This window comes from Artibeus jamaicensis, unplaced genomic scaffold, assembly GCF_021234435.1.
Source record: "Artibeus jamaicensis isolate MK-2021 breed Jamaican fruit bat unplaced genomic scaffold, CSHL_Jam_final contig_851, whole genome shotgun sequence".
NCBI classification, from domain to species: domain Eukaryota; kingdom Metazoa; phylum Chordata; class Mammalia; order Chiroptera; family Phyllostomidae; genus Artibeus; species Artibeus jamaicensis.
In genome coordinates this window covers 2,880,566-3,024,744 of record NW_026521986.1, presented here as the reverse complement: position 1 = coordinate 3,024,744, position 144,179 = coordinate 2,880,566, and the positions used below count along the sequence as shown (strand labels likewise).

The 144,179-nt window shown below is 39.6% G+C and overlaps 2 protein-coding genes, 1 non-coding gene and 1 pseudogene across 3 annotated transcripts; 1 reads left to right on the top strand and 3 right to left on the bottom strand.

The window, feature by feature from the left end:
- Positions 1-14,095: 14,095 nt before the first annotated feature.
- LOC128628568 (single-stranded DNA-binding protein, mitochondrial-like) lies at positions 14,096-14,591 on the bottom strand (annotated as a pseudogene).
- Positions 14,592-22,474: 7,883 nt separating this feature from the next.
- On the bottom strand, positions 22,475-25,149 carry SIX6 (SIX homeobox 6). Its single transcript, XM_037132426.2, has 2 exons — positions 24,158-25,149; positions 22,475-23,144 (listed from the first exon to the last, which is right to left on the bottom strand). The coding sequence occupies exons 1-2, from the start codon at positions 24,976-24,978 to the stop codon at positions 22,976-22,978; spliced, it is 990 nt and encodes a 329-aa protein (XP_036988321.2). The 5' UTR covers positions 24,979-25,149; the 3' UTR covers positions 22,475-22,975.
- Positions 25,150-43,526: 18,377 nt separating this feature from the next.
- Positions 43,527-95,404, top strand: CUNH14orf39 (chromosome unknown C14orf39 homolog). Its single transcript, XM_053673218.1, has 17 exons — positions 43,527-43,575; positions 43,673-43,729; positions 45,114-45,240; positions 48,350-48,439; positions 59,147-59,334; positions 59,435-59,477; positions 61,130-61,250; positions 62,492-62,583; positions 64,189-64,322; positions 64,978-65,054; positions 69,895-69,980; positions 70,350-70,408; positions 76,346-76,407; positions 77,610-77,785; positions 80,936-81,074; positions 89,613-89,670; positions 95,205-95,404. Exons 1-17 carry the CDS (start codon positions 43,527-43,529, stop codon positions 95,402-95,404), a joined length of 1,758 nt encoding a protein of 585 aa, XP_053529193.1.
- Positions 44,194-44,314, bottom strand: LOC119039639 (small nucleolar RNA SNORA61). The gene has a single exon (XR_005080649.2). It is a non-coding gene; the product is annotated as a small nucleolar RNA SNORA61 (small nucleolar RNA).
- Positions 95,405-144,179: the final 48,775 nt, after the last annotated feature.

Below are 144,179 nucleotides of genomic sequence, written 5' to 3'. Positions count from 1 at the left end.
CACAGCTCAAGCAAAATTTATATATTTTAATTACTAAATAGCTACAGTGGCTGTGGCCACTATATTGGATAACACGTGTACTGAGGTAGCCAAAAATGTCCATTTAGTTTTTTCCATAAAATAAAAAACACATTTTTCATTATCACCAATAACTTTATTACTGATTTGAATATTTCGAATATGTCAGCTCTCTCCCCATGGTATACCATTGATTATTGATTGTTCTCAATTAATGTCTCAATTTGATTGCTATCACCTTCGGTTGGTCCATCTGACCGTAGAGCATCATCCAGTGAGAAATCTCCAGCACAAAATTTTGCGAAACATTTTCTATATGTTCGATCAGTCACTGTACCTTCTCCATACACTGCACAAATATTTTTGCATTTAAGTTATGTTTTTATCTTTCTTGAAATAATAAAGCATAATATGCCAAAAGTGTTATAAATTTCCTTCCATCTTCAATATTAAAATGGCTAAACAAAAATTCACCAGTTTTGAGTTTTTTAATGCATGCTGATATGACAGCTGTCACAATGTAACAAAATTGTTTTGAATGAAGTTAAAGACAACTAAGCCCTACTACAGCCATCTTACAGAAGAAAAATAAACAATCCCAATATATAAGACACTATAGCCTACTGAGGTTGGTTAAGATGCTGCAAAGCACACATAGTTGGAATTCTTCCAGTTTTTCTGAAAGATATTTTACTATCACAGTGCATCACCAGTGTTGTCTTGAATTGGTTGTGGTTTTAAATTGCCCCTATTGGTGTATTTATGAAAATATTTATAGAATTGCTGTTACTTTTTCTTGTGAATTTATGTGTGGTTTATATTTTGTTATTATCAAGTTATTTTTTTCCCCTAGTATGGGGGAACATATAGAGTAGGAGGACTTCCTGATATTCTCTCCACCTAAATAGGTTAAAGAGTTACAAAAAAAGACCTGGCTGGTGTAGTTCAGTGGATTGAATACAGGTCTGCAAACCGAAGGGTCACTGGATCAATCCCCAGTCTATGGCACATGCTTGGGTTGTGGGCCAGGTCCCCAGTGGGGGCCACGTAAGAGGCAACCACACATTGATGCTTCTCTACCTCTCTTTCTCCTTCCCTTCCCCTCTCTCTAAAAATTAATTAATTAATTAAATATTTTTAAAAACTTTAAAAAAAAGAGTTAGAAAAAAAGAAAAGAACCACTGGAGTAGATGGATCATTGGCCTGACCTAGACTAGCATGGTTTGTTTTAAAAAATTTTTTTCTGGTAACAAGACACAACTGTGAAATGTAGTCAGGGGAGATTCTATGACAATGAAATAAAATAATGCTAAATAGTTTACATAAATCCATTATGTTGAATGCAGCAGGACTATCTGAAGTTCTCATGATGGTTTGGAAGTGTTTCTGAAGAGGTCTTTTCTCTAACATTAGCTTAACACCCGTGTTATGGAGAAGTGGTTACTATTAGACCAAGTAAAAAAGAGTTTCACCATGTTATAATGGCCACATCCCTTTAAGACTTAAAAAAAATGATTTTAGGTTATCTTTTTCTGCTTCACTATACACCCAATTACTCTCTCTAAATTCTAAGGCTAAGTGCATAAATGTAATGGTTCCCATTTGCTGTGTGACTAGTTAGAATTGGTTCTCTAAAGCAAATGTTTCTACTCCTTTGCTTCAGCTTTACCAAATGATCTGAGCTGAAGCAGCCTTTTAAAATGGCTGTGATGCTCTCAACATTTTCAAAAGCAAAGCGCTGCAACCATTCAGTTCCGTCATCATTATTACAATGTGTCCAGTGGCTCTTCTTGTAGATTAATGCAGGGAGCTTCCATTAAGTGTTTTCTAAATCCACTCATAAATAGGACAGCCAATTGTTCTTTCCACTACGTATTCACATGTAAGACTTGAAAAATATTCAGAAACATCACCAATTAAAGGGGAAAAACATACATACCAGCTTTGATATGAAAAAGTGGCTCTCTAGAAAGTTCTTAGGCGCTTCAGGGGGGTTCCCAAGGGAGGCAAAATAAACAGACTATCAGGAAAAACAGCCAGGAGTTTGGAGATTTTGGTAGTAGCCTTCCAAAACCCCCAAGTGTTTGTCAGTAAAAATGTTAAGAAAAATAGACTGATTAGGAAAAAAACTGATTAGAAAAAAAGAAGAACTATTATAGCAATCTTCCAATATATCAACTGTATATAAGTCAAGAGCCTAGTAAGGTAAGAAGCCCAGTTCAAACTAGTTCAAGTAAAAAAGAGATGTTTATCTGTTCGTATAACTGGCAAGGCTAAGTAACATCTGACCTTAGGCATTCAGGACCTCAGGCAATGCTTTCATGAGTCCTTTCTTATCTATTATCTCTGCTCCTTTCCTGTTAGTTTCATTCTTTTCTACTATACAGGGCCTGGCACAAACAACACCCCTTTTTTATTACAAAATCATAAGCATGTAACTTCGTAACAAAACAATATCATGCTCAAGCATGCCATCTGATGCTTTAGGTGGAATGTTCAAATTAAAACTATAAATTATTATGCCCACATTATCACCCTGTATGTGGCATGTCTCATTAAGGCAGAAATATGGTCTCTGACAAAGTAGGCATCATCGCCCCGCAGCTTCAGCTCAAAGGAAGAGAGAAAACTACTCCCTGGCTTCCAACCAGGAAAATTTCATGAATATGGATCATTCTGGCTTTAATTATTTGCCAAACTGGACACTCAGACCAGTCGCTGTTTCCAGGGAGCTCTGCCTACCTCTTGGGCCTGCCTCCCACACCCTGGTGGTGATGCAGGGGCAGGGGTCACTGCTTAGGAGCTCCGGCAGATCCACACCGTGGGACAGGGATGGCACTTCAAATAGTGCAAAGATGAGGGTAGTTACATGTTTTCCAAAGCTGTTGAGGAAAACACAAATAGTTAAGAACTCTAAGAGTCCTAGAAAAGTACTTTTCAAATCTGGAGATTTTGATCAAGCAGTTTCCAATTCACTAGGTTTGAAGTGGGGCCTGGGATTCTGTATTTCTAGCAAGCTATAGAGATCACCCTTGAATAGCTGTAGGCTAGAAGACATTTGTAAATTGTGTATCATTTTACAGTGTTTGGTCAGCAGAAAACTGAAGATGGTTACCTATGTGAGGTTGAATTTTGAAGGTGTTAGACTTAATTATTTGAATTATTCTTCACCTGGAGTACTGTCATACACATTTTGATGCTCTTTTGGCCAGTACTGTTTTGTGATTTGTTAAATGCTCTGGTGTAGAAGGAGAACAATGATTAGCACATAATTTTGAGAAATACTAAAAAATGATACATCTGAGATATATTGTTCTTCTTAACACATGATATAATGGGAGAAAGAGAAGGATGTAGGGCTAGGGCTGGGACCGTGGTCTGCGGTGGGACGATACACTCACAGGCAAGACTGAAGAGAACACCTTGATGTGGGCAGTGGGAGGGAGGAAGTTTGGGTGAGCAGAGCATGGCTTCTAGGTTCTCAGTATCAGAACTGGTAACCAGTGACAGGACTCCAGCTTCAGGACTGGAGTTTAGGGACAGTATTCAAGTGATGTGGGTGAAGATGGGGGATGACGATAGAGACTGGCATGAGTGAGGTAAAGATCAAAGTCAAGGACAGAAACTGGGAGTGTGGGTGAATTATCAAGATAAGTCTGTAAGGTACTAGAACCAGGAAAAGGCAACAGTTTTGTTTCAGAAGCACAGTTGAATTCTACGTACCAAATCAGGTATGAGGTGGAAAACAGGCTAGTTTAATGACAATCCCCTCAGTGCTGAACTAGAGCTCTTCAGATCTCATCCTGGAGGGGGTAGAAGTTTTAGAGCTTAAGGAAGTAGAGGGAAGAAGGTCACCAGTCCTGATCAAAAGGTCCTAGGTATAAAAGAAGGATGTATAGATAGAAAATCATGCAAGGTGTTACAGCTGGAGAAAGTACCATGGTTTTTATGGGTAGCTACGTATTGCGATTTTTAGAGCAAGGAGAGCAAAGAATCTAGGCAGAAGACAATTGCAGTCATTCAAGTTTAAGAAGTCATTCAGAGGCAACAATGTGTTACGTTTTGTGGCAGAGACTCAAAAGTAAGAAACAGTACCTTTTAGAGGGTTCTGAAAAACACGGGCTAGGGAATGCCACATTAACAAGTAGGTACAAATTAAAAAGCAATATGCCCATGGTGATTCATGGTGACTCAGCTAAAGCAATCTGGTAACCCTAACACAGGATGTTCTTTGATGTCCCTCTTTTTTTTTTGATGAGAGGAAGAGAAGGGAAAGAGGAAATCAATTTAATGTTTTTCATTTAGGCGAATTAAAATTAAGCAAAATTACTTTTCTTGGTTTGGGCAGTTTGATTTAACAAATGAATAAGCACATGTCTATTAGACATGCCCACCTGGAAGCACAAACATACTGAGCTTCCCTAACACAAAGAATGTACTGACTCCAGAAGAGGTGATGATACATTTTTCACTTTTTATTTTGTAATAATTTTAGACATAGAAAATCTGCAAAAGTAATACAAAGATTTTATATATGTGTTTCACCCAGGTTCCCCTAATGTCAATTATTTACATAACCAGTGTACAGTGGAAAACCCAGAAATTAACATCCATACATCACTATTATCTAAATTATGAACCTATTGAAAGTTCACCAGTGTTTCTCCAATGTCCTTTTTTCTTCTTGTTTCAGTCTAGGATGGCACATGGCATTTAGATGTGTGTTTCTTTAGTCTCTGCAGATCTGCAATATTCTTTAGTCTTTTCTTGTCTTTTATAAACTTGACACTTTTGAAGAATACTAATTAGTTTGTAGAATGGGTCTAATGTATCCTCAGGATGGGATTATGCATTTTTGGCAGGAACACTGTACAAGTCATCTTGTGTCTTTCTCAGGACATCATACCAGAGGTACATGATGTTGTTATGTCTTATTATTGGGAGTATTCATCTTGATCGCTTGGGTAAGTTTGTCATGTCAGGTTTCTTCACTGTAAAGATACTACTTTTTCTTCTGCAATTGATAACTATCTTTGGATAGTTTGAGAGTAGGCTAATATCCTTTTTTCCCCTTAAACTATAGCCCATTGTTTTTTGCATCCATAGGTGAATTTTGTCTGCAACAATTATTACTGCAGCATTTCCCTAATAGTGACTTTGTATTTCTTATTCTCTGCATTTATTAAATTCTTCTGTAAGGAAGAGCTGCCTTTTCTTCCTCATTCATTCACTCAGATGTTTATACCAGTATGGACTCATGGATATTTATTTTATAGATTACAATCCAATACTGTCATTAGTTATTTAATTGCTCAAATTGTCCCAAATTTGGCCATGCAAGCTCCTTCAGATTTGGCTACTGCATTCTTTTGACTTGCCTCATCCTCTTTTGAGAAATTCCTTGTTTTCTGATATCACAAGATTATCCAGGTTTATCCTGCCCCAGTCCTGGAATCAGCCACTTCTCCAATAAGCCCTGATTCATTTCACTGGCTTTGCCTTGGGGTCCTTCCTGCACTGCTCTCTGTCTTGGTGGACAGCGTTTTGCGTATGAAGTCCTCCTATACTGTTTCTTTCTCTGACTTTGGCCTTGGAAGGCCAATCCCCAGACACAAATGGTCCTGAGAAATAGTTAATGAATCTCTGCTTGTGCTTTAATTGTGCCCCAAGTTTCCCTTTGAACTATGCATTTTTTAAAAATACTTCATTTATTTGTAGAGAGAGAGGGAAAGGGAGGGAGAAAGAGAGTAAGAGAAACATCAGTGTGTGGTTGCCTCTCACATGTCCCCCACTGGGGACCTGGCCTGCAACCCAGGCATGTGCCCTGACTGGGAATCGAACCGGCGACCCTTTGCTTCACAGGCCTGTGCTCAATCCACTGAGCTACACCAGCCAGGGCTGAACTATGAAATTTTTTTCCTTTGCTTCTTGGTGTCTCTTAGTGACCTTTTGCCACTGTCTTATCTGGCTGGGACCCATGAATCCCGATGTTGGAGATTACTCTTTTACTCACACTGTACTGCTGACCCTGACACCTCCTGGCTCAGTTTCCGTCCAGCTCACATCTCACTAGGTGGCACAGTCAGTGCTGTGGAGGACCTTTAACTGTGATGATCAGACTGAGAGGTAGGGTGCGGTGAATGTGTTGTTTCTCTCTCCGGACCTTGTGGGGAGTACAGCTTCACTCTCAGGGTTAGAGATATCAGAGCACTTTCAGTGATGGTCCTGGGAAGTGGAGCCAGGCCAGGCTCCTACAAAGGACGGGCAAGTGCTCAGTCTGTGGGCTCTGGTCACTTCTAGTAGCAGTTGATTTCCTGCTTTGTACTTCCATTCTCTTATCCTCTAACCCTTAAGTAAAATTTTTATTCAGAAGTTGTGGCTTCACATTAGCTATACCTCAGAGACTCTAATGGAGTTTCCCCCACATGAATGAAGGTAAAAAAGAAAGAACAGATCATAGGCAGATCATAGGCAGCAGGTGTGCTTGGTGGTGTGGGGATCTCACACAGTGGGAGTTTGCTATCGTGACGAGGTGGTCATGGCAGAAAAAAGATAAGCACACTTGTAGCACAGCCTGGGAAACTTTTAGATAGTTCCCTCGGTCCAGCCAGCAGGGTCTATTGTAATTCCTGTATTTAGTGGAAGTGTGACCCGTAACCTTACTTTGTATTTACAGGTTGTTAAAGCCTGGAAATTTGGAAAAGACCCATTAAAGTTTATCTTGCTAGTTTTGGCCCAGTATTTCAGACTAGTTAGAGTACTTGGAATTTTGTTTTTATCATCCATCATATTAATCATTCTTTTCGGTTATAATTCTGTTCATTTCAAAACACAACCTTTTTTCTTTTTAACTGTTATCCAAACCTAGAATAAAAATGTGGAGTTAGGCCCTGGCTGGTGAGCTATGGAAGGGGAGAAGAATACATGATTCTCCCTTGTGGAGTTAGGATAGTGACTGTGGCACAGCACTGTGGCCCTCCTCGCGGTTCTAGAACTATAGCTTAATCCACACTTTAAAAAATCTGCCCCTTTTTTCCATGTCTGAGCTAAGGAGATTATTTTCCTATTCCAGGATTCTGGCATCCCTCTCATTGTCCATTGATTCCCTAAAATTCTTGGTTGTGACTCAGAGACCATTTCAGCAAGTTCCTGATGGTCTGGGAATGTAATTCATCAGAGTTTATAAAGTTGAACTCATTCAACATGGTTATGTTTCTTTCTAATGTCTATCTACTAGACAGTTGTTTACTAACAATTACTTAAAACTGTTAAAAGGTGAAGAGATTTTTGGGTAGAAAGCTGAAAATGCCTTGCACTTACGTGCTCAATACATATTGAGTGAATGGGTGATTGTAGGATAATTAAATGAGTTAAATTAAATTAAATTAAATCCATTAAATGAATGGATTTCTGACCAGTTAGGGACACCATTGGTGTGTTGACAGTGAAAGTATTTCATAACTAAAAGAACAGGATATCTGATTTACATAAGTTATTATAAATTTACCAGGTAAAATATTATCAATCAAATACCAGGCTGCTTCCTTTAGGTAATAGGAGTGCTATTTTAGCTAATCATAAATTAGTGTCTAAGTAGATTATGTGTTAAAAGACTTGACTTCCAACTTTTAAACTAGCAGAATGAGGTTAAGACTTTTATGGTCTGTAAACCTACTTAATTCTGTTGCTTATTAGTGTTATTCATCACAGTGGTTTATATGATTTTATTTAGGTCACAAAATCTTTCTTTCTAGATATAGGAGTCCATAATTGAAAACAAAATAAAAGGAGTCCTTGGGTGAAACGATTGGGAATGACTAGACAAAATCTCTAAGGCTTCTTTCAATCTAACATTTTACATTTTTTAAAATCAGCTTTACAGAGCTATAATTTACTTCCAACAAAATTTACCAGTATTAAAATATAAATTTCAAGCCCTGGCTGATGTGGTTTAGTTGTTTGGAGAATTGTCCCTTAGACTGAAAGGTCACAGGTTTGATTCCCAGTCAGGGCACATATCCAAGTTGCAGTTTGATCCCCAGTCAGGGCACGTACAAGAAGGCAGCCATTAGATGTTTCTCTCACATTGATTCTCTCTCTCCTCCTCCTTCTTTCTTTCTCTTTTTCCCCTCACCCGTTTCTCTCTAAAAAAGGCAAGAAAAAATGTCCTCAGATGAGGATTTTTTAAAAAAATAAATTTCAATAACTTCTAAGAAAAAAAAAACTATGTTTGTTTGGAAAAAAACCTCTAATTTGTAGATGAATTCTGAGTTCTCTGTTACTCATTATTTTCCTATATGAAACAATTTTATTTGAACCCTTTGTATTTAGCTTTAACATTAGCATCATTATTGTCATCAGGGCTGTTTGCTCCAATTGTTGAGACATCTGACAGAATTTTCCAGAATGCATTATCTTCATTTCTATATAAATTATTTAAGTTATCACACTTTAAACCAGAACATGGTACTATCACTGCATGTAAATTGCATTAGGAGAGTAGGTTTTTCTTTTTTATCTTGTAGGTGAATGATCTCTACAACAAAATCACTGTATTTACTCATTATTTTATTTTAGTTTTAATTCAACTTTTGAACAGGCAATTATTCACCTGGTTATAAAATCAAAATATGCAAAATATACAGTGAAAATTTTTTCTTTCACCATTCTCTTCCATCTGCTTAGTTGCTCCACCAAACCTGAAACCACCATTTATACAAATTTCTTGAGTATCACTCCAGAGTTTATTTATTCACAAATGAATATACAAGGTCCCATTTTTCCTATTTTTAAAAAACATCTGGGACTCCCAGTCAAAATGGAGGCATAGGTAAACATGGCTTACCTCCTTGCAGAACCATAGCAAAAATTACAACTAGACTACAAAACAAATGTCACCCAGAATCAAAAAATTGAGTTGTATGGAAGTCTGAGAAACAAGGAATTAAAGAAGTCACATTCATCCACATGTGTAGGAGGGACAAGAGATGTGGAGATGCATGGAGAGGCATGGAGTCACAGAGATGAAGAAATATGGAAGGGTGGTCCCACATCCATGTGTACTGAGTAAAAATAGGGAGGGACACTTTGGAAGAGAGGGATCCCAGACCCACACCAGATCACCAAGCCCACGGTTCCACTGCCAGGAAGGTAAGTCCCCATAACTTCTGGCTGTAAAAACCAGTGGGGGTTGGGGCAGTGGAAGAAACTGAGGGATTCTCAATAGTCTCCTCTTAAAGGGCCTGCAATGAACTTAGGACTTAAGCAGACTTATTCCCTCTGGGCTTCAGCACCTGGACAGCAGCTGGAAAGGCACCAGTGGCACGTGGAAATTGAAGTGGCTGGCATCAGGGTGAGTGCCAAGGGACAACTTCCTCCCAGACAAAACTTCAGAGACTGGGCAGTGGCACTATCCCCTTTCTGAGCCCTCCCCGACACAGAGCTACAGAGCAGCGATACCATATCTGAGACTCCATCTATCTGGTTCTTACCAGTTGTCCTGCCATGATGACTACCTAGGGCTCTGCCTCATCCAACTTACTGATGTATTTTTCTACAATAGGCCACACTGCTAAGACAGGGAGTCAAAGCAGCTCTTACCTGGTAAATAGAAACAAACACAGGGAGGCTGCCAAAATGAGGAGACAAAGAAACATGGCCCAAATGAAAGAACAAACCAAAACTCCAGAAAAAGAACTAAACAAAATGGAGATAACCAATCTATCAGATGCAGCATTCAAAATGCTGGTTATGAGGATGTTCAAGGGAACTCACTGGATAGTTCAATGGCATAAAAAAAAAACCCAGGCAGAAATGAAGGTTATACTAAGTGAAATAAAGAAAAATTTACAGGGAACCAACAGCAGAGGGGATGAAGCCCAGAATCAAATCAATGATTTGGAACATAAGGAAGAAAAAATTCAATCAAAATAGCAAGAAGAAAAAAGAATCCAAGAAAACAAGGATAGGCTAAGGAGCCTCTGGGACAACATCAAATGTACCAACATTTAAATCATAGGGGTGCTAGAAGGAGAAGAAAAAGAGCAAGAAATTGAGGACTTATTTCAAAAAATAATGAAAGAAAACTTTCCTAATTTGGTGAAGGAAACAGACATCTAAGTCTAGGAAGCACAGAGAGTGCTAAACAAGATGGACCGAAAAGACCACAACAAAACACATCATAATTAAAATACCAAAGGTTAAAGATAGAGAATCATATAAGCAGCAAGAGAAAGGCAGAGTCACCTATAAAGGAGTTTCCATAAAATTGTTAGCTGATTTCTTAAAAGAAACATTGTAGGCTAGAAGGGACTGGCAAGAAGTATTTAAAGTGATGAAAAGCAAGGACCTACAACGTATGTTACTGTATCCAGCCAAGCTATTATTTAGAATGGAAGGTCAGATGAAGTGCTTCCAAGACAAGGTAAAGCTAAAGGAGTTCTTCATCGTCAAGCCATTATTATATGAAATGTTAAAGGGAGTTATTTAAGAAAGATCAAAATTATGACCATTAAAACTATGACCATTAAAATGGTAATATATTCACAACTATCAATAATTTAATCTATAAAACAAAGAAAGCAAACAAGAAGAACAGAAACAGAACTGTAGATATGGAGATCATTTGGAGGGTTATCAGTTGACAGAAGGAAAGGGGAGTTTGGGGAAAAACGTACAGGGGCTAAGAAGTACAAATTGGTAGGTACAGAATAGACAAGGAGATATTAAGAACAGTACAGGAAATGGAGTAGCCAAAGAACTTATATTCATGACCCATAGACATGAACTAAGGGGGAGTTGCTGGAGGGAATGAAATTATTGGGTGAATCAGGGCAAAGGGGTAAAAATTGAGACTGTTATATCGTAATCAATAAAATACATTAAAAAACAAAAAAAGGCTTGCATCTGAAAACAAAATAAAACAAAAGTCTGGCACCCTTTAGAATTCACTATCTGCCCTGGCTGGTGTAGCTCAGTGGATTGAGTGTGGGCCTGCAAACCAAAGAGTTGCTGGTTCGATTCCCAGTCATGGCACATGCCTGGGTTGTGGGCCAGGTCCTCAGTAGGAGGCACATAAGAGGCAACCACATATTGATGTGTCTCTCCCTGTCTTCCTCCTTCCTTTCCCTTCTCTCTAAAAATAAATAAAATCTTTTTTTAAATGTTTTTAAAAAATTAATCATCTTTCTCTAACAATCAGTGGGCCACTCCTTATTTTTCTTTTAGAAAAAAATATTTTGTAGAACTTCAAATTATTCTGACTAAAATTTCCTGGAATGAAACAGAGATTCTAGATTATCTTTGTCATAGTCATTCATACACTTAATTCATTCATTCAGCAAAAATCTATTGATTTTCTGCTGTGTCAAAAAAATCCTATGTTCACTTATAGGATTATAAAGATTATGTATCTTGCCCTTGAAGAGCATGTAGTACTTTAGGAGATAATGCTAAAGACATAAAGCTAAATAACCAATACAGATGTAGAAAATGCCAGAGCAGTTCAGAGAAGGGAGCCCTTAGTTAAATTCTACGGATCAAGGAAGGCTGTGGAAGGAAGATGGTCTTTGAGTTGAGCTATGAAAGTTGGGTCTATGTACCTGTAGAGATGAGGTGAGAAGAAAGGAAGAACATTTTAGGTTATATCTCAGCACTCTTGTCTGCAATTGACAGAAATTCAAAGTAGCTTAAACAAAGAAAGAAAACATGGGGGGATAATAAATAGCTCCTGTAACCAAAACCAGAAAAGACAGGGCTGGAGCTTGCTTCAGTGTCATTCCAACAGTGAAATAAAGAGTTGCCCCTCTGCTTCTAATTTAGACCTCTCTGAAAAGGACTGGCCTTGGTCGGCGGCTATACCCTGCTGTGAGTTGGGACGGGGAGGTACTGTGTTTGATGGCACCACCAGAAATACACTAATTTGCAGAGGAGCAGTTCCCTAGGGATGCTGCTATCAGAAGAGGGTAGGACAAGATGCAGGGCAGGCACAAAGCACGGAGTCCATTAACACCTGCATCATGAGCATGGAGGCAGCAAATTGTAGGCATGCTTTGAATATGGAGGGAAGCTCAGTTACATTTCAGAATAGGGCTGGGGCTAGTGTGAGGGAAGTGAGACATCTACAGCGCAAAATTTAAGGAGACACACTGAAAGTTCAGAAGTCAACCCTGAACTTACAGGACTCTGAGAGAGAGAGAGAATAAGGCTCTTTAAATTTTGTATGTTAGACACCTTGCCTCAAACCTAATTCTGGCCCTGTTTAGAAGAGATGCTCAATAGTGTTGAAAATCAATAGGTTGAGTAGTTTGATGAACTGTTGAGGGAACAGTTTTGATGGAATGATACAAGTAAAAGTCAGATTGCAGGAGGTTCAGGAGTGAGTATATAGGGAAGAAATGAAGGCAAGAAAGTAGGCTACACTCTTTATGAAGTTTGGTGGTAAGGGGATGACAGAGAAGGAACTGCAACTTGAAGGAAAAGCTGGGGTCCCAATAAGTTCATTTTATTTATTTTTAATATTAGCAATATCTGACCCAAAATGCAGTTATCTATGAGCATGAAATGACTTGAAGAGTTCCTGGCTCTCATCCAACCAAATGTAATTTTCTAGTAGCTTACCAGTGATGTCTGAATTGCTACCATTAGTGATTTGGAGTTATTGAATTAAAGGCTTATCTCCTAGCAGTTAGTAAGTACCCTTCCAGGCCCCCATCTGTAGGTAATTCATTAAGCTTTTAGCAGCTATTTGTGTGATGTGAATTGGTTTATCTGATGTGTGTGTGTGTGTGTGTGTGTGTGTGTGTTGTGGGGGGGATGGTGGGTGGGTGTGACAACTGAGAATAAATTTTGACAAAGGAAGAGAAGCACTGAAAGATTTTTTGACAGTTTGGGACGTGGTACCCATAAGGAGGCAAGGTGAAGAACTCCCAAAAGGAAAGGTAACAGATTCTAAAAGGTGACCTCTGAACCTCACAGTTCTCCCCAAAGCCAGCTCTCCATTTTCAATTTTAAACTCTCCCTCCATGCATCAATGAATCACTTTTAAAAACAGCTTTTGAGTATAACCTTGTCAAAAATTTCTGACAATATACTTTATGTCCCAGATAATAGAACAGTATACTGGACTTGGAGTCAGAAAACCTGTTTCAATGAATGCTCAATTATCCTATGCAGAGGCAGAATTATCTTGAAGCAAATGACACCTAGGTTCCAAATAACTCACATGCCTAGGCATCTTTCCAGACCCTGGGAGGGATCCTAGCAATACCTTCACATGATCATGCATTTTTGGCGAATCTGAAAAATAATTTAATTACACCAGACCACTGTCTCTTTCCATTCCTATTTTCCCTGTATCACACTGTCCCCCAGTTCTAGGTAGCCCTGGAGTAGCCACTGTCATTTCTGTAATCCAATAGATAAAGGGAGATTGGGTTGGAGATACAATTAGTTTAGGTTTCCTGGTATATATTTTTAATGTTTGTTCTCACTTTTGTGTATTTTTAGGGTATTGCTAGCTGCTTCGGTGCAGGGATGTCTTGCAGGAATATTCCTACTGCCCACTGTGCTGATCTTGGTGTCACCACGAGAATATATAAAGCCCTCGATCACAAATTGGTTAATGGGTGTTATCAATGCAAAGACTGTTTAGGATGGGTCACTGTTCAAGGAAACTTGAAAAGTCCTGAGATCTTACTGCCTATATATCAAAGCAACTATATAGACACCTTCCCAAATTTAATAACAAACCTAAAAATCACATATGGCATTACCAATACTGAGCTTTAAAGCTGAAAGAAGCTATTCTGAATAATAAGAAACTTGAAATCAACCCATACTGGAGGAAAACTGAATTACCTATTTGAGATTGCACTACAAAATTATTTGTCATATAAAGACATAATCAAAGAACATATAGGGAAAAAAGTAGAGAGAAAAGTATTCTAGAGGTATACGTGACAGGTAGTTAATAAAATGACTGTTAACATTTGTGGTATTTTGTTATTATTTGTATTGATGTTGGTTGTATTTGTCAGGTTTTAATATTTTTAATTCTTGTCCTTAGAAAATACAAAGACTATAAATGATTTGGAAATGAGACTGTACCAAACAACGGACAAGTACACCTTCCACACTTCTCTTTTATCTGGTCACTCAGAAATATAATGCTATCAGCTATGATTATTATTGCTTATTGCCTCACAGTACTTTTATCCACGTACCTGCCATAGTCTATGTGCTCTTCCACATACATTCAAGACCCCTTTTTTACATACCGATATGCCACATCTCTAGGGCCTGGTTGGAATACCCAAATTCTGGGCCATGTTGTCTTTTAACTGACATCAGCTATTTGATACACTTCACCTTCCCCTGATTTTTCTCATTTGTTGCTACAGAAAATAATGTTATTGGGTTTTTTCCTTCCACTTGTCTCATGACAGGCTCCTGACCAACTCACTTAAGTACCTGCACACGATTCAGAGATCTTTCAAAAATGAAGCTACTAGGTGTTTCAGACTCATTTTCTTACAAAACTGACGAAGCACCTGTAATGCGATTCTTCAAAACATGGCTTCTATTTTTATTTTCCTACAATTTGATCTTCAGTCTTTTCCCAGCACTGGACTTGTGCCTTCCTCCCTCTTTCTTATGATTTCTTTTCTTGTACTCAATTTTGTACTCATAATCTTGTGTCCTTTACTTTAAAGAGTATTCCCCTCCAAATTGTGTAAACTTCAAGCTCTACGAAATCTGGATTGTTTTCTGGTCTTGTGTTTTTGAGCTAGTAATGTCAGCTGCTAGTTTTCTCATCTGGAAGGCTACAATTACCATATCCGCTCCTTTAACCTTGTAGGGTGCTTGTGAGGAAGTGAAATGGTGCAGGTGAAAGCGCTTTATTATTAGCTGCAAAGAGCCATAAAAATGTAAATATAAAGTAGGATCACTGCTTCCTCCTCAAAGAAATGGGATCTTTCATTTCCTCCAAGGGTTATCTTTTCAGTGATCATCATACTTTACATTTTGACTTGTAAGATGGGCTGTGATCTATTCGGAGAGCTTCTCAGAGATGAGGAGCAGCCCCAAGCAGAGTAAGAAGCCTTAGGAAAGAATGATGGTCCAGCACAAGCTCATCCATTACCACTGTTGGGACACACACATTGGGTCGTCTCTGCCAGGGGTGGTGAGCAGAGCTGCTTCTGGTACTAAGGACAGCATTTAGCATTTAAATTCAATAATATGCCAAATATGTAGGTGACATCTATTAAAAAACAATCTTAAGCCCTGGCTGGTGAGGCTCAGTGGATTGAGCGCCAGACTTCGAAGCAAAGGGTCACTGGTTCCATTCCCAGTCAGGACACATGCCTGGGTTACAGGCCAGGTTCCCCAGTGCAGGGAGTGCAAAAGGCAACCATGCATTGATGTTTCTTTCCCTCTCTTCCTCCCTCCCTTCCCCTCTGTTTAAAAATAAATAAAATCTTTTAAAAAATCTTAAGGTGAGTTGTACAGCTTATTTCTTTGCTGTAATATTTAAGGGAAATTCTAGTCACTGAACACTTATTATATGTGAGAGTCTGTGCCAGGTGTTTTATATACATTATCCCAAACTCTCACAATATCCCCAGATATTATCAACCCTATTTTCTAGAAGTAAAAACTAAGTCTCTTTTTATGGCAGCCTCACCACTGGGCAAAATATTAGGGCTCTGCCCCTCCCCCAGATACGCAGAATACACTCTCAACAAGCTTGTCTAGGTATAGGAGTGAATCTGAAATTCATGCCCAGAGATTTTTTTTAATTGTTGTTCAAGTACAGGTTTCTGCCTTTTACCCCTATCCCAACCCAGAGATTTTATTAAAACACAGATTGCAGCCCTGCCTGGTGTAGCTCAGTGTATTGAGCATGGGCTGCAAACCGAGCGGGGTAGCAGGTTCGTTTCCCAGGCAGGGCACATGCCTGGGTTGTGGGCCAGGTGCAAGAGGCATCCACACATTGATGTTTCTCTCCCTCTGTTTCTCCTTCTTTTCCCTATCTCTAAAAGTGAATAAATAAATTCTTTTAAAAAACACAGACTGCTGGGCCCTACATCCCAAGAATCCTAATTCAGTACTTCTGGGGTAGGACCTGATATTTTGCAGTTCTAACAAGTCCTCAAGAGATGCTGCTAGCTGAGGAACCCCTTTGAGAACCACCTTATTCCAATTCACCTTCACCTATCACCACTAATTTAACTCTGCTAAAATATGCTAAAGTAATCACATCCTGATCCTGGAGTTGGAACCTTAGTGATTGGACAATTTCCAGGTTGTCCATATTTACATTGTCATAGTATGTAATTTAATCAAAATATTTGATTAATTTATCAAGGCCAAGATGTCATCGATTGTGAGACACACCTGAAATTAAAAAAAAAAAACCCAAACCTAAAAAACCTAAAGTTCAAAAAGTTGAGAGATTGCCTATATTCACAGTGATTAGGTATTTTGATCCCATCCTCTCGGGTACTAGTCCATTGCTACATGCTGCTTACAATAGTTTTCCTCTTCCTATTGGCTTGTCAGTTGTAAACTGACGAATCCGAAAATAATTTTGTAGGTCAGATGTCTAGTATGAACATATGCACAGGCTTTTAGTCGAAATAAAAACTTTACCATGAATTTATGGAAAGTCAGGAGTATACCCAATGCAATAAAATATGCTTTAAATGGACAACTCTTTAATTGGAATTTTACATACCTGAAAACACTTGAAATACATAATAAACCAGTTTACCACCAACCAGGCTGTTCATATATTAAATTAAAGTGCACCACCTGGGAAAATAGGAGACATCTGCAATAGTGTCAACAATAAAATTTTTTTAAATGCACAGCGGGAACTTAGATATTTTATTTTGTGCCAGAAAATTCAAAAGTAATTAATCTCTTCGGTCAGAAAGACAAATAGTAAAATCAACATTCTTCAGTTGCAAAGTGACAGCACGAGGTTAAAATGACTCTCCAAGAGGCATTTTATATATGTATATATTCAGAATATATATATATATATATAAAGTCAGAACTCAAAATTACACACAGCTCATTTGCTTCTGTCCATTAAATTTTTAAATCGAAATGAGTTTAGTAGCAAGTAGATTTTCATGGGGGCTTCTGTAATTTAACACCCTTATTTCCCCACCAGGTAGGTCTGAGCGTGGGGATGGGTTTCCAATCCACTGTCTTAAAATTGGACACCTTATCTGAGTTTGTGATGTTTTTGTCTTTACTTTTTAATTTGTAGGTCAAGACTAAAGTGGGGGAGCAGGGAGGAGAAAGAAAAGAGCTGCCTCGGAACGGAAAACCTCCATCATCCTGTAACAGACCAAAATACTAGGAATTATATTTTATTGGGTTCAGAGGACATAAGTAGAATATTTTCAAAACACAAGTGGTAACCCTTTTCTTACTGTTTAGGAAAATCGTGTGTAAGAGGATAATTTTCCTGTTACGAATCCAAACCCATACGATGTTTAAAAAATCATATGCCCCATGGGAGAATCATCCCAAACAACCTGACAAGTAGGTAAAAGCGGGGTAAACCCGAGCTGGGAGGATTTAAGTAAACGTTGGGTCCAGCCTACACCAGTCATCTTTGTGGTTCAAATAAGCTTAGAGCTAACAGCACTACACCCACTAATTTGGAACAGACAGGCTTCAAGGAAGATCCATTAATTCATTCAGTTTAAAAATATTTGAGCACTGCTCGGGCTGGTGTGGCTCAGTAGACTGAGGGCCTACCACAGTCGCCGGTTACTGGTCACAGTCACCGGTTCGAGTCCCAGTCGGGGCACATCCCTGGGTTGTGGGCCAGGTCCACAATAGGGGGTGCAAGAAAGGCAACCACACATTGATGTTTCCCTTCTCCCTTCCTAAAAATAAATAAATAAAATCTGTAAAAAATATTTGAGCACCTAATAATTAAGTCTATACTCTGGGGCTCTGGGACTATAAAGATCTGGTCCTTTCTCTGGTCCTGGTCCTTAAGGAGCTTACGCTCTAGCGGGGGCAGTCGAAGGTCAAATAAGTGTATCACCACCTTTAAAACAGACGTTTAGGGGGCCAGCAAACTACGCACGACGCCTTGGAGGTGGGGTAGGCTTGATGGATGGACAGGTTAGCGTCCAGGAAGGGAGCCTCGTTCGGGGCAGGGGGACCAGCCAGGCGAGCGGGAACCTGACCGGGGACACGGAGGCGTGGAACTGCTTGCTCTGCTCTGAAACCGCTCTCGCCCGCCTTTGTCTCTGCGCAAGGAAGGGAAAAGGGAGCCAACCCAGTGGGGTCCCTCACAGTAGGGTAGTTCGTAAAGAAGTTTGGGAATGTACATCCTAGCAAATAGGGCTGCAAAACAGGATCTAGCCCGAGGAGCTGCGAAAGAGCTGGAACGGGAACCGCCAAGTTTCCAAACGGAGGGGGTGTCGGTGTCGGCGGGGACCTGCCAGTGTTTAATTGTGCGGTCACCGGCATGCGGTCCATGCGGTCCTCCGGGCGCCTCGTCTCTGCTTCTCGCCCCGACGGCTGACCCCGCGGATCTGCCGGCCGCGCCAAGTCCTCTCGAGTTCGTACAGCCCGCAAATCCGTCTCCCCGAGTCCGGAGCCTACCTGCTCTTCTGTCCCACGCCTCGCCCCGCGCCTCCGAGCGCCAGCGGTGACAACCGTTCTCCCACCCGGCCCAGCCGCGGGGCTCTCTCCCGCACGCCTCCCGCAGGCCCCGCGCAGGCCCCGCGCCGCACCCTCGCGCGGGAGGCTCTCGAACCCCGCGCCGCCCAAGGCTCCAGGGCGAGCGCTCCTCTGCTGCCTCCGGAGCGCTCCTTTGTCTGCTTCTCTCTCGGACCTGGATTTTTATTTAATTTCTCCCCCGCCTCCCAGTTTTGAGAGGTTTCTCTCCTGGAGCTACTTGAGCCTGGCAGTCTGACCGGAGTGGCCCGAGGCCTACACGTCTGGGGTCCCCAGGGCGCTGGACGGAAAAGGTGGCGCGTGTTAAACTGTCATTCACAAAGTGACGATCCCCCACTCCGGAGGAAAGACGGGCCTTCCCGCGTACGGGGGTCCACGCTCCTATCCCGGGGGGAAAAGTTCGGGTCCGACCTCCCAGCTCAGGCCGCCGCCTCCAAGGCGCCCGCGCGCGCCGCCCCGGCGCCTTCTGCCCGCAGGCCTCCAGGGGCCGCTCCAGGCGCGCGGCGGAGGAACCCGCCGGGGCGCCCGGGCCAACCGCGGACAATGACCCCTTCTCCCCTCGCCGCCTCCCCCCCACCCCTCGACACCGCCTCCCGCGCAGCCCCCAGGCAAACCTATTAGCCATTCAGGCCGACAAAAACCCCGCGGCCCCGCGCATTGTCCCGCGGAGCGCCCGGCCTCTGTCATTAGCCCTGATTACGCTGAGCCGCCTGACAGCCCCGCCGGCCGCCGGGCAAACCCCCCACTCGCCGCCGCCCCCCGGCCCCGCCTCACAATGGGAGCGGAAATCGTCCGCGCACCCCGGCTGAATAGAGCGAAAAGCTGTTTCTCTTTTTCTCCTGCTCCATTCACGTTGTCTTTAGATACAATATATTTTTTTTCCTTTTTGTTAAAATTAGAGAGAACGAGGTCAAGGAAGATTTTGCTTGAGCTCTTTGACTGTCATTTGTTTAATGTAAACAAAGAGCAAGTCCTCCCCCATCCCCGGCCTCTCATCCCTCCCCTCCCAGGTTTTTATAAACAAACTGGTGACAGAAAAGGCGGCGGCCACGGAGCGAGCGCGGTGGGTCCTTAAGCGGAGGAGAGAGGAGCTGCGGCCTTCGGTCGAACTGGCGGGTGGTTGAAATATTTACAACCAGTAAAGGAGCCTGAGCTAGGGCTGGGGGTGAAATTCTCACATTGGCCAGGTCTGTTGAGATATAAAAACGCAGCTTCTTTCCACTTTGCTGGAGTAACTGCTTTTGGGAGAAATTGTTACGGGAAAATAATGTCAAGAAACAAAGGAGAGCCATCTTATGGAGATTTCTCCAAATTCAGAAAACTTCCACATGGCTGCTACCTGGAATTAAAAACAAAAACATTTCTAGAGTAGGATAACACTGATACGGAATCAAATCTTAGAAAATGAAACTTTTACAATACTTGCCCATGGGAAGATTTGGACCACCTTCCAACACCTGATCATCAAGGACTGATTTGATTATTCACAAAAGCGGTTAGGTGCCACCGGGTTTCAGATAAACATTTTTTAAGTCTCTTAAATAATAGGCCACTCTTAAGAGTCTAAAGTGAAATTAAATAAATCTTTGGACTGGTGAAACAGAATAGATGCTTTATAATGTGACCCTTAGGCAGCATGTTACTTTAAGTAAATTGGATGTATTTTAAAGGAAGATAGACTTTAAAGGCTTTCACCAAAGTAGGAAGAACAATCTCCATCACTGTTTGACTTTTTGTTCTGGACAATTAAGTGTTATTTAGAAATTATTTGTAAAAAGAAAACTTCATTCATAGCAGTATTTACCCCCCTCCCGCCCACTGCACCCCCTGCCTTTTTTGAGAATGCAGAATGGACATTTCCTTTTGCTTTTAGGCGTTATTTGAGTTGGTGAGTGGGGTGGGATTTTAGAATCTCAAATTCCTTTACATCAGTCCACTGATTAGTCCCTTTCCTTCCCTCTTGCATCTGGAAGCAATAGCTTAAGAGATGAAATTTTCCCACTATCTTTTTCAAATGCTGCTTCTGGACAGCTCCATAATTAGGATGGGGTGAGGCCAGGGAACAAGACAGGAAATCTCTTGATTTTTTTCACAAAGTGCAACACTCTTGGCAGATTCAGGACTGGGGGGGAAGCAAGAGAGGCACCTTGAGTGCAAAGTTTAAGGAGCACTCACTCACTCCCAGGTGACTTGCACTTGCTTGACTTAGGAGTGAATGCCTCCTTGAATTTTAGGTGCCTCCTTTGCCTCTTCAGAGACCTGGCCCTGCCCCTGGGCATTCTAGAAACTACCGGGGAATCTAGGAAACAAAATATTTGAGTCTCTAGGAAGCTATACTTTCCTAGCGTTTCAGGACTCAGAGTAAGGCATTTACCTGCCTTTTGGAAGAACACCAGCTTGACTACAGAGACTTCCCTACTCCTTCCACCTACAGCTCTTGGGCAAGAGAGTTTTGATTGTCAACAGTTATCTGGATAAGGGTTGCCGTATACAATGATAATGATTTATAAAGCCCCAATGAGGCCAAATCTGTTTAAGCAAATTAGAAGCCAAAATTCAACCTTTATTTATGTCCTCGGCTTCTCCATATACCTTGCCATGTGACTGCTTTTTGTCTTCCATGACTTCACTTATTTTTGTTTGGTTTGCACATTGGCACTTCTATCCAAACAGGTTAGCAGACTTCTGAACCAAAGAGCATCTGCTAAGGACAGAAAGGCAAATTGAAAAGTGCCTAATGGGGATGGGAGCTTGAGGAGGGAAGTTTAACACAAGTTATTTAAAGATCAATGTCAAATTTTACAATATGCAGTCCTTTTCACTGGAAAAAAAGCTTAGAAACTCTCTGGATTGCATTTACTTTTTTAGTGCAAGAACTGTTTTGTTTTTGTTTTTGGTGTACTCTGTGCTGGCCATGCCTGCACACTTTGGGAGGACAAATTAAATACTAAGAATATTTGATATTCTTAATTGAAGCCATTATAGGATGATGAAGCTCTGAATGATTTGTTTCATATTTAATACAGAAATCAGATTTTGTAAGTGTTAGTCATTTCTCTACAGCTTTCTAGCTTGTCTCAATATGTGGCATGATTACATTCTTGCCCCCCACCTCAGTGTATTTCTTTTGTTGAAAATAATGCATTTGATTAAAACCTACTTTCTGCAGTAAGAAGATGCTAGTCCAGTTACTACCACCACTCCTATCTTCCTTTGTCTAATTTTAATGAGTTCAGTTCTAAATGTAGTAGATGCTCACGCCAGCATGACCATGGGGACCTCCTGCTTTTGCACGGGAGGAGGCTTCAGAGGAGATGGACAGCCTTGCTCATTGTAGAGACTGTCAGAATAGCCTCACATTTTTATAAAACAGGACTTACTATTAAGCCCTAGGACTTGGCTTTCTAAATTGTTCTCAAAAGCCTTTAACACTTAAACGTGCATGTCAGGTGGATAAGCCGTAGGTACCTCTGCTGAGGATGTGAGGAATTGCCTTATAGGGGATGCTCGTGTTGCCAATTTCTAGGTTTAAATATAGCACACGCATACACACTCATACATACATGTGTACATACAGACAGACAGACACAATTTGACTTGGGAGGTGGTTATAGACTCACCATAAAATATACCAGAAGGAAAAAGGTACCGTTTGTACTAGAGTCCTTGTCTTCCTGGTGAAGAAAAGGATTTTTTTTTGGGGGGGTAGGCATCTAAGAGTAGCTCCCTTAAGTAGGAAAGGTTGCTCACCAGGATTTTATTGTTTGGCTTCTTCACACAGAACCCCTCGGCTCCACCCTGTGCCTTTAGAAAACAGCAAGTTCCCAAGATACAGAGAAACCTACTATACCAGTCTCTTAAATAAGTAAACAGCATATATATGTTTTGTTTTAAAAACTTCAAAGTAAAAGTTACATATATAATAGCGTCCTTTTGACATGAAATACCCACGGAAGATTCAGGGCAGGCGCTCAGCGTGTAGTTCAGGTTCCAGAGGCATCTCTGCAGCAAGATCCTTGGGAAGAAGCAAAGCAAGGAGAACGTGGCGCTGGGTCGAGCCTCACCGTGGGCCGCTGTGACAGTGGCCGGAGGGGCCAGTGGGGCCGGCGGACAAGGCAACCGAACTCTCGGGCGGCCCCTCATCATCGGAGTTCCTGGTGCGTCTCTCCTCCTCCCTCCCTCCTGCATTTTGTTTGTGTCGTTTTATACACGCATTCTGTTTCTCAGCCTGCTGAGGGGCAGCTTAGATGTCGCACTCGCTGTCGCTGGACGTGATGGAGATGGCCGAAGTGGCTGCCTTGCTGGATAGGCTGGCGGCCGGGCTGGCGGTGGCTCCCAGCACCTCGGTGGCGCCTTCTTCCTCGGCTCTCAGCGCCCGCCCGGAGCCCTGAGACAGGACTTGCTGCTGAAGCCTACGGGGAAGGAAAGGAGCACACGCAGCATGGTTTCCGCGGCTCCCTGGTCCGCGTCCCTCAAACCCAGCGGCTCAGCCTCAGACCAGGGCTGTCAAAGCGAGTAGGAGGAGAGACCCGCGCCCGCAGGGTCCGTAGCCGCCCCGGCGCAGCCCCACCCACCCCCAGTATCCTTTGTGGGCTGCCAGTCTCCCCAGTCTTCGGGGTGCTGGACCCACAGGTCATTCCCGGTTGTTGGCCAGCCTTGAGAGATTTACAGTGCTGTCAGGATAGATGAGGTGTGGGTGACAAGGACAAAGTAGGCTCGGGTGTGTGCGCCTTCCCAGACTGAGTGCCTCTGAAGTCTGGTCCGCCCAAAGCTAACGGCAAGGAGCGCTGCCTGGGGGTTGCAGGGAGCATTGGGGCCTGCGCGAAGAGGCTGGGTTCCTCGCCCGAGTGGCTAATTCAGATCCACGCGCTGGGGAAGGAAAAGCCATAGTGGACTAATTTTCTGTTTTGAAACTGGGTCGTCCACGCGTGGGAAGGTAACTCGGCTTCCCACTTCTTAGAAACAGAAGTTCATTGAACACTGCTTTTATAGCATCAGAGAAGGGTGCATATGGGCTTTAAACATGACATTAAACCGCCACATTGCTAATAAGCCAGGCTTCACTTAATTGTAAGAGCCTGGGCCAAGGCTGACAAGAATTAGCTTTGGGCTTTGAAGTCCCTCATTGTTTCTGGGATTTTCATTTTATTTCTTCCCCCCCTTCCAGTGCAGCCTTGATTTGGTGACTGGAACCAGCTGCTGGATCGACCCCCAGGCTCCCAGAACGAGAGGACGGGAACCAGGAGCCGGGAAAAGAACCCCTGCCCAGAATCCCAGAACGCAGGGCTTCTTCATAACTGAAAACAGACCTCGCTCCCTCCTCTGCTGAATCCGAGTCTCCAAGTTCCCTAGAAAAGGGCGCCCGCGGTGCTGTCGCCCGCCCCCTCCCGGGGGAGCACCAGGCGAGGGGGTTCTAGATACTGACCTGTTCTTTGCGGCAGCCGCCCGGTCCCTCTGTCGGCGGTTTTTGAACCAGTTGCCCACCTGCGTGGGGGTCAGTCCGGTTGCCTGGGCAAGCTCACGTTTCTTGCTGGGATTGGGGTACGGGTCCTGCAGGTACCACTCCCGCAGGAGGTGCCGCGTGCGCTCCTTGAAGCAGTGCGTCTTCTGTTCTCCGTCCCAAATGGTGCGCGGCAGTGGGAACTTCTTCCTCACGCGGTACTTGTCCACCGGCCCCAGGGGCCGTCCACGCAGCTTCTCGGCTTCCTGGTAGTGCGCCTCGAGCCACAGCGCCTGCAGCTTGGCATGGGACTCCTTGGTGAACTTGTGGTTTTCCAGGATGTGGTAGAGCTCCCGGTAGTTGCCACCGTGAAAGGCCACGATGGCTCGCGCTCGAAGTACCGACTCGTTTTTGTTGAGGGCCTCGCAGGCCGCAGGGGCCACGGGCAGTGACCAGAGGAAGCGACCCAGGCGCTCCACGTCGCCGCTCTCCTCCAGAGTCTCGCATACCCCCGCCACTTGCTGGGGGCTGAAATTCAGGATGGGCAGCTGGAACATCGAGGTAGCAACGGCGGCGGCGGGAGCGCTGAGCGGGGAACAGGACACGCAGCAGACGCCCACGGGCCCAGCCCGCTGCGCCAGGCTCTCCTCGGTGAACCAGTTCGGCGCAGCCCGAGACACTGCTGGGGGGACGCTGGCAGTGCAACTGTGGGGAGCCAGCGAGCGAGAGGGATTGGAGGAGATGCCGGCTCCGCAGCTCAGGTTCGGCTCGGCCGGCTTAGGGCACGCAGGCGGGCGAGCCGGCATCTCTACTGGGGTGGGAGGATTGGCCGCGCGGGCGCCATGGAGACCCCCTGTCAGTCACTGCCCGGCTCTGCCAATCAAGATTGCAACCAGGGCGTCTGGGCCATTTCAGCACCTCCCCGCTCTCGACAGCGCCCGCCGTTTCCCGGGGACTTTTCCGCAGTATTTTACAGAACCTGGAGGAGGAAAAGACATGCGAGAGTCTGGGCGAAAAAGAGAGGCGACAGCAGCATCGTTTCAACTCGCCCCTCCTCCCCGGCCTTGTCCCTCCGTTCTCCCTCCCTTCCCCTGCCCCCAAAGAGACAGTGATGCTGCAGGAATCCACTTTGGGGAGATGCTCTACCTGGGTCAAGAGGTCTCCAGAGGACACAGAGGACTGGCCAGATCGAAATCCTACAAGAATTCGTCACATGTAGTTGTAACCAAACGGCTAACAGTGTGGGGAACGCACCAGTGGGGAGGGAGGGGAAGTGGATCGCCTCATTTCTTCTCGACACCCATCCCTACACATCTTTCCTCCTTTTCCAGCTGCCAAAGAGCCCCGTGGGAATCGAATCTGAAGCAGGACGAACGGCCCGGGGATCTGTAGAAGAGGTCAGTTTGGACTCTATTCCCACCACCTGCAGACTCTTGAAATCATTGAAAATACGATCTAGGACACTCGCATGCCTTATAACACAGGTGCTGACCATGATGAAGTCAAACACTCTCAAGAAAAGAGGCATCGCCCCCCCCCAAAAGTTTATATTTTTCAGTGCCCCCCCCCCGGTTTAATCGACTTGAACAAATGTGCAGCACAGCCACATCTAGAGTGAGAAGTCATTGGTAGGTCAGGACAGCAACTTAAAAGCTTATTTCAAAGACCTTTTAAAGAATATCGATTTGCTCTTTTTCTTGCAGGCTAATTTTCTCCCCTACCCTAAGCTAGAAGACAGAACATTGAACTCTTAAACTGAAAACAGAAACTCTAACTGTGGCATTTTATCCCAAAAGTAATTCAGGAAAGAAGTAAAATAGAGAGGGGGAAGAAGGGGAGATCATAGCAAAGGTTTTTGTGTGTGGGGAGCAGGCAGAAAGTGCTTATTAAGCCACTGAGCACTCACCCCCTCCAGCAGAGAAAGGCCTTCTTGGCAGCTGTGCCTTTGGGCCACCAGACTGAACTGGCAACTTTTATTGATTCCCAATTGACATTCGCATAATACCATTTTCTGAGGCCTAGATCCAAACAAACCATGATCTCACCTGGGTCTTTGAGAGGGGGTTGTTTTACTTGAAGAAAATAATTGGGAGGGGAAAACAATCTTTGGGAGGCCCTTCCTAGAAAGGAGCCAGATAGGAGTGTTCGCCTCAAACTGGACTGGGCCGGGCTGTCTTTTCTTTAGTATCAAGCACAAGTTGTACGCGGCGTGCGCAGCTCCGGTAAGTCAGAAGGCAGATAGATAGCACAGATGGTTGGAGGTGTCAGGTCAGATCACGCCACGCCTGAGCGCAGGGCAACGCTCGTTCTGACGGGAAACCCTGATATTATATTCGCAGATCTTCACAGTTCACTCGAAAATAAAGTAGCAGAGGGGAAGAAAAGGCCCTGCAGCCATTTACATCATTTCTGTGAGATTGCCAGCCACCTCAATGGAGAGGCGTTCTTTTCTGAAAGCTCATTTTCTTGAAATGCGACAGGGAAGAGGCAAAATAAGAAGGGAGATGAGGATAATGACAAAGCACAAACCTTCCCTGGCTTGGGGTGACTTCCAGAGCCGCAGGCGGGACAACTGTTAGTGAGATCGCCACACACAAGGGGCCACACCCGGCAGTGCAGAACACTTCGCGAGTCCTGGGGGCTGGGCCGGGGCGAAGCAGCGCCTAGCGAGGGCTTCGTTCAGGCCCTTCTGGCCTGGGGGGGAAGGCCGGCCCCTGCTCCAGTTCTCTGAGGTTTCTGAATCCCCTCCTCGGCAGGTCTGCCCCTGCGCACTTGCTTCAGGCTTCCCGTCTACACGCAGAAGCCACCGCAGGAGCCCGGAGCCGGCTGCAGGGGACAGCGCCTTCCCGCTCCCTTTTGCTGCACAGGCTGGAAGCCGTGGATTCGGGGGGGTCACCGGCTTCTTACCCTTGGTATTTGTGAGCAAGTCGTGTTAATTTTCTGAGTCGAGGTGCCCTATCCAGGAAATGGGAATATTTACCCCATTTGTTGGTCACCGGTTACGCCAATAGTACAGGAGAGGGTGCCTTGGCGTCTGCGCGCCTAGGGCTCCGGGGGTGCTGGGGCCCGCGGCGAGGACGAGCTGTGCCGGAGTCCCTAGGAAAGGGCGCAGGCTTCCAGCGGCCAGTCCGAGCCCCGCCTGGCGCGGTGTCTGCGAGCCGGGCGGGCGGGCTCTCAGAAGTGTCTAGAGGCCAGGGTCTGCTGTCGGGAAACCCCATCTTCGCCCTCGCAGGAGAACTTGGTTTAATTGTGTTAACTCGAAGGAAATAAACTGCCCCGGCGCATTAGAATTGTGTATTCGTTCATCAGCTTCACTCGGAGAAAGGACAAACGGAATACGTCTGTGAGCTCCCCATCCCTGGCAATGGGGGAAACGCCCCCGAGTTCCTTAGAAATAACTTAGTGGAGAAGGCGGTGCACACCCAGCGTTTAAAGGGCACGTCTCTTGCGTTTGCCAGGCGAAAGCCGGACCTTCCGCTTGATTTTACCAAAGGATATATTTTTACCAATTTTGCGGTACTACTTGTTACCCACCTCTCCCATTCCATTTTTTTCCTCCTTTTACGCTTGACCGGGAAACCTAGAAAGTTTCCTTTCTAGGAAGGTGTAGTGGCAGCCCTTGGCATCAGGCCTATTTGGGCAATTTTGAAACTTTCTCTTCTTGGTTTGCAGCTAGTAGATTTGGGAGGCCCTGAGCAAATGCTTAATTCTCACTGGAAATCCATAGTCGTCTATTCTGCTTTCTGCGGACTCGGTTTTACTTCGTGGGGAAAATGTGGAGGGGGAGGTAGAAGACATTACGCCCCCACTCCCTCTTCCAGCAGATTCTGTGTCTAACCGTTAAGTACGGAGGCAGCAGGGCAAAATGCCCTGAGGAAGTTGTGAGCTTCTTACTAGAAATCGTCGGTGTTCAGCCTGGGGCTTTCTGCACACCTCCCTGGGCCCTTTCTGGTTTTCCTCTCTGGAGGAGAGGGACACGGGTGTAGTCTGCGGAAGGGTTTGCAGTGGAGAGCACTGCTTAGAGGGCGATACATTACCTCCAGGTCCCAGTCTCTTGTCTTGTGTTGTGTTGTCTTTTATCTGACTCTTTCTAAATCAAACACCTGGGACATAAATTATGCCTTTGTTTTTTTTTTCCTACGCCATTTCACATTGTCAGAGGTTTTAAGAATGGAGTAATTGCATGTATCTGAATTCCTGATAAAGATGTGTGTGCTGCACGCGAGAGTCAGTCACAGACTAGAAGACAAGGAAGTCCCAGCCTTTTGTTTTTTTATATGTTCATTTTGATTTTGAGGGAAGAAATCTTGATTCATTCCTGCCTCAAAGATGTATGTTGCTAGTGGGTGAGAATAATGTAAAAAAAAAAAGTCTAGAGAATTAAAATTACTGTCTTTAGAATTACTGTGTTAGAATTTCACACTCTCAAGCACTTACTAATGAATTTAGGATTCTGATTTTCAAGTGATAGTATATGCATAAATATAGGTGCCTGTATGTGTTTATGTAATTTGATGATCCAGATCTTCAGATTATGGAACTAATTCAATATCCTAGTTTTAAAGTACTAACTATCCTAATGAGCTGCCAAGGTAGATTGCTCTGCTTCATGCATTTCACCCTGTTGGTATGCACCTTGTAACAAGGACTAGAGAAGCCTCTTTATTGTGTATTTCTGAGAAGAAACACTGGGACATGTTTTCTAGATTTACTGGCACTGTAAAATTAACTGACAAAAAGTATTACAGTTAAAATCTTCATGTAATTTTAAAAGATTAGGATATTTTTGTTGTTATTCACAAATCTGTTCACCAGCTAATTTGAAAATGATGTTTATGTTAAGTGGAGAATATTTTTATAAGTTTAAGTTGGGAAAATGTGCCATTTGAAAGTAATAACTGGCACTATTGTTTTTGTAAATGTTAGGTTGACTGTGCAGCTCTGTTTTGACCTCTTGTTTGTGTTTGCTACTAGACATTTGGATGAGAATTTGTATTTAAACCAAAGAGAATATTGCAAATCATACTCCCTGTTTAAACTATGGTCTCGAATTCACTTTTCTCTCTTTTTTCTTCTTCTATGGGATAAGCCTAAATCAGCACAGTGCTAGCAACAGCACAAGATAGTTTGCTTAGGGCTATGTATCAATCAATGAGTTCTTCTGTGAAGGATTAATGCAACTAGTATGTCAAATGTATCTAGTGTGTCATTTGTAAACACTTTATTATCAGTAATGAAACATTAGTTGAATGTCTGAAAGAATGATTAATTCATAGTTCTCTGCTTGACTTTTTTTCCCCCACCAGCAGGTTATTTTTGGCCATTTTCAAATCCAAGGTTAAAGTACCTTTCTAAAATATACATAGAAACCTTAAAATTCAGTGATGTAAAAAAGTGTGAGTTTATGTCCTCTAGGATGAGCCAAACATTATCACATTAAATTGTATGTGAGTCATATTTACATATTAGTTACATGTGTTATATGTATGGTAAATGATAATTCCCCTCTAGGTAGTGTAAAATCAGATAGAGGCATTAGTCTCCAATAAATACCTTAAATTCTCTGAGTTGATCTATTTGGTTAGCAGAATCTACTTTTTAAAAGCTGAATTATAAGAAATGCATTTACATAGCATGTTACCCTTCAAAGCAGCAAATCTCAACAGAGGGCAATTTCATGCCCCCCTTCCAGGGAACATTTGACAATGTCTGAAGACATTTTTGGTCGTCAAAACTGACATCTAATAGGTGGAGGCCAGAGATGCTGCTAAATACCTTACAGTGGATCTTTCAGCCCCACAACACAATGTTAGTAGCACCACTGTTAAGACCCTGCTTCGAAAGATTCCAAATAAGCCGCAATGCACAGACATCACTAACATTTGCTAAAATTCTGTTTATTCCAGAGTTGAAGTGCTTTCAAAGGAATCAATGTTCTTTTAATTTCACCTTAAGTCTAGGCCACTCCAATAAAATTTGTTCCTAAGAACCTACTGTAATTTTGTTTCTTAAAATTTACTATAAACGATACTTATAGTGATTGAATACTTAAAAGTTTAAAAATATCTCTGGGAAAATGTTTCTATTACGTTGCAATCCATGTTTTTTTGAGTATTTGCTGAGACAGACCACAATGCTTGACGGTTATCGTTCAGGCCCTCTCCATTTTACAAGTGAATAAAATATGAAAACTGAAGAGGTTAAATGATTACTCACGTTACACAGCTAATTAGTGGCTGAGAGGTTTAAAAATGCAGATTCAAACCTGTGTCCATTACATATACCTTGCTTTCCCTAACTCAGGATGAAGGTGTAATTCCAGTTGAGATTGAGGGCAGAGGATCTGAATCACTCATGAATGTGTGTAAAGTCCTCTTCTGTTTCCTGTCGCTGTGCCTTTCAGAGTTCGGTGCACTCTGGCTTGTGGGTCTCAGATTTAAACTCCTCTGAGTCTTGTCAAGAGATGTACCCTTGCAAACTCTAAAAAGTTCTTGAATCTCAAATGTGGCTCTGAGCCTTCAGTTTTCTTTGAGGGGGTGGGAACATTGATGTCTGGGTTTACTGAAGACCTTTTTCTAAGTCATCACACTGTATATTATCAGGAAAATGGAACTGAATCCAGTCTCTTGGGGAAGGAGAGATTAGAATTGAGGTGCTATAAGGCTTGGTAAAACAACAAAAACAACAACAACAGCAACAAAACCCCTCCAAACTCTTTTGTCAGATCTTTCAAAGAGTAACAGTGATGCTCGCTAGCATTTCTATAATTAACAAGCTGTCAGGATTTCTATTTACAACTACAGAAGTCTATTAGAGACCACAGAATTGTGATAAATGTTTCTTTAGGTCTGAAATGTTAGCCTTCATCTTCTTTTCAGCCTAAGGGCAATTTTTGAAACCAATTTTGTTTCAATCATTTTGGATCAGTTGTGTGGTAATTTTGGAAGTGCAGATGCTCTAGGCCCACCTATTGAAATAAAGATTTTTAAATGGAAACACAGAGAGGAGTCTGCTTAAGCCCCAGTGGGGACCAGCTGCAAAGCTCTGGCAGGGAATTATATGGGCAGACAGTGGGAGTAAATTTAGAAAAAAAAATAAGGGACAGAGAAATGTATGCATGTTTCCTTTAACAGCATATATTTTTCTCAGCTTCTTCAAACTATGGAATTCTGTTTTGCATTTTAACTGCTACTACTTTCTATGCCATTCCTAGGTTTTGGCGAAATTAATATAAGAGCATTTGTCATTATAGCTGTTCAAATTTGGGCTGAATTTATTTTTTAATTTTAATTTTTACCCTTTATTTAGTTAAATTTTCTACCTCCTGTCTTATCTCCTTTCTCTTAGTCTACTTTTTTATTCTTATCAGTCCATGAAAGTTTCTATTTCCCAATGATTGTTAGTTCTCTGTATTGTAATAATTTATATTTATGTTTCCCCTTTCCTTTTCTGTTTGTTTTTATTCTATGACTCTTTCCTCCACTTCCCTTTCATCATTGCCAAACGTCTCCTCACGGAACTAAGCCTTGTTAAAATTGTGAGGCAGAGAAAGAGAAGGTGCTCACTCCTCAAAGTAGAGAGGGGATGGGAGTGTTTATCAAAGAAAAGATGAATAATGTCACTATAATGATGTTTTAGGGCAGTGATGCTTCTCAAACTGAACTTTACAGAAGCAGATAAAATAGTAAAAAGAGCAAGGACTCTGCATAACTTGAGTTTAAATAGTTACACTAACTCTGTGCTTTTAGTACCCTGTTTCCTTATTGGATATGCTTATCATAGAGAGTAGTTATGGAGATTAAATGAGATTATGAATGACTATTCCTTGCATAATGCCTGGCTCACAGTAAATTTCCAACACGTATTGGTTCCCCTCTTGTGGAAAACCATCCACTTAACCTATTAATTCAACCCTTTACATAAATGCTGCCTTACTTTCCATCCTGTTTTTGGTCTCATAATCCTTTGGTGTTCTGCTTAGGTCTCTGGAAATTTTCCAAACCATAGGTTACTTTGAGGTTGGCCTTCCTGTTCTGTGAACCACTAATTTTTCAATAAATCAGTCTAAAGAATCAATAGATAGTTTACTTGAAATTCCCCAAATATTCACTGTATTAGTTTCCTGTGGCTGCTGTAACGAATTGCCACAAACCGGGTGGTTTAAAACAACAGAAATTTATTCTATCACAGTTCTGAAGGCCATAACTCTGAATCGATTTGCTGTGCTCCTTCCAGAGGCTCTGGGGGTGGGGGGAGGGAACCAGTTTCCTTCTTCCAGCTCCTGGCAGTCGTGGGCACTTCTCCATTTGTGGCACATCTCTGCAGCCTCTGCCTCCTTCACTCTCCTAAGCTGTGCTCTCCGCCCCCCTCTTGTTCTCGCTCTCTCTGTTAAAACTCCCTCTGCTTATATATTTTATAAATGCATATAATCGCATTTAGGGCCTACCTGTATAATCCATGGTAAACTCCTCCCGTTGAGTCCTAAACTTAATCACATATTTTGTTATATAATGTGACATTCACAGATTCTAGGGGTTAGGAAGTGAATATATCTTTGGGGGGCTTTTCCCCAGCCTCCCACACTGGCTTATATGACAAGTGGACTAGTCTCACATGTTCCTTGGAAGTAAATTGAAAGAATAGAATATTATAAGTGGTCCCTCTACATGAAGGAAAATAATCCTTTTGGATTTGTTTTTATAAATTATAGACTTTTCACCTTGACATTATTCAGTGTCAAGGTTGGCAAGATCCCAAAAGAGACTTCCCATTAATTTCTTCATTTTCACATTCAGCTTTACTTTGAAAACTTCTCTTTGGACATTAACTGAAATAAATGACTAAAGTAGTCAATTTATCTCATGGGATAAAATAAAAGATTCCATACCTCTCCGTATGTTTTTAGGATAAAGTGAAAACATTATCATATCAAAATATAATTAACAGATATAAGAAGAAATTTGCAGTTTATTTGTATCTTTCTTTATTTCTCTAGGTTGAAATAATAACTTGGAAGTTCTGCAGTATTAACCTATCAATGGGTTTCTTTCTTGTCCCTTCTCTCTTAATTGTTACATGTGACTCTGCTATTATTTATAAATAAGATACTTAACACGTCCTCTGTCAAGGTGCACAGTTTTTCCTACCATGACACTACTTTCCTCATTCTTCTCCCCATATAAATAGGATCAGGCTTTGGGAGTATTTTCACTTCCCCACTTTCCTTCACCTCTGTTACCCCAGTTCCAAAGTTTTCTGAAATGGTGCAGTACCTGGAGTTTTCCTTGGAGTGTGTCCCTTCTGTTTCAAGAATACTATTTAGAAGTGTGTCACATAGTTGTAAACAGTATGCTTTTATCATATACACACATGTAGACACACATTTCTCTCTATTCTTTTTGCTCTGGTTTAGTTATCGATATTTAGATTCTTTTCTTACATATTTTCCTCATGTGGAGTGCTACTCTTTTTTCTCTACTGGAGATACTTTTTTGTTTTGTTTTGATTTGGTTTGATTTCCTTATAAAAGCAGTATACACTTATTGCAATAAATATCCAAATACTAAGGTTATATGGAGTCATAGTGACAGTATTTTATTTTGTAATGACATTCCTGAGATAATCACTATTGCTCGGTACATGTCATTATAAACCTTTGTTTTCTACACACAGAAACACATTTTTTCTTTTTGACAGAAATACTGTCATATTATCCATACTGTAAAAGGTGAAAGATTTATACACACACACACACACGAGGGGACCCAAACCCCTCTGGAATTTATTGATAAAAATGTGTGTTTGGTCTTACATGTTTAAATTTCAGTCACCTTCAAATTACTCTCTGTTTGAGACAATCACCTAGTCAGATGTCTTTTCCACTGCTCAAAACAGTTTTTGAACTTGTCGATTTTGATGCCATTTAGTGCTTCTGCTGTTTTTTGTTTCACCTATTCCACATGGGCAAAAAGTTTCCCTTCAAGGACTTTTTTCATTTGGGGAAAAAACAGTCATTTAGGGATGAGATTGGGTGAATGAGGTGGGGCGTGGGGGTTAATGTTTCTAGTCAAAAACTGCTGAACACTCAGTGTGGTGTGGGCAGGTATGCTGGTAAATTACCCATCAGGAAATGGGCAAATGTGTTGAAAGAGTCTTAAAAAAAACAATTCACTGACGCCAAGTGCAGCCTCTCCCAACAATGCCAGCTGGTGCACTGATACAGATGGGTTCCTAGAACATTCACCTAGTGGGGAAGCTTGTACTACAAGGGGCCCACCCTCCTATACATAACTCCATTTATAAATAGATTCATATTAATATAGATTCATATATATATATATATATATACATATGCATATGTATATGAATATGAAGCCTGACTGGAAAAAGTCCAGCCATTTTTAATAAAACAAGAATGATTTGTGTGGCATCAATATAACCTGGCAGCCAAGGACAGTGGGCTGGAGTGTTCATGCATGAACAATGACGACTTCACCATATTAGTCAGTGGGAATGGTCGATGCCATTGAGTGAGCATGTGTACTGTGTGGGCATCACATTGAAAATGACTGAGTGAGTAGAGCAATGAATCTGCACCAAGTTTTGCGTTAAGCTTGAACATTCCTGTGTGGAAACTATTTGGATGATTCAGAGGGCTTTTGGGGATGATGCAATGAATCCAGTGCAAATAAAAGTGTGGCATGAATGCTTCAAAGATGGTCGAGAATCTGTCAAAAGTGATTCACATTCTGAAAGGCCTGCAGCACGCACAACGCCTAAAAGTGTTGAACGTATATGGGCTGCAATCAGCAAAGACTGGCAATCCAGGTGACTCAGCCCCTTTACAGCCAGATTTGGCACTCTGTAACAGACTTTTTCCAAAACTAAAACCACCTTTGAAAAAGAAGGGATTTCAGACCACTGATGAGAATCAGGAAAAACGACAAGGCAGCTGATGGCGATTCCAATAAAAAATTTTGCAGTGTTTTGAATAGTGAAAGAGATGCTGGGAGAACTGTTCAAGGTCCCAAGGTGCCTACTTTGAAGAGGACTGAGGTGTCATTGTCCTACGTATCTTCTTCAATAAATGTCTGTATTTTTCATAGCACATGGGTAGATACTTTCTGGAAAAACTATAATACACACACACGTTCCTCACCCTAGGACATTTTTTCCATTGCTTTTAGAGAGAGAGGAAAGGTGAGATATATTGATTGTCTCCCAAGTAGGCATCCTGACTGGGGACTGAACCTGTGACCTAGGTAAGTGCCTGGACCAGGAATGGAATCGGCAGCCTTTTGATTCCTGGACAACACTCCAAGCAATGAGCCCCACTGGCCACAGCAATATATACATTGTTTTACAATGTATATATTGCTGATATACATTGTTTTACAATGTATATATTGCTGTATAGTGTTTTTTGTGGTAACACTTTTGAACATTTTTCCTGCTAATAAATACTTGTTATCGTTTTGAATGACTGTGTTGTATTCCACAGCATACACACCATAATTTATTTGACAAGTCCCTTATTGATGTGTGTTTAAACTAATTGTGGCTTTTCACCATTATAAACAATAAAGCAATGAATAACTTTATGCATTGTCCAATTTTTTTCCTTCAGATTCTTGGAAGTGAAATAAATGGGTACAAGGTTTATACATTAAAAATGAATACATATTTCCAAATTTTTATCCAAGAGAATTTTAAACAAAACATCTTTCTACACTGTACAAGAGTGTCATTATCCCCATATCTTGGTCATTACTCTTCTTTTATTTTCTTTTATTTTTTAAAGAGTTAATTTATTTATTTTCAGAGAGGGGAGAGAAGGGAGAAAGACAGGGAGAGAAACACCAGTGTGTGAGAGAAACATTGATCGGCTGCCTCTTGTATGCCCCTAACTGGGGGTCTGGCCCACAACCCAGGAGTGTGCCCTGACAGGGAATCGAACCAGCGACTTTTTAGTTGCAGGCTGGTACTTGATCCACTGAGCCACACCAGCCATGGCCCATTATTCTTTTAAATCTTTGCCAGCTCGATAGCTGAAAATATGGTTTCTAAATTTTTAAATAGGTATTTGTATTATTAATAAGGTTATGCATTCATATATATTTTATTTGTCATTTATATTTCTTACTATGAGAATTTCCCAATTATATCCCTTGATTGGGATACTTGTTCTTTTTATTCAGTTTTGTCAAGTGTCTTTTTCGCCGCTACCAAAAGTTCCAGTGGGGATTTTCATGGAATTTGCAAACTGGTCCAATATGTGGAGCCAGGAAGAGACCAAATAAAGAGGCAGACTACTCCAGGTTGGTAGGCGGCAGGTTTACTAAGCAAGGGAACTTACACGGCTTGTCTTGGGCAGCGAAGATGAATAGATCACAATACCTACCCACCAAATTCTTTAAAGTTTACATATACAGAGGCCTTAACTGTGTTCAGTCATATATTCAGCCCAGATGGTTGTTTCCACAACATCCTACTCTTTCAAGGCCTTGAAGATGGCTCCCATTGTGAAAATGGTAGGCCGAACATATAGTCCAAGGACAGGGGAGGTGGTGAGGAGACTCTGATTGCCTGGGTCCTGCTTGTGGGCCAACTGGAAATCACATCATTTTCATTTTGAGGAACTCCAACACTTCATTCCTCACTGGGTCTTATAATCTTACACAAGCCCTCTTTTCACCACTGTGCTCCGAGAAACCAGGAAGGGGTTTCACTAGCATGGGGGTGGCTTGTTTGGCAGCTCTCTGGCCATCCTGGGGGGCAATTCCACTGCAAATTTCAGTAGATGACACTTTTTCCAGGTATGATGGGGCCTTGGTGTTCTCAGCAGCATAGTACATTGATCTATGGCGAGAGTCAAGGCAATGGTCATTTTCTACAATTTCCATGTCTTTATGACACTGGTGTCTTAGCAGGAGTCCCTAGTCTGCCATATGGGGAAATAGGCCCTACTGGTTGATTAATGTATTATATTATACATTATATTATAACCTGGACAGTACTTGAGTCCACCTGGCCATGGTAGTTTTACCTGTTAGTAATATAATCTGTTTTAATAGTCTATTTTTCCTTTCTACCAACCCTGCTGCTTGTGGATTATAGGGAAAATGGGACCTCCATTCAATGTCATGTTCTTTTGCTCAGGCTTGCATAGACCTTTGAAATGTGTGTGTGTGTGTATATATATATATATATATATATATATATATATATATATATATATATATAAACAGTGAAACAATGGATGATCAGATTAACATTAAATGGTGCCTACAAGATCTACAAGAACAAAAAAGGCCAGGTATTTCGCTTTTGCCTACTGTGGTTTGCACACACTTAAAGGGAAACCCACTAGCATTAGGATTATTGTCAAGAAAGGACAGCAGAGTTATCAAACAACTACCCATAGTATGGCCTTGGTAATTCAAGGAGGTGTTGAATGTATGCACCCAATTTTGCCAGGGAAGTAAACAGTGCTAATCCCAATGCAGGGAATCAAATGAGAAAACAAAGAAAAGGTTTTTGTTTTACCATAATATTAGAATGTAAATTTAATCATGCATATTTGAATATCCTGGCATACTTTAAGCCTGTTGTTTTTCCCACTGACCTTGCCATTCATGTAAATAAATTTGCATTAGCAGATTCACATTGCTTTACTTCCTCTTCTGTGACTTTTTTCTATAAGAACTGTTCTTAGAATGAAGAGGCATTTATTACCATGGAATTGCTCGTGAATTGATTTGGGATTATAGTCATTATGACAAACTACTGCTGTAACCTATTTGTTGTGACTGCCGAGGTGTTTGTGAGTGTTGTGGAGAGAAAGGAGAGGTGAGGTTGGGCCTGGTCTCAAGGGACATAGTGGGTGGAATAGATATTTATATAATAATTCTACAAGTAATATAGAATTATAACCATATTTAAGGCTATGAAGAATAAGTTCATGAATTTTGAGAATTGTAGAATGACTAGGAGGTTATTAAATGAAGAAATGGAGCATTAGATGCTGAATGATGACAAAATATGTAAGTGTTAATAGTTGGATAATTTTCAGATAATAGGATAGAACTGGAAGTGTAGATTTGGGAGTTTAAAACTGCTTAAAGCACAGAAGTGAGAACTGAAGTTCTTATGGATGAACAATTGAAAGAAAAGGGGATGAAGAGTAGAACTAAAGAAAAAGCTTTGATAAAGAACCAGTATTTGGGCACTGACAGTGAGAGGGAAAGACATAAGCCAAAATCGGAGGGGCAGGTAGGTGGGGTGGCAGAAGAAGAAGAGAATAGTATCTTGGAAGTCAGGGTTGTGGATAATTTCAATGAGAGCAGATACAGAAGAGAGTTAGACAAAAAAAGAGGGGAGAACAAAACTGAGAAAAGACCATTAGATTTGGAGCAAAAATATTTTATTGATTATCTGCGAAAGTGCTTAAATATGGTGGCAATAGCTGTTGAGTTGAAAAAGTCAATAAGGGAAGGAGTGAAAAGAACTGTGGGTAGGGGACTTCCGCCAAGATGGAGGCATAGGTGGAGACACCGTGCTTCCTCACACAACCAAGTTTAGAGACAACTTAATATTAGCAACAGAAAACACAGCCAGAACACGGAAAATTGAACTTTTTGGAAGTCTGATAACAACAAATTCTTCAGCCTGACCGGTAAGAGGGGCGAAGCCAGCAGCTGGTGGAGCGGGGTTGCACAGGAAAACTCAGTCAGATGGACTCAGCGCGTGGAATCCAGGCGCAGGGTTGGACCTGGTGGGCAACTCAGCAAGTGACCGCAGGGAAACAGCGAGGGAGCAGGACTGCGGGTTGACTGTGGTCACACATTCGTGTGTGGATAGACAAGCGAGGGAGTGGGCGATTGGATGAGAGCCAGCAGCCCCAGCAGCGAGCAGCAGCGGAGGGCGCCGCCATTTCACCGCTCTGACCCCGCCTCCACATACAGCGTCATAACCCAGCGACTCTGAGTGGCCCGGCCCTGGTGAACCACCCAAAGCTCTGCTCCTCATCCAGCAGCTAGAAACAGCAGAGGGGGCCGCCATTTCCCCGCTCTGACCTCGCCCCCACATACAGCGTCACAACCCAGCGACCTGGGAGTCCAAGGCTCCACTCCTCATACCTAACGGGCGCTAACAGACCAAAAATGGCTCAAGAAGATCTCAAAGCCCCAGAGCCTATAAATCTAAGCGATGAAGAAATAGCAAAACTCTCAGACGCACAGTTTAAAACACTGGTCATCAGGATCCTCATAGAACTGGTTGATTATAGCCACAAATTAGACAAACATATGAAGGCGAAACTAATTGAAATGAATGGAATTGCACAGGAAACCAATAGCGATGAAAAGGAAACTGGGACTCAAATCAATGGAGTGGACCAGAAGAAAGCAAATAATGGCCAAACAGAAAAGAGTGAAGAAGCAAGAATTCAAAAAAAATGAGGAGAGGCTTAGGAACCTCCAGGATATCTTTAAACGCTCCAACATCCGAATTATAGGGGTACCAGAAGGGGGAAAGGAACAGCCACCAATGGAAAACTTATTTGAACAAATAATAAAGGAGAATTTCCCAAATCTGGCAAAGGAAATAGACTTCCAGGAAATCCAGGAAGCTCAGAGAGTCCCAAAGAAGTTGAACCCAAGAAGAAACACACCAAGGCACATCATCATTACATTAGCCAAGATTAAAATGAAGGAGAGAATCCTAGAAGCAGCAAGAGCTAAGGGAACAGTCACCTACAAAGGAGTTCCCATCAGACTGTCAGCTCATTTCTCAAAAGAGACCTTACAGAAAAGAAGGGGCTGGAAAGAGGTATTCCAATTCATGAAATCCAAAGTCCTACAACCAAGATCGCTCTATCCAGCAAAACTTTCATTTAGAATGGAAGGACAGATAAAGTGCTTCTCAGATAAGACCAAATTCAAGGAGTTCATCATCACCAAGCCCTTATTATATGAAATGTTAAAGGGACTTACCTAAGAAAAAGAAGTTAAAAAAAAAAAACATGAACAGTGAAAGGACAGCAAACTCACAGTTATTAACAACCACACCTAAAACAAAAGCAAACTAAGAGGACAGCTAGATCAGGAGTGGAAACATAGAAATGAAGATCACAAGAAGGGTTAGCAACAGGGGAGTGGGAGGAGGAGAAGGGGGGAGAAGGTACAGAAAATAAGTAGCATAGAAAGTAGATAGAAAATAGATGGGGGGGCAAGAATAGTAGAGGAAATATAGAATCTAAAGAACTTGAGACACATGGTCATAAACTAAAGGGGGGTAATGGTGGGAACGGGGGTAGGGTGGAGGGGAGTGAAGGGGGGAATAGAACAACTAATGGCATAATCAATAAAAAAATAAATGCTTTTTTATATTAAAAAAGAATTGTGGATAGGAGACATACTATTTTTTGGATAAATTTAGCAGTAAAGGAAAAGAGAAACAGTGCAACTAGAATAGGCAGCAGGTTTAAAGAAATAATTTCTTCAGGTTCAGACTTGTATGTATAGAGCAAGAGGGGGAAGGTGCTAATAATAATAGGAAGAGATTTTTATGGGAGTACTTTCTCAGAAAATTATTAGTTAGGAAAAATGTTTACTCAAGTCAGTGTTCTATATTTTTTCAAATGGAGCACTATATTCCATTGGGGAATTTAGAGGGGAGAGTAAAATTTATTGTTTAAACTCTCCAGTAAATGGAACACCTTTTCCAGAAGGGATTTTGGAATGGGATAGGTGGTAGTGGTGTCTGGTAGAACTTAGGTATATTTTTGTGAGAGTAATTAGGATATAAATAGATGTGAATTTAAATGCAAATAAATTGATGTCCAGGTTTCAGTAAGCTGGTGTTTCTAGGTTCCCACAATCTACGTAAGAAAACCTACTGTTAAGTTGAAATGAATCAATTCTTTTGACCATTCAAATTTTCTGGACAGTCAGAGCAATGTAATGCCAACAAGACTAAATGATGACTTTAACCTTTATAGTATTCTCTTGTGCCTTCCTTAAAAGGAGTAGTTAATAAAGATATTATAAACAAATATATGAATAAAGCTGCTAATTTTATTACCTAATCAAACTAAGTGAGCTTTGATAGCTCACTATCATTAATGCTAATGAGTGACATTATAACACATGATAATAAAATTGGTTATGCATATATGATCTGAGGCACTAGACCAAGAAAAAAATTTCTGAAAGTTTCTTTTTCATTTTAATAATCTGTGAAATAACTTAGGTTGTGGTGAACTGAGGCAATTATTTAGATCATTTAATGTTAAAAACATTTTGACTGGAAATACACCAATAATTAAGGCAGTTGGGGGGGACTGATTTGTTTAAATTACTTTTTCTCCATTTTTTATTTTACTTTGAAGATACTAACTATAACGAGCATAAATCATCTGAAGGCACTATTCTTTTTCCTTCACATCTTTTAAAAAATTACTTTATTGTTGTCCAGTTACAGTTGTCTGCATTCTCTCCCCACCCCTCCCCCTCACCTCAGTAGAAACCCACCTCCCTCCCTTGCTTCCACCCTCCCCCTTGGTTTTGTCCATGTGTCCTTTATAGTAGTTCCTGAAAACCCTTCTCCCTACTGTCCCCTCCCCCTCTGACTATTGTTAGATTGTTCTTAATTTCAATGTCTCTGGTTGTATTTTGTTTGCTTTTTTCTTTTGTTGATTATGTTCCAGTTAAAGGTGAGATCATATGGTATTTGTCCCTCAGCACCTGGCTTATTTCACTCAGCGTAATGCTCCCCAGTTCCATCCGTACTTAAATACAGTATTTTGAATAGAATCTATGTGTGCATTTTTATTCAAAACAAATGACTCCCAAATTGTTTGTTGAATGAAAATATATTCAAAATCTCATGCTTGCTTTTCGAGAACTTTTGAAAAATGCGGAATGCAAAATTCAATTTCAATGATTCATTCGAGTGTTTTTTACTGTCATGTTAAAGTTAATATCAATTTTATTGCTATTCTCCAACAGTTTTAAAAACCGTTAAAAGTGGAATCGGCTGACTTTGAAAAACCACTTTCTTCAAGAAAACTGGAGAGTCCCTGACTGGTTCCCACCCCTGCCCGACTTGGGATCCTCCCGATGCCGGCAGGTTCCAACGTTCGCTACACGCTTGGTGCGGGAGGCAGGTGTGACCCCGCAGCGCTGGTCTCGCGAGACTGGGATCGGCTTCTCAGCGCGATCTGCCGCTAGGCCACCGGCCTCGGCGGGACTGTTCTGTTCTGTGCAGTTCTGTTCTGGGGTCCGTCTTCGCGCCCCTAGAGTTTGACTCGGTGGATCGTCGGGGTCGCCGAGGGCCGTTGAGGTTGGCGGGAAGGGGCGCTGTGTGCGGTGGTCATCCCGGGCAGGGGCTGTGAGGGGCCGGGGCGGGGCTGGAGGGCCCCGTCTGCGGCAACACCGGATGGGCGGTCGCGTTCCAGGGGCTTCCGGGCGCGGGGCCACGACGCACACGGCCGCCCGAAGCCGCGGGCGCCGCGTGCTGGGCGTGTGGGGCGGGCCCGGGTGAGGGAGGCGAGGCGAGCAGGCCGAGAGCGCCGAGTCGCCCAGCGGACGGGCCGCCTCAGCGCGCGGGAAGCGGCGCTCCGGGCTCGGGGGAGCTGACGCGCGAGGCCTGCCTCGGGCGCCTTTTGTGAAGCGACCTGGCGGTTCCGTGAAAACCTCCGGTTTTTGGATTCTTGGTGGTAAATTTTAAGTGTGAAATCACACTGGTCCTGCAGGGATCTTGCAGTTCCTAGTAGGACATACGCCGAGAAAGGACGTAATTCATTTTACGAATATATATTTTATAAGTCGTATCCTTTTGAGAACTCTGGGTGTCTGCAGCCTCTAGAATATTCAGTGACTACGATGTCTAAGCAATTTGAAGGCTCCTTCAGAACTTTGTGATGAAGCCGCGTTCAACAAGTATCGATTAAAGTGCCGCCCTGGCTGCTGTGGCCCAGTGGATTGAGGGAGGGGGGCTGTGAACCAAAGGGTTGCAGGTTCGATTCCCAGTCAGGGCAAATGTCTGGGTTGTGGGCCAGGTTCCCAGTAGGGGGCGCGAGGGAGAGGCAACCACACGCAGTTTCTCTCCTCCTCTCCTTCCCTTCCCCTCTTTCTAAAAATAAATAAAATCTTTAAAAAATAAAGTGCCCACTAGGTTTAGGCTCAGTACTGAGCTGAATGGGTCTCTGCTCTCCCCAATTGTTGCTCCATCCACGTTTTTCTGTAATGATGCTGTGTTAACAAACTTGTTACTTAATACATGCTGTTTTGCATATGAGCTCAGAAAATCCATCCTTACAGGTTTTTTTTTTTTTTGAAACACAGTGTCCAAGATGAATGACAGCCTGTTTGTCATCTTGGACAGACTTTTGCTAGAATTTGGTAGGTATAAAATAAAAATAAAGACACATGTAACTATTTGTATTATCATTTGTTGTTTAAACAAGAAGTGAATTAAAAAAAGAATTCTTTATTTTAGTTTTTCAGTATGAGCAAGATATAAGGACTAAAGAAGACATGATTCACCGAATTCATAGTAAGTACTTTGGCATGATAAAGATGTTTCAGTTTTTCATTTTTTATGGCATATAAGGTAATATGCAGCCATCTTGCTTAGAGTAACTTATAGTTGGAATAATAACTTTTGTGCCAGTTCTATTGAGGGCTGATAATGAGCTACGTTTTCTATCCTCACCCAAGGACATGCTTATTAATTTTAGAAGAGAAGGGAGGGAGAGAGGGAGAGAAACATTGATGTGAGAAACATCAAGTGGTTGCTTCCTGGTGTCACCCGGACCAGGGATTAAACCTACAACTTAGGTATGTGTCCTGACTGGGAATCAAACCTGTGAACTTTCAGTTCACAGGATGAAGCTCCAACCATCTGAGCCACACAAGCCAGGGCCTAATAACGAGCTATTTATCCTAAGTACAGATTTTTCAATAATAAAATTTTATATTCTGTGCTTGTGTGTGTGTATGTACATATATATTTTTTTACCTGGTTTGAAACCAGCCCACATGCTACATACCTGTGAGGCTCACTTCAGTATTACTTTTCCTCCTTTTATGACTGCCAAGACCAGTGTTCAGATCCAATGGGAAAGGGAACATTGGGGTTATAATTTAGTATTTAATTTATGTTGAAGAATTTTGCTGTAAGCTGAAATGACCCTTTAAGAGCAGTTGAAAATATGTCATTTTTTTTCAAATAACATAGGTTATTTCAAATACTTGAAATATAGTCAGGGGCCAGGATTGATGCATTAATGCCCTATTTTGGGGGAATAATGATACTGAAAATAGGAGTGAAATGGCAAAACAAATTATATAAATACAGTATTTCAAGCTTCTACAGAAAAACTATCAAAAGAAAATAGAATAGTTAATTTCTTAATAGTTCTGAAAAGGTAGAATTTGGTTATCTTCAACAAAAATGAATACAGAGTATTAATATCTACTTTAATCTTTTTATGAAACTGTATTTTTATCTTGTTTTAGTCACTAATAAAAAGCCAGTTGAAGATGCATTTAACAATGAATTGAAGGACGTTGAATTGATGAATAGAAATTTGTCAAAAACAAAACTCCTTTGTTAGTTTCATAATGGATAAATATTTACATGAACTCATGGCCTCATAAGATACCACTGATCTTAGATATCACTTACTCTAGCCTTTTACAATAAAGAGGATGTTTAATTTCTCTTCAATCCCAAACACAAATCCTTAGTTTCTGGGTATAGGGACAAGCCTGGCTCTGGTTCTGTGCTTTTCAATATAGGGCCCTTCCCATCTCAAGCCCATTTCCTCTCCATTCTCTGGCTGTCTTCCTTTTAGTTAAGTTGCCATAACTTCTTTTTCTATTTGTTTTTTAATTTATGATTTCTACCTTAAAAAATAAATATTTTCTCTTTTCAGAAAGCTTTGATGATATTAAACAAAATAAAGCAACTATTTGTAAGATACAGGAAACTATAAATACAACAGATGAGGAAATTGGTTATTACTTTAAACATAGTAAGGAAATCAAAGACAACTGTAGTAAGTGAGTATTTGAAGAAAAATGCTTTCGGAAATTGTCACTATATCCTTTTATTAAATGCTCCTGAGTTTATAAAAACTGCTGTTTTAAAGTAGTACTTTATATATATTTTAATTTTTTAATTTATTTATTTTTAGAGGGGAAGGGAAGGAGAGAGGGAGAGAAATATCAATGCATGGCTGCCTCTCGTGGGTCCCCCACTGGGAACTGGCCTGCAACCCAGGCATGTGCTCAGACTGGGAATTGAACCGTGATCCTCTGGTTTGCAGGCCCGTTCTCAACCCACTGAGCTATACCAGCCAGGGCTGAAGTAATATTTTATATTAGCACAATGATGAATTAAGTCTTAATTGCCTTGTAAGAAGGGATCACAAGAGGTTTAAAAGAAAAATAGAAATGCTGTAAGATCTCTCTAATTCAGATCTCATTAGATTCAGTATGTAAAATTTATATTACATAAATAAATTTGAAATAATTTACAACTTTCAATTTTCAAGATCTTATTTTTGTCTAGTGAAACCTCACCTAAAATTAGTAGTTTTTCAAAATTAAAAAAATTAAATATGTTGAGAATTCTTTTGACATAGCTTCAGGCTCCAGATTCTAGTGGTTAAATCCATTATAAGACATACATATTTTGAAATAAAAACTTGTTAATGAGACTATATTGTATATTATAAATACTTTAAAAATGTTAGTTTTTTGTATTTAACTTTATGTGAACCATTGTCATTGTATTAGAAACTATACTTTAGAATAATTTGTTCTAACATATTTTGTTATTCAAAAATTTAACAAGCCTTTTTAATTTTTAACCCATTGTTTTTATATTAGTTTTAAAATGTTATAAAAGTAATATGTACCTAATATAAAAACTCAAAAACTATACAAACATACAGAGTAAAAAAGATTTTCCCTGCCTGCAGTCCCCACCCCCCAACCCTGTTCTCTTCCTTGTAGTTGTGAGTGTCCTGTCAGACCTTTTTAGTAAATATTCAACATCATTACTACATATACTTATAGACACATCTATCTACATATCTTTCCTTTTTTACAAAAATGGGATCATACCATACATATTCTTCAACTTGTTTTTAAATTTAATAATATGTAATGTAAATGGTATTGTATATGTAATGATTATGTATAAATTTCATTTTAGCAGCTTCTCAGTACTTTATAGTATTAATGTATCCTGAATTATTTGACCATTCTCCTATTAATAGGCATTTAGGTTGTTTCCAGTTTTTTCCTATTATAAGCAACATGTACAGGTACCTTCCACATTTATAGACCTATTGCTATAGAATGAACTTCTAGAAGTGAGATTGCTAGATCAAAGAATATGTACATTTAACCATTTGGTAGATAATGCCAAACTACTCTCTAAAAAGATCATACTAACTTATATTCCCACCAACAACCTATGAGAGTTTCTATTTTCTCGCACCGTTGCCAACACAGGAATTAGCAATATTTAAATTTTTTGGCTATCAGGTCAATAAAAAACTATATTGTTGAAATTTTTCTTTTCTTTTTTTTTACTTAGGTTTTTATTTTAGTAGGTTCTACCATCAACTAACTGCAGTGGGTGCTGGAAAAGAACTGATAGTTTCTCCTTAGAACCTGCTGTGTCCAAGATGTACTGTATTATACAATTTAATCTCTGCTGGGTTCTGAGGACAGTTAGTAGGATCTGTTTATTTTAATACCGTGAACACTTGTAGTTCATGATGTCAGCATGTTTCTTTAGAAATTTAAATGTGAGCCATGGCTGGTGTGGCTTAGTGAATTGAGCACCACCTGCAAACCAAAGGGTTGCTGGTTGGATTCCCAGTCTAGGGCACATGCCTGGGTTGCAGGCCAGGTCCCCAGTAGGGGGTGTGTGAGAGGCAACCACACATTGATGTTTCTCTCCCTCTCATTCTCCCTCCTTTTCCCTTTCTAAAAATAAATAAATAAAATCCTTAAAAAATAAATTTAAATGTGAAATATGAATTCATGAAAGTACTAGAAGAAAATATAGGTAATTATATAATCTTTAAGAAAAAACATTCTAAATATGTCACCAAAAGGAGAAATAACATGGGAAATGGATAAATATGACTACATAAAGATTAAAAAGAAAGACACCCAAAATGATATAAAAGGCAAAAGAAAACAATTCATTAAAAAATAGCAGTACTTATTTTTCAGTGTTGAGAATATGGGTGATTTTCTGTGTTTGCAAAGTAGACAGCTATACTTTTTGAGTCTTAAAAAAATTAGAAAAAGGAACTAGAGGAAATATTTGAACAATACTTAGAATGGAAGCTGCCATGATGTATGCTAATTCTAGATTTTTCACATTGGTAACATTTTTCAAGTCATGTAATAAAAAATGTGTAAGATGAATATTATTCTTACAGTCTGATTTTGTAATTCATTTTGGCCTGGTTTCTTTCTTATAGGTCAGGGGGGTGTCACAACCTGACTTTTCAAGTTTCAAAGGAGAAAAAAGATTCCCTTTAGCCCTTATCCTAGCACTTTGAATGCTTACTCCAAAAGATTAAAAAAAGATTTTATTTATTTATTTTTAGAGTGAGGGGAAGAGAGGGAGAGAAACATCTGTTGTCTCTTGCATACCCCAACCATGGACCTGGCCTGAAACCCAGGCATGTACCCTGACAGAGTATCAAACCTGTGACCTTTCAGTTTGCAGGACAGTGCTCAACCTACTTAGCCACACCAGTCAGGGCCCAAAAGAATTTCTTAACCAAAATCTTAGGAGTATGATGTTGCAGTGTTGCAGAGTATATGCTAGAAATGCCGTAGCAATACATAGTCCAGCCCTGTTACAGTTGTTGCTTTCCTAGTCATGGTTCCAAAACAGGTTTTATGTAAAAATTAACAGATAATGATATTTATTTGAGCATAGGTATTATTTCATGAAGGGTGATAGTGGTGGTGGCAGTAGGGTGATGGGAGAAGGGAATATTTTTCTTTTTGGAACCTTGATTTCTCCAGGAAGAGAAAGATTTGTTTATTTTTAAGTGGTTACATTTATTTTCATTATCTCTTACCATTTGTTTGTCATTCTGAGATGCTAATTATAATGTCTTTTTTTCCATAGCTGGAAGCCAACATGTGATGTTTTTCATAAACATGAACACTATATGCAGGACCGATTTACTGTTTATCAAGAAACAATTGAAAAAGACAAGTACAGTACATATATTAATTTAAGCTCATCAGTTCTCTAAGTATTAATAGAATATACTTTGTAAAAATGTAAATTAAAAAATGCAGAAGTTTTGTAGATGGGAATCGTTTTGTTTTATTTGCTTTTAAAGTAAAGTCAGGGTTTTGGACTTTTGGGGTGCTGTAGGAATCTGACCTACTTGTTACATAGGTCTATCGAATCCCATATTTGTTTAGATATGTCCTTAGATCAGTAGCAATTACTATAGCAGAGTGCTTTAATTAATGGTGCTTCAATTATAACTGAATTGTTATTGGCAAACATCTGGGGGAATGGTTAGCTATAGATTTAGCTTATGAAAAATTTGGTGTATAGGTTTTCCCCAGTACCCAAAAGTAGAGCATTCTTATAAAATTTTTTGTAAGCTGAGATGGCATTTCTCAGTTACCATCACTTTATATGGAAACATTTTTTAGCATTCCCATACCTAAAAATAACCTATTAAATCATACTAAATACCACATAAAACCTACAGTGACACTGACATGTAGTAAAAATAGGAATGCACAGTACAAAGAGTAAATTGAAATAAAGCACACATGCTCACATACTTAGTTCAAAGTTATGGTGGCTTGATGCTGGGATGCGGGATGTAGTTCCTGGGGAAGGAGCTTGGCAGTGACAGTCTTGCTGCTAGGTGTGGGCTGCCTTTATAATGGCTCTTTGTAAAACAAGTGATAAATGCTATTTTTGCTTTTTGCTTTCTTTTGTAAAATCAAAAATTCTCTTTGGATATATTTTGGTGAGGAAAAACAGGTACTAATGTAGGTCATTTTTAAAAGTGAAGTGGTATAATGTGAACTTACTAAAATTAGGGGATACCCATAGTGACTTTTTAAAAAAATTTTATTATTTATCTTTAGAAGGGAAGGGAAGGAGAGAAGGAGAGAAATATCAATGTGTGGTTGCTTCTGGTGCATCCCCTGCTGGGAACTGGCCCCTGCTGGGAACTGGCCTGCAACCCAGGCATGTGCCCTGACGGGGAATCGAACCGTGATCTTGTGGTTCGTAGGCCCGTGCTCAGTCCACTGAGCCACGCCAGCCAGGGCCTGTATTGACTTTTGAAAGGTATTTTATATCAAACTTATGCTTTTCAGAAAGCTAATTTAGTGGGGTGTTATATTCTGATGGAGAAACACCAACATTTGTGTTGTTTATTATGTGTGTAGTAAAATCACCTCATCTTGGGGACTAAATGTAATTAGTAAATATAATGAAACAGGCAAGGGATTTTGAACACACATGTAAAGCATTATCATTTAACTTAATTTTTGTAATTGAAGTGGTTTTATTTTGAGCATAATTGGAGGAAAGCAGTAACCATTTTATATTTTATATTGTTACTATGTTTTCTTCAGCCTTATTGATATTATTGACAAATAACATTAAGTTTGAGATGTATAACATGATTTTTAATTTTTTAATTTACTTTTTAATCTATTTTAACGAATTTTTTCATTACCATTTATTTCCCTTATACCTGCCCCCACAATTACCATACTGTTTCCATGAGTCCTTTTGCTTGATCTCTCCACCCCTAACCCCAACCAGAGCTGTCATCCTGCACTTAACGAGTCTGTTTCTAATTTGTTTGTTTGTTCAGTTTGTTCTTAAGATTCCACATATGAGTGAAACCTGTGGTATTTGGCTTTCTCTGACTGGCTTATTTCACTTAGAACAATGTATTCTAGGTCCATCCACAGTTACACAGGGTAAAATCTTTTTTTAACTAGTCCAGTAGTAGTCTATTGTGTAAATGTCCCATAATTATTTTATCCACTCATCTTTTGATGGACAGTTGGGCTGCTTACATATTTGGGCAATTATAAATAATGCTGCAGTGAACATAGGGATACTTATGTTCTTTTGAGTTAGTGTTTTGGGTTTCTTTGGGTATATTCCCAGACGTGAGGTTGCTGGGTCAAAAGGCAGATTCTCTTTTAATTTTTTGATGTTATCTCCGTGTTGCTTTGCACAGTAGCTGTACCAGACTGCATTCTCACCAACAGTGCAAAAGGGTTCCCCTTTTCCCACATCCTCTCAGCATTTGTTTGTTGATTTATTGATGATAGTCATTCTGACTGGTGTGAGGTGATACATCATTGTGGTTTTAATTACCATTTCTCTGATGATTAGTGACATTGAGTATCTTTTCATATATCTCTTGGCCATCTGTATGCCCTCTATTTAGGTTTTAGGAGAAATGTCTATTTAGGTTTTTTGTCCATTTTTAAATTGAATTGTTTGGGGTTTGGGGGGTTGGTGTTATATAAATTTTGGATATTAACCCCTTATCAGATGTATTGGCAAATATGTTCTCCCATTGTCGTCCATTTATTTTCTTGTTTTAAAAAACATTCTAAATATGTCACCAAAAGGAGAAATAACATAGGAAATGGATAAATATGACTACATAAAGATTAAAAAGAAAGACACCCAAAATGATATAAAAGGCAAAAGAAAACAATTCTTTGTTTTGCCGTGGATGTAGTTTGCTGTAGTCCCAGTTTATTATTTTCTTTTGTTTCCCTTGCCTGAGGAAATATGTCAGATAAAATATTGCTATGAGCAGTATCTGAGATTTTACTGCCTGTGTTTTCTTGTGGGATTTTTATGGTTTCAGGTCTAATATTTAAGTCTTTAACCCATTTTTAATTTATTCTTGTGTGTGGCATAAGAAGGTGGTCTAGTTTCATTCTTATGCACATAATCATCCAATTTCTCAACACCAGTTATTGAATAAACTATCTTTAGCACATTCTATATGTTTTCTTCCTTTGTTAAATATTAATTGACTATAAAGGTGTGGATTTATTTCTGGGCTCTCTACTATTCTATTTAGATTACTATGGCTTTATAGTATAGTTTGATATTAGGTAGCATGATTCCTCCAACTTCATTATTTCTCAGGATCTTGTTTCTTCATTCTGTTCTAGTTGAATGTTTATTTCTTCCTTTTTGTCCAAATCATTGATCTGAGTTGGTTTCCTTCCCTTCACTGTAGGTTTCCTTACCTTTACTGTAGGTTCTCTGTATATTTTGCTTTATTTCACTTTGCATAGCCTTCACTTCTTTATTTTGCAACCATACCCAACCATTTCTGTGAGCACCCTGATTAACAGTGTTTTGAACTCTGCATCTGATAGGTTGGCTGCCTCTTCGAAGCTTAGTTCTGTTCTTGGAGCCTTGATTTCTTCTTTCATTTGGGCCATATATATTTTGTTGTCTTGGCACACCTGTTATGTAGTAAGGGGTGGAGCCTTAGCTGTTCGCCAGGTTGGGGCAACCTGCGTTGCTTTTTTGTGGTAGTGTATGTGGGTAAGGGGTCTGAGAGGGAACAATGCTGCTTGCTCCTCTTCTGCTCCACTTTCAGTCACTTCCCCCACTACCCACAAGCAAGTTGGGCCCTTCTGGTACTGATTCCTGGGTAGGTGGATTTGTGTATGTTCTAGGACCCAGGTGGGTCTCTCTAACGAATTTCCCTGTGAAGCTGGAAGTTTCTCCTGCTGCTGCAACCCCCATAAAGTTTTTACAGTCAGAGGTTTTGAGGCTTTATCCTGTGCTGGACCCCTGGGTTACGTTGTCTCTCTCATTCCCCAGTTATTCATTCTGGTTTATCTGCATGAAAATGTGGGTTTGCCTGGTCCACTGGCCACCATCTTGCCTGCCCTGGTCCTTTAGCCACTACCTGGCCACAAATCCTTTCTGCCTAAGCTGCTTGTCTCAGCCCCTGTTACCAGTGTGGATAAATGTTTCTTCTTTAACTCCTTGGTTGTTGGACTTCCATACAGTTTGATTTTCTGACAGTTCTAGTTAATTTTTGTTTTTAAATTTGTTATCCTTCTTTTGGTTTCTGAGGAAGCAAAATGTATCTACCCATGCCTCCATCTTGGCTGCAAGTCTTACTTCAGTTTTCTTAAATTTGTTAAGGCTAGTTTTGTGGCCCTTATATGATCCTGGAGAATATTCTGTGTGTATTGGGAAGAAGGTGCATTCTGGTGATGTTAGATGGAGTGTCCTGTGTGTGTTAGGTACATTTGGTCCATAGTGGTATTCAGGTATGCTGCTTCTTTATTAATTTCTGTATGGATGATGTTTTCAATGTTGAAAGTGGGGTATTGAAAACCTCTACCATTATTGTATTGCTTTCTCTTTCTCCCTTCAGTTCTGTTAACATTTCCTTTGAATGTTAGGTGTTCCTTGTGGGGAAAAAAGTATATATGATGATTATATCCATTTGATGCATTGACCTTTAAATCATTATTACATAATGATCATCTTTGTCTCTTGCAACTGATTTTGACTGAGAGTCTGTTATATCTTATATAAGTATAACCACTTCTGCTCTATTTCGGTTCCTATTTGCATGAAATATCTTTGTCCAGTTTTTCAGTTTTAGCCTATGTGTCCTTAAGGCTAAAATAACTTTCTTGTAGGCAGCATATAGTTGGATCTTGTTTTTAAAATCCATTAAGCTCTTCTCTGTCTTTTGAATTGAGTCTGTAGGTGTTATCAATAGGTAAAGATTTGCTATAGCCATTTTATCAATTGTTTTCTGAGTTTTTTTAAATTCATTTGTTTCTTCATCTCTTGCTGTATTCTTTTGTGATTTATATTTTATAGTGGTATACTTTATTTCCTTACTTTCTATTTTGTGTATCTGCTATAGAGTTTTGTAGTATGTGGATACCATGAACATCTTATAGCTATAAGAGACTGTTTTATGCTGATACAAGACTACATTGTTACTTCTCCCCCTCATTTTATGTCATTGATGCCATACTATACATCTTTTTATATCATGCATCCATTAATAAATTATCATAGAATTACTTTAAATTTTTTATATGACAAAATAAAAGTGATTTACATAGTACCATTACAGTATTGTGGTATTCTGAATTTGACTTTATATTTACTTTTACCATTGAATTTTATATTTTTATGTTTTCATATTGTTACTTAGTATCCTTGATTTCAACTTGAAAAACTCATTTTAGTATTTTTTGTAAAGCAGGTCTCATGGTGATGAACTCACTTTCCTTTTGTCTGTTTGAGAAGGTCATTATCTCTTCATTTTGGGACAGTTTTGCTGGATATAGTATTCTTAGTTGGCCATTTTTTTTCTTTCAGCACTTTGAATATATGATCCCTTTCTCCTTCTGGGTCCTTGGGCTAGCAGGTCTACAAGCAGCCTTTGGCTGTAATGGACTTAGAGCCAAGTATAGGAGCTTTCAAGATCCATGGTGGGGGCAGATAGGAGTGTCTCCTGCAGGGACCCTGGACTTGCACTAGTACTGACAAACTGTGGCTGTGAGAGGACTAGAACCAAGTTTAGACTCTTCAGGATCTTCAGAGGCACAGACAGGGGTCATTACTGCTGGGTCTCTGTGCCAGCGGGACTCTTTGGTGATTGTGGTGGAGATGGGCTGGAGCCCAGTTTCAGGACCCATATAGAACCTACAGTCTGACTGAATTTGGCAGGTGTACCTCCAGGGACTTTTGGATTGTAACCACGAGGGACTAGAGCTGGTTCATGGGCCACTTCAGGGCCCACAGTCAGCTCCAGTGTCTCCATACCAGAAATACTGGCTACTATGACTCCTCCTAGGTCCCTTGGTGTGTGGTACTGGTGACAGACTCAAAACCAAATGGGGCTATAGCTGAGTTCTCAAGAGTATGGAGCCATTTCTAGGTTGGTAGCTAGGACAATGATCAGTAAGTTAGTCACCAGGATGTGAGCCTGCCTTTCCTCAGTCTTAGACTGCATCAGATTTCATGGTCTCCTACCTGGATCCCCAAACTCCCTGAAAGGCACTTGTTTCCATAGATGAAGGCCAAATTATTGTGTGCGGAGGGTGATATGCATGAGAGACCTTTTGTTCTGCCAACTTGCTTATATAACTCCTAGTTTATACTTTAATTAAAGACACACACTCAATCTGGAGTGCAGTAGCCTGTTATTCAAAATGGGTCTTAAAAGAAGGTAGAAATTGAGGTATAGATTTGGACTGCATTAGCATTTGAAATCATGGAAATAAATGAGATCGCTCAAGGAAATGTATAGAGCAAAAATTATAAATGAGATTGCCCAGGGAAATGTGTAGAGCAAAAATAAGACAAAGTTGTCATACATGATCATACAGGGAATAGGCAGAGGGTGGAATTAATAAAGAAGACTATTATATAGATCTTACTTAAATCCAAAAAGAATTTGAAGTAATTTGTATAAATAGTACCATAGTGTTAAAAGAAAACTAAATATAAAGATCAAGGCTACAGGGAAGTAAGGATAATTTAGAAAGATGAAGACTTTGATCAGGATAGAAATTTATATTATCACTACATTATTTTGCATATTTGTTAGATAATAGGCATAAATTAGGCTTTGATATTTCTAGTAGTAGTCAAGGCGTTATGGAAATGCAGTCAGTTTGGAAATGCAATTGTTTGAGATAAGCAGATTTTTTTCTGTGGGGGTATACTAAGAGTTGAAAGAAATTTCTCCCCTCAGTTCTCATAAAGGGGAAATTGTACAATGTGATAATGAGTGTCTTCAATATCCTCCCCCAAATAAACAAAATATTTAGTATTACTTCTGGTAACATCTCTCAATGTAAGCTTTGGTTATAAAAAATTATTAAAATTATTCTGTCAGGGTCTAACACAAACCAGTCCAAATATGTAGTTTTCTGATAGTGTTTGTTGTGGATGACTTCTCTTAGTTTGCCAGAGCTGCTTGTTAAAATGAAAACACCTATCTTTTTCTTTCTTAAATGAGCCACATGGGTTGATTAAATTGATGACTCAACACCAGGCATTTATAAAAGGAAAAGAGTCTATTTATTGGTATCATGGGTAATGAAAGAAGTAGAGGCACCAGCTCCTCTTTCTCCTAATCTCCCATCCCCATTCCAGGCATTCACAGAGATGAGTATTGTTGGCAACAGATGAGATGGTAATGACTCTTCTTGAATCACGACTTGGCTATGTTGGTCTCTGTCAAAGTTCCTAATATATTCTAATAGAATATATTAGAAGAGTGGACATGAAGATATAATATGAATAGGATAGATGTGGTATGCTACTCTCATCAGAACCCAGTGACTCAGACTCAGTTATTTTACCAGTATTTCCCTCTTTTCTGAACCATTTCCCTCAATGGGCACTTAATTAGCAAATATGCATTTAGAGGAATGGGATCTTGTTTGGGATATGAACTCCTTTATTTTATTAAAGGAACACTTCAGTAATATTAAGGAATTATAACATTCTTAACATTCAGACTTGCTACCTGGTATAAGGATGTTATCCTTACTTTTCTTCTTGTACAATCAATTTATGAATACTTGTTCTTTTCTCATATGATGAGGTGAAATAATCATTATAGTATCTTTTAAGAAATTCCTCCATATAGTATGGCTTGATTTATAAAATTTCTAAAATTTTGAGGGATGTGAGATTATATGTTTTTAGAATATTTTCTATGACTGTTATTTCTTGAAACTAAGTGTTTGATAAGAATTTGATAAAAAGAGGATCCAAGAATATATTCTCTATAATGAACTGAATTGAACGTTTTCAGTAATGTAGATCAGGATTGGTAAACTTATTGTAAAGGGCCAGATAGTAAATATTTTAGGCATTGTGAGCTGTATAGTCTTCGTTGTAGCTACTGAATTCTGGTGGTGTGGTAAAAGAGCAACTTTAGACAATATGATAATGAATGACTGTGTTCCAGTAAAACTTGATGGACATTAGAGTTTGAATTTCGTATAACTTTAATGTGTCACGAAATACTATATATATTCTTCTTTAGATTTTTTCAAGTCATTTAAAAATGTAAAAACAATTTTTAGCTAATGGGCGATACAAAAACAGGTAGCAGGTTAAATTTAGCCCGTAGAGCAAGTAACTGAACCCCTACTTTAGATCAAAGGTCAAATGAGAAGGAAGAGTTGATATCCTTTTGCAAGAATTAACAGTCTCATTCAAGACTTGTACCTAAATAGATGACCACCCACCTCTACCTGAGTTGGAATGGAGGAGTTTCTCCAAACAGTGCTGAAATTTTCTTTCTAAATTAGTTTTAGAGTATACAAGAATGATCATGACACATAGTTGTAACACATAAAGCAAGACTTTATATAATAATTTTGACTTAGATAATTGAAGACTTAAAAAGCATAGTTAAAATGGTAAAACTGCAATAAATAGCCTAATCACTAAAATATACTTTAAAAAAGCAAAATTATAGAGGTAACTGAACTGGGGAGAATAGAGGCTCAGAATTCAGGGAAGATATAATTCAAGAAGTGATCAAAAGAACTAGGTTCTACAATGTCAATTGGGAAGAGAACCTTTTATTTTTACTTTTTATATATATATTTTATTGATTATGCCATTACAGTTGTTCTATTTCCCCCCTTCATTCCCCTCCACCCTGCACACCCCCTCCTCCACCATTCCCCCCTTTAGTTTATGTCCATGTGTCACAAGTGCTTTAGATTCTATATTTCCCCTACTATTCTTGCCCTCCCCCCTGTCTATTTTCTACCTACTGTCTATGCTACTTATTCTCTGTACCTTTTCCCCCCTTCTCCTCCTCTCACTTCCCTGTTGCTAACCCTCCATGTGATCTCTATTTCTATGGTTCCACTCCTTATCTAGCTGTCCTCTTAGTTTGCTTTTGTTTTAGGTGTGGTTGTTAATAACTGTGAGTTTGCTGTCCTTTCATTGTTCATCTTTTTTATCTTCTTCTTAGATAAGTCCCTTTAACATTTCATATAATAAGGGCTTGGTGATGATGAACTCCTTGAACTTGACCTTATCGGAGAAGCACTTTATCTGCCCTTCCATTCTAAATGATGGCTTTGCTGGATAGAGCAGTCTTGGATTTCTCTATGAATCCAGTCCTTTCATGACTTGGAATACTTCTTTCCAGGCCCTTCTTGCCTGTAAGGTCTCTTTTGAGAAATCAGCTGACAGTCTGATGGGAACTCCTTTGTAGGTGCCTATCTCCTTATCTCTTGCTGCTTGTAGGATTCTCTCCTTCATTTTAATCTTGGCTAATGTAATGATGATGTGCCTTGGTGTGTTCCTTCTTGGGTCCAGCTTCTTTGGGACTCTCTGAGCTTCCTGCATTTCCTGGAAGTCTATTTCCTTTGCCAGATTGGGGAAGTTCTCCTTTATTATTTGTTCAAATAAGTTTTCCATTGGTGGCTGTTCCTTTTCCCCTTCTGGTGCCCCTATAGTTTGGATGTTGGAACATTTAAAGATGTCCTGGAGGTTCCTAAGCCTCTCCTCATTTTTTTGAATTCTTGTTTCTTCATCCTTTTCTGTTTGGTAATTTTTTTCTTCCTTCTGGTATACTCCATTGATTTGAGTCCCAGTTTTCTTTCCATCACTATTGGTTCCCTGTGCATTTTCCTTCTTTTCACTTAGTTTAGCCTTCATTTTTTCATCTAATTTGTGACTAAAATCAACCAGTTCTGTGAGCATCCTGATCACCCATGTTTTGAACTGTGCATCTGATAGGTTGGCTATCTCTTGGTCACTTAGAAGTATTGGCTGTGGGGCTTTGAGCTGTTCTTCTGGAGTCATAATGTTTTGGTTTGTTCGTGCCTGTTACATATGAGGGGCGGAGCCTTAGGTGTTCACCAGGGTGGGGCGACACAGTCGCAGGGTTGTGACACTGTACGTGGGGGCAGGGTCAGAGAGGGGCAGTGGTATTTGTTCTGAGGTGTCTCAAATTTCGGTCCCCTCTGCTGTTCCCCGCAAGCAGATTGGCCCCTTCTGGTGCCGGTTCCTGGGTGTGTGGGCTTGTACACCCTCCAGGACCCTGTGGGTTTCTCCAGTGAACTCTCTGTGAGCCTGAGAGCCTCTCCCAGAACCTCAACCCCTGAAAGTTTTTCCAGTTGGTGCTTTTAGGCTTTATTTCCCAGTGCTGGGGCCCTGAGTTGTGTGGTCTGTCTCACTGCTTGCTCCTTTGCCTGGTTTATCTGCCTGTGAATGTGTGACTGTGGTCAGCCAGCTGCCTTGTGCCCTCACTGGGTCTGCCCATTTCTACCCCACGCCTGGGATCTGCCAACTGCCACCTGCCACCTGCGTGCCTGGGTCAGTCCAGCCACTTTCTCCTGCGCCCCTCTCTGCCAGCCGCTTACTCTACCCCTCTTACCAATCTGGATGAATGGTTCGTTGTTGTGGGACTTCCATACAGTTCAATTTTTTGTCTGTTTTGGTTGCGTTTTTGTTACTAAATCTTTGTTGTGTTTAAACTTGGTTGTGCGAGGAGACACAGTGTTTCCATCTACACCTCCATCTTGTCCAGAAGTCAGGAAGAAACCCTTTTAAAAAGAGATCACTGAATTGGACGAATTAGATGTTTGGTGATCTTGGGAAGGGTAGTTTAATCAGAATGGTAGAAGTGGAATTTAAATGAAAGAAAATAAAAGAATGAATAACTAAGGTAGTAGAGAAAAAGTGTAAGTTGGAAAGTGTGATGGAATTAAGGAAAGTTTGAAGGGCAAACTGTATTGAGGGAAGCAGGGATAAGTAGATATTTCACTTGTGTTTTAGGTTAATTTAGTAGACTTTAACAAGTGATATTTAGAAAGTTTTTTAGATACACTATTGTGATAATGATATCATTTTTTAAAATTTTAACAGAAAAATGTACCATGGTTATGTATGTCAGTATAAGGATGTTTTGAAGCAGTACAAACTAAAATACTCAGAAACACCTCTTTCACGTGAATATTATGAGAAGAAAAGAGAACATGAAGAAATTCAAAAGAGAGTTTTGGCATGTACTGAACAACTAAAAATGAATGAAACTATTTTTATGGAATTTCTAGGTATTAACATTTTGAATATATATTATTTTAACAGTAGTATCTTTGTAATGAAATATAAAGAATAAGATGACCCAGTCTAAAATATGATTTTGTTTTTCAGTGCCTGCTCCCTTTCCATCACTTATTAAATGGACATTACACATGTATCCACAACAGTATTCCTACTTAGAATTTTTATTAAATAAGTATTATTTTTGTATTTTAATTGTTATTGTGTTTTTCCTGTGAGAATCACATAGATTCGTTTTGAGTTTAAAGTTCATTTGGGATTAGTTTTAATATATGTGATTAGAAGCAGGCAAATTTAATGAGAATAAAGTGGCATATGTATTTGGCTTTAAGTGGCATACCTTAGCAACCAAAGCAATGAAAAAGTCATCTTGCCCTGTCTTATCAAAGAAAAAATTCCAATTAAATAAGCTGATTATTATTTGTTAGGATGGAAGGTGATAAAGAGGTGAATCACAATTATGCATTCATCTGTAGAAAGTCACTGGATACCTGCCTTGTGCCAGGTGATACTCATACTCGATATGATACAGAGTTTTGTTGCAAGGAGCTTTTAGTAGAAGAGACAGATATATAAGCAAGTAATTCTGATACAGTGGCATTGTATTAGATGCTTAAGCAATTCTTAATTGGTCTAAGTCTCATTTGTTTGTCAAAATCTTCCCTAGTGATGAACTTGGAACTTTAATCCTCTTCCAATTTCCACAATCCTTCATATGCTTTCCTATCAGATTATAACTCCACTGTTGTACTAAGCTTCTTTATCCTGCATTCTACCTTTCTTCATACTGCTTCATCCTAAATTCCTTTTACTCCTTTGCTGCTTGTTCTTTCCATGTTTTTATTTTAACTTATTATGTTCTTAGTTGTTCATTGCTGCCCATATGTGTTTTAACTTCTCAGTGGGAAGGGGCAAAGGTTGGTAGATTCAAAAGGTACAGCAGTGGTTTAGAGAATTGAATGTAGGGTGTGATGAGATGTATGAATGCATGGCAAACAAGAAGAGGTGATGGAGGTAGGGAGAGGATTTAAATGTTTATATCTAAAATTTTAAATTGATACTTTTGATGACAGCATAGCATTATAATGTTCATCTGAAATTTTATGTTCTAGTACATAAGTCATATTTTAAGGCAGAATACAAAAAGGTCTGACAGATTTTCTGTGAAGTTCTTGTTCACTATCCTATTTATTTTAAATTCTCCTAAATGGATTGTAGAGCAATGTAGGAAATTGTAGTAGCTAATAACCATACAGGATACCTAGTAACAGCTAAGAAATTCTCTACTTGAAATTTGGTATAAATTCAGTTCAGGCGGTTCATGTCCAATAGAAGAATATTTGGCTCTCTTCTGAATTCTGCAGGGCACACCGATGAACCTTACAGAGCAACAAAAGGGTAGATTTTTAATGTTGACTTTGGAAAAAATAAATAATGGAAACACAAGAAGTTAAATTTGGACTTGAATTGGTTGTATATTGTTAGTCATGCCAAATGACATAATGAATAGGTAAAAAACAAAACAAAACAGAAGCACCAAAAGACCCTGTAAAAATATTTAACTAAAAGAAAAAATCTTAAGTATTTTGAATGGAATGTTATTTTTAAGCATAATATATTATATTACATAGGTAAACAATAAATTCTCAGTTGCCAGATGTTTATATTATTCTACCTTCTGTTTTTAAAAACTGTTATTAATACTGGTTATTGCTTATGTGGAAAATATATATAAGTAATATCACACTATATTAATTTGCATAACATAGTTCCTTAACAACTAAGGGTTAATTTGAGATGTAAAACACAAGATATTCTTAAACATGCCAACAATTTTTCCAAAATTTCATGTGAATTGAAGAAAGAAATAGATGAAGTGGAAATAGAAATTAATTATTTAAACCAGGTATATATTTTGTTATGTCTCTAATATATGTATTAACATATAAGTGTAATAGTATGTTTACTTGACAGTCTTACAAGAGCTGTTTCTAAAGAGCCTAAATATGGATAAAGGCCTATGATGATTTGTTTGGCTCTGATTGCCTTTGGAGCCAAAATGTATTGAGTACATTTAATCCTGGATTTTGGGGACTTGTTTAACTTTCTTTGTGGACTGAAGAAGATGATGAAAGAATAAGACATTAATAACAGGAATTTAAAGTCATTAAAAGAGCTACAGATGTTCTAAAAAAAAAGAGAACAAGACAGTAAATAGTTTGAAGAACTTAATCTTGAAAATTTATGACTATAATTATTATTTATTTATTGTTCAGTTATAGTTGTCCTGCTTTTTTCCCCATTGCTGACTCCTACCTTGCCCCCCCCCCAACTTCTACAATCAGTCTCCCCCATTGTCCTTGACCATAAATCCTCTATTCATGTTCTTTGCTAGCACCTTCCCCTTCTTTCTTCCAGTATCTCACTTGTTGCCCTCCTCCCTGGTCAATGTCAGTTTGTTATTTATTTCCAAGTCTGTGGTTGTGTATTGCTCATTGGTTTGTTTTATTGATTAGGTTCCACTTACATGTGAGATCATATGGTATTTGTCTTTCACCACCTGGCTTATTTCACTTAGTGTAATGCTCTCCAGTTAAGCTAGGGCTAGAACTAGTTTAGTTTTTAAGATTAATTGTGTGTGATATTTTCTTGAATACATTTTTAGTGCTATTAATTGAAATGTGTCTTTTATTGACAGGTATGAGGACCCATCAAATTCCAAAATTTCCCAGATCTTGAGAAAAATTTAATAGATAATTTTCTAAATTTTCTGAAAAATTGTGTTAAAAATGGTAATTTATCATTCATAGTAATGCCAGGAAAGTGGATTTGACTTCCTTTAAAGTATTAATATATGGTAACTATGTCTCTATGTCAGGAAGTTTGCTACTTCTGACTGTCCTTTTTAAAAAAGAAGGTGGCAGTTCATTGAAATCTAGGTTTGCTGATGGAGTTGTAGGGAAAAGTTAAAGGAGTAGGCTTTATTGTTAACTTTACTTTGTTTTAGCAACTCTTACTAAATGAAAGCTAATACTACTAAAAATATAAATCTTCTGATTATATAGAACAATCATATTAGTTAAGATAAAGCATATGTTCCTTAATATTTTGCAGATAATTGTTTTACTTTATCATTTTTATTTTTAGCAGATTGGAAGACTTTATGAAACTAAGAATCTTTCAGAAATTCTGGAAGAAAAAAGTAAAAATACAGAAAAAAGAAAGGAATTGAAAGAAAGGTATAGGTAAACTTTAAATTGGGATTTTATGTGAACAAATATTCTGTATCTAACAATTTTATTCTATATTCTACCCCAACCTACTAACATTTACACAGTATCGTATACATATTCTCTTATGCAGGCTATTTTCTATTCATTTCTTATGAAAAATATTAATTTATACTTTTAAATATTACAGACTGATTTTCAAATTTGCTCATTTTTAGTAAGGCCTACTATAATTTATAGAGAGAAATAGGGTAGCAGCAGCATATTCACTTTTTTATAATCTGTCAGTTGTATATTTCATTCAGTTTTTCATGAGGAGTCACCAATACAAATGATGGTGGGAGTAGCAATATACTTATCTTTTTCTTACCTTGTCACCAGTTTGACCTGTCAGAGAGCGGGAAGATGAGCCAAAATGCTACTGAATTGTTTCCTTGTTAGGAGCCAAAATGCTATATATGTTTCTTTGTTACTCATCCGAATGGTGATAAAATCAATATCAATGGTGGAGGCATTATTTAAAAAGAAGATTGATTTTGTCTGGTACTGTGTAATGGAAAAATACATGTATTACTGTTGCTGTTTCTGATAAACTTTCTGTTGTTCTCTTTTGCCTCTATTCTTTATCATTCTTAAATTCTTTTCCTGAGGCTCCATTGCTCTTATCCTGATTTTTTGACCCATTTTTCTCCCAAGTTAATTTTCCTGATCCTGCTTTCTTGGATCTATTACTTTCTTGTCTCACACTCATGGTAATAGGTTTTTAATTTTGTAATCAAATTGATAAGAAAAATAGTTAAATGTACAGAATTCTACTTTATTGACAAATTTTTAATGTTATAAAATTGCCTATCTTGAGGGGGACTTACATAACTAGTAATTTTTATTTAATACAGATTTTGATAGTTATCAAATAATATACTTATTTAAATTATTTAACCATTAATAATTAAATTGTTTATTTAACTTAGGAAAAATTCAATAAAGTTATTTTTCCAGTAAAAAACTTAAGACTTGTTTATGATTGTAATATCGCTTTAATGGTTTCTATATTCATGCTAGTTGGTTTATTTCTAAATAAATCTTTCCAATGTTTGAAGTATTCCAAAATCTAAAGCATGCTATTTGTAGATAAAATTTTCATTTAAAATATTTTTTGCATGTTTAGAAAGTTTTAAAAAGATGTGATTATGTTTTTAAAATTAGAGTGTGGTATATTTGAGGAGAGCACTGGACTTAACCAGGAGGGGGTGTTTTATCTGTGATTTAAGTAATTTAATAATATTGGGTAGAGAGCTGTTAAACTCTCTGAAACTCAGTTTTATCTGTGAAATAAGGACGTTTAACTACATGGTATCTAATTTCTTTAATATATGTTATGTGTTAATATGTTAATTCTAGCTTTAATATATGTTAATTTCTTTTAAAATATTTATTAAATTTATTGGGGGGACATTTGTTAAGGATATTATACAGGTTTCAGGTGTACAATTCTATAGTACATCATCTGTATGTTGTATTGTGTGTATACCACCCAAAGTCAAGTCGTCTTCTGTTAATACATGTTAATTTCTTACTTCACTGATACTTAATGTAAATCACTCTTCTCTTTAGAATTTTTGAAAAAGATGAACAACATGTACTTGTATCGAATAAAACCTCTCAGAAAAGTCAATTACTTCTTTCAACTGAATATCAGAAATTAGTCAGACCAATCAATGTTTTATGTTCAGAACCAAGAGTTATAGGTATAGTATCTAAATATTTATTTTAAAAAATTTTGGGGTTTTTTGCAAACACCTAGAAGAAATAGAAATAATTTTAGTTATCATTTGGTGTAACCAAAACCAAGCAATACTAGAAACATACAGATTCAGAAAAGTACCACTTTGATTTTTTCTGAGAACAATTTATGCCTTTTATACTAACTTTTTTCTCCTTGAAGGAGAAGTATGACTAATTATATATTTTCATTTGAGAAGTTGTCTTATAATATATATGATTAAAAGTGGGTAGCAGACTTGTGTTAATGATATTCGTGACTTAGTCACTAAAATATTTGATTCATGATTCACTCAATAGATGTGCATAGTAGATTTACTACATTAGATTAAGTACATTGGCTACATTGGCCTAGTCATTAATATCACCACTGTATTTGGTTCCCCATTATAAAAAAGTAGTTTTGCCAGCTGGTTTTCATTTTACAGTCATAGTTATTATAATAATCATAATATAGTGAGGAATTAAGATTTGTATAATAATTTCATAATTTTGTATTTTAATTTACATTAATTATTCATATGACTTGATTTTTTAAATTACAAGGTAGGGTTAAATTTTGGTTATGGTATTTGAATCTCTTTCTGGATTTTATTTGAAGTTGTACAATTTAAAACCTAGATAAAAAAGAAGACAGTTTTGTGAAGCAGTCAAAGCTTTCCAATGTTGACTTCAAACAAAAAGAAAATAATGTACAAGTAGGTATTTTTTAAATAAAATAACTTAAGTACTTGCTTGCATTAAGTGAGGTAATGAATGTATTGCATTTTGGGCAAGCTGTGTGTCTGTGTGTCTGTCTGTGTGTTATAAATATAGGGTCTGGCAGAAGTAATGCCTGCTTGAGTGTGGTTGGTAGGGTGGCAATTTGGGTGTAATAATTTTTTAGTTTTAATTTGAACATTTCACCTAAAATGTCATAAGGTATTCTTGAATGTGATATTGTTATGTAACAGAATTACATGTTTATAGTTGTGTAATAAAAAGGGGGTATTATTTGTGCTGGACCCTGTATACTAAATCAGCTGTTGGTACAACCTCAGAGTCTAATAAAACTTGAGTTTCAACATGGCAGCCTGAGCACATACTGTAGCCTTCTCATGTACTCCTAAAAATAATAGAAAAGATATTTTAGAATACCAAGACCTATACCAAGTAGACCAAAAACTGTGAGACATTTCTGAAGGAGGAAAGCAGGATTGGATTGAAGAGGGAAATTGTGGCCCAGGATTTGCATAGGCGAATACTCTTATAGAAGTTATAGGCTCGAGAGCAATAAGTATGTCAATTGATTGGGTTACCTCAGTGGTCATTAGTTTAGTTAACATCTGTTCATCTCATAATCCTTCTGCCTTTGGCCATGCATCAACAATGGCATGACTGTCTCCAAGTGAAAGCAGTGAATATAGGAGCTTGGGTTAGAGAGAGATTGTACTCTGGATGGTTGTTGATTGGTATGAAAAACAAGGAGCATACCAGCCAGAAAGCTAGCTTATGGTTGGCACATCTCTGTTCCTTCATTCTTCCTGAAAATAGTCCAGGGGGGAACTCTCAATGAAACATATAGTTGTTTTCCATTAACTCAGAATTAATACACATAGATATAGAGTAGTGGTGAGCAAACTAATTAATGGAACTTGTTCATTCTAAATATGTATAAATGATAAAAGCTTAAAAATCTGGTACTAAAATAAATTCCAGATATCAATATGGGATGAAGGTGGGAAGATAAATGAGGAGAACAAGTTTACTCAAGTTCTTTTTGGTTAGGGGATGGAATTAAGGAGAAGATACAAATACTGGTTAACTCTACATGGTTGGTAGAATGTAAAATAATGCATGTATGTTAAACATTTAAAGGTAACCAACTTTACAGAAATGGAGTGTGTAGGTTTTAAAACACCTATTTAAAGTATGAAACAAAGAAAAATCAGTCCAATAGAAGGCAGGAATGGGGAAAAATAGAACAACTAGAAAGCACTTTAAATAGAAAACAAATAGGTACCAAAAATAGTTCTAAAGAAATTAGTAGCCCTGGCTGGCGTAGCTCAGTGGATTGAGCACGGGCCTGTGAACCAGAGTATCGCGGTTCGATTCCCAGTCAGGGCACATGCCTGGGTTGCGGGCCAGTTCCCAGCAGGGCACTCATAAGAGGCAACCATACATTAATATTTCTCTCCCAATCTTTCTCCTTCCCTTCCCCTCTCTCAAAAAATAAATAAATAAAATATTTAAAAAAAAAGAAATTAGTAATAATAAAAATGTGACAAAAGTGCTTCAGTGGAATATATAAATGAAATACAGTTATATATTATTAAAACAGAATAGCTTAAACAATTTGACAAATGAAGGCTGAAAATAGAAGGATGGAAAATATACATCAGGCAAAGCAAACAAAACCAAAGCAGATGTAACAGTGCCATATAAAATAGGGTAAAAAAAAACATTAGAAAGGATAAATATATTTCATATCTTTAAAAAATAATTCAAGAAGTCATAATCTTAATGTACCAAATTATAGTTTTGAAATTTATAAAGCAAAAATGGATAGAATTTAAAAGAGACAATTAAATCCATAGTTAAAACAGGTTAACTTTCTCAAAAAAAAGTGCCGAGTTTAGGGGTTGAGTTTGGCTGTATGTGAAACGATAAGACCAAACCATGAAATAATAATGTTAAACAAGACACACATTCATTCTTCTCTTGCCTGCCATTAAATTCTAAAGTGACTCAGGAACACCGATCCGGGGTGATAGCACCATCTCCAGAATTTCATTATTTTTCGGGCTCCATCTATGTTTTCTTTTCCTGCTATCCTTAAATGCTAAGCTTTTGCATCAAGGTCACATAATGGTCAGAAGCTTGACCACTTCAACTTTTTGATGCAGGAAAAAACAGGAGAAAGGCTAGCTGATCCAGTCCCATTTTAAAAGATTTTTCCTGGAAGCTCTTTAAACAATTATGATAATGTTTCATTGTCCAGAACTTACTGATATGGCAACCTCTATCTGGGGAATGGTTGGGAAACATAGGTGGTTTTGTTTTTGTTTTTTAAATCAGAACACAAATGGAGAGTAGATTTTGAATAGTATAGAAAACTGGCAGTTTCTTACATTGGAAAAAAATCAAGTGAGATAAAAAATAAGTAATGATATGCAGAGGTGTCCAACCCTGCATATCTGTGGCATATCTGGGCCACAGTGGAGGAAGAGTTGTCTTGGGCCACACATTAAATACACAAACACTACTGAAAACTGATGAGCAAAGCCCTGGCTGGTGTAGCTCAGTGGATTGAGCGCAGGCCTGCGAATCAAAGCATTGCTGGTTTGATTCCCAGTCAGGGCACATGCCTGGGTTGCAGACCATATCCCCAGTATGGGTTGTGCTAGACGCAACCACACATTGATGTTTCACTTCCTCTCTTTCTCTCTTCCTTCCCCATTTCTCTAAAATAAATAAATAAAATCGTTTTTAAAATAAAGATTTTATTTATTTATCTTTAGAGGGGAAGGGAAGGAGAGAGGGAGAGAAATATCAATGTACGGTTGCCTCTTGAGAACTGGTCTGCAACCCAGGCATGTGCCCTGACTGGGAATCTAACCTGGATCCTCTGGTTCACAGGCCTACGCTCAATCCACTGAGCTACACCAGCCAGGGCAAATGAATAAAATCTTTTTAAAAAAGAAAAAGAAAATACAGACAACTGTAACTGAAAAACAATAAAATTTTTAAAAAACTGATGAACAAAAAAAATGTTTTAAGTAAATTTATGGTTTTGCATTGGGCCACATTCATAGCCATCCTGGGCTGCATGCAGCCTATATATGGATTGGACACACTGAATAATACAGTTAGCAAATTTTGTGTTTAATGTACACAGAATTTAGTTTAATTTTCACTTGCAGTATTCACCAAAATTGACCAATTAACATAACAAAAAGGATAGCTAACTAATTCTAAAAAGTAGGTATCTTCACTTTTCTCAAGGAATGTTATGATGGTTTAGCATTAGAAAATATCTGTCAGTGTGGTTTACTACATTAACAGATTAATAAATGAGCTTAAATAAAGATTTAAAATAAGAAATTTTTAAAAATGTTAGGGAAATCTATACTACTAGGTATCAAAATGTTAATAATGTTAATTTTTTTTACTTTTATTATTGAGATAATTCACATCATAAAGTTCACAGTTTTAAAGAGTAGGATTCTGTGGGTTTTAGTATATTTACGAGACAGTGTAACTATCACCACTGTTTAATTCCAGAACATTTTTATCATCCCAAAACAGTGTGGAACATGAAAAGACAAACTTACTAGCAGACTACATCAAAATAAAAAAACTTCTGTATGACAAAATACACCAACAAAGTTAAAAGACAGTTATGGAATGGGCAGGGGATTGGTATCCAAAATGTATAATATGTAAAGAAATTCATAATAATTCTTACAGATTAATAAAAATGGGCCAAAGATAAGGTAGTTTACAGAAAAGGAAAGACAAAGGGTCATTAACTGCAACAAGATGCCGACTTTAGGCATACAGGGAAATGCAAGTAAGCCAATGAGAGATTGTTTCACCTATCAGTTTTCAGACATCAAAACGTTTGCTAATATCTAGAGGGAATATACTTTGGTACAACTACTTTGGAGGACTGATTCACAGTACTAATTCAAAATAAAAATGCACTTAGTAGCATCACTTCTTCGCATCTATTGTAAACAAATATTTAAAATATTTGTACAAATACTTATACTAGGAGGCATATAGAAACATGTATATTATTTAAAACACATCAAAAGAACACTTACGTTTTAAGGGACAGGTGTTCCTTAAAGGACAAGGTCTTTTTCTATGATCTGAAAGGATGTCAAGATGACAAAATTAACCAGTGGCTGTTAAACAAAAATAAATGAAATAAACTTTTCTATTAAAGGTATTTTCACTTTGGGTCAAATAAGAAAAATCAGGAACTCTTCAAAATCACTGAATCAGAGAGAATTAAAGACTTAAAACAGATGACACAAACATTTCCAAGGCAGTGGTTTAAATATTAATATTAAAATTTAAAGTTAAAATGAAATATTAGCTCTTTACATGTATAAAAATGTTAGTTTCAGGCTTTAATCTTTCAACCTCATGTTTTGCTTTTCTGTGCTCAGTTTGTCAGGTTATAGAGAATAGACACAGATATCAGGTAATCAGTTGAGAAAATGGTAATATTTACTTGATTAGCTATGAAGATGGGATAAAGTATTAAAAGGTTTATCTTAAATGGAGAAATACTACCAAGTGTAGTTATTGTACTTGTAACAAACATCAAATTCCCTGAGAGTTATATCTTTTTTGTTTTCCAGTATTTCATTTAATGCTTTATATGTAGTGGTTTCAGTTAATGTCTGTAAGTTGTTGATAACAATGGTGATGATGACAAGGGTGACAGTGTTCTTGGAGAGCTCTTGAGTAGCCAAGGCAAGCCAAAACATTTCATTGTTTTGTTTTTTTTGTAGCTGTTTCTAATGCCTAATTTCTTTTCTTCAGGTATTTAATGACTCTGCTATGAATATCCATTCAAAATGTTCACATGTTACAGCTATGAAAAGTTCACAGAATTTTATGCAGTTCAGGTAACTTTTAAAACTAAGAAAACAGGATGGGAGTAAAAGTCAGAAAACTGTACTTGAACAGCAATTAAATAAATAAATTTAAAAAAAAACTAAGGAAACAAACTGACAGTGACCAGAGGGGTGAAGGAGGGGGGATAATGATGGAAAGAAGGGGAAAGGGCACGCAAAGGGACATGAATAGAGGACTCATGGGCACGGACAGTGGGGGAGGATTGATTGTGGTAGTGGCGGGGGATGAGGTAGGGGTGAGCAATGGGGAAAAAGTCAGGACAACTATAACCAAACAATAATAAATAAAAATAAGAAAATGCTTTTATTTCTAAAATAGTTTATCAATCAACAAATAATATGAAAATTATTGTGTTTTAGATTGTTAACTCCACAGAAACAATCAAGTTTCAATCAGTGGTTTGATAAAGGAGACACAGGTATTTGTCATTTATATTTTTTTCTAAGACTTGGAAGTAACAAATTATATCAGGTTTTTATACTATTCAAATAAATGATTTTGATTGTTTGCATCTCTGGTTAACTGACCATGCATGCCAACTTTTAAAAATATATAAAGCAAATGTCAAAAATTTGGAAAATATAGAAAAACATAAAAGATACCAAAATAACACCACCCAGACATAAGCAACTGTATACATACCTGTGTATGTTCTTGACTTTTTCTTATGCATATGTATGTTTTGTTCTTTTACATTTCCTCTGCAAATTTGAACCATGCTATGTATATCATTTTGTATCCTTTTCTTCCTGCTTGATATACTGTTGTTGAGGATATTTTTCCATGCCATTCAGTAGAATTTACTTCTAATTACTATATAATATGCCATTGTATGGATATACTATAACTTATTTAGTCATTCTCTCACTTTGAATATTTTGTTGTTCCCAGTTTTATTATCATTAAAATAAGGTTTCTGTATTCTTTTACATAAATCTTTTATCATCTTGGATTATTATCTTGGAATAAAATCATTGGAAGGTCAAAGGGTATATATTAAGTTTATTATCCTAGAAACAACTAGCTGTTGGAATTTTTTAAAAAGATTTTATTTATTTATTTTTAGAGAAGGGAAGGGAGGGAGAAAGAGGGGGAGAAACATCAGTGTGTGGTTGCCTCTTGCACACTCCCTACTGGGGACCTGGGCCACAACCCAGGCAGCATGTGCTCTAGACTGGGAATCGAACCAGCAGCCCTTTGATTTGCAGGCTGGCTCTCAACCACTGAGTCACACCAGCCAGGGTGCTGTTGGAAATTTGACACACTCCTGAAAATGCGAACTCATTCTCTGTCTCTCTTTGTGTGTATATATGTGTATAAATTTTAAATATACATATATATATGCATATTTTGGTAGTCCAGTAACATAATAATTATATATTCCACTCATAGACTATATAAAAGTCTTCACCTCTTCTTCTCTGTAGCATGTGGATTACTGACTTTATTTTGAAGTTTTAAAAATGGCTCATTCTGACAGTATAAAAATGCTATAAATATATACATAATCAGAATGATCATATGCTATTTCTCCCACTCTCAATATAGGATTCAACCAATACAATATGCTTATTTTATGTAGATGGATATCCTTCCTGCTTTCTTCTAGAATGCAGAAATATATCTTGTCTACATAGGTGATCTGTTCCACATATTTGTAATCCTGTATATATGCCAAATAGAGTGTTAGACAAAGAAGGAACAGCTAATCTCTAGAACAGTACATTGCCAATGCACTTATGTGGGGAAATGCATATATCTGGTGTAGTCCTAGCTGCCATTGAGCACTTATGGTGAGGCTTCATACCCAAGAAGGCATATACTTTTCTTAGAAGAAAAAAAGGCTTAATAATTTCCAAGCATTTTTTGAAGAAAGTTTAATAAATTTTGCTATATTAAGACTCAGAATTTATATTGATCAGAAGACACATAAGAAGAATGGAAGCTGTAGATTTTCAGCCAAGATGGTGGCAAGGGTAGATACACTTTGCCTCCTCCCACAAACAGAAGAAGGACAACAAAAAAATTAAAAAACAAGAAACAACCAGAACTGCCACAAAATTGAACTATATGGAAGTCTGACAACCAAGGAGTTAAAGAAGAAATATTCATCCAGACCAGTAGGAGGGGCAGAGACAGGAAGCTGGGGTGGAGAGGACTCATGGCAAGGTGGTGGCTGGAGGCCCAGGATGGGTGAGGCAGTGGTTGGTGGACTGGGCAGTCCCACATTTGCATGCAGATAACCCAGAAGGAACAACTGGGGAGCAAGACAGACCGTGCAACCCAGGGTTCCAGCATGGGGATATAAAGCCTCAAAACCTCTGACTGTAAAAATCTGTGGGGGTTGTGGTGATGGGAGAAACTCCAAGCCTCACAGGAGAGTTCGTTGGAGACACCCACAGGGTCCTAGAACATACACAAACCCACCTACCCAGGAATCAGCACCAGAAGGACCTGATTTGCTTGTGGGTAGTAGGGGAAGTGACAGAGAGACAAGCAAGTGGCATTGTTCCCTCTCGGACCCCTCTCCTACATACAGCACCACAAAAAAGCAATGTGGGTTGCCCCATCCTGGCAAATACCTAAGGCTCCGCCCCTTACTATGTAGCAGGTGTACTGAAACAAAAAAAATGTCTCAAATGAAAGATCAGATCAAAGCTCCCGAAAATAAGTGATGAAGAGATAGCTAACCTATCAGATGAGGAGTTCAAAACACCTGGTAATCAGGATGCTTACAGAAATGGTTGGATATGTTGCAAAATAAAGGAAGAAGTAAAGGCTATGCAAAATGAAATCAAAATGTACAGGGAACCAACAGTGAAGAGAAGGAAACTGGGATTCAAATAAATGATTTGGAGAAGAAGGAAGAAAGAAGCATTTGACTGGAACAAAATGAAGAAACAAGAATTCAAAAAAAATGACAGGCTTAGGAACCTCCAGGACAACTTTAAACTTTCTAATATCTGAATTATAGGGGTGCCAGAAGGAGAAGAGAAAGAAAGTGAAAACTTACTTGAAAAAATAATGAAGGAGAACTTCCCCAGTCTGGCAAAGGAAATACACTTCTAGGAAGTCCAGGAAGCTCAGAGAGTCCCAAAGAAGTTGGACCCAAGGAAGCACACACCAAGGCACATCATAATTATGTTACCCAAGATTAAAGATGAGAGCATCTTAAAAGCAGCAAGAGAAAGGGAGACAGTCACCTACAAAAGAGTTACTATAAGACCGTCAGCTGATTTCTCAAACAAACCCTTGCTGGCAAGAAGGGGCTGCAAAGAAGTAATTGAAGTTGTGAAGTAATTGAAGGGTAAGGACCTATATCCAAGATTACTCTATTCAGCGAAGCAATCATTTGGAATTGAAGGTCAGATAAAGTGCTTCTCATACAAGGTAAAGCTAAAGGAGTTCATCACCACCAAGCTATTACAGGAGATGTTAAAAGGACTTATTTAAAAAAGATCAAAACTATGAACGTTAAAAAGGCAACAAACTCACAATGGTCAACAACTGAACCCCAAAAAAGAAAACCAAAAATGAACTAAGCAACAACTAGAACAGGAACAAAATCACAGAAATGGAGATCACATGGAGGGTTATTAGTGGGGAGGGAGTTAGGGGAAAATGGGGGAAAAGGTACAAGGAATAAGAAGCATAAGTGGTAGGCACAAAATAGGGGAAGTTAAGAATAGTATGGGAAATGGAGAAGCCATAGAACTTACATGTATGACCCATGGACATAAACTAATGTGGGGGAATGCTGGTGCAAGGGGATATGCAGGATGGAGGAGAATAAAGGGCAGAAAAACATAGGACAACTGTAATAGCATAATCAATAAAATATCTTTTTAATATTTTTTCTTTTTTTTAGGAAGATGGAAGGGAGGGAGATAGGGAGAGAAACATCAGTATGTGAGAGAATATTGATCAGGTGCCTGTCATATGCCCCCAACTGGGGACCTGGCCTGCAACCCAGGCATGGTCTCTACTGGGAATCGAACCTGTGACCTTTTGGTTTGCAGGCCAATGCTCAATCCACTGAGCCACACCAACCAGGGCAATAAAATATATATTTTTTAAAAAAGAACGTAAGCTAAGTCACCAAGTCATCAAAAGACACCATAGGGCCCAGGTTGGTGTAGCTCAGTGGATTGAGCTAAGGCCTGCGAACCAGAAAATGGTGGTTGGATTCCCAGTCAGGGCACATGCCTGGTTTGCAGGCCAGTTCTCAGTGGGGGATGCACAAGAGGCAACCATACATTGATATTTCTCTTCCTCTCTCCTTCCCTTCCCCTCTAAAGATAAATAAATAAATAAATACTTATTAAAAAAAGACACTATAAAAAGAATGGAAGGCAAGATGATACAGAACTGTCAGAAGTCTAGTTTCCAAAAATGTGTAAGAATCTTCTACTAACCAAGAAGAAAAAGACAGACAATGCAACTGGAAATATGTCCAAAATACACATACAGGCACTTCAGATAGAGAATCTTTTGTGGAAGGTAAACATCTGAAAAACTGCTAAGCAAATTGGGAAAATAAAACCACAGTGAGATTCATTACATATCCACCATATTAGTACAATTCAGAAAGTCTGATAATACTAAGTGTTGCTGAGAATGTAGGGCAATAGGAATTCTCATCACTATTGGTAGGAACTGCCATTTATAAGTGACCATATATTGAGATCACACCTAAATTATAATTGGAGCTAATAGTTCTGCAAATTGCATGACTGCCTAGGGTAGCTGAGGATGGTCAGTTGCCACAATAAAAATTGGTAAACAGTTTGGAAATTAAACTTTGAAAATAGCTTAACATCTAGTAAAATGGAAGCTACACATACTCTGTACCTTGTAATTCGGCTCCTAGATATATACCTAGAGAAATACAAATACATACATGCAAGTATATAGATAAAAGAATATTTGTAATATCATTGTTTGTAATAGCCTCAAAGCAGAAACACATCAAATGCCCATTTGCAGTAGAATGGATAGATATGTTGTGTTTGGATAATGGGATACTTTACATTGGTAAAAGTAAGCAACTATGTCTGTGCATAGCAATACAGATAAGTCTCACAAGCATATGCTGAACAAAAGATGAAGAGTACATATATTATTTCATTATGTAATATTTTAAAACAGGAAAAGTAAACTAATGCTTAGATGATACAGCAAGAGATAAGGGGACAGTCACTTACAAAGGAGTTCCTATCAGACTGTCAGCAGATTTCTCAAAAGAGACCTTACAGGCAAGAAGGGGCTAGAAAGAAGTATTCCAAGTCATGAAATCCAAGATTGCTCTATCCAGCAAAGCTTTCATTTAGAATGGAAGGGCAGATAAGGTGCTTCTCAGATAAGATCAAATTCAAGGAGTTCATCATCACCAAGCCCCTATTATATGAAATGTTAAAGGGACTTATCTAAGAAAAAGAAGATAAAAAAGATGAACAGTGAAAGGACAACAAACTCACAGTTATTAACAACCACACCTAAAACAAAAACAAAGAGGACAGCTAGACAGGAGCGAACCATAGAAATGAAGATCACATGGAGGGTTAGCAACAGGGGAGTGGGAGAAGGAGAAGGGGGGAGAAGGTACAGAGAATAAGTAGCATAGACAGTAGATAGAAAATAGGGGCCCTGGCTGCTGTAGCTCAGTGGATTGAGCACGGGCCTGCGAACCAGACAGTCGCGGTTCGATTCCCAGTCAGGGCACGTGCCAGGGTTGCAGGCCGGTTCCCTGCAGGCCACTTCCCAGCAGGGGATGCATGAAAGGCAACCATACATTGATGTTTCTCTCCCTCTCTCCTTCCGTTCCCCTCTAAAGATAAATAAATAAAATCTTAAAATTAGGGGGGAGGGTAAGAATAGTAGAGGAAATATAGAATCTAGAGAACTTGAGACACATGGTCATAAACTAAAGGTGGGGAATAGTGGGGAAGGGGTGGAGGGGAATGAAGGGGGGAATAGAACAACTGTAATGGCATAATCAATAAAGTCAAAATTAAAAACAAAAAGCAAATCAAGGAAATGAATATACAGAAGTCAGGATAGTGGTTATATATGAAGAGGAGGAGGATATGAGGAAGTAGGGCCTTTTGGAATATTCATCATTTTCTATTTCTTACCTGGATGATGGTTATATGAGTGTTCTCTTTATAATTTTGTTCCTTAATCTATTCCTGTAGGTTTTATTCTCTTGTCTCTATGTATTAGGTTGAGTTACATGAAATTGCAATTTTGTAGGTAAAAAAACAGTTAAATATTGGCAGGTTCATATGGTCTAACATGTTTTATTTATAATTAAATTACAAAGAGAAAATATAGTTTTTTCTCGTATAACAAACAGATGCTGAGAATGGAGATAAAGGGACAGCAGAACAATTGAAAGAATCAAAATGTACTTCACAAGTAGGTCAAATGTTTAAAATATTGTTTACATTTTTAATTTCAGACTTAGTATAATGAAGATTATTTATGTGAGGTGTAGATGATATTAGCTTAGTAATCAAGTTGTTATGGTGTTACAGAATCAATTCCTTAGAGGAGTTTTAGATTGAAAAAGTTTACATGAAAATTCACAAGAGTTGTTAATAATTAAATATATATAAATATATTATAACAACTAAATCATTACTGAAGAAAATTATTTTGTTTGGTAATATTGAACAATTCAAGACCAGTGGTTACCATAAAAATATCTTCAGAATATTTTTTAAAAATTCAGATCTTTAATGATGATATATGTAAACAGTGTATACCAACTTTTACCATACTGGAGGTTAAAACAGAGAAACAAATTGGCAGTTACCAAATAGTCACAGGGAAGTAAGTAAAGCATAGCAAATATAGTCAATAACATTGTGATAACTATGTATGGTGCCAGTTGGGGTACTGGAAATATTGTGGGAAACACTAGTAAAGTAAATGATTGTCTAACTACTAAGCTATACACTGGAAACCCATACCTAATAAAAAAATAAGTAAAATATTAAATAAATCAAGTGGAACAATGCTGTAATATGTTGCTGTAAAGAAATACAGGTAAAAAGTACATTTAAATTTTTTGGTGGAGTGACCCAAACTGTTTTTATAATGGGATTTGGTGTAACAAACATATTTTAGAAATCAGAATACAAAATAATATAAAGGAAAATTGGTTATCTGAGTTCTCAATTGTTGCAGAAAAAGTAGTATAATGCGTATATAGGGACAAAAAAATGCCAAGAACATGACCAATGAGCAAGATTGTTTAGAACTAAATTACTTCTCCCTTTTAAGAAAGTAGCATGTACAATTCTTAAATAAGAGCATGATGTGGAAATTATTCCTGACTATAGTTCTTCTGGTTATTGTTTATTTTTTCAGGTAGGAGCAGGAGAGGTGGAGCTAGAAAAAAAAGAAAAATTGGAAATTAAATTATTTTCCTTTTTTTTTGACAGATATATTTTAGTATCACTTTTACCAACTATTCTTATTTTACCTACTTCTCCTATGAAATGATAACATCATACCTTAATATGGTACTTTCCACATCACACATTTCTGTGTATGTGAATTTATTAATGCAGTAACATTCATTTTTTATAGTTTCTGTTACTTTGAATTTGCAGGTGATACATGAAGAACATTTTGGGAAGCCAATAGATAATAAAGATGAAGTAGAAGAAGGGGCTGAGAATTTTTCACGAACTCCTGAAATTCCTTTATTTTTAAGAACTCCTGAAGCTGTGAAAACACCTGAATCTTTGGAGAAATTGCTGTTCCCTAAAACCCCTCCATTTGAAATGTAGGATTTTAATTAATTATTATAATGAAAGAATATCTGTATTGAGTTATATAAATAATTGATAGGAATAATAAAATGCCTAGTACATTTAAAAAGGTTTTATTATGAAATATTTCATATATACAAAGTAGTAGATACTAGTATAATGAGCCTATGTACCTACCCTATTTGAACAATTATTGTTAGCATTCTGCCATTCTTGTTTCATGTATCATCTTCCCCTCTTTTCCTACAACATAGTTGAAGATGGTATAAACCCCTAGTACTTACTTAGTGCAATAATCCATGTGTATTTAAGATTTTCCAAAGGATAAAAAAAACTACAGAAAAAATTTAAATGCTAAGCTCAAAAGCTACTATCCCATGTGGTAGATTATGGACATCATTGAATAATATTTTAGCAGTCATTTTTCTTTCCATTGTAGTGTCTAAAGCAAGAATTGCTTTTCTATTAAGTAACTTAAGTAGGCATAAATATCTCTAAAATGAGTATTTAACTTTCGAAACCACAGATTTGTAGTTTGCAGCCAAGAAAATAATTCTGCATTTTGACCCTTTTGTTTAGTTCATTCACTCCATTTCTTGATGCTAGCCCCTGAGATTTCTCTAAATCATGTCAAACAGATTTTACTTCATCAGGAATCTCTCATCTGTGTTCTACTGTGATATGTTAAATTGCTAGTAAGAGTTTTATATATATGAATGTAATGCTGTTGACTTAAACACAGCATGTTCAAAGTGGAACTCATCATTAATCTGAGAAGTGTAAAAGAATGTGGCAGTCACCAGTCATATGCTAAATCCTCTTTATATGACCTTGGACACTGATGGTCATAGAGGTAGTTAGGGAAGTTATCTTCAAACTTCTGTGATATTTAACAAACAATAGCACTGTGTCTATGAATTTGTAAATATTGCTCATTGCTCATTTAAGATTCACAACAGAGGCATGTCAAGGCAAAAAAAATAATGGCCCAAAGGAAAGAACATATCAAAGCTCCAGAAAAAATACAACTAAGTGATGAAGCGATAGCCGATCTATCAGATGCACAGTTCAAAACACTGGTAATCAGGATGCTCACAGAATTGGTTGATTTTAGCCACAAATTAGATGAAAAAATGAAGGTTATGCGAAGTGAAAAGAAGGGAAATGCACAGGGAACCAATAGTGATGGGAAGGAAACTGGGACTCAAATCAGTGATGTGGACCAGAAGGAAGAAAGAAAGATCCAAGCAAAAAAGAATGAAGAAACAATTTTTAAAAACGAGGAGAGGCTTAGGAACCTCCAGGACATCTTTAAACATTCCAACATCTGAATTATAGGGGTAGCAGAAGGAGGAGAGGAAGAGCAACAAGTAGAAACATTATTTGAATAAATAATAAAAGAGAACTTCCAATCTGGCAAAGAAAATAGCCTTCCAGGAAGTCCAGGAAGCTCAGAGAGTCCCAAAGAAGGTGGATCTAAGGAGGAACACACCGAGGCACATCATAATTATATTAGCCAAGATTAAAATGAAGGAGAGAATCCTAGAATCAGCAAGAGATAGGGGGACAGTAACCTACAAAGGAGTTCCCTTAAGACTATCAGCTGATTTCTCAAAACAGACCTTACAGGCAAAAAGGTGCTGGAAAGAAGTATTCCAAGTCATGAAAACCAAAAACCCACAACCAAGATTGCTCTATCCAGCAAAGCTTTCATTTCGAATGGAAGGGCAGATAAAGTGCTTCTCAGATAAAGTCAAGTTCAAGGAGTTCATCATCACCAAGCCCTTATATAAAATATTAAAGGGACTTATGTAAGAAAAAGAAGATAAAAAACATGTACAGTAAAATGACAGCAAACTCAATTATTAACAGCCACATCTAAAACAAGCAAACTAAGCACTAGAACAGGAACAGAACCACAGAAATGGAGGGTTATCAAGAGGGGAGTGGGAGAGGGAGAGAGAGGGAAAAGATACAGAGAATAAGCATAGATTGTAGGTAGAAAATAAGACGAGAGGGTGAGAATAGTATGGGAAATGTAGAAGCTGAAGAACTTACAAGTATGACATGTGGAAGGGAATGTAGGTGGGAGGGGGTGTGCACAGTAGAGGGGAGTGAAGTGGGGAAAATAGGACAACTGTAATAGCTTAATCAATAAAATACATTAAAAAAGATTCACAATAACTTCATGAGATATAAATACCTTACAGTTCTTATAGATGAGGAAACAGAATTATAGATGGTACATCTCAGTGTTAAGAGTTGAGATCAAACCCAGGCAGTTTTACCTCCAGAATCCATGTTTTTAACCAATGTTATATACTATCTTGTCTAATTATTTTCCCAAATAATTTTATTTTTAACTCCCTATGCAACAATCTGTAATGACTTGCTTCTCATCGAGATTAAAATTTTGTGACTGGCTTTCAAGACCCTTAGAATCAGGTCTAAGAGTCTGGACTTTGAATCTGGATTGCAGCATTCAAATTCCAACTCTGGCATTACATTCTTTTGAGCAAATCATTTAACCTTTCTAGGCATCAAAATCATCTTTTATAAAATCAAAGTGATAATGATAGCACCTGTTTCATAGGATTTATTTCAATGAATAAAGTTGGTGATGAGTGGAAATACCTAGAATAGATCCTGATAGTAGTCTTAGTAGGAATTATTATCACTTCATAACTGATTATTCTACTTTAATATTCACCTAAACCATCTTTTTCTTTATAGGTTTGTCACTACAATCCCTTTCCCTACTATGAAAGGGAGGAGCTGTTTTCTCACTTTCCCTACTATGTCAGTTCTCACCTCTGTGCCAGCAATTTTCAACCTGTGTGTTGCAAGAATTCTTAAAACATGCAGTACCTGACTATTAGTCAGGGACACTGACCTTTTTTCCCCTGAGGTTTTCAAATAAAAAAAATGACAATGGCCAGCACAACAATAGCCATCTGGGGTCAATGAATCAAAATGTTACCTATTTTTTGTCACTTTAGCAAAAAACATATTTTTGGTATGCCGAATTTCAGTGATTATGTGTGCCATCAGATGAAGAAGGTTGAAAATCACTGCTTTATTTCATTTCTTGTGGTACTTACCAGTCTGTAATATTTAGTGATATATGCTTAACATTTTGGTGATTTCTTATTTATTTGTAACAGAAACAGAAATATAGTGCCTGAAGATCAGATACAAAAGGAATCCCCTGGGACTTCTTTTCTTATGAGTTATACTTCTAGATCACCTGGATTGAATTTATTTGATTCTTCTATATTTAATTCAGAAATCTCATCAGATAAGGTAATATGAGCAGCTGAAGTTTTATTTCTAAAAGATTGGACACTTAGAACCTCAAGTAATTTTAAATCTTCAGTACCAAACTATCTTGTGGCAGAGGCGATTTTTTTAAAATTCTGAATATTGATGTTATAGCTAAGTTTACCCGTTATCTTATTGTTTTCAACTTCAGGTGTCCCAAGTTGACATGTATAAAAAAAGAATCTCAGGATAGGAATGATTTGAATTGCAGTTAAAGGGAGTTTAAAAATTAATTTGGCTTTATAGTTCATATATTTTAAGTTCTAAACAGTTTTCCATATTCTTAGTATAAAAACTCCAGGTTATTAGTTGTTTTTTTTCATCTACATATGTGGTATATGGCAACGTTATCATTGGTTATCTTTAAAAGACCTGAAGAGTATCTGTCAAATAGTAATTTCTCTCGTTCAGTGGTAGAAATTATGATAAAGTACTTATTTCTGTATTTAGCAGTTGAAACAAAAAATTAAGAATATTTGATTAGGCCCTGGCTGTTGTGGCTCAGTGGATTGAGCTCCAGTCTGTTAACCAGAGGGTCACTATTTGATTCCCAGTGAGGGCACATGCCTGGGTTGTGGACCAGGTCCCCAGTATGGGGTGTGCAGGAGGCAGCCACGCATTGATGTTTCTCTCTCCTTCTCCCTCCCTTCCCCTTGCTCTAAACATAAACACAATCTTTTTTTTAAAAAATAATATTTAATTAGTAAAGATAGCATAGCGCAGTGGCTAAGACTATATTCTGCAGCTAGACTACTTGGGTGTATACTGGATGTGGGATTTTAGGTATGTAATTTGTTTTTTATCTGTAAAATGGAAATAATAATTTTTACCATAGGGTTTATCAATATCAAATGGGTTTATGTATATAAAACACTTAGAAAAGTTCTAACCACTTAATGCTATAAGTAACAATGTAATATAAATATTATTGCTCATTTAAGTTAGTCACAGTTAACTGAATTTATATAGAATAGAATATTCGATTCCTATATCTATCACATAATGTTAAATTGTTGAAATTATAAATTTATTGATGATATGGTATAATTATACATTTTGTAGTTTATATCTTCAACTTTTATCTAAGTTTTTATCTAAATGCTTATTTCAAAAGCAGGTAATTCCTAGAATGTACATACTGACCATGAAAAAATAGACTACACTTAATTTTGACTTACAATAATAATATAAATGCAAAATAAACTAATGTAACCTTAGCAGGAAACATGTACATTTGGATGAAGAAAAAAATTATTGAAAAAAGTAATTGAATATATCAAAATATATATGAAATACCTATATAGGAAGAAAATATTGTAAATATATATTTCATCCTAAAATAATTTGTAAATGTAATTCAATTCTAATTGGAGTCTTGGCAAGCTGGTTTATCTTTAAATTTTTTTGTTTTGATTTTGTAGTGGTGGGGTTAGGGAATGCAATTGGCAAATAATTGCTAAGTTTTCTGGTCAAGAATAATAAAATGTTCAAAAATAAGATTGGTAATAAATTAAAATGGAATTCCAAGAAAACATTTAACCCAAAAGAAAGTAGAGAAGGAATAGCATAACAAGATACATAGGGAACAAACAGAAAACAAATAGTAAAATATTTGATGAAAATATGAATTTTAATATCATTATATTCATTATAAATGGACTAAACATTGTTAAAAGGCAGAGATTATAACAATGGATAAAAAGCTTGACCCAAATATAAGAAATATATAAGATAATACTTTAAATATGAAGACAAAGACAGGGTGAAAGTAAGTGGATGGAAAAAGATATAACATGAAAACTGTAAGCAAAGGAAAGTTACAATTGCTGTACTATTAACATTTTAGATAATCTTCAAGACAAAGAATATTGACAGAGACATAGGCATTTCATAAGGATAAAAGGATCGATTCTTACAGCAGATATAACATTGACAAATGTGTACATGCCTAATAGCAGATTCAAAATACAGAACAAAAATTAACAGAATTAAGGAAGAAATACACAAAACACAAACTTGGTTGGAGATTTTTAACATCCCCTCTCAGCAATTGCGAGAATTAGACAACAGTCAATATATAGCTTTAATAAAAGGCTGAACAACACCATTGACCCAATTAACTTAAATTTATAGACCATCATATCCAGCAATTGCAGCATATATATATTCTTTTCAAGTGTTGATGGTGCATTCGATAAGACATATTATAATCTGGGCCATAAGTCTTTAATAAATTTATTTACTTTTTTGTTTTAAAAATTTTACTCTTGTTTGAATACAGTTATCTGCGTTTTCCCCCACCTCTCCCCACTACTCCAGCCATCCCCACCTCCCTCCCCTAATTCCACCTCCCCTTGGTTAGTCCATGTCTTTTATAGTTGTTCCTGAAAACCCTTCACCCTTTTTCCCCTTTTTGCCCCTCCCATCTTCCTTCTGGTTACTGTCTGTTCATAATTTCAATGTCTCTCATTATATTTTGCTTGCTTGTTTTTTTTTTTATTAGGTTCCACTTAAAGGTGAGATCATATGGTATTTGTCTTTCACCACTTGGCTTTTTCACTTAGCATAATGCTTTCTCCAGTTCCATCCATGCTGTGCAAGGGGTAGGATCTCCTTCTTTCTTTCTGTTGCATAGTATTCCATTGTGTAAATGTACCATATTTCTTTGATCCATTCATTTACTGATGGGCACTTAGGTTGCTTCCAGCACTTGGCTATTGTAAATTGTGCTGCTATGAACATTGGGGTGCATAGGTTCTTTTGGATTGGTGTTTCAGAGTTCTTAGGATATAATCCTAGCTGTGGAATTGCTGGATCAAAAGGCAGTTCCATTTTTGGTTTTCTGAGGAAATTCCATACTGTTTTCCATAGTGGCTGCACCAGTTTGCATTCCCACCAACAGTGTACTAGGATTCCCTTTTCTCCACACCCTCTCCTACACTTGTTGTTTATTTGTTTATGATGGCCATTCTGACTGGTGTGAAGTGGTATGTCATTGTGGTTTTAATTTGCATCTCTCTGATGGCTAGCAATGCCGAGCATCTTTTCATCTGTGTCTGGACCCTCTTTATATCCTCCATGGAGTGGAGTCATGTGAGTTCTTTGTATATATTGAAGATGAAACTGTATTACAAGGCCACTGTAATACAGTGGTACTGTATATAGTACCAAAATAGCCTGGTACTGGCATAAGAACAAGCACATAGACCAGTGGAACAAAATAGAGAGCCCAGAAATAAGCCCAAGTCTCTGTGGTCAATTAATATTTGAGAAAGGGGGCAGCAGCATAAAATGGAGTAAAAACAGCCTCTTCAACAAATGGTGTTGGGAGAGCTGGATAGCTACATGCAAAAAAATGAAACTTGATCACCAACTTATAGCATACACGAAAATAAATTTGAGGTGGATAAAAGACTTAAATACGAGTCACGACACCATAAAAGTCCTTCAGGAGAACATAGGCAGGAAAATCTCAGATATTCCATGCAGCAGTATTTTCACTGATATGTTCTCTAGAGCAAAGGACATAAAAACAAACGGGATCTCATTAGAATAAAAAAGCTTCTGCATGGCTAAACAAAACAGCATTGAAATGAAAAGAGAACCAACCATATGGGAAAACACAGTCTCTAGTGAATTTACAAGGAAACAGAGAGAGTATATTCTCAGACCACAGTAGAGTTAAATTAGAGATAAGTAGCAAGGTATTAGAAAAATCCCAAATATTTAGGTTATGGATCAAAGAAAAAATCATGAGAGAAATTAGAACAAATTTGAAATGAGTGATTGTAAACACTTAGCATATAAAAATTGTAGAATGTTACCGCGACCAGAGCAATAATTATTTAAATTATTAAGTAATTAATAATTTAAGTTATTAAATTAACAGAAAAAGAACAGAGGTCTAAAGTTAGTGACCTAAGGTTCCACCTTGAAAAGCTAGAAAAAGGAACAAAGTAAAACTAAAGTAAATAGAATGAAAAATAAGAAATGAGAAAAATCAATGAACTAGAACACAAATAGAGAAAATTAACAAAGCCAAAGTTTTATTTTATTTCATTTTTTTAATTTAATTTTTTTAAAGATTTTATTTATTTATCTTTAGAGGGAAGGGAAGGAGAGAGGGAGAGAAACATCAATGTATGGTTGCCTTTCGTGCATCCCTTGCTGGGAACTGGCCTGCAGGGAACCGGCCTGCAACCCAGGCATGTGCCCTGACTGGGAATTGAACCATGATCGTGTGGTTCGCAGGCCCGCACTCAATCCACTGAGCTACACCAGCCAGGGCTTAAATTTAATTTTTAAGTATATTTTATTACGTTGTTTTTCTCCTTTGCCCCCTTCCACTAGGTACCCCCTTCCTTTCAACAGTCCCCCCACCCCTTAGTCCATGACCATGGATCATGTAAGTAAGTTCTTTGGCTTCTCCATTTCCTATGCTATTCGTAACTTCCCCCTGTCTATTTTGTTCTTACCAATTATGCTTCTTAACCCCTGCAGCATGTCTCCATTCTTCCCCTAGTCCTCCCAGCTGATCTCCATATCTATGAGTCTGTTCATGTTCTGGTTGTTTGCTTAGTTGTTTTGTTTTTGTTTTTTTAGATTCACTTGTTGATAGTTGTGGATTTGTTGCCTTTTTAATGTTCATAGTTTTGATCTTTTTCTTAAGTCCTTTTAACATTGTCTGTAATAATAGCTCAGTGGTGATTAACTTATTTAGCTTTACCTTGTCTGAGAAGCACTTTATCTGCTCTTTAATTCCAAATGATAGCTTTGCTGGATTGAGTAATCTAGGTTGTAAATCCTTGCTTTTCAACACTTTGAATATTTCTTTCCAGCCCCTTCTTGCCAGCAAGGATTCATTTGAAAAATAGCTGATAGTCTTATGGGAACTCCTTTGTTAGTAACCATCTGCTTTTCTCTTACTGCTTTTAAGATTCTCTCTTTATTTTTAACCTTTGGCATTTTAATTATGATGTGTCTTGGTGTGGTCCTCTTTGAGTGCAACTTGTGTGGGAATGTCTATGCTTCCTGGGCTTGTATGTCTATTTCCTTTGCCAAATTAGGGAAGTTTTATTTCATTGTTTTTTCAAATAAGTTTTAAATTTCTTGTTATTTCTGTTCTCCTTCTGACATCCCTATGATTCGAATTTTGAAATGTTTGGAGATACCTCCCAGAGGTTCCTAAGGCTATCCCTAAGTTGTTGTTTTTTTTTAAATTCTTGTTTCTTCTTTTTGCTCTGACTGAATGTTTATCTCTTCCTTATGTTCCAAATCATTGGTTTGAGTTCTGGCTTCCTTCCCTTCTCTGTTGGTGTCCTGTGAATTATTCTTTATTTCACTTAGTGTAACCTTCATTTCTTCCTTTATTTTTTTGCATACTTAAGGAGTTCTCTAAGCATCCTGATAACCAGTGTTTTGTACTCTACATCTGATAGATTGGCTGTCTCTGTTTTGCTTAGTTCTTTTTCTGCAGTTTCATTCTGTTCTTTCATTTGGGCCATATTTCTTTGTCTCTTCAATTTAGCAGTCTCCCTGTGTTTTTTTCTGTATATTAGGTAGAGTTGCTTTCACTCCCTCTCTTAATAGCATGACCTATGTAGAAAAGGCACCTGTAAATTACGTGTAGTGGAACCTTAGGTAATTGCCAGGATGGGGCAACCCACTTCATTTCTTTGTGGCTGTGTGGGGAGGGCTCAGAAGGGGGACAGTGCCACCAGCTGGCTTCTGGTGGTTTGCCCAGCACTCACCCCATTTCCAGTAACTTCACTCTCTTCCCTTGTGCTACTGGAACCCTTTCAGCTGCTGCCCCATTGGTGAATCCTGGAGTGGATGGGTTTATGTACATTCTGAGATGATGCTCGTCCTTTAAACAGTGAAAATCTGGCAGTTTCTTCTGCTATCCCAACCTCTACGGGTGTTTACAGCCTGGTGCCAGAACCCTAGAATATGCAGTCTGCCCTGTAGCTGGGATTGCTCACTCCCCAGGTATGCCTCCTGTCCATTCTGCCACCACCTTTCCCTGCCACACCACCTCTCCACTGTCTCTGTGACTCAGCCCCTCGTACTTGTCTGGATGCATGTGTCTTCTTTAAATTCTTAGTTGTCAAACTTCCATATAGCTCAATTTTCTGATAGCTCTACTGGTTTTGAGATGTAGTTGTAAGTCTTTCTGTGGTTGTGTGAGGAGGCGTAGTGTCTACCTGCACCACCATCTTGACCAGAAGTCCCCTGATTCTTTCTTTTTTATATGCACCTCAGGACATGCTTACTGATTTTAGAGAGTGGAGAAAACAGGGAGAGAAAGAAAAAGAAACCTCAATGTGAGAGTGAAACATTGAAACATCGATCAGTATATGCTCAGTCTTGGGGACTGAACCTGCAACCCAGACATGTGCCCTGATCAGGTATCAAACCTGCAACCCTTCAGTTTACTGGCCAAATCTCTAACCAAGTGAGCCACACCAGCTAGGGCCCGAAGTTGGTTGTTTGAAAAATATTAACAAAATGTACACACTCCTTATTAGACTGACAGAGAAGACAATTACCTACATTAGAAATGAAAATGAGAATACCCTAATAATAAGAGAATAACATGAAATAGAATACTGGTGGGGAGTAACTTCACTTTTTATATAATAAAATTCCTATAGCCCTGGCTGGTGTAGCTCAGTGGACTGAGCACGGGCCTGTGAACCAAAAGATCACGGTTCGATTCCCCATCAGGGCACATGCCTGGGTTGCAGGCCAGTTCCCAGCAGGGGATGCACCAGAAGCAACCATACATTGATGTTTCTCTCCTTTTGTCCTTCTCTTCCCTACTAAAGATAAATAAATTAAATTAAAAAAATTTCTATAAACCTAGAACAATAAAAATAGTGTGATAATGGTACAGGGATTGATAGATTGATCAATGGTATAGGATAGAAAATTATGAAACAAAGAAATTTACAATGTGATAAATATAGGATCACAAAACAGTAGGGATAAATTGAGTGTTCATTTTACTCTGTACAGCAGTGGAAGTTATAGATGTGTTAAATAAAAGAATGTTTTACCCATAGAATTTTCAGAGGAAATAGAGGTATTTACCAGATCTTAAGAGGAAGGATTCTCTAAGTACAAAAACAATGGAAGAAGAGCCAAAAGGAAGTTTTTAAAGTTTGAGTTTGGTTACATACAAGTTTTCATATGGTAAAAAATTTAAAGGCAAAATGAAAATGTAATATTAAATATTTGCAGTAGTATGACAAAGGATTCATATTTAATATGTAAAGAGCTTATATGTACCAATGAGAAAAATTGCTGCCTCTATAGAGATGTGGACAGAGTTCATATAGTGAATAGATGATTCATGAAAATAAATTCAAATAATTTATAGAATCTCTGGGGAAAAAATAGCTTTTCCCAGCTATTTGTCAAAAAAATGTAAATAAAGAAATTGTCAAAGAAAGGTAAATAAATCTGTGCAAACAGTATTCATGTGTGCTTTGTATTAGAGAAAGAAATAGAAATAACTTAAACATCCAAAATAAAAGAATGGTTGAAACTGTACTGTATGTCAATATGAAGGAATATTAAAATACCATGAAAAGAATCAGATTTTGGAAAAATATGACATAAAAATTCTCATAAGATAAAAAACAGAAAATTGTGTTGTCATGATTCCAATGAGCTTTGGTAGCAAAATTTGATCTGAAGTGACATGAGGTTATCATACTACTTTTTAAAAAAGATTTTATTTATTTATTTTTAGACAGAGGGGAAGGGAAGGAGAAAGAGAGGGAGAGAAACATCAATGCATGGTTTCCTGTCATGTGCCCTCCACTGGGGACCTGGCCCACAGCCTAGGCATGTGCCCTGACTGGGAATCAAACCAGTGACTCTTTGTTTTGCAGGCCACACTCAATCCACTGAGCTACACCAGCCAGGGCATTTCTTATTACTTTTTTTTTTTTTTTTTTTTACTTTACTCACGGGGATTTTATTGCCTAGTCCGTTTATGGCACCTTTCATCTGAAAGTTTTTTTTTTTAATATTAAATTTTATTTAGTTACTTTTCAAGTACATTTTTTTAATCTATTTCTCCAAAGCATTATGCTGAGTGAAATAGGCCAGGCATTGAAGGACAAATACCATATGATCTTATTACTTTTATAGGTAGGAAAACAATACCAAGAACCTGATTTGTAAAAAGCTTTGAGAATAAAGCAAAAGTTGATTAGAATTTTAGGTTATATTATTCCAAAGTAGGAACTTCCTTTGCAAAATATATGTTACCTAGTAATATTTTATCCATTGCTAGAATCAGTTCAATATGCCTTATTTTAATATAAGTGAATGATAGGTTTTGAAGATAGATCTTTTTTTTAAGTATAGTAGTATGCTATATAGAATGTTGCCATTTTGTCTACTGTAATTATGCTTATTAGAAGAACCAGGCTTTAGATTAAAATAAAAATGCTGTGTATAATGATCTACTGATTTTATGAGTAATGTTGACTGGAAATTATTTTTCAGTTTAATGAACACTGTTCTGCAGGAAATTTAAATCCTCTTTCATTACAACAAGAAGTTGGTAAGTGACTGGTAGTTTGCATCTATATTCATGAGGGATATTAGTTTGTACTTTGCTTTTCTGGTAGTGTCCTTTTCTGGCTTTGGTATCAAGGTAATACTGACCTTATAAAATGAATTTTGGGGTATTCTCTCCTCTTTGATTTTTTAAAAGAGTTCAACAGGATTGGCGTTAATTCATGTTTAAATGTTTGGTAAAACTTACCAGTGAAGTCATCTGACCTTATTTCTGATTGTGTTATTAATGTTTCTTTACAGATTTCTGTTGACATTAGAAACTCATTATATTTTTAATTACTTTATTGTTGTTCATTTACAGTTGTCTTTATTTTATCCCCACCCCACCCCACCTCAGCGAAACCCACCTTCCTCCCTTGATTCCACCCTCCCCCTTGGTTTTGTCCATGTGTCCTTTATAGCAGTTCCTGAAACCCTCCCCCCATTGTCCCCTCCCCACTTCCCTCTGAGTATTGTTAGATTATTCTTAATTTCAATGTCTCTGGTTATATTTTGTTCATTTTTTTCTTTTGTTGATTATGTTCCAGTTAAAGGTGAGATCATATGGCATTTGTCCCTTACCACCTGACTTATTTCACTTAGAATAATGCTCTCCAGTTCCATCCATGCTGTCAAAAAAGGGTGTAAGCTCCTTCTTTCTCTCTGCTCCGTAGAATTCCATTGTGTAAATGTATACAATGTTTTCCTGTGTTCCATTACAATGTACACTATTTTCCATAGTTTTTTGATCCACTCATTTGCTGATGGGCACTTAGTTGCTTCTAGCATTTGGCTATTGTAAATTGTGCTGCTGTGAACATTGGGGTGCATGGGTTCTTTTGGATTGGTGTTTCAGGGTTCTTAGGGTATAATCCCAGCAGCACAATTGCTGGGTCAAAAGGCAGTTCCATTTTTGGTTTTCTGAGGAAATTCCATACTGTTTTCCACAGTGGCTGTGCCACTCTGCATTCCCACCAATAGTGCACTAGGGTTCCCTTTTCTCCGAATCCTCTCCAATACTTGTTTGTTGATTTGTTTATGATGGCCATTCTTACTGGTGTGAGGTGGTATGTCATTGTGGTTTTAATTTACATCTCTCTGATGGCTAGTGATGCTGAGCATCTTCTCGTATGTCTCTGGGCCCTCTGTATGTCCTCCTTGAAGAAGTGTGTGTTCAAGTCTTTTGCCCGTTTTTTAATATATATTTTTTGTCTTTCTGGAGTGGAGTCGTGTGATTTCCTTATATATTTTGGAGATCAAACCCTTGTCCGAGGTATCATTGGCAAATATGTTTTCCCATATAATTGGTTCTCTTTTCATTTCAATGTTGTTTTCTTTATCCGTGTACAAGCTTTTTAATTTGATGTTTATTCTTTCCCATTTGTTTATTCTTTCCTTTATGTCCCTTGCTTTAGGGGAGATATCCATAAAGATGCTGTGTGGAATGTCTGAGATTTTCCTGCCAATGTTTTTCCTCTAGGACTTCTGTGGTGTTATGACTCATATTTAAGTTTTTTAACCACCTTGAATTTATTTTGGTGTATGGTGTAAGTTGGTGATCAAGTTTCATTTTTTTGCATGTAGCTGTCCAGCTCTCCCAACACCATTTGTTAAAGAGGCTATTTTTACTCCATTTTATGCTGCTGCCCCCTTTCTCAAATATTAATTGACCACAGAAACTTGGGCTTATTTCTAGACTCTCTATTCTGTTCCATTGGTCTATGCGCTTGTTCTTATTCCAGTACCAGGCTGTTTTGATTACAGTGGCCTTGTAATACAGTTTGATGTCAGTTATTGTGATCCCTCCTGCTTTGTTCTTCTTTCTCAAGATTGCTGCAGTTTTTCAAGGTTGTTTATGGTTCCATATGAATTTCTGAAATTTTTGTTCCATATCTGTGAAATATGTCATTGGTACTTTAATATGGATTGCATCGAATCTATAGAAACTCATTATATTTGATAAGTGAAACAAACCAGAGAAAGACAGATACCATATGATTTCACCTATATATGAAATCTAAGAAACAAAATAAAGGAACAAACAAAACAAATGCATAAATACAGAGAACAAACTGATGGTTGCCAGATGGAAGGAGGGTTGGGGGCCTAAGTGAAAAAGGTGAAGGGAGTAAGAAATATAAATCGGGAGTTACAAAACAGTCACAGGGATGTAAAAGTACAACAGAGGGAATAGTCAGGCTATTGTAATAACTACAAATGGTCTCAGGCAAGTGCAAGACTTACCAGGATGATCACTTTCTAAGTTATATAAATGTCTCACTGCTATGCTGAACACCTGAAACTGATACAATATTGAATGCCAACTATAATTGAAAGAAATTTTTAAATAAAACAAAGTAAACAAAAAAACCTTCAGCATATCTAAAATCGAACCTGTTCTTTTTCTGATGTGCCATTCATTATTGTAGTTTCCAAGACTTAGAACACCAGTGATAATTTTAACTTCTGTCTGTGGCTATATTCAGCTGGTCATCAAGCTTCGTTAATTCTCTCTGAAATATTTATTTTCATTCTTTTCTAGTTTCATTGAAATCATATTTCAAACTCATTACCATTCACTTGGGCTGTTGCAGTAACATTGTAGTTAGTCTTTTCATCCTTTCACCTTATCTGTAGATCACAGTCAAATTAATCTTCTATATGCATAGTGTTGACCACCCCACTTCTGTAGTTAAATATTTAGCTACTCTCCATGGTGTATCAAATTATGCTCTTCTTTTTTAACCTATCCAAAATACCATTTAAGCCTTTCTCTTGTAAGAGTAATCTGTGCTTTGTCCAGACTGAAGAACTCATTGCAAACCAAATATGTTTGCACTTTCTTCTTCCTGATATCCTCCTCAACTTCATCTCTCTCTAAACATATTTTCAAGAGCAAGTTCTCTTCCATAAAAACTTTTATTTTCCCTTTCAACCTTCTATTCCAAAAAGATCTCTCCTTCATTTTTCTGAACATTTCTTTTTAAAATACTTTTTTACATTCTACCACCTGAAATTATTTATCAATGTCTGTCTGGAAAAAGTCTGGCCATTGTTAGTACAATGAAAATGGTTCGCATGACATCAATGTAACTGGCAGCCAAGGAGAGTGGACTGAAATGTGCATGCCTAACAATGACAACTTCACTGTACCAGTCAGTAGAGATGGTAGATGCCATAGAGTGAGCATGTGTACTGTGTGGCCATCACATTCAAGTAGAGCAAGTAGAGCAACAATTCTGCATCAGATTTTGCATTGAGCTTGAACATTCCTCCCTGAAAACTATTCTGATGATTCAGAAGGCTTTTGGGGACAGTGCAAGGAGTGCAGCATAAATAAAAGTATAGCACAGATGCTTCAAAGATGGTCAAGAATCTTTTGAAAGTGATCCACGTTCTGAAAGGCCTGCAACAAGCAGAACATCTGAGAACATTGAATATGTATGGGCTGCAATTAACAAAGATCAGTGACCAACAGTGTGAGAACTAGAAGCTGATCTGCGGATTCCAGTAACTGCTGTGCCTGAGATTTTGATGCAGGATCTTGGCATGAAAGGTGTTGTGGCAAAATTCATTCCACGGCTTCTGCTGCCAGAGCAGAAGGAACATTATGCTGCAGTTGCTAATGACATGATTCAAATGGCCAACAGTGATGCTAGGAGAACTGTTTAAGGTCCCAAAGTGCATACTTTCAGGGGGACTGAGGTGTCCTACGTACAATGTTTCTTGTATATTCTTCAAGAAATGCCTCTATTTGTCACATTACATGGCTGGACACTTTCTGGACAGACCTTATGTATAAAATCTCTTCTAACCACAGGTTATTTAAAGTCATGTGTAGTGAAGTCAATGGAAAAATAAAGTGAGAAAGGGAGAAGGGAAGTACTCAAGTATCTGTAATCAACCCATCCATGAAACCACCCTACTGTTGGTTGGCTCAGATTTATTTAGGGTGAAATAGCAGATGTTTCTATATGAAATTTGTAATGGGTATAAAGTAAATTGTTTTGCTTAATGTACTCATTGAATTGGTTCCCTATGGGAAAATATAGGTGCTTTAAAAGACTTGTTTCAAGTATTTAGATGACTGTATATTTTAAATTAACAATTAAAATTATACTTAAGATGTTGAAAATATACTATAGTCATAAATAATAAAATTAATGAAAAATAATAGCTTTCCTTAACAATTCTGGGAGTCATGAACCAAAAAATTTTTTATGTAAAATTGATTTTAAAATTCCTTTTAAAACTCTAGCACCCCTTTTACTGTTCTGTCAAATTCTTAGAACAATGTCATGAACAGTAATTGTAGCTACTCATAAATAATAGTTGAATAAGTTTGACTTATGCAGTGTCTCTCAGATCCACCATTTCCTCATTCCCTTTGCTGTGACTTTAGGTAAGTCCAGGATTTCATCATCTGTTTTCTGTCAGTCTTTCTTCTAGACACTCTCCTGTTCTAGGCTTTTTGCACATTCTCTTCTCTTTTTTTTAAAATTAATTTTATTTAGTTATTTTTCAAGTATAGTTTTTTGTCTATTTCTCCCATCCCAGCCTCCCCTGCCCCTTGCTCCCCACCTCCCTCCCATTTCTACCCCCCTTAGTTCTCGTCCCTGTGTCCTTCCTATTTGTTCCTCCAAATCCCTCCCCGTTTTTCCCCTTAACTTCCCTTCCTTCTCCCCTCTGGTCACTGTCCCCTTGTTCTCTATTTCAGTGTCTTTGTTTTGTTTTGGGTTTTTTTTCTGCTTGCTTGTTTGTTTTGTTGTTTAGCTTCCTGTTAAAGGTGAGATCATATGGTATTTGTCTTTCAGCACCTGGCCTATTTCACTCAGCATAATGCTTTCCAGTTCCATCCATGTTGTTGCAAAAGGTAGTAGCTCCTTCTTTCTCTATGCAGCATAGAATTCCATTGTGTATATGTACCACAATTTTTTGATCCATTCATTTACTGATGGGCACCTAGGTTGCTTCCAACTCTTGGCTATTGTAAATCGTTGCACATTCTCTTCTGAATAACCCTTATGTAAAGAAGTATAAATCCTGTCATGTCTCTGCTTGAAAATATTAAATGGCTTTCTGTTATCTACCAAACAAAGTCCAGATTGTGTATACTTGGACAGTTCATCAGTTTTTCCAAAGTTGCCTTCATTAATTCCCTTTCAATAACTCTTTATTATTTCTCACTGCTCCTGATCAGCTGAACTGATTTCTGTCACCTTTGTATTTCCAATGTACACCTGTTTCTGTGCCTTTGTGCTGTGCTCTCCACTTGAGGTCTTTACCCCTCCTTCTACCTTATATACTAGTTCTTTATACTTGAGTTCAAGTTACTCTAAAGTAGGATTGAAGTATGAATCTGTATAAGCTTCCATAGTACAAAGGACAGTACTTTGCACAAAAAGGAATAGAGTAAAATATCTGCATGACAGATAAATGATTCAGTGTTACCATATTTATTGTATGCAATATAATATAGTAGGTTACACAATTTATGTAACATGAGTAGCATGATATTATATATATTTTTTTCTTCAGGAAACTTATTTGGGAAGCCAGAAGGAGAAGATGCCTTTACATTTTCTTTTCCATTGGATTCTTCAACTCATACATTTGGAGCTGGAAAAGATGATTTTAGTTTTCCATTTTCATTTGAACAGGATCAAAATCCAACACCTTCTTCTGTAAAAGGTTTTTCATCTTCCTCACAAAATACAACTCAATTTACTTTTTTTTGAACTAATTACTAATTTATTGAATTATTTTACTGCTCTATAATCCTCTAGGGCATAAATTTACATTATTAAAATATGAAGACTACTTTTTTGTTGATTAAGCAATAATAGGTTATTTAGTTATATAATTTGATTATATTATTTAAATATTGAAGGAAATTACACCTATGTCATTTGATTTTGTTTTTATTGTGGTATTAGCTATTATCATTATTTTGGTTTTGATTTTGCAAGCCATCTTCAGCAGCACTTTTATTAATCTTAATAGAATTGAATGCTTTTTCCATTAATCTTTATTGTAAATATTAAGTGTGCTTCTCCATAGAACCTAAGTTTTATTATGCTAGTGCTTTAGATGCTTTGATAAGAACAAGGACTCCTTCTGGCCATCAGGACTTTTAGCAGTAACTGTGCAGAATTAATGTTGAGGTGTACTTAGCTCTTTAGCTACTTAAAAAGCTTTTAAAATTACTGTTTCACATACGCTTTACTATTGCAATATAAAGACTAATACCTTAACTCGTAATCTCAGAGAATTTATGTTACTGATAGTGTATAATATATGTTTTCTTCTAATACAACAAGGGATAAAATTCTGATTTTTATCAGTTTTTCCAGTTTCTTTAGTGGAAAAAAATGGAGTGTGTAACACCAATATCTGAAAATTGGATCGTTGTCTTAATGGTAACACTGTTAATGTATTTTTTTTTCTGAAAGCCTTTTTGAAGAACATTTAAAATTTTGTTTTTTTGTGTTCAACAAAAATATATTTTTCTGCAGCATTCACTTATCAGTAATATAGCTTAAATGAAGATACTTAAAATTTTATAAAATTATATAAACAATGCTCAATATCTTTGTATTTTGTGTTCTTAAAATTAGTTGTATTGAATTAGTAAGTAATAAAGAATATGACTCCATATTTTGGATTTTAAGAGCCTCACTCTATTTTCTTCCCCTTCTGCCCTACATCTGGTCAAGCTGATAAGAAAGCCCATGTGTTTGTTCCCTCCTTTGGCACCAAGTTAAAACCATCTGTGGAAATTCTTGCCCCAGCCTCACCCTTAACAATATAAAAATCCAAAGCCAATCTTTTTGCTTTGCTCTCTCAAGCCATTTTCAGACCGGATTGGAAGGCCTGGCCTTCTCTCTCCAGAGGAGCATTTTCACGCAGTTAATACCTTACTGGGGTGTGTCTGGTGTTGTGCCTCAGTGTCCCAAGCAAATGTTGAGTGAGAGTCTGTCTCGTTCCTTAACACCCCTTAAGGGTGTTTACAACATATCAAATGGTATTAAATTAAGATTTCTGAAAGACTATTTTTAGAAATATATAACTAATGATAGAATTCAAGAGAACTTTGGACTGTGTTTTTTAAAAATCTTCAAAAATGGCTGAAAGATGAAAATTTCAGTGAAGCTGGAGTTTTCATATTAAGTATTTACTTTATTGACCCTACAATTGAATTAATTGGTAGTTCTGATAAAATAAAAACATTTACTAAATATGAGAAAGCAGAAAAATCCTGGCTGGTGTGGCTGAGTGGATTGATTGAGTGTTGGCCTGAGAACCAAAGGGTCGGATAGTTCAATTCCCAGTCAGGCAGGGCACATGCTTGGGTTGCAGGGCACATGCCTGGGTTGCAGGCCAGGTCCCCAGTTGCAGGTGCACAAGAGGCAACCACATATTGATGTTTATTTCCCTCTATCTCCCTCTCTTCACCTCTGTCTAAAAAGAAATAAAATCTTTAAAAAAAAGAAGAAGAATGTAATTTATTTGTTAGTTATTAAGAGGTTCAAAACTGGTTTTAGCCTTGAGAAACCTAGTTAGTTATTCTGTGGTTTATTCTTTCTTTAAATAAATGCCTACCTCACTAGTATAGTTAGATTTATCATGTATCAATAAAAGAGGTAAAATATGCATTTTTAAAATACCTACAGTATGCATGATATTTTGAAGGCACATGCAAAAGCTAAAAAGTCTTTTTTGTTGAATTTATCGGGGTGACATTGTTTTGTAAAACCATACAGGTTTCAAGCATACAAATTAATAAAACATTACATGCACACTGCATCCTGTGCCCATTGTCCCAGTCAAAGCCTCTTTTTGTAAAAGACATAGTCTTATGCTCAAGGAACTTAAAATTTAAAGCCTCTTTTTGTAAAAGACATAGTCTTATGCTCAAGGAACTTAAAATTTAGTTGAGAAGACAAAACTTATGAAACAAGCCACCAGAGTGGCTCAGTTCATTGAGCATTGTCTCACAAAGTGAAAGGTTGCCAGTTCGATTCCCTATCAGGGCACATGCCTGGGTTGCAGACCCCATCCCTGACTTGGGCATGTGAGAGAGGCAACCAATCGATGATGTTTCCCACACACATCAATGTTTCTCTTCTCTCTCCCTCTGTTACCTTCTCTCTAAAAAGAAAATCTTGAAAAAAACCCTTACGAGACAAAAATATTACAATAAAGTAGTTTATAATCAAATGTGAGAGTTTATGAGTTGGTTTGTGGTAGAGACAGATATTGAGTGCTTTAAGAATCAGAAAAAGAAAGGTCATCATGAAATGGAAAGCCAGGAAGGATTCATTGGGGAGATAGAATTTGAAATGGGACTTTAAATGTATGCAGATTGTAAAATTCTTCAGTATAACGTTGATGCCTTTTTAGCTTTGTATTTTTTTACTGCCTAACTTTAGGGGAAAGTGTTCAGTAGGATTTCATTAAGTGCTTGTTGAATTAATAGAATTGACTGGATTGGTAAATGAGATAGGAAGGGCCTTCTAGGTCAGGGGAATAATATGAGCAAAAGAAAAATGCAACCACAAATTTAGTATGTGTGGAGGAAATACAGAATAGGCCTAATTGTAGTAAAGAGTAAGTGTAGGAAATTGAGTTTAATAGACATGATAGGACTGATATATAGAGGATCTTCAAGTGTTTTGACTTGATTGCTGAAGCCAATAAGGAACTTATATCCTAAATGCCACAGTTGCAAGAGAGAAGGATTAACTAAGAAAGATTAAGTTGTCAATACAGTCAGAGGAAAAATTAAAAGTTGAATCAGGTAATTGCAATAGTCTAGATATGTAAATAAGCACATGGAAAGATGCTCTACAACATATGTCATCAGAAATGCAAGTTAAAGTGCAGTGATACCAAAATGCCACTCCACGCCCATCAGAATGGCCAAAATCCAGAACATCGACAACACCAAATGGTGACAAGGATGTGGACCAACAACTCCCAGTCATTGCTGTGGGATGCAAAATGATATAGCTGCCTTGAAAACTAGTTGGGCAGTTTCTTACAAAACTAAGCATACTCTCACTATATGATCCAGCAATAGCACTTTTTAGTGTGTACCCAAAGGAGGAGAAAAAAATGTCTACATAAAAACATGAACATGCATGTTTAAAGCAGCTTTATTTATAATTGCCAAAACTTGGAAGCAACTAAGATGTTCTTCAGTAAGTGAATTGATAAGTAAACTGTGCTATATGCAGGTAATGGAATATTAGTGTTAAAATAAATGAAAAATTAAGCTATGAATAGATAGGAAACTGAAGTGCATAAGACAGTCTGAAAAGCCTACATACTGTGTAAGTTCAACTATACAACATTCTGGAAAAGGCAAAACTGGAGACAGTAAAAAGATTCATGGTTAGGACAGTTTAGAGGAGAGGGAAGAAGGACTAGGGCAGAGCACAGAGGATTTTAAGGTAGTGAAAATACTTTGTAATACTATAACGATGGATACATGTTATTATTAATTTGTCCAAACCCATAGAACGTACAACATAAAGAGTGAACCCTAATGTAAACTATAGACTTGGGGTGATAATATTCCAGTGTAGATTCAGTGATTGTAACAGATGTACCGCTCCGGTGGTGAATGTTGAGAATGGGGAAGGTTATGTGTGTGTGGAGGTATGGGAAATCTCTGAACCTTCTGCTCAGTTTTGCTGTGATACTAAAGTTCTCTAAAAAATAAAATCTATTTTAAAAAATCAATAGGACAGTTTAGACACCTTCCCTCCTTCACACACAAAGCCTTAATCAAGCTTTGCTGGTTGCAGGGTTGTAAATCCTTATTGGGTAATAGAAAATATAAATATTAATTTTTTATTTATTGTTACTGAGTAGGTGTTAGAATTTGAGGTGCCTAAACTGGCAGCTGACTAGAGTTTAATAACTGACTAGAGAGAGAGTGTGTTAGTAATTTTGAAGTGGTATTATTATTGTTAAAAAATAACATTTTTCTGATCTTTTCAAAGAATGAATGAACAAACAGTATGTAAACCTGGGTGGCATGTTGATAACTTTCCCTTTGAATTTCAATTGCTGCTATGTAATTTGCCTTAAAGGCTGAATGGTTCGTTTAGAAACATTCCCATTGCCTTGCTTTTATATTTTGCTTTTGATTTCTCCAAAGTTGACACAAGTCACATGCAATCAAATCTATATCCCTGCTGGATAGGCCTGTCCTAATAATTTCTGACTCACACCCAGGTTGTTTGCAGCTCAGCAGTTCTGTTTATAGATACATCACTTTGTATTCTGTTGTTAACATCTTGCTAAGAATGTGTCTCTTAAAACATGACTTCTTTCATAATGTACTTCTTTTTGTTTAGATATGAGTATGATACTCTCTTTAGAACTTTGTTACCTTACTCTTTAGAAGCTGGTTTTTCCAAATAATCAGCTCTCCTTTTTATTTTTTGGCTGTGTTTTAGGAAGTGTTTCTTAATAAAGTATTTGTAGCTCCAGACTGATGACTCACACACAGAGCAGAGGAATGATGGATAGAGTTTTGAATAGAGTGGAACCTGGAGTCCTTGTCTGGGTTTAAGCACTGAGAAATTCATGTTAAAGTCTGATTCTTGGCCAACTATTTATTCATTTGCCTCAGTTTCTTCATTTTCAGAGTGGTGGTGATGATCCTACCTATCAAACAGGATTGTTTGACCTAATACTTACTCATGATAAGTACTTGATGAATTGTGGTCTCATTTGGTTTAAAGGTAGAGATTTTCATATAAAACATGATAAGATAATGTTATTTCAATTTTTCAAACATTTACTGAGAAACACTAAGCACATCAAATGATAGAGACAAAAAGATATTTTAAAATAACTTTTAGAGTCTGTCCAATGACAAAGCAGATATTCAAATAGATAGGTATTTTATATTAATTTAGTTGTACTATGGTCCAAATGGATCTGAAAAATAATTACTTGCAAAAGTTATGTGTGTCTCCTTCTAGCCAAGTAAATAAAACTTGTGTCTTCCAACATACCATAAAACAGTAACACTGAAATATTTACTCCCTGATCTTACTGTTATTTTGCCTTTTATAATGAATTGATACCTTCTGATGATAGAAAAATACTTGAATTGTGCATTGAGTTTATAAATAACTAATAATATTCTACATCTGTTGAATTAGCATGTCTTTTTAAATTATATTTTATTGATTCTGGTATTATAGTTGTACCATTTTTTCTCCCCTTTATTCCCCTCTACCCTATACCCACCTCCCACCAGAATTCCCCATCCTAGTTCATGTCCATGGATCACACATAAAAGTTCTTTGGCTTTTCCATTTCCCATACTATTCTTAACGTCCCCCTGTCTGTTTTGTACCTGCCTTATATGCTTCTTATTCCCTCAACCTTTTCCCCCATTCTCCCCCAACCCTGTCCCTGCTGATAACCCTCCATGTGATCTCTATTTCTATGAATCTGTTCCTGTTCTAGTTGGTGCTTAGTTCATTTTTGTTTTTGTTTCGGGGGGGTTTGATTGTTGATAGTTGTGAGTTTATTGTCTTTTTAATGTTCATAGTTTTGATTTTCTTTTTCTCAAATAAGTCCCTTTAATATTTACTGTAATAATAGCTTGGTAGTGATAAACTCCTTCAGCTTTACTTTGCCTGAGAAGCACTTTATCTCCCCTTCAGTTCCAAATGATAGCTTTGCTGGATAGAGTAATCTTGCATGTAGGTCCTTGCCTTTCATGATTTCCAATACTTCTTCCAGCCCCTTCTTGCCTGCAAAGTCTGTTTTGAGAAATCAGTTGATAGTCTTATAGGAACTCCTTTATAGGTAACTCTCTGCTTTCTTCTTGCTGATTTTAAGATTCTCTCCTTATCTTTCATCTTGGCTAATGTAATTATGATGTGCCTTAGTGTGTGCTTCCTTGGGTCTAACTTCTTTGGGACTCTCTGAGCTTCCTGGACTTCCTGCAAATCTATTTCCTTTGCCAGCTTAGGGAAGTTCTCTATCATTATTTTTTCAAATAAGTTTTCAATTTCTTGCTCTTCCTCTTCTCCTTCTGGCACCCCAATGATTCAGATGTTGGAACATTTAAAGTTGTCATGGAGGTTCCTAAGTCTCTCCTCATTTTTAAAAAATTCTTGTTTCTTTATTCTATTCCAGTTGAATGCTTATTTCTTTCTTCTTGTCTAAGTCATTGATCTGACTCCCAGTTTTCTTCCCTTCACTGTTGGTTCCCTGTATATTTGGCTTTATTTAACTTTGCATAGCCTTCACTTTTTCCTTTATTTTGCAACCATACTCAACCATTTCTGTGAGCATCCTGATTACCACTGTTTTGAACTCTGCATCTCATAGATTGGCTATCTTTTCATCACTTAGTTCTATTTTTTCTGGAGCTTTGACCTGTTCTTTCATTTGGGCCATATTCTTTCATCTTGGTGCACCTGTTAAATGTAGTAAGGGGCGGAGCTTTGGGTATTCACCAGGGCGAGGCAACCCATGCTTGTTGTGTTCTGGCATTGTATGTGGGGGAGGGGTCTGAGAGGGAACAGTGCCGCTTGCTCAGCTCTCAGTTACTTGCCAACTTTCAGTTACTTCCTCTACTATCCACAAGCAAATTGGGCTCTTTTGGTGCTGTTTCCAGGTAGCTGGGTTTCTTTACGTTCTAGGACCTTCGTGGGTCTCTCCAGTGAATTTTCCTGTGGGGCTGGGCCTTTCTCCTGCTGCCTCAACTCCTACAGGTTTTTTTCAGTCAGAAGTTTTAAGGCTTTATTTCCCAATGTTGGAACCCTGGGTTCTACGGTTTGCCTTGCTCCCCAATTCTTCCTCCTGGTTTATCTGCATGCAAATGTGGGACTGCCTGGCCCACCAGCCACTGCCTCACCTGGTCATCCAGTCACTGCCTTGACCCACTATCCTCTCCACTCCAGCTCCCTGTCTCCACCTCTCCTACCTATCTGGATGAATGTTTCTTCTTTAACTCCTTGGTTGTCAGACTTCCAGACAGTTCAATTTTCTGGCAGTTCTGGTTGGTTTTTGTTTTTAAATTTGTTGTTGTCCTTCTTTTGGTTGTGTGAGGAGGCACAGTGTATCTACCTATGCCTCCATCTTGGCCGGAAGTCACCATATCTTCAAGGTTCATCCACATTGTTGCATATGACAGGTTTTTATTCCTTTTTCAGGCAGAATAATATTCCATTTATATGTATATATTATATTTTGTTTACCATTGATGAACATTTGGATTGTTTCCACCACTTGGTTCTTGTAAATAGTGCTGCTGTCTATGCATGTAGGTATGCAAATACATCTTCGAAACCCTGCTTTTAATTCTTTTGGATATATGCCCAGAAGTATGAACTGGATGGTATGGTCATTCAATTCCTAATTTTTTGAAGAAACTCCACAGTGTTTTTCATAGTTTTACACCATTTTACATTCCTACCAGTAGTGCACAAGGGTTTCAATTTCTTCACATCCTCACTAACACTTGTTAAATATTTTTTGTTCAGTTTGTGTTTTTATAGTAACTGTCCAGCAGAGTATCATTCACTGGTTATTATTCCAGGGGAGGACTCTAAACACCTCTGCCCTCTGCACCTTGGTATCAGAGTCACTAAGGAAAACATAACCTAGTTATGCACGGGATGAAACAACACTTGACTGTGATAAAGAATAGATATATCAAGACCAGTAGGTCTCTTTTGGCAACCCATGCAGGTCAGTTTGCTGACTTGTACCCCTGTCATGAAGCAGTGGAAGGGGCATGACTCCTCTCATGTGGAGTCTGAAGTACTGCAAGCTGATGATATGCCAGAGAGTCACTGACACACACAATTAAGAAAAAACGAAAACTCATTCATTGAGTATGAAACAGGGAAAACTATTCTCACACACAAAGTGATAAGCCTGCACAGGTTGTGTAGATTCTATCTCATGGTTAGAGATCATTCTGAGCCAGAGGCCCATTCTTATGTGACTGAATGGTGGTTGAAAAACTGCATGTACATGTCTGCCTTTCTCAACAGTAACCCTGCTGATGGGTATGAGGTTATATCTTTCGGTAGTTTTGATTTGCCTTTTTCTGATGATTGGGGATGTTGAGCATTTCTTCACATACTTGTTGGCCATTTGTATATAATATTTGAAAAAGTGTCTATTAAAGTCTTTTGCCATTTTAAAATTGGGTTATTTTATACTTTGTTGTTGAGTTATAGGAGTTTTTAAAAATATATTTTAGATATTAACATTTTATCAGATATGTATTCTTGCCCTGGCTGCTGTGGCTCAGTGGATTGAGTGCCATCCTGTGAACTGAAAGGTTGCCGGTTTAATTCCTGGTCAGAGAACATCCCTGGGTTGTCGGTCCCCAGGTGGGAGTGTGCAAGAAGCAATTGATGGATGTTTCTCTCACAAATCAGTGTTTCTCTCCTTCTCTTTTTCCTCCCTTCCCCACTCACTAAAAAATAAATAAAATCTTTTTAAAAATAAAATACTACTAAAAACTAAAAAAAAATTATCTTATTCCATTGGTTGCCATGTACTCTTCTGATTACATCTTCTGATATAAGATACTGTTTGATATAGTCCTACTTGTCTAATTTTGCTTTCATTGTCTGTGTTTTGGTGTCATATCCAAGAAGTCATTTGTCATTAAACTTTTCCTCTAGGTTTTAATAGTTTTGAGTCTTACATTTAAGTCTTTAATTCTTTTTTAGTTAATTTTTATATATGATCTTTTGCAGTGGATATTCAATATTCCCAGCACCATTTCTTCAAGAGACTTTCCTTTCCTCTCTGAATGGTCTTGGCACTCTTGTCAAAGATCATTTGACCATATATGTAACAGTTTACTTTTGGGCTCTCTATTCTATTCCATTGTTGTACTTGTATATCTTTATGCCAGTACCACACTCTTGAATACTCTAGCTTTGTAATATATTTGAAATAAGGAAGTATGAGTTATCTAATATTGTTCTTCTTTTATCAAAATTGTTTTGTCCAGTCAGGATCTGTTGAGATTTCATATGAAATTTAAGATGAAATTTTCTATTCTGCAGAAATTGCCAATGAGATTTTGATGGGGACTAAGTTGAATCTGTAGATTGCTTTGGGTGGTATGGGTATTTTTTTTTTATTTTCTTTCTTTATTTTTCGAGAGAGGGGAAGGGAAGGAGAAAGAGTGGGAGAGAAACATCAATGTGTGGTTGCCTCTCATGCGTCCCCTGCCGGGAACTGGCCTGCAACCCAGGCATGTGCCCTGACTGGGAATTGAACCGCGATACTCTGGTTCGCAGGCCGGCGCTCAATCCACTGAGCTACGCCAGCCAGGGCCGGTATGGGTATTTTTACAATGTTATTTTCTAACCATGAACACAAGATGTCTTTCCATTTATTTGTGTCTTTAGTTTCTTTCATCAGTGACTTGGACTTTTCAGTATACATGTCTTTCACTTTCTTGGTTAGACTTATTCCTAAGTATTTTATTCTTCTTGATGCCATTGTAAGTGGAATTATTTTCCTTTTTGAATTATTCATTCTTAGTGTGTAGAAAACACCTGGTTTTTGTACATTAATTTGCATCCTGTGATTTTGCTAAATTAATGTATTAGTTCTGAACTTTTTTGTAGAATCTATAAGGTTTCCTACATATCAATTTATGTCACCTATAAAGATAACTTTGCTTCTTTTTCACTTTGGATGCCTTTCATTTTGCTTTCTTGCATGATTTCTCTGCCTAGAACTTCCAGTGCTATGTTGAATAGACGGAGAAAGAGAAGGCATCCTTGCCTTCTCACTGATTTTAGAGGAAAAACTTTCAGTTTTTCATCATTGAGTTTGATGTTATTTGTGGGCTTTTCATACATAGCTTTTATTATATTAAGGCAATTTCCCTCTACTCCTAGTTTGGTGTAGAGGTATTTTCTGATGAGAGGATGTTGAATTTTGTCAAAAGGTTTTTCTGCATCAATTGAGATGATCATGTGTTTTTTGTCCTTCATTCTGTTAATGTGGTATATCACATTTATTGGTTTGCCTATAATGAATTATTTTTGCATTTTACCAGGAATACTGGTAAATCTCACTTGCAGATAACATGCAATCCTTTTAATGTGCTGTTGAATTTGGATTGCTATTATTTTGTTGAGGATTTTTGCATCCATATTCTTCTAATGAAAAGTTATCAGGATAATGCTGTTTTCATAAAATGAGTTTGAAAGTATCCCCTCTTCAAGTTTTTGCAAGAGTTTTAAGAGGATTGATGTTAATTCTTCTTTAAATGTTTCATAGAATTCTCCAGGGAAGCCATCTGGTCCTGGACCTTTCTTTGTCGAGAGGTTTTTGGTCACTGATTCAGTCTCCTTACTAGTTACCATTCTGTTCAGATTTTTTATTTCTTCATGATTCAGTCTTCAGAGATTGTGTGTTTCTATGAATTTATACATTTTTTCTGGGTTATGCTTTTGTCGGCATACGACTTTTCATAGTATTCTCTTGCATCCCTTTTTATTATTTCTGTTGTGTTGGTTATAATGACCCCTCTTTCATTTCTGCTTTTAGTTATTTGAGTCTTCTTTTTTCTTAGTTGATCTAACCTAAAGGTTTATCAATTTTGTTTATGTTCTTTAAAAAACCCAATTCTTAGTTTTATTGTTTTCTACTGTTTTTCTGTTCTCTATTTCATTGATATCTGCTGTAATGTTTATTATTTTCTTCTTCCACCTACTTCAAAATATTATTGTATATTAATTTTCCATTGATGGTCAGGAGGATAGGTAAGGAAGCAATATCTTGAAATAAACCAACTTCAGTGTGTTGTGTAGAATCAGGTACTCTGTTGGAGACTGGGGCTCACTCTCAGACTATCAGAAATGAAAGTTTCCTACCCACCCCATTGTGCATGGTGGTGACAGGGAGCACTGGTCTGGGCCCAGTTTCCCCGACAATGTGATCTCATCTCTACCATTACACATGTGCAGACTTGTATGCAGCCACATTTCACATTTCAGAGACGTGTTAAAGAGAGTCAAAGGCAAAGAATTAACACCTCCATAAAGGATGCAAACCAGGCCATCACATGAAAGAGTATAAATTGATAAATTGAAAATGTAGTAAATGACATCCTAATGGTCCTTATTCTGGTTTCCTAATTCTTTGTGCCATGGTGCTTTTATGCACCACTGATGTAGAGCCATCACAACCTCCAGCCAGCCCCAGTTAGTCTAATTACAGCCTAATGCTCTCCAAATCCGTCTGGCGTAATAGCCTGCATAACCTGCCTCTCCTTAATTCGGATGGGTTAGACTGAGCACTTTTACAAATCTGAACCACAGTGTATATATAACCTTATTGGATACACAAAATATACAGTATTAAGAAAAGTGTGCATTTAAGCTATCTTTGGTATGGTAACCTGTCTTTGTACATAGATTGAGAGTTTATGAAACTAGAGGAGTTTTAGGATTAATGAGGTTATATAATTAAACTGCTATGAAAACTGTAAGTAAAAGATCTTATTTAATCTCCATATCTTAATTTTTATTCACTTTGGGCATACAGTTTTGTCTTAGTAAGACATTAGAAAAATGAGTCAGATTATTGTTTTGTCATAGTGTCAATATATTAATAATATCTAATAAGCATAATTGCTTTACATAGATTGACATTCAATCCTGTAATAACCCTAATCAGAAGGCACTTATTTTAGCCTGGGCTGGTGTAGCTCAGTGGATTGAGCGCAGGCCTGCGAACCACATGATTGTGGTTCAATTCCCAGTCAGGGCACATGCCTGGGTTGCATGCCAGTTCCCAGCAGGGGACACATGAGAGGCAACCATATATTGATACTTCTTTCCCTCTCTCCTTCCCTTCCCCTCTAAAGATAAATAAATAAAATCTTTAAAAAAAGAATATTAAAAAAAAAGAAGGCACTATTTTAGAGATCAGGAAACCAAAGCATAAGAGAGGTTATCTCAGATCACACAACAGGTAAATGGTAGACCTGGAATTTGAACCCAGGCAGTCAGTCTGTCTCAAGGTCAGATCTCTTAACTCTTACACCAGACTACCTATATGGGTGTAGAAATACAAGTCAAGGCCTTCTGTATCATTAAGGGTTCTTAGAATGTATCTTAGCTCACAGTACGTCCAAGAGGGTCAGAAAGCCAGGTGTGGGGCCATCTGTCCAGGAAGTGTTGAAAATCATGCCACAGACCTGATTTTTAAAAACTACCTTAGTTTTCCCTCTGGTACAACATCATACTTGAACCACCAACGTCAGCTAAGCTCAATTCTGGATGCTGCTGCTAGAATCTACTACAGCATCTAACTCCTGACATAGCCACCTCCTCACCAGAATAGATTCTGCCAAGTCTCTACTTCTTTGCATCTGCAGGTTCTGTATGCAAATCCAGCTTCTGTGGCTTATAACAACCACAAGAGAAAATGCCCTGCAAAGATGTCGGAGGCAACACATTAGTTTCAGGTGAAACAATTATGCAAACCTTTGAGAAAGAAAGCAATTTTTAATTGTTGATATGTGTCATCACTGAGAGGAATTTAAAGTCACCAAGAACATTTGCATTAATTAGGCACAATTAAGCTGCAGAGATTATGGAAAACAGGAATGTTTCCTCAAGGATATATTTTCCATTCAGATTAGTAAAAAGTGTATCTAAGAATCCTCAGGGGAAGTGAGTAATCACAGGCAATATCTCCTGAGTCTACGTCTTTCTTTGCAGTGTAGAATGTTTCACCTCATATGACTCTAATGAAGAAAAAAATAGTTTGTTGTTGGAGTGTAAAGACTAAATAATGATAAATTGGTTGCCTGAAGTGCAGTTAAAAAAGAAACAAATGGATGTGTGGCATTAACAGAGTTAATTAGAGATGCAGATTAAAAGGCAAGATTAAGTAGTGGAAGAAAAGCAGAGAGTCACCTTCGGCCCAGACCCGCCAAGCAGGCGCGGTCAGTCACCTAGCAACAAGTTTCCTATCCCCGCTGTGCTCTTTAATTCAGCAAATCTGCTCAGGATGGAGGGCTGTGCTCCTGACAAAACGCATTATGTAGGAGCCTGAGGGATACAAAAATCCACTGAATACAGCACTCTGCTCCCTATTGACCACTGATCCTTTCTCTCAATCCACAAAAGAGGCTCACATAATGCCCTGAAAGGAGAAGAGTCTCCACAGAGAAAACATTTGCTTGTAATTGAGATTGACTACATAATGAAAATGATGTTCTTTTTAAAATTCTGCTTGTTGAGGCCACACTTTTTGTCTCCTGGCACTCAAAACACATCCCTGCTGGGAAAAGGGGCAAACATTGTAAAAACTCAAAACTGTGATTTTTTTCCTTTGCATTGAAAACACCCATTCTATAACAAAATGGCTAGGTCTCTCTCCTTAGAACTTAAACAAGTGATAAGAAGGTAAACAGGAAAACTTCTATTCAGACTTGCTGTCACAAATGCTTGCTTTGCTGAAGGCATACAGGCCATGCATGCTCATTCATTTGCACAATGACTAGAGAATTTTGATTTCTTGATTGTACCCCTCTGTGAAGAGAGCATTAATTGCTGGTCGAAACACAGTCATCATTTCAAATATGTGGGTTTAAACACCCATTGAGGTTTTAGCCTGGTTTGGAGGAAGGGGCAGAGCCAAGGAGAAGGCAGAATAGCTCAACTTCTTAATCTAGAGGACACCATTAAAGTGACCTGTGTAGGCCTGAAACTGATTTCCTATAAAAAGATTACAATGGGATCTTTGTGAAGACTAATCCAGCACAGTCACAATTGTTTTAAAACCAGGTCATTACTTCATTATTTTGAAATAAAATTGAAATTATTTTTAAATAGATTTGCAAACATTAATATACATATTTGGGTTTCTGTATTTCAAGGATTTTACAAAAAATAAGGAACTCCACACACAGTAACAAAATATTCTTTACTGAAATGATTCAGTAAACATTTATAAGGCATCCACCTGTGCCAGGCACTATTCTGAAGGCTGGGGATTCAGAGGTTTAAAAAAAAAGAAAGAGTCCTAGCCTTCAAGAGAAACTGAGGAGCAGCATACAATTAAAGCAGGGCGTGAAGGGTATTGTGATAGAGTTTGGTATAGGGTCATAAGAGAACAGCTAGAGTGATATACGGCCCCAAATGTAGCAGTAGTGATTTTGCACACGAACGATTTTTCTGGGGAAGATGACACCAGAGCTAACCCCTTAAGGATGTGTGGTTAGAGATGTCCACATTCTTGGCGGAGAAAACACTGTATGAAGATTCTAAGAGAAAGAACATGGTGCTTTGGGTGACTGACAGGAGTTCATATGAGAGGAGGCTGGAGGTATGGAGGTAGGTATTCAAGGACCAGATCATATCTAGCCTCATGTGCTAGACTAAGGGCTTTCTTTAAAGGGAGTGAGGAAATACTAATAGATCTTAGTGATGATTAGATTTACAGTGACATTAATGTGAATTTTAATTCATCTTCCCAAGGAAAGCTCCCAAGTAATAAAGGAATGCAAATTCCCCATTATATTACCATTTAAAGTAGGTGATAGAGTTCAGATTTTGCTGAAAACTCTGGTTGGGAAAGAGTGTTGTTGGTTTTATTGAGTGGTTGAAAGTGAGAAATAATACTTCAGTTGTCAGGGCAGAGTGAGGTAGTGAGTCTCTGATATTACCGAGGCTGCACCGGATTGGCACAGAGTGCAACAAAGACGGATATAGTGAAGGCAATTTTGTACATAGTTATTTTGCTGGTTAATAAAATTGTGAGAGTGACTAAAGCAGAATAACAGGGAAAAATAGGTTATTTTCTGGCTTTCTAGCCTTGAAAGTGAAGGTTGCCATGTCCCTATGATGAAAATCCACTTGTATTTTTTATTATCTTAGTTAATGGACTAAATTAATGAATTGTGTACACTATATATGTGGGCAGAAAAATGAAAGATTATATTAAACACAAAGCATATCCCAAAAGGCCAGTTTATTATCTACACAGAGACATGATTAAAAACATGTCAATACACAGCAGAGCTATTGTCTAGTAGTTGTAACAGGAAGGCAGTACTGTACTGTCTGCAATAATGAGCACCTGCTTGCCTCTTCTACCCCCATTCTCTCTTCCCACACTCTCAGAATACAGTTATGTCTAGACAAGGCACAAGAGAGAGAGTCTAGTATCTATATCAGAACCAAAGATGAATCAATTCTAAATTATTTTGTATCTCTTCTCAGTGGCACATCTCCATATTGGCCACATTGCTGATGGCGCCCCATACAAGGCCCACCACGAAGCATTCTTGGCATAGTACTTCTTGGTTACCTAATTTTTAAAAAGGCATGCCAGAACTCAAGAGGTAAAAAAGTACATGAAAAGTGACCAAGTGGAAGTACCCAGTATTGAAACGACAGGAGCTACTTAACAGCAGACCCAGGGCCCTTCCACTGTGCAATGGGCAGTTGCTAGACTGATGTTGATGGGCTTAGCAAGCTTTAGCATTCCCTTACTCCTTTTTCGAAAGCATATTCCTGCAATAGTTTCATAGTGGCTATTTCAAGAGTTACTTCGCAGTAGCTTTCTTCAATACCAGACAGAATCCTTGGGAAAACAGGTTCACTACAATGCTGATCAATTCCCACCATAAGGTGAGTTTAAACTTCCAAGTGAAAATGGGCCACATCCAGTCTGCATGGTGAGCTCTGGGGGATTTATGAAAAAGCAGGTGGTGGAAAGAGGGCGTCTCACTCCACTAGTTTCTTTCAGAGAACACGCTTAAAAACTCTGCGAATATTACCTTCTCACATTTATGTCTAAGCAGTTAAACCACATTATCCACCCTCTTAGCTTTCTCATAGAAGATTATCTGACATTTAGCATTCACTAGTTTTTCTGAAAAGGTTAATAGTTCACCAGCCCAAGTTAGGACTAAACAGAGTTGATCATTCTGAAAACTCTCGGTTGAAATGCCAAGGGCTTTGTGTTGACAGTGTAGGGACTGGAATGAGTCTAGTACATTCTTAAGGCTTGTTTCTTTTGCCCTGTGAATGGAGAGAATAAAATTATAGTCTCTAGGTGTTTTCCATGGTTCTTTCACATGCAGGCTTCCCGACACCAATTAAAGAGATTATGTCATCAAGTGAAAGGAAAGCTATAACTTGTATGTTAATGCTATGATTACTTGAGACAGGGTCACACGGCCCAATAGCATAGGAGCTGACCTTCAAAAAAATAACTTGAGCTCAATTCCTAATTAACCTTTTTCAATACAAGAAAGAATAATTTCAGGCCATTGGTCCCCTTAAATCCTCATTTTTTCTCTTGTACAATGACTGTGTAACCACAATCAGTTAGTAATTATCAAAAGATTTTTCCCTTAATGATGTTATCTTTAAGGATTAATTTTTATTTCCACTTAAAATATTCTGCTTTCTCAGTGAATAAAACTGGAAAGCACTCTTAAACCTACAAAAAATGTAGTGTTAAAATAAGTTCATGTTGATGCACAAAAATGTCAAATAAGTATCACACTTTCTCACTGCATTGTCCAAAATGTGAGATTATAATCATGTGGACAGATGAAAATATATATAAATTTTAAAAGATTATGTTGGAATCCAAAAGTTTTATTACTTTAATTAATGTTCTCTGTAATTCTTAAAACTTTTTTCTGCCATACGATGTATATTTTATTCTAGAAATTGCTCCATGATAAAAGTATTTCAATTATGCTAACTCTTATTTAGTCAGGCCCGGAATTAATAGCTGATGGACTTCACATTTCTTAAAATCTCTGGTACCCTCTGATTGAACAAAAGAGAAAGCTACTTTTTACAGTGCTGTTGAAGGCTTTGGTCCTGATGCTCATGATTTGCCCCTGGAGATTACAAGAATTCTCTGAACAGATGATTTTCACATTGTTTAGTAATTACTCTCTTATGACCTCCATATTGAAACAGCACTTATCAAATTTAAAATCAAAATGAGCACTTTTGTGCCATAGTTTTAGAAAATACTTTAAATGTGCCTTGCTGGTGGTTTCTACTAGATTACTTCTTTGACTGTTTTGAATTCAGATTGTAGATAACACAGGCCAAAATGTTAATAAATCATTCAGAAACTATCCTAGTAACATCTTTATTTTTCTGTTTTACATTTCCCCCAGGTTTGTTATAGCTGCATTTTTTATTCTGTTAGCAATTGACAATGCTACACAAAATCCTGCAGTATTGTAATAGAAAGGATTTATAATGATTATCCTTCTGGTTGAAACACCTCAATATTTGGGTCTGAAGTGGTATTGTGGTAGAAATAGAGCAGTAATAGACTTTTTAAAAGGGCCCCACAAAATGCCTGAAATAGATCGGCAAATATGAATTTTTCACATGCTCTTTGCCTCTGGAACAATATACAGAGGAATACACTGCTGTTTTGTTTATTGGTTATATGTCTCTTGGAGCATTCATACATACCAGGATTGAAAGGAAGAGCAAGGACCAGTAATGAGACACAATTAATGTCTTACACAGGTTTCACTCAAATCAGAAAAATGACACCAAGGACACGGTAGCGAGCACAATGGAAAACAGTTGGAGCACAGCTGGAAAAGTTGTCTTGATATCTAAGTATGCGATTGGCATTGATCCCTAGGCTTTTTAGGATGAAACAGGAAAAAAAAATCTTCCAGCTCTCAACCCAATCTATAAAGTAGAGAAACCTATAATGTTGGAAAAGCAAGCAAAAAAAAGTGTACATTTTAAAAAGCAGATTTTATCTAGGCTCAGCTTTGTTCCAAGATAAAACATAACCTTAGCAAGGGCAGTTCGGGGCCCTCGTCAAATGTGTGCATGTTTGTGTGGGCACTCGTCAGTGGAGGAACTTGGTATAGAGGGAATTCAACATGGATTTATGAAGTGGGATGTTGAACTTCAGGGAAAGTCAGAATGACTTCTAAAATCACTGTCACCCGTGTTCCACTCCTGGTGGATTCTTTGGTGCTGTTTAATTTCCTTGAATTGGTTTGAAAAGGAACAGTGTTAAGACAGGATTTGAGATGTACGAAATAAGCCCCATTCTTCAGTTGGTGTCTAGAGTGCAAGTAGTTGGCTAAACCTCACTATCAACATTTGCTTTCATTTGGTCAGCTGAAATACATATCATCTCACAAACGGTGTTATGCAATTCTAGAAGGGTCAGTTATTAATATATGTTTATTGAAGATTAGCAGCTGTGCTAAAATATTTATAATATAAATGAAATAGTTACTGGATTTTAGTCCTCAGCTGGAATTATCTCTTCATTACATAAAGGATAGGAAATGCAAGGATTTTTGAGTTCTTTTCCCAGTTTTTATTGAACTGTATTCCATTGTTCAAGATACTTTGGAATTGGAAGGAAGGCGTTGCTCTTGTTTCCAAAGAGAATGGGAAGATCCATAAACAACCACCAACATCTGTAACTGTGCATGCCCTTTACCAGCTATAGAACACCACTCCACACATACACACTCCCCCCTTTTCCCATAAGCCTTACTACTTTCTTGATTCCTTTAACAGCTGCTCACCTATTCACTAACACATCTTTCAAAGCTTCACTGAATTATTATCTATTTTATTTCATTCACAAACCTCTTATTCCAGTCACTCTTCAATCACTAGTGGTTAGCTCTGTGCCTTTGAGTAAAGTCCTAACCATTCTGGACCCCACCCAATCTTTTCATCCTTAAAACAAAATTCCTCAAGTCTCTAGCAATTGTGTATAAACTCTCTTGTCACTCTGTAAGTCCTTTTGAAATCTGTTTCTGAAAAAAGACAATATATAAATAGATATTAATATGTATATTTTTAATGTGCAGTTTGTAAAATCAATTAACTGATGAATGCCTATATATATATGGTAAATCTCCTGTCAAAAAATTAAACTACAGATAAAATATCTTTAAGTTCCTAAGTTATAAGTGATAGGAAGTAGGTGGTGTCACTTAGTTCCGATTGCTTATAACTCAGTTTCTTTTATTTAGATGAAGTATATTTCTGGCATGTAAATTCCAAAACAATGTGTGAAGCTGGATGATACAATGTAACTGTATTATGAACAATATATAATATACAATGAAACTCACCTTAATAAGATTTGATACTTACACAAATGCATGTAAATGTCTACACATGTATGCAAAGGCAAATGCATGTATGTGTGAAAATGAGAATGTGTTTGGGTACAGTACTTATGTATGATCATGGTTTTTAAAATATATTTTATTGATTATGCTATTACAGTTGTCCCATTTCTCCCCCTTCATTTCCCTCCACCCTGCACACCCCCTCCTACCTACATTCCCCCTCTTTAGTTCATGTCCATGTGTCATAAGTTCTTTAGCTTCTAGATTTCCCATACTATTCTTGCCCTCCCTGACTATTTTCTCCCCATCATCTATGCTACTTATTCTCTATACCTTCTCCCCCCCTTCTCCTTCTCCCACTCCCCTGTTGCTAAACCTCCATGTGATCTCCATTTCTGTGGTTCTGTTCCTGTTCTAGTTGTTTGCTTAGTTTGCTTTTGTTTTAGATGTGGTTGTTAATAACTGTGAGTTTGCTGTCTTTTTACTGTTCATATTTTTTATCTTCTTTTTCTTAGATAAGTCCCTTTAACATTTCATATAATAAGGGCTTGGTGATGATGAACTCCTTGAACTTGACCTTATCTGAGAAGCACTTTACCTTCCATTCTAAATGAAAGCTTTGCTGGATAGAGCAATCTTGGATGTAGGTCTTTGGATTTCATGACTTGGAATACTTCTTTCCAGCCCCTTCTTGCCTGTAAGGTCTCTTTTGAGAAATCAGCTGACAGTCTGATGGGAACTCCTTTGTAGGTGACTGTCCTCTTATCTCTTGCTGCTTCTAGGATTCTCTCCTTCATTTTAATCTTGGCTAATGTAATTATGATGTGCCTTGGTGTGTTCCTCCTTGGGTCCACCTTCTTTGGGACCCTCTGAACTTCCTGGACTTTCTGGAAGTCTATTTCCTTTGCCAGATTCAGGAAGTTCTCCTTTATTATTTGTTCAAATAAGTTTTTCACTTGTTGCTCTTCCCCTTCCCCTTCTGGTGCCCCTGTAATTCAGATATTGGAACATTTAAAGATGTTCTAGAGGTTCCTAGGCCTCTCTTCATTTTTTTGAATTCTTGTTTCTTCATCCTTTTCTGTTTGGTCAATGTTTTCTTCCTTCTGGTATACTCCATTGATTTGAGCCCCAGTTTTCTTTCCATCACTATTGGTTCCCTGTGCATTTTCCTTCATTTCACTTAGTGTAACCTTCATTTTTTCATCTAATTTGCAACCAAAATCAACCAGTTCTATGAGATGCTGATAACCAGTGCTTTGAACTGTGTATCTGATACATTGGCTATCTCTTGGGTGCTTAAATGTATTGGCTCTGGGGCTTTGATCTGTTCTTCCATTTGAGCCTTTTTTGGGGGGGAGGGGGTCTGATCGCAACTGTTGTGTAGTGAGGGGCAGAGGATTAGATGTTCACCAGGGCAGGGCAACCCAAGTTGCTGGGTTGTGACACTGTATGTGGGGGCGGGGTCAGAGAGGGGCAATGGCACTTGCTCTGCTCTCTCTTGGATTTCAGTGCCTCCTGCTGCTTCCCACAAGCAAATTGGGCCCTTCTGGTGCTGGTTCTTGGGTGGGTGGTCTTGTGTATGTTCTGGGACACTGTGAGTCTCTCCAATGAACTCTCCTGTGAGGCTGGGAGTCTTTCCAGGAACCTTGACCCCCACAAGTGTTTTCAATCGGTGCTTTTAGGCTTTATTTTCGGTGCTGGGGCTCTGGGTTGCGTGGTCTGTCTCGCTGCCCGTTTTCACCTGGTTTACCTGCACTCCAGTGTGTGACCGCAGTCAGCCAGCTGCCTCACACACCTCACTGGGTCTGCTCATTGCCACCCCCCGCCTGGAGTCTGCCAACTACTGCCTGTGCTCCCAGGTTGTCTAGCCACTGCTTTTTCCTGCCACAACCCCTCTCCACTGGCTGCCGACTCCACCCCTCTTACCAGTGTGGATGAATGGTTGTAGGACTTCCGTACAGTTCAATTTTCTGTCAGTTCTGGTTGTGTTTTTGTTTAAATTTTTGTTGTCCTTATTTTGGTTGTGCAAGGAGGCACAGTGTGTCTACCTACGCCTCCATCTTGGCCGAAAGTCTGATTGTGTTTTAAGTAAAAGTTGCTGAAGATATTTGGGTGGAAACCCCTTTAATCATTATTGGTGCTTGCCAAGAATGCGTGAAAAGAGCTAAAGAAAGTATTTCACAAAAGAGTTCAGAGACCTCGAACCCTTCAAATCATAGCACTATGAAATAAGACACTACGAGGGAGAGGAAGGCTCTGGGGAGGAGCTCAGGATGCAGCCAGGAGTGTAATGAAATTCCAGCACTTCCTGTGGCCGGCCTCACAAAAGGCCAAGCAGAGGGGTTGGGAAAGCGGTGCTCAGCAGTGAACACTTAATAAAGACATTCCTGGACCGAGAGGGAGCTGTGCTGATTGGTGGGTGTATGTCACACCTAGCTAATCAGCACAAAGATGTCCTTCCAGAGAAAATTAACTCCAGCGAATCATAAGTCAGCACTTCTCTCTGACTCAGTATCACATTGAGGTAGAGAATCAGAATTTTTAAAATTAACTTTGCCATTGTGAAACAATCTAAGAAAAGCTAGCATTAGTATCTAGCTTGACAGTGGGCTTAAGTCTTCGTATTAAATGTTATTATTGCTGATATTTTAATGAAACCACGAATGCTAAATTTATTTAAGCTGATACTGAATTTTTTTCAGTCTTACTTTTCAAAAAGCAAAGGTCACTAGAGTAGATTTGGGAACAGGGTTGACTCCGCCACCTGCTGGTAATTTACAAATATTGCTGCTCTCAGGAGCTCGGCAGAGACGCTGGGAGCCTGAGCCTGGGGTTGTGGAAAATGCCTTGCTTTTGGAGGAATTCCCTGGGCGTGGGTGGTGGAGGAAATAGCACTAGATTTAGCATCAGAAAGCCCGGGGGCGGAGGCGATGGTGGTGGCAGTGTGGTGGAAGCGAAGGAGTCCCAGGTTGACCGCCAGCTGCCTAAGGCTCCCTCCACGACCAGAGCGCTCTGGTCCCCCTCTCCCGGAATGGCTGGATGCCTTATTTCCTCCTCCCTATGATAGGTTTTATGAGACCTGCCTTACCTAGATCATATGGAAAAGTGCTCTGAATACTGTAGGCATTATGTAAACAAATATTTTGGTCAGAATGAGAGGTTGGCTTCCTACCATCTGTGTTTTATGTGAGCATTGTCACAAAGCTTTTTTAAAGTCCAATTTCTAACTGGGGTCACGTTAAATCATCTTGAGAAAAATGGAAAAGGACAAAGGTACGTGCATGTCAAATCAGTTTCCGATTATCAGCAGATGCCCAACCTGTATTATTGTTCCATCTTTCAAAAACACCTATTTTAATTAAAGTCTGAAAGTTTCCAAAATGTATGCTTTGAACAAAGTTACCAGTAATCAGAAAAACAAAATTACCTTCACGATTTTTGTCTAGTTATGCCAAGCAGTATTCAAAGGTAGCCTTGGCGGAACTCAGGGAAGCAAAACCAAGAACCACAAAGCATAAAGGCCAAAACTGAATTGATTCAAATCACTACACTGAATTGTTTTTCTTTTTCCCTAACAATTTCTTGATTTCCTAGCTATGGACTATTCTGTTTTTAAAAGCCCCAATAAAATTTCCACAATTCATCCTTGTGAGGGACTTCTGTTGTTGAGGTTTAATATAAATTTGCAGGTATTCACAAAAGGCAGGTCAGACAAAACCACATCCTCCCAAATTGCTTTATTTCTTCACACAAATATCCCTTCAAATAGGCTTTTTCATGCTCCTGAACAGCACTGCAATCATGCTCACAAAACAAACACAGAGTCCTGAACCTAAGCAAGCCACTTAGTCTGCTTGTGGGAGACAATGTCTTCCTTGTCACTGATTTTGTCTTTTTTTTTAAAGCAGAGGAAAGTTTTTTTTCCCCCTCCTGTTTGCAGACCACCCATGAACCTTTTCATTTTTCTCTTTTAATCTGAGAAAGGAGAGAAAAGGAGACTTGTTGCCCTTAGCAGTTCTTGGGCTTTCCTGGCAATCGGGTAAGTTAATTATTTTAACCTACTGATCAAGAGTGGCGGGGGCAGGCTGTGTGGGCGGGAAGGGGAAACAGGTGTTTCAAACACCTGCATTTCTAGGCTTAATTACTCTGAGATCTTGTAGGCTCTCAAGTGCATTCTCCTTTCTTTACAGGGGCTCCGGGGGAGGAGTCCATTTGTGGAGTTCTTAACTAATTGTAGCATAAATATGCAACCACTTTTGGCTGAGCAAATTATTTTCCTTAAAATGAACTCCAGGTAAATTTAATTAGGAAAAAGGTGATTGACAGGTATTACTGTGAATGCAAGGATTACAAGCTCTAACGTTGTTAAAAAGGCAGAGTCAAGAGCCGGCCATATTCTGGTGGTTCTCTTCTTACAGCAGTGAGTTCAGGTCAAGGATGATTCTGGAATTCCCCATGTCTGCAACTGTGCCAGAGATTCTTGGTACAATTCAGTACAAAATTAATTTTTTTCACTAGAGCACATGGAAAAATCTGCTTTTAAAAGATGTTGACGTAACCTGTGTACCAAAATGAGTATTTAATGTGGTATTTTGCATTGAGCTTAAAGGTTTTCATAAACACAGTTTATAATTGAGTGCTTACCATGTGCCACACACTCATTTCTATGTATTTAATCCTCACACCCACCCTGTGAGGTATTGCCTGTTATTCCCCTTATCTTACAGGTGCAGAAGCTGAGGCATAATGAGATTCATTGGTTTATGTAGGCCAGCTAGTGAGTGGTTGAGCAGGGATTCCAGCTCAGGCAGCCAGATCCAGAGTCTGTGATTCCCATTCATATCACTCATTTGCTGGGAGTCAGCAGCTCTTAAAGTCTCCTTACCCTGCAGTGTTCCCCAGAAACTTTGCTTCTTGATCTCTGAGGGTGCTAGAGGCAACAGAGGAATTAAAACTGGTGCTGAGCAAAAAGCTCCAAGAGTTCCACTACCTAACCCTGAATCATGAGGACAGACCTGAGTCATACACAGTACTTAATAAATGGTATGGGAAGACTCTAGAAAGAGCACGGGACTCCAGGATGTACCACGCCTAGAGCCAGGAAGTTGTGGAAAATGGTTCATTTTGGAACTAATCTCCCTGCTCAATGAGTAAGTAATCTGTGGTCCAGAGAAATTCAGGGAGATTTGGTCAAGCTTTCACAAGGGGGCCAGAGTCAGGTGCAAGATCATAATCCACAAATATGCTGCGCAGCCAGTGCCTTTTTATCCTCAGTATTTAATTTTCCTTCCTTAGGTGAGGATGATTAGACCAATCACTTAGACTAACAATTTAATGACCTTGCCATGTGACTTACTACTTGTGTATTGGTGAAAGGGGCACCAAAGTGGAAATACAATTTGTTACTGACTTAATGTTCTCATCAGGCAGCAGCTAACACACACTCACTTGACGCAGGAAATCAGGTATCAGCACTGGCTCACTCTGGCAAGTGTAAATATTCTAGCCTCGGACAAGGGAGCCTTAGCTCTCACTTCCGGTTTCCTTTCTGCCCACCCATTTTCACCTCGCCTTTTTGGGGTGTGGAGGTGTGGAGATAGGAAGGGGGTGGATTCCCCACTGGAAACGGCCTGGAACTTCCCCCTGCTTCCTGATGCATCCCAGACACAGCCTCCCATTAGGCTGGCTCTCCCTTCATTTCCCTTTCTGCTACCTGTTCCCAGTCTCGTTTATGTCACCTTTGAATGGAAATCAGTGAGATACAGTAGAATCATGAAAGGGAGGGGGTGCACCGCTGCAGCACAAGTGTGTGTCCAAGGCTCCACTGGGACACACTAGGTCTTAATGTAGGGGTTACAATACAGAGTAAAGGGGAAATTTCAGAGAAGGCCCTAGATTGCGAGGAGAGGAAACGTGTAACTCAGGTGAAGGGCAGGTGTGTAGAGGTTGGTGCATCAGATAAAATTGGAGCACAGGAAGAGCTCATCATAACAGCTCCTGGGTTAGTTCTGCTCCTTCACTTTTAACAGTTTGCTAAACATAAACGGGGTGTAGGAAAAAACTCCCAAACACACATCTAAATGGAAATTCCAGATGGATTAGAGACTTAAACGTGAAAGGTAAATCTATACAGCTTTTAGAAGATGCATATTTTTATGGCCTGATGATGGGGAACTGTTTCTTAAATAAGATACTAAAAGCACTGGGGAGGGGGGCTGGGATGGGAGTAAAAGACAGTTCAACTGTACGTGAACAACAATTAAAATTTTTAAAAGATACTAAAAGCACCAAATGTAGGGGGAAAGATTGATGTTTTTAAAAAGTCAGAATACCATAAAGAGAAAATTTGAGATAACAGTTAACACTCATTAAGTAGGCAAAATTTTAAGGTATGACCAAACCAAGTGTTGGCAATCCTGTGGAGGAGCAGAGACTCCTACACAGTGGTGGGAGTGTGGACGGTTACAACCCTGGGAAAACAGTCTGGCCCTATCGAAAAGACAACCGAAGACATGCATGCCATGTGGCCCAGCCGTCAGATATGAGAGAAGGAAATGGTGCATATGCACCAGGAACATGCAAGAATACTTATAACGGCAAATTAGTAATAGTTAAAACCCTGGAAATAGCCAAATGTTCATCTATGTTAGAATAGATAAATTGTGATAGTAGTCACACAATAAAATATTATACAATATTGAAAATGAATGAACTAAAATGACACCAATAACATAGATGAATATCAGTAACAGTGTCACAGACGAATATAAAAGTATCAGGAAGCTTTATGCACATCTGCCTGGCACTCAAATCGTTCCATAATCCATAAAGCTCATTTAATTTATCCAATCTCATATCCTTCCCCCAAAGCACATTAAGTCATTGAATCTACTGGGCACTGCTTTCTTCATAGCTCTGCACGCGTGTCCTGACCCTTCCTGCTGCCTCAACTAGGATGGCGTGGCTGTGGGGGGGACTCCTCTTCTTCCCACTCCGCGGCCCAGGCCTTCGGAGAACCCCCGGGGCCCCACCCCCACAGGAAGCCCGCTGTGACTGCTCAGTGTCTCTCCTCAGAACTTCCACTGAATTCGCTCTCCAGATGTTACATTTTGTGATGAACTGTTCTCCGAGTAAGTCTGACAGGTACATAGTGAGCTCCCATTATGTGAGCGAGCCTGTGGAGGGGCTGCAAAGGGCACAGACAGGATAAGTAGTCCTCACTCAGCAGTTCTGAAGAGTGATCTATCAAAACTGAATGGGACATTGGGCAAAGCTTTCTGGATGAGGCTGCTCTTGAGAAAGGTGCAGAGCACCAGGTGGGGAAATGGTTTGGGCCTGGAATTCACAGACCTGACTTCTATTCCTGCTTCCCTCCCACGTACCAGTGGTGTCGCCTGAGGGAAGTACACTTCTTTTCTATGCTCTACTTTCCCAGCTGGAGAAGGTAGAGAGGTATTACCGCTTCCTGGGTTTTGATGCACTGTGGCGAGCTGCGTGTCCTGCACAAAGTAAGCACAGGGGAAACGGCGGCTATAAGCATCGAAGATGGCTAGGATTTCAACAGGAGGAGATGATGCAGGCAGGGAAAGCTGCGATCTGCCAGTCGTGCAGTTTGCTGGGGCGCAGGTGAAGCAAGGGAAGTCCAGGTGAGAGGACCGGCTCAGAGGCTGCACCTGCGAAGGGTGTGCTTGATGGTACTGGGCGAGGAAACTGATGAACTCCGCTGCAGAATTTTACTGTTCTGGCTGTAGTACAACAATAGTGATGCCACTGTCAGTTGAAAATGATAGTACCAGTGAGTTTATATTTCACTTCTATGAAAATACAAAAATAGTAAATAAAAATTGATATAAACTTATAACCTTAGTTTAAATTACAACTCAGTAGTGAAAATGTTTCATAATGGCAGTAATTATTCTTATTGCTAAAAATACAATACAATAAAAAGGTATATAAGAAAGAATTTTTTCACCCAGGAGGCCATGAGAGGGACTCAGTGCTGTCAGTGACGAACCTGGTCAGCACTTTGCCAACTATTCTGCGGGGGTAGGCAGTGTGTTGGGGGATGTTTATAACAAGAACTGGAGGTGCTGCTTTGAATTTAAAATGTTCTCTGGGTTTTATTTTTAAATTATCATGGCAAATGGACTACATGTAACAAATTATAGCTATCATTTAACAGAAACATAGGCAAATGGACTTAAAGGGTAAGCTAAATGCTTCCTAGTCTTTGCAGTATCTTTGAAAACGCTAACACTTACCCAACCACTTTTGTATTCCTACTGGACAAGAAAGTCCTGAAAGATCCTCTTGACCCTATCAATCAAAGAAGTAGAAAAAGGATCTTCTTCTATCACATGTACTTGACTCTGGGCCTTTGACTTTCTCTGTGACCCTGCCAAAAATAATGATAAACTAATGAGGAAGAACTATCATGAAATATGTTCCCCTTTGTGACTTTCTGGCAGGTGACTTGGAGCCAGCCCCCTAGACTTCAGACGCGCACGACGGGCAGCAGGTTTTTATGCCGCTGAGTCCAGGCAGTGGAGACAGAGGGTTCGTCTTTCATAACCAGGAAGTAAAAAGCCTCTGCCCTTCTTCTCTCCCTGACTTTCCCTCCCAACCATCCTTACGATGATGGGTAGGTCTCACTCACTGAATTTACAGGTCAATAAACTTAGAAACTGGATTATTCCTTGTGATACAACCCACTTAAAAATTAACCCTAAAACAGTAAATCTCCCCATGAGAAAGCCAATGTTTTTCTGAATTTTGCTATGTGCAGATCTTGTTTATTTCCATTTTGTAGGTGTCACCCAGAGAATGTACAAAGAAGTAACCGTAGCCCCACAGTAATGCTAGAAAACATGCCAGAAAGTCTGCAATCATAGGTACATAGGTTCGCTGACAAAAAGAAAAAAATCTCTTCTTAAAAATTAGTTTCAAAGAGTTCTTATGTTTACATTTCACTGTGACACAACAAGAAATATGTAAACCATACCCATGGTTTCATTTCTTTAAAAGAATAAGGTATAGGTTTTTCTGTTTCACCAGCAGCTGCCGTAGCTTATGAGGGAGCTCAGAATGCCGTGCAGTTAGTTACCTGGCGTCCGCAGTCTCCCTTGCCCGGCAAGTTTGGAACAATGGGAGTTGATCGTATTTCCTGCCGGGGCAGAATTCCCAGCGCAACAGACGGCACCTGGCACGTGCGTCCGAGAGGTGGGAGCCTAGCAGGACAGTAGACAAAAGGGGGCAGAAACCTGCTGCCTGGCAAGAAAGGCTTCATCCTCACAGATTCGCTAACTTAAAAAAAAAAAACTTACATGACAAGAACACAGCAGTGTTATGAAATGTGCATGGTCACTTAACAATAATAGGGAACATTTATTGAGCATTTGCTTGGCACTGGCCTGAGTATTTTATGTGTAGGAACTCCTCTCATTTAATTGTAACAACCTGATGATTAATTGTCATCTCCAAGGCACAGATGAGGAGACTAAGGCTTATGTGAGAGAACTGTCCCAGTTCCCAAGGTAGCTAAGAGGCTCACTCAGAGGATCCAACCCAGGTTTGCTTCTGAGACCCCAACTCCTGACTGGCGTGTGGAAAGCTCAGGTGCAGTGGCCTCTGTTGTTGCAGGTGTTGCCCTGGAGTGGACCCTGGCCCAGAGTGGGAACTGGGTGTCAGCACTGGCAGATCAAGAAGATCTCCTTCCATCCTGCTCCTCTTCCTGGAGACGCGAGGCACAGAAAGGTGAAGTGTTGGAGCTGGCGGTCCGTCTCCTGCTTTGCCCCCCAAGCTGTGCTCTGCACCACTTCTTCCTGCTTCTTACAAACTTGCCAGTTTTATTGGCAGCTACTCTAACAGCTTTACTACTGGGACGGGAGCTTTACTCCAATTGCACACTAAGGCTTTCTAAGTTCAAGTCCCCTGTGTCAGACAGTTGTGGTCACAGGCAGGATCATCACACGGTGACTGGGCGGCTGACAGTTCTCTTCCGCAGAGGAAGCCTGTATCATCAACCAGTTTCCTCGTCCCTTGCGTTACTGGGTACAAGATGAGTCCAGTCATTGGCTAGGGCGTTCTAAAGCAGCTCAGATCGGCTGTAGCGCAGTCTGCTGGTTTCACTCACCCTCCCATGACCGAAGGAAAACAGGCCGCCCACACAGCCTCTTCTCTCCCCTTCACCTTATGCAGAGTGGAGCTGGGCCACACCCACCCTCCACCCTCCATCCAGTCACTATTGACGGTGGGCGGCAAATGACAGCCTCTTCCTAGTTCTAATCCTCACACGCACAGCATTCAGTCTTCCAGGGAGGGGGAGACACGACCAAACAAGCAAGTGTAATAAAGTGTAACAATGAGGAAGGGAAGTTGAGGAGTTTCTGTGAGAACGGGGGAGGGCACCCCATTCAGAGCGGAGGCCAGGGGTCAATGAAGCCTCAGAGGGACCTGAGACCTGCAGGAAGGATGGGAGGTACTCAGAGTGGGTGGCCTGAGGAAGGGGAGCGGGAAAAGTAAGACCCGTAGAGGGAAGAACGTGGCAATGCTTGGAGGTGAGAGAAGATGGAACTGGGAAGGGTCCTCAGAGCTGTTGGTATTCACCAATTTACATAAGGGCCGAGGAGCATCCTGTAAAAGAGATTTCGTCCTTGGCCAGCAGGGGCTTGGGGCTATAATAAAAAACAAACTGCAGGAAATGCTTGTAGGAAATGTGGCAGTCGTGTGTCGTGAGATGTGGGGTCTGTGCTCCCACAGGAAAGACTCAACACTGTAGGGCTCCATCCTTCCAGTGGAACACCTCTGCTCCCCGCACGCCAGTGCGACTCAGAAGGCGCATCCTTCCGCAGTGACAGCCTGGGTCTCTGGCCTGACAGGGCAGCCTGCACGCTCGAGTTCTGTCAGTCTCAGCCAGCCAGGGTCCACTTGTACTGCGTGCACGGGGCCAAGCAGGGCTCTCTGCTCTGTCCACATCCAGGCAGTGGCAGCAGTGGTGACAGGAATGGAAGTCGGGTAACACCCAGGCAGCGCAGCGCCTCTGGGGAACTCTGGAGGCTGCAGGCAGCAGTGTCCTGGCTCAGGTGGCAAGAGAGAGGGTATCATTCAATATGTAATATTTGGAACCCAAATAAGCGAAGGTAAAAACAGATTTTCTTCTCTTCACGAGAACAGGGGTGCCCACGGGTACTGGGGCACAGTACCTTTCCAGCCCTGCTGGTGGAGGTGTTAGCACAAGGGTGTCCAGGTCTGGGTGCTTCTTCCACTAGATGCTATTCTTGCTAAATGTTAAAATGTAGCACAGTGTTTTGCAGACCAGCTGTAAACAGGATGAGCTGACAGGAACCCAACCTGAATGAAAGTAGCCAGCTGCAAAAAACAACAAATCAACGTGTAATTAACCAAATTAGAATATATGAGCAATAGCTAAACCTCCCTTCAGGGAGACAGAGCTTTGGATGTGAGTCCTCTGGAAGTAAATAGAACTACCTAAGGAAAACCACATCTTGCTCTTGAACGGAACAGCCCAAACGGCAGACCCCTTGAATTGGGGAACCGAGGCAGTACAGCAATGGCAGATGCCTGCAAAGGGAAACCTCTGAGATTCATTGGAGCCTGAGATTGAGGAGTTACGATTTGGCCACCTGCAGCAGCAAGGGGTGACCAGCAGATTCCTGTAACAACTTCAAGGGGTCCCTGGAAATACTTTAGGAAGAGGGGAATATGTAAAAGAAGGTGTTTTCTGTGGCCAAGTAGGGAGCAAGGGACTTGGGGCCACTGAAATTCGGGCACAAATGTGTTGACCTCCCTTTCCCTGGCTGTGGAAGGCTGACAGGTGTGTCTCACGCCCAGGAGACTCACTAGTGTGGCTAAACATGAGCTGCTGTAGGGTTGAGTGCACTGTAGAACTTTCTACACGTCTCCCACAGAACAGGATGTTGGAGATATTTGGCAATTTAGTGACTTACATCATGCCCTCCTATCTGATCTTTCGAGAAGGAAAACTCCTGCCCGTGGAAGCGCGAGGACTGTGGTGACAGAGAAGGAGTGTGTGTGTGGTCCTAATCTTGTGGTAGCAGGGAAACGTGTGGAACACCCTCCCTGGGACATCAATTTTTTTAAAAGATTTTTTTTTGGACAAAAACCAAGCATTTTAACTAGTAAGAATTTAAGATGTCTTGTATTAGAACCGTCATGATTATATCAAGGAATAGTACAAGTTTAGAAAGCACACTGAATTGTACGGGCTGTATAAGCAATATATGAAACTGAATATAAAACAAAGATAAAACCATTGACTCCAAAGAAATACCAGGCTTGCACACGGACCCTGGGAACCTCCCCTCGGCTCCATCCCCTGGGCCTGCACCTTCACTGCCTGTGGCCAATGAGGACACTTGAAGAGAAGAGGCTGGAGAGCACCGGTCAGATGTGTGTGGGGGGGGTGGTCAGAAGACGGGTGCTTTCTACTTAATAATAATCCATTTCTACTTAATAATAACAACAGCAGCAACAAAAACAGCTAGTGTTCTTCAAATGTTCACTAAGTGTGAAGTACTTTTAATGCCTTAACTCCGCCCCTACACATACGTGTATCTCAAGGTCTACACCGTTGATGTCTATTTACCCAGGAGAAACTGAGGAACAAGACAGTTGAAGTTGCCCCTGGGGTATGGGATGGATCTGGCTTTTAAACCCTAGCAGACTGGCTTCAAAATCTAGCTATGCTGCCCCCTGCTGGGTAAATAGGCTGTTGGTCCTAAGCCCAAACAACCAGCTTTGGGCTGCATGGGTGGCCTCCGGGGTAGCCTGGGAGACAGCTCTGTCCCGGGCTTGCTTTATATTGGTGATGTCCAATGATCCCATTTGTATTTTCTTGAGAAAAGTGCTAATGTAAGACAATCAGAAAGAGGGTAACAGGGTAGAGGCCATAAGGAAACGGTCTGAGGGGAAGCAAAGCAGGAGAAAAAGCAGCAGAAGATGATGCAGTTAGAAGAAAGCTGAGTGCCCTGCGCCCCTGAGCACCTGGGACAGATGGCGTGGTGGCCGAGTCCCTACAGCTGCCCCTGAGAGGGCCCATCTGCTGCTGAGCCTGCAACAGTGAGGAACGGTGCTCTGCCTCCATTAGGCTGGGACACCTGAGTCGTTTCCTAGGTCTCCTCGCCCACCCTGTAACCTTTCAGTCACCCCCAGTATCTGAGGTGGTCTGACACCTCTTCTTTTCTGCCTGGAAACCCACACAATACCAAGTAGGTGTAGTTTTGGGGGGTCAATCCCTTCTTTCTGGATGTCAGGTTCCTCTGAATAAGTAAGGCAGTTGTGTTCTCGAGCAAGGGAGATACTGTCCACTGGGGACGGGTGTGGAGGGGGAGGGTGGCAGTTAATTGTCACAGCAGTTAGCACCCGCGAGGCAGCAATGCTGAACTACAGGCCCGGGCCATTAGCACCCCTGCTGAGCAGCGCTGGATGATTCTGTCTACGTGGTTATCTCTTCTTATAAAAATATAAATAAATCCATTTTAAGTTTTGAAGTTCTGTTAAATGGGCTTCTTGGAGTTGAAAGTTGAAATGTTAAAGGGAAGCAAAACCATAGCATGGAGCTTTCCGAACAGGCTTTTCAATACTGGGGCGATTTTCTAAAGGCAGCAGCTTTGCTGTTCTGGCCTGTTCCCAAGGCCTGCGAGCTCTAAAGATCTAAAGCCAGGATCGCATTAAACACAGATGTCCTTGGGGCCGGAAAGTGTTCTGTTCGTAACGTTGCACGGCAGAATTGTCTTGAGTTGCAGAAAAAGAAATAAATATTTTACTTAAGCCTTGGGCACCTGGTTGGTTTTATTTGTCTGCTGGTGAGGGCCAATGGGACGTTTGGCAAATTCAGACTGGAGCATACTTTATTAAGGGCTCTTTTTGTAGGGCTAACAGCGGTTGCCTTTTTCGGTCCTTCTGGGTCATACGTGAATCTATGACAAGCTTTAGGCCTTCCTTTCTGCCTATGTTATTTTTGCCGTATCTGAGAACCATGCGCCTTATAAGTACCTTGATTTTTTTAAAAAAGAAAATTTGTTTGCATCCTGAGTGATTTCTGTGAAGTGAGTTTGATAATCCATTCGTATATTTTAAATAGACTTTAAAACACACAACTATTGTCCTGACTGGTGTGGCTTAGTGGGTTTGGTATCATCCCACAAAGCAAAAGGTCACAGGTTCGATTCCAGTCAGGACACATGCCTAGGTTGCAGGCCAGGTCCCCGGCTGGGGGAGTGCCAAGAGGAAACCCACTGGTATTTCTCTCACACATCCATGTTTTTCTCCCCCTCTTTCTCCCTCCCTTCCCTTCTCTCTAAAAATAAGTAAATATATACATAACTATAAAATTTTAAAGTTCATCCATATATTACCTTAAATTATCTTCAGTGAGTGTAAACCATAACTATAATCTGTAATGATAAAGGGTTTTTAAAAATCCAGATTTTATATAGAAAACAAAGAGAATAAAAGAGGCTACATAAACCCATGTTTGTAAAATGGGCACATACAGGCTTTATAATAGAGTTGACTTAAGCCTGAGTGTGAGTGTGTGTGTGTGTGTGTGTGTGTGTGTGTGCAATCAGTTGTATCTAATATTCATGACGGCCTTGTGCGGCATTCTGGTATTAACTTCCAAATACTCCTTAATAAGTAATTGGTGAACTGCTCAGCCAGTGTTACCACAGTGGATAGCTTGCTGTCAGAAGCAAAGGAATCTGACAGGTAGGTTAGTCCCTTCCAACTTATCTAGGATAGATATACAATCTCTTCTAGGCTTTGGAAACCATTGAAAGAGGACCCTGTGGCAGAGATAAGGGAATAATCACAATGCCCGCCCTTGGAATTGAAGGTGGGGAAGGAGGGAAGGGAGAACATGAGGGAGTAGATGGGGAGTTAAAAAGGGTTAATGGATTATGGTCCCAGTGAACTTGGATACCAGAGGCCCGGCGTTTTCTATCTGACCTAAGAGCTCCCAAGAATGGAGACAGAAAGTTCATGTTTCTTAAGGCCTCACAATCACTCCTTTACTCGCAGACCCACATTACTAGGGAGAAGTTCGTATGTAGGCCAAGACCCCTCCACCAGATGAACTTCTTGAGTTTGTAAGAAGGAATTAGAACTTTCTTCTATCCTTTCAAACAAATGGGTTCTTCCATCAGCTGTGGCTTTTACTTTGAAATTGCTGAGTAACCACCATAATAACTTCACGTGTGGGGGGGGCCCTTCGTGTTTCAGTTTCTCGTTAAGTCAAAAGGAAGGATTCTGTTTGCAGGAGACTGACACCAGCCCATTGCCGGTGGACACGTCCCCAGATTTTATCTTGCTTCTTGCAAGCTCCACACAAACAGGGATTCTCACCTGTTTTCTTTGGAGCGTGAGTACCTGGGCTTAACACATAAAAGACTCTCAAACATTTGTTGAATGAATGAGTGAAACTTGGCCTTACTTATCATCAATGAAAAGCACTGCAAAGTGCCTGGGGGGGTGGGGAAGAGGGAAGCCTGGGTCCCTGCCTGGTGTTGATGGAGGGGTCAAGCAGCATGTGAGGAGTGGGGAAGAGGAGACTTTTTCGTGGACTCTGCCATGCAAGCCAGAGTGGAGCACAAGGACCCGTGAGATCATTGTCATGGTCCATTTAAGAGACTCGGAACCGTAGTGGGAAAGTCTGGGCACAGTTCCTCGCTCCTCATTGATCTAGCAATAAGCTGTCTGATGTATGCAGTTTGTCTGCCCTTCAATCCCAATGATCTTTGCAGCTTGAAAATTATATTAACTATGGCTATTCTGTCCTCGGAAGTCTCAAATACCCACCCCTTTGCCCCAGCCCCAGTTCGGAAGCCTAACTGCCTCTCTGCCTTCCAGGAAGCTTCCCTGACTGCCAGTGCCGTCCAGTGTCATTAAATTTTTATTATTTTCAATAGAAGTATTAAAATATATACATATATCTCTAAAAGCCACTTAATTTTGCCAGTTTTGCAGGACTTTCCACATCTGAATAAATCTCCCAATCAGAGAAAAAAGTCATCTGACAGATGACTGATTTGGGGTTTGGAAGACAGGTTTACCACGTGGAAATCGTAGCTAAGGCCCATTCCACATGAAATTAAGCCTCCAACCTGGTTCCATATCATCCTTAGTGTGGGCGTGTCTGCTGCTTTACCAGCTGCAGTGAGGCCTTGTAAGGCTGCAAGAGTTACCGCATCCCAGCCTCACGCGCGTACCCAGGCAGGGCCACGAGCCCCGCCCGCCTGGATAAAGGCTTGCTCGGCCCAGTCACAGAGGGAGGTGACAGAGGGGAGCCTCCGCGGCGCCGCCAGGGGCTGGGAGCCGGCGGGGTGGGAGGGCAGACGAAGCCAAGAAAGGCCTCTCCTGCCCCGCCCAGCCGGAGCCGGGGAGATAGACCACTGGGCCTAGCACTCCAGGGGCCTCGCGGGAGGGCAGCCTTCTCCCGGGTCCTGGGAAGGGGGGGTGGCGGGGGCGGGCGGCTGCACCATGTCCGCAGCCTGCCGCCTCCCGAGTGCCCCAGGCGGTCCCGGGGATTTGTCAGTGCGCCCTATATAGCCGCAGACAGCTGCCATCTGTTATGTTTAGTAACCAACCCACGCTGCTCGCCCATCCCCGTGAATATATCTGCCTTGGTCTTTAAGGCAGGAAGTTGTTGTTGTTATTATTATTTAATGTTTTATTTTTAACGATTCCCACACTCTCTCGAAAGCAGGCATGGCCCTTAAGCAGCGGCCGCGTCCTCAGCACCGGATCCTCCCGTCCTCCAGGCTCAGGGTGGGTGCAGAAGGCCCATTCACGGCAGGTGCTTCAGCAAAACGATGGAGAGAGCGCCCCACTGCATGAGTTCAGTGAAGAGAATAATCGGTGATGTGTGTACCATCTTAATGCACCGCGCCCTTCAGCTCTGCAAATTTGAAGTGTAAATTGGGCTAGAATATGATTGTGAATCAGACCAGACGTCATGATTAATTTATCATCGTGCTCCAGATACATCAGTTAAAATAATATGAATTTAAAGTAATGGTTCTTCCTGCCTTTGTGTTTGATGGTGAACTCGAAAGAACAGATCACGAGAGAAATAAAGGACCTAAGATTCTTGCGTTGGCAAAGCACGAATGTAATTAAACATTCTCAACCAGTTTTCTTGCACTGACTGAAATTGAATTGCCCACTGTCACTTTATATCAACCTATGTCCCATTCTCAGTGACACACCCTGAGTTACTGATGAACACTGAAAATGAGCTTTTCATGTTTCAAGCAATATTTGCGATGACTAAAGTGCTGATTCCTCAACTTGATGACTGTCATATTTTCAAGGGCATTGCCACTCAAAATGTGGTCCACGACCCAGCAGCACAGCATCACATTCAAGACGGTCAGAAATGAAGAATCTCAGGCCCCACCCAGACCTATGGAATGGGAATCTAAATTTCACGAGAATTCCGCCTTAAAGTTAAAATCTAGCTTTTTAAAACCACAAATATCTTTATCCAAATATCTATGTGTTTGTTTATAAGCAACCCAGGTGACTTAGTAAATGGAGTAGACAGGTTGGGAGCTCACCCTCTAAGGCCTAAGGTTTGGGTGACTTTTATATTCATGACATCAGCCAAATTTTTTGAGTCAGCATAACTGACTTAAAGTTTGGTCATCCATGAATTACAGGAGCAGGAAAGCTAATGAATTACTTGGTTAAATAACAGCAAGCACATTGATTGCTCCACTAGAAAAACTCGACACTGGGAAGGTAAAGTTTCTCCTCATACCTGGCTCGTTCACTCCCAGACTGAGTGTAGGCTTGAGATCTTTTGCTGGGTCATTAAAATCACCCCCTGACCCCCATTCAAATGGTCTGACATGTGTATCACAGTACTTTTCATTCAGAAGGACCCCATTGTCCTCTATGCTGATGCTCAGAGCTGTTTAAGGCTGTACAGGAGGACTGTCCCTGTGCCGGAGTTCACAATAAAAGGGATGTGGAGACCTTGGCAAAGGTTCAGAAAACAATTCCTAAAGCTTATTTTTAAAATTGAAAGTGAATCACCAAATTGTGTGGCACTCTCTACAAAATGTTCATTCATTCCTTGATATAAATAACATGGAGAGATTTTCGCTGTTAGAGAAATAAATATTGTAGGACTAAGTAGAGGAAAGGGAAAGACTCTGTCTGAAGCACCGGTTCTCCCCCTTTGGTGGCTAATTGCAATGACCTGGGAAGGCTTTAAAAATCCCAGCGTTGCCCTGGCTGGTGTAGCTCAGTGGATTGAGTTCGGCTGGGCCTGTGAACCAAGAGGCTGCAGTTCAATTTCCAGTCAGGGCACATGTCTGGGTTGCAGGCCAGCTTCCCAGCAGGGAGCATGTGAAAGGCAACCACACATTGATGTTTCTCTCCCTCCCTCTCCTTTCTACCCCCTCTCTCTAAAAATAAATAAATAAACTTTAAAAAAATCCCAGCGCCAACTAAGTCAGGATCTTTGTGGGCAGGGCCCGGGCATCAGTACTTCCTAAAGCTCCCCAGGTGATTCTGCTGTGCAGCTAAGACCGAGAAGGTAGCAGTGCGTCTCTGACATACTGGGCACTAGCACCGCACAGGGACTTTGTTAAAGTGCAGGTGCTGATTCAGCAGGTCTGGGTGTGGCCAGACCTTCTGCAGTTCTTTTTAAAATTTCTTTTAAAAACATATTTTATCAGTTATGCTATTACAGTTGTTCCATTTCCCCCCTTTATTCCCCTCTGCCCTGCACACCCCCTCCCACCCCCATTCCCCCTATTTAGTTTATGTCCATGCGTCGTACATATAAGTTCTTTGGCTTCTACATTTCCTATACTATTCCTAACCTCCCCCTCTCTATTTTCTACCTACTATTTATGCTACTTATTCTCTGTACCTTCTCCCCCACCCACTCCCCCTCTGATAACCCTCCATGTGATCTCCATTTCTGTGATTCTGTTCCTGTTTTAGTTGTTTCTTAGGTTGTGTGTGTGTGTGTGTGTGTGTGTGTGTATGTGTGTGTGTAGGTTTGGTTGTTAATAGCTATGAGTTTGTTGTCATTTTACTGTTCATATTTTTTATTTTCTTTTTTTTAGATAAGTCCCTTTAACATTTCATATAATAAGGGCTGGGTGATGACGAACTCCTTTAACTGGACCTTATCTGGGAAGCACTTTATCTGCCCTTCCATTCTAAATGAAAGCTTTGCTGGGTAGAGCAATCTTGGTTGTAGGTCCTTGGTTTTCATGACTTCAAATACTTCTTTTCAGCTCCTTCTTGCCTGTAGGGTCTCTTTAGAGAAATCAGCTGACAGTCTGATGGGAACTCCTTTGTAGGTGACTGTCCCCTTATCTCTAGCTGCTTCTAGGATTCTCTCCTTCATTTTAATCTTGGCTAATATAATGATGATGTGCCTTGGTGTGTTCCTTCTTGGGTCCACCTTCTTTGGGACTCTCTGAGCTTCCTGGACTTCCTGGAATTCTATTTCCTTTACCAGACTGGGGCAGTTCTCCTTCATTATTTGTTCAAATAGATTTTCAGCTTCTTGCTCTTCTTCTCATTCTGGCACCTCTATGATTCAGATGTTGGAATATTTGAAGATGTCCTGGAGATTCCAGAGCCTCTCGTTTTTTTGTTGTTTATTTTATTTATTTATTTTTAGAGAGAGGGGCAGGGAAGGAGAAAGACAGGGAGAGAAACATCAATGTGTGGTTGCCTCTCAGAGGCCCCCTACTGGGGACCAGGCCTGCAACCCAGGCACGTGCCCTAGACTGGGAATCGAACCAGCAACCCTTTGGTTTGCAGGCCCATGCTCAATCCACTGAGCTACACCAGCCAGAGCCTCTCCTCATTTTTTTGAATTCTTATTTCTTCATTCTGTTCTGGTTGAATGTTTATTTTTTCCTTCTTCTCCAAACTGTTGATTTGAGTCCTGGCTTCCTTCCTGTCACTGTTGGTTTCCTGTAGATTTTTCTTTACTTCACATAATGCAACCTTTGTTGCTGGTGGGTCTTTTTTATGTTGTTGAAGTACCCAGTGAGTTCCTGGAGCATCTTGATAACCAGTGTTTTGAACTGTGCATCTGATAGGTTGGTTATCTCTTCATCGCTTAGTTATATTTTTTCTGGAGCTTTGATCTGTCCTTTCATTTGGACTTTTTTTTTTTTTTTGGTCTCAGTGCGCCTGTTACGTATAAGGGGCGGAGCCTTAGGTGTTCACCAGGGCGGGGTAACCCAGTGGCTGCATTGTGACGCTGTACGTCAGCGAGGTATCCGGTGCCACTTGTTCTGCTCTCTGACGGTTTTGTCAGTTCCCTGGTTATCCACAAGCAAATTGGGCCCTTCCGGTGCTGATTCCCGGTAGGTGGGTTTGTGTATGTTCTAGGACCCTGTGGGCCTCTCCAACGAACTCTCCTGTGAGGCTGGGAGTTTCTCCCGTTGCCGCCTCAATCCCCACAGGTGTTTCCAATCGGTGGTTTGAGGCTTTATTTCCCTGAGCTGGAGCCCTGGGTTGTGTGGTCTGTCCCATTCCCCAGTTGTTCCTCCTGGTTTATCTCCATGAGAATGTGGGACCTCCCAGTCCGCCAGCCACAGCCCTGCTGGGAGTCCTTTTCACCCAGCTGCCCGACTCCACCCTTCCTACTGGTCTGGATGAATGTGTCTTTTTTAACTCCTTGGTTCTTGGTCTTCCATACAATTCAATTTTCTGTCAGTTCTGGTTGTTTTTTGTTTTTCACTTTATTGTTGACCTTCTTTTGGTCGTGGGAGGAGGCACAGTGTGTCTACCTACGCCTCCATCTTAACTGAAGAAGTCCCCCTTCTTCAGTTCTAACGAATACTCAGGTGGTGTCAAAGCTCTGATCCATGCACCAGGCTTCGAGTAGCAAGGGGCCAGAGGCCTTCAAAACTAGGATAAGCTCTCTGCAAGTAAAACTTCATGGTCTTATTTTCACATCATCTCACAGTCCCTTCGGCTTAATGACATTTGTCAACATGCAAAAGAGATAATAACAACCATCATAAACCAAAGAAAAGAAGACCAATATCAAGAGCACAGCTTTGGATGAAAATATTTAATAATGATCAATATGTCCTTGAATGGAAAAGTATGTACAGAATTTAAAGGACAGAAATGTCCCGGGACCTTGTGGACAATATTACCATTCCTACTCCCATGTTACTCTCAAGATGGCTTTAGCAATAGTACGATCACCATAATGGTGTCTGGTCAAGTACAAGAGCATCTGGGGTGTTGGCAGTGCTTCATCTGTGCTCGCCATGTCTGGTCCAAAGCAGAGACATCCTAGAACCTAGAGTTCTCTTTGAGTTCTGTGCACAGTGAGAACCAGCCATTTAACAGTCAACATAACTGTGTAAGTAAAGCAAAATCTTAAATTTTACAAATTGAACACATCCACAGTGATATTAATAGCAAACCCAAATGACAAGCTTTATCTGTACATCTCATTTAATCCTCTCAACAACCTGGTGATGTGGTTACTATTATTATCCATATTTTACAAATAAGACAACAGAACTTAGAGAAGGTGAGACGCTTGCGTGAGGCCTCGGAACTAGAAAGTGGCCGAGCCAGAATCGGAACCCCCGTCTGTCTGGTGTCAGAATTCACACAGTGAGTCCCTCCGTGCGGTGACAAGTCCAGCTTGCTATTTGGAATTTCCTGTAGATATTTCTGCTACCCTAAGCTGTGGTCTAAATGTTTTTTAAGAGCAGGCTTTTAATTTTTTAATTAGCCTGGTTCTCCAAAGATAAAGCTCTTTAAAGGTCAGATGTTAACTTAATCCTCTTTGGGTTATCACTGAAAAAGATCAGCCGAATTGACCTTGACAAAACCGCCCAGAGGCTTGGGGACAGACAAGCCCCTGGATACCAGTGAACACAGACAACTGCTGTCACAGGAAGGGCATTTTCTGTGCCTTTGATAGCAGGCAGATACGTTTTTCCTGACAGGACCCTGAGTAAAAAGACTTAATGTCCCTCCTCAGTGTGAATTGAATCATGTCCTACTGACATTAGATCCTCAGCCCCGGGGACACCAGGCCGGCCGCTGAGCGGCTGCATTAGGCCGGTTCAGTGACCGGGAGAAGAAACAGAGCGTGACAGGCCTGAATCGCGTTGCCAGAAAGGACAAGCTCGGCACCCGTTCACCGGCCAGCGGAGCTAGCCGACCTCACAAGACAGCAAAGGCCCTCGGTTTGTGTAACTCTTTCCTAAGGACAGTCAGAGTTTCCAAGATTTCAACCTGGAATGCAGAATTTGCCCGAGGAGAACAAAGATCTGTCAGTTTTGAGTCAGCATAGGAACAAACGACTTCACATGCGACAAGCATAAAGCATGGCTGTCCTGGGAACGTGCAGAGGAAAGACGGGGGTGTCCTGGCCCACCGCAGGCCTGCTGCTTCTTCATCCACACAGCGTGCGTAGGAACAGGTTTGCCAGCCCTGGCCAGGTGGAGGCAAGGCCCCAGCTTGGCCTATCAGAGTCCTTCCCTGGGATTTTAAAACTGGAGGTAGAAGAAGGAATCCGTGCCCTCCCACAAGAGGAAGCTGCTCTGCCTGGCACAGACAATAAAACGAGCCGGGCGGAGTGCTCAGATGCCGGTTCCCAGTTGTTCCTGAGGCCCAGTGTCAAGTTTAGTTGGGCAGTCTAGATACTCTGAACTAATAAATCCCCCTTTTGCCTGCCCTAGTTTGGTTAAGTTTCTATCACTTGTCACCAAGAAAGTCCTGACCCACCCAGAGGCAGTGGGTGCGATACGACGTTAGCCTTCCACTTGGTCTCTGAAGTGGACAAGCAGGGCCTTCGCGCAGGGACACTGCTTTTGACATTTCAAACCCAGCAGGCCGCTGGCTCCTTCCAAAGGGGTTGGCCCTCAGCTTTCTGCCATGCGGTTTTAAGAAAAAGCTAAGAGTTCCAAAATTTCTCCTTTGGGGAAAATTTGCATTTTTTTTTTTTAATGGAAAAAGGGATGCATTTCAACTCAGTAAGCTGATGAGTGCAGATACTGGAGGAAACAGCAGGTCTCCCACCCACCTGAATACTTTTTTTTTGGTAATTCTAAAAGCCTGTTGCTAAATACTCAGGGCTGAAGACAAGAGGACCTAGAACACAGACTTTATTTTATAAACCAGGGGTCAGCAGGCTGTGGCGGCAGGGGTAAAGTTTTATAAATAAAATTTTGTTCGAACCTAGTCGCACCTGTTCGTTACGTCTCCTCTCCAGCCTCTTTTGCACCAGAGGAGCGGAGGTGAGTGGCTGCAGCAGAGACTGTAGGCACCTCAAACTCTAAAATATTTCTTACCTGACCCTCTTTGGGAAGTTTGGGGAATCGTGGACATCCCGACCCCGGTTCCCGGCCTCCTCAACCTTGTCCCTGGAGTAAGTTCCTGGAGTGTTCCCGGTAGGTTCTCAGGGATAACACAGATCAGAGGACCCAAAAGAAGAAGCAAAACACAGATTGTCTGACATGAGGAGGCCTCAAGAGCTTTCACTTTGATCCTTACAGGCCATCTGGTGATGATGTGGGAAGATGGACAAGGAAATCTGAGATAAGGAAGGAAAAAAAAAAACATTGAAAAGGAAACCCAAGGTAAGGAGTGAAAGGTGGAGGGGCAGGGCTGGGGCCGGAGGTGATGTAACCTCCTCAGCCGCCCGGTTTCCGTTCCTCTGCACACTCACCCCCGCCCCTGTCCACTCCCCGCCCCCGCCTCAGCCAGCCTCCCACACCCAGCTGTATTTGGCCTGCTGTCATGCCTTCTTTCCCCCTGTCCAAGCCTGTAATTACTGCCACCAGGTGCACCTTTCCACTCGTCTGCTGGGACTTTATCAATTCTCCCAGCTGTGAGTGGTAATTTGCCAACCTCCATGGATGTTCCTTTTTAAAAGCAGGACGGGCTGGGATAATGTTACATCACTAAGACTCCGTAGACAATAGAAAAGGAAATGGAATTTACCCAGTGAACAAAGCCGTCTGCAGCTCAATTCTCTTTAGCCTTAGATAATTGTGCCGGGGCAACTGGAGGGCTCCGGGGGAACAGAGGCTGCGCCCAGGCAGGGAAGGGGCTTGTTGCAGAAGCTCCTGGGGCTGGTGCATTTGCTCTGGTGCCAAATCGAGATTAAGGTGAGGAAGCAGAAGGCTGTGGCTCATCCACTTAACAGATTGCCAGTGGGGACCGCAGAGTGGTTCGGGGAGTGGACTTGATGGCAGACTTCCTGGGCTCAAGCCCTGGCTTCAACAGGGAGGGTGGTGCACCCTCATGCAGGTTGAGCACCCTCCCAAAGCCTTAGTTATTCATCTGAGTGATGGGACATTATCACAATCACGTCATGGTGTCCTCTGGAGAATTTAGATGAGATGCTGCGTGGGAAGCAGTAGTGTAGTCCCTGGCAGAGCGTGTGCACAGTGTCAGTCCTGTGATGGTGCTACTTTGACTTGCTTTGTGCGAAGTTGTGGGCGAAGTGGCCGTGTTCCTTTGGGCTTATCTGGCTACATTGTTATGTTCCATATCTTGGGGGATGAAATGGTGCATCTGAAGCCGATGCGTTTCTTGCATCTATGGGTTTCCCATGCAAGTGTCCTTCCTCAGGAGGGAGGACTGAAAAGGACTGCTTCTTCCCTTCCCATCTTTACCTGGCTCAGGAGACCTACCATTCTGGATTGAGAGGTTGGATTGGGAAGTCCCCTCCAGTGAACTAGAAGAGATAAGCAAGGAGTAATGTGGTGTCCAACCCAAGGCCTGAGGACTGCACTCAGGATGGCTATGAATTTGGCTCAACACAAAATTGTAAATTTACTTAAAACCTTTTTTCTCCTCATCAGCTTTCATGAGTGTTTGCGTATTTAATGTTTTGCCCAAGACAACTCTCCTTCCAGTGTGGCCTAGAGACACCAAAAGGTTGGACACCCCTTCATCTTGGAAGAACAAATGGTGTATCACGATACAGTCCCGAACACAAGGGACTCCACGCTGCGTATTCAGCGTCTCTCTGCCTTGGGGCTTCTCAGCAGTAAGATGACGCACGAACCGACCCCAAGATTCCCAGCAGGTTCTCTGGTCCAGTTTCAGAAATCAGGTTTTCCCCACTTTCTGTGGCCTGCCTTGCCTTTGAGTCTGTGAAAATGCCAGTTCCCGGGCCAGTTTTCCCCTCTCTGAGAGACATTTATTTGGGAAGAATTTAGCAAGTCAAGGATTAGGAATAAAGTGGGGTGGTGATGCAGGGCGTCTGGGAAGGAGAAGGGACCCGAGGGAGGATCAGATGCCGACTCTTGGGTGAAAAGCGTGATGACCAGCCACCAACTGCCCTTCCCTGACTTAGCCTATGAGACGTTTTCACATGAACCCCTGGCAACACTGCCTACCCTCCACTGAGAAAACAAGAAGTCAGGAGGTTTAAAAATGAGAAGTTGTGCCAGATTTAGTCCTAGGAAAGTGATTCTTGTTTGCAGCCCTGGGCAGCGGGGGCGCTCACGGAGGACAGCGCCTCTGTCCTTGCTCCCAGTTCCGTGGGAGGCGGGGAGGGACACCACAGTGCCGGCTTCTGTCTTCCCAACAGCCGAGAACCTGCCTGCATATATTTCAAAGGTGATTTTTCAAAAGTCATGCTTAGTGCCCTGGCTGCTGTGGCTTGATGGGTTGAGCACCAGCCTGCAAACCAAAATGTTGCTGGCTCAATTCCTGGTCAGGGCACATGCCTGGGTCTCGGGCCTCCAACTGGTGGCGTGCAAGAGGCAACATGCTGTTGTTTCTTTCTTTCTCCCTCCCTTCTCCTCTCTAAAAACATTTTAAAAAGTTTTTGTTTTTTTTTTTAAAGATTTTATTTATTTATCTTTAGAGGGGGGGGGGGGCAAAAAGTTTTAAAAGTCATACTTACTACATGATGATCTTAAGTTTTCGTGGGAAAAAGATTAGTTTTGGCCAATGTAAACTCAAACCCCAAATGGAATTTACAAGCAGCATTTGCAGTGCTACATAAAATAATCCTTGTGAATCACTCAACTCACTCTGACCTGGGAAGCATATGTCTGAGACCAAGGGTTCACCCTGTGTGCCCCAGGTGAGCCTTCCTCCTGCCCATGGAGACCAAAGGCTGGCTCTTCAGGGGCTGGGGTCACTCAGGGAAACACAGCCACTTGCTGTTCAGGAAGAACCTCCAGCCAACCACTGTGATTCTGGCTTTAAAGAAGTTGAAGGTGCCACAAAGAACCCAGCAAGAGAAGTTCATCTGAATCCACAAATTTCCAGACAGACGTCAAAGCTAGGCATGTGAGAGAATGGCTCCTGCTGACCCGCTAACAAGCAGAGGTTGGGATGACTGGAGGACTGAATGCACTTAGTTAGGCTTCCTCGGGTCTCAGGTGAACACCTCCCATTGGCCCAGCCAAAGCGCCCACCTGGGCTGGGGGCAGCCCTTGGGAAGTAGTTGGGAGGGGTCTGGAATGACAGTGGAAGCTCTGTGGACTCTGCCCCTGCTGTGCTCTCTTCCACTTCCACAAAAACACCCGTATCACCTGGCTGGTTCGTCTTGATGTGCCAAAGTGGTGCGTTCGATCCCTGGGCAGGGTACATGCAAGACTCAACCAATGAATGTATGAACGAGTGGAACAGCAAACTGATACCTGTTTCTCTCAGTCTCTCTCCCTTTCTCCACTTCCTCTCTCTCAACAACAAAATAGTGAGCAGGTGCATCACCACAGACTGGCTCTGCCTGCCCCCCAACCGTTCTTGGTCCAGAACTGGGTGGGACACAGGAACATGCCTGGGAGGCTCCAGGATGGGGCTCTACCTTCTGTCTCCACTACTCCACAACTATCACTTACTGAGCTCTCATTAGGGAACAGGCCACAGTCGACCACAGGCTTGGCTCGGGGCGCAACTAACATTCTGCATCAGCTGGACATTGCCATTCTTCCTCTCTCTATTTATTCACTGGCTTGTCTCATAGCTGTGTACAGCATCTAACACTGTTCCTAGACTTCAGGAATGAAGTCTTTTCCACACCTTTACCTTCTATGGAGATTAGCCCAGGGGCTTGTATGTACTATTGGAAACATTAAGTTAAACCTTCCACTTCTGTAGTGGATGTAATGGGGCTGAAGTGCCCCCATGCTCACAGGCGAGCTTGCCTTATCACACGTGACCTTGCTGCTCTAGGTCCAAGGTTGGCCCCCGAGTCTAAGGCAGCTGTTTCACAGGCTGGCCATGCGTGGCCCATGAGGTGGCCGTGTGAGGGAGCCCAGCCCAGGGGGACTGGAGAATGGATGCCGGCTGGCCAGCCACTCAGGTCCTCTCTTTGGGGAATTTGGACTGAAGGTCTGTGCAGGGAGCCTATCAGTTTGTGGCAGCCAAAGCAGTAGGAACAAGCTGAGTCACAAATGTGGTGGAATCTTGAAAGTGACCAGCAGTGGCTGCCCACGTACGAGGCTGGAGCTGTTACAGCCTTGAGTGATGTAACCCTGAGGCTTTGTTTGTCTGGCTAAAATTACATGCTATATTTAGAAACGTGTTTACTCTTCTATAACCATCTTCCAAAGGTAAAAATGCTGTAAGAGAGTTTGGAAACATAAACCCAAATGAAAGACAGCCAAACAGTTTCTTAGCTGAGTTCATTGTTTTGAAATGCAGGGCAAAGTCAAGTGCTTTCCATTGCCCAGGTCCTCCTCCTCCTCCCTCCCCTTCCAAGCCCAATTCCATGGTCTCATGTGGCCGACTAGAATGGGATCTCCAGCTACACAGGCTGCTATTCCTAGACTATAGGTCACTGCCTTGCTCTCGTAGGGCCTGAGTTGGCTTTATGTGGATAAATTGTACTTATGTTTGGCCAGGGAGGGGCATTTCTACGTTATGGTAGATTCGGCATGGGGTCTACTGTTCCCACACAGTGCAAACGATTGATGCCTTCCAATGTGCTGGCGATTTTTGTCGATACCTAGGTCACTGAAAGTTTTTGTGTTGTGTATTGTCTTTTCCTATCTCATTATAGTTTAGCAACACTGGGGAATTAAATATATTTAGTAAATCTACATATACCCACACATATCCATGTAAGGTGCAAACATGTTTACATGACAAATGCTGCATACAGATTTGACATGAGAAACAACAAAAAATGACTACATCCTAGAATATAAGTCTTGGGTTTAGCTAGTAACATGAAAAGCTAATACCATAACATGATTTCGTAACAATACAGAATCCCCTTTCCCAAATCACTGCAGATTTGAGCATACCCAACATTGATGGGTGAGAGGAAATAAAAGGCCACTGAGTTTTCATGAGGGTATTTTTGTGTAAATGTTGCCCAGAAGACGCAGCAGTTCCCCAGGGTTCTGATCACAGGTCAGTGCACCCAGGCAAAGACTGAGGGGCTATCGAGAAGCAAGAGACTTCAGATGCCATCAAGATGGAGTATCAGGGACCAGATTTGTCCTTCCACATGAAGTAATGAAAGAAAGAAAATGTATGAAACGGCGTTTTTTGAGACACTGGACGATCATCTAGCAAGACACAGGGATCCTCCCTGAAAGAAGGGAAATGCAAAACATGAGCCTTATGAATGGCCCAGGGGCCTGCCTGGAGACAGGTTACGGTGCAGGAAGGGGGAACCGTGTGGGCCCTGGTGAGCTCCCTGTGTTGATCGGATAGAGGTGGGAGCCCAGGGAAGCCAAGACCACTAAATTCTTAGGAGAGAGTCTCAGGAGAGAAAAGAGGAGAAGAGCTCTAGAGATCCGCAGAGGTTCCTGCAAGTCTTCAGGTGAGTATCAGTCAGCATATGCATGTGAGGAAACCATGTAAGGCTGGGACAGAACCACACAGCACTGAGTACTGGTAAAAATAACCCTCATTTTCAGTAGTAAACTTTGTTACTTAAATTTTGATCACTCTCTATTTGATGAATAAAGGTAACAAGGTAATGATAAAGCTCCTTTTGCACTGGCTACTAGGAAGCCTCACACCAAGCAAAGCCCATACGACATGCATTCTATATACTAGCCTTACTCCGGGCTTAACCTGACTTTTGCTATTCTTGCTTCCTGTCTTAGTCACTATGGACTGCTATAACAAAGGCCCATAGACTGCGTGGTTTATTAACAAAAATTTATTGCTCACAGTTCTGGAGCCTGGAAGTCTGAAATCAAGGTGCCAGCATGGCTGGGTTCTGGTTAGGACTCTCTTCTGGCTTGCAAACCACTAGCTTTTTGTATCTTCACATGGTGGAAAGAGAGCTGGCCGGCTCTCTGGCCTCTTCTAACAAAGGCGTGAGTCCCATTCATGAAGGCTCCATCCTCATGACCCAATTCCCTCTCCAAGGTCCCTCTTCCAAATAC

What these genes read in the sequence shown, in the direction of transcription:
- CUNH14orf39 (XM_053673218.1), top strand. Translation starts at nt 43,527, where the DNA reads ATGAATGACAGCCTGTTTGTCATCTTGGACAGACTTTTGCTAGAATTT. An exon ending in TTCAGAACCAAGAGTTATAG is followed by an intron (nt 64,323 to 64,977) that starts GTATAGTATCTA and finishes TTTAAAACCTAG; the next exon opens with ATAAAAAAGAAGACAGTTTT. An exon ending in AAAACCCCTCCATTTGAAAT is followed by an intron (nt 77,786 to 80,935) that starts GTAGGATTTTAA and finishes TATTTGTAACAG; the next exon opens with AAACAGAAATATAGTGCCTG.
- SIX6 (XM_037132426.2), bottom strand. Translation starts at nt 24,978, where the DNA reads ATGCCGGCTCGCCCGCCTGCGTGCCCTAAGCCGGCCGAGCCGAACCTG. An exon ending in GCGGCTGCCGCAAAGAACAG is followed by an intron (nt 23,145 to 24,157) that starts GTCAGTATCTAG and finishes CCTTCCCCGTAG; the next exon opens with GCTTCAGCAGCAAGTCCTGT.